This window comes from Stegodyphus dumicola, chromosome 8, assembly GCF_044657685.1.
Source record: "Stegodyphus dumicola isolate Sdum_Otavi_A_Nest chromosome 8, ASM4465768v1".
NCBI lineage: Eukaryota > Metazoa > Arthropoda > Arachnida > Araneae > Eresidae > Stegodyphus > Stegodyphus dumicola.
In genome coordinates this window covers 84,409,130-84,539,055 of record NC_140775.1, presented here as the reverse complement: position 1 = coordinate 84,539,055, position 129,926 = coordinate 84,409,130, and the positions used below count along the sequence as shown (strand labels likewise).

Genomic DNA, 129,926 nt, shown 5'->3' with positions numbered 1-129,926 from the left:
TTTTTTATGATTCTTTCTTGCATAATAAGACGAAACACATTTCTTCTACTAGTTATTATGATTTAATTGGAAAATGGTTTGTTCCCCTTGAAAAGTCAATTAGTTTAAAATTAATAGCAATAATTGTTTCAATTTTTATTTCTATTTACTGTATTTTTATAAAAGTGGCTCATATTTTAAATTTGCTCAAATATTGCTTTTGATGAATTATTTCCTTTCAATACATAATTCTTGAATTTAATGAATCTTTCTTTAAAAAATGGACGTTTATTAATTTTACTTAACTATTTTATTAATTTTCACTTCTTTTCCTAGAAAATAACCCGAAAATTACTAAATACATTCATATTTACTTACTTAGCAGCTTTAGCGCATGTTTTAGGCTTCTTAAGTCCATAATTACCAAGTTTTGTTATACATATATTAAATATAATAATAGTTATGTAGATAACTTGAAGATTAGAAGATAGCGTAGCTACATACACTGAAGTGACAAAAGTCATGGGATAGCAATATGCAAATATACAGATGGCAGTAGTATCGCGTAGAAAATGTATAAATGCGAAGTACTTTGGCAGGGCTTTCATTTGTGTTCAAGTTATTCATGTGAAGAGGCTTTGACACGATTATGGCCACACGACGAGAATTAACAGACTTTGAACGCGGAATGGTAGTTGGAGCTAGACGCATGGGTCATTCCATTTCGGATATCGTTAGGGAATTCAACATTCCGAGATCCACAGTGTCAAGAGTGTGCCTAGAGTATCTAATTTCAGGCATAACATCCCAGCATGGACAGCGCAGTGGCCGACCACCTGCACTTAACGACCGAGACCAGCGACGTCTGCGTAGAGTTGTCAATGTTCACAGACAAGCAACACTGGGTCAAATAACCGCAGAAATCAATGTGGGACGTACGAGGGACGTGTCAGATAGGACAGTGCGGCGAAATTTGTCTTCCTTGGGCTATGCCAGCAGAAGACCGACTCGAATTTACTGACAGCACAACATCGCCTGCAGCGACTCTCGTGGGCTCGTGAGCATATCGGTTGGTCCCTAAACGAATGGAAAACCGTGGCTTGGTCAGATGAGTCACGATTTCAGTTGGTAAGAGCTGATGGTAGGGTTCGAGTGTGGCGCAGATCCCACGAAGCCATGGACCCAATTTGTCAACAAGGCACTGTTCAAGCTGGTGGTGTTCCATAATGGTCTGGGCTGTTTTTACATGGCATGGACTCGGTCCTCTGATGCAACTGAACCGATCATTGACTGGAAATGGATACCTTCAGCTACTTGGAGATCACTTACAGCCATACATTGACTTCACGTACTCAAACAACGATGGGATTTTTATGGATGACAATGCGCCATGTCACCGGGCCACAGTTGTTCGCGATTGGTTAGAAGAACATTCTAGACAATTCCAGCGAATGTTCTGGCCATCTAGATTGCCCGACATGAATCCCTTCGAACATTTATGGGACATCATCGAGAGGTCAGTTCGTGCCCAAAACCCTGCCCCGTCAACACTTTCATAATTATGGACGTCTATAGAGACAGCATGGCTCAATATTCCTTCAGGGGACTTCCAACGACTTGTTGAGTCCATGCCACGTCGAGTTGTTGCCCTTCGCCGGGCAAAAGGAGGACCGACAAAATATTAGGAGGTATCTCACGACTTTTGTCACTTCAGTGTAAAATGACATAAGGGCATAACAGGGATGAAAAACTTGCCGGATATATTGTAGAATTAAAAGTGCTGATTCCAATGACGCCGTTGGTGGAGAATAAATGGAATAAAGGATAATTTTAATATCAATTAATTCCAGTAATATAGCCACATGGTCACGATCAGTCTTGAGAACAAGTGGAGACCATAAGGGATTAAGAATTACGATTGCTGCTCTAGGAGGCTCTACCTTATTTACATGTTGATATATCGACCAGCGTAGTGGAAAACCCACAATCTTACCATCCCTCGTGTAGGGTTCTTGAACAATTAATATATCGGCTTTAGCATTAACTGCGTAATCAACAGCATATGCAGTAGCAGCACGAGGTTTTTGTAAATTAATTTAGATGAATTTAAGAAATAAGATCATAGAAAGAGGAGATATCGAGATTAAAATTAGAAATTATTTCTATTTAACTCCTAAAATTTCTTTTTAATTTTCTTCCTTCCTTTTTAATTCTAAACTAAAATTAATAGTTTTTCCATGTTTTATGTCTAACACATATATATTAATCTTTATTTTTAATTTATATATTTTTATAAAATTTTCAATTGTTTTTACTTACCCTCTATTGCTTCTGTTTTACTTTTTTTTGGACTGGGTCAACTAAAATTGTAAATTTTTCTTTTACGCGTTATCGCTTGTTTATGATTTATCCTAAGTTTTTAACCTGGTTTTCATATTTACAAAAGTTGAACATAATTTTGTTTATTCAAATATTGGATTACAAAATTTACGTATGTTTTGTTTTAGTAGTGGATTAGGGTTTTTCCAAATTTTGTTTTAGAGCTCGATGTACTCAAAATAGTTGTATACAAAATAGCTCGATGTACTCAAAATGTTTTTCCCCCCAACCTTTTTGAATTTGTGTATGTTTCTGATGCTATAATTTTGCAATTTTTTACAATATTTTGCGCTGTTTATTCGTAGTGCTTGGAGTGATAAGGACGCAGATGACGTTTGTTATTTTTCTAAGACTATTTTTAAATTTTAAGCACTAATTTGTCTATTTCTCGGTTCAGAAAGAGGCTATTTTATTTACTAACTTCTTTCATTACATCAACCTCCTGACAAAAATGCAGTGAAAGATTTAAATTTCATATTTTATTTTTGGTTTTGGTATATTTTGTTCATATATTTCTTGGAGCTTACTATTGTGCAAGTAATCACTAAAATTTTTGGGTACCATATTCCAACGAAAGTATCCACTTTGACCACTATCAAATGCAATTTAACGATGTTTTTGCGTTACAACTGTATATTAGGACAGAATAAAAGATTTTATTATTTATTTTATGCGAATTTTAAAACTGATAGAAAACGAATTCAAAAGAGATTTTTTTCGCAGTTGCATCTCGCAGGTACACCTCGAGGTACGTATGTACCTCGCATAACTCAAAAACGAGTAGACTCAGAACGTTGAAATTTTGTATATAGGACTGCGATGACATGCAGATGTGCATCTCCCGTTTTGGTCGCAATCGGCCTCACCAAAAGTAAATTGCAGTAAATTGGTAAACTGCGCATTTTTTACTTTAAAAATAATTGAATTATGTTGTTCTTATCTTTCGGTTAAGGTTTGATGCCTTTAGCAAATCTGCACGAATATTTGTAGAATTATCAACAATTCAAAAGTTGTATAAGTTCGTCTAAGCCTAATTATTTTTCCCATAGCAGCCATATTTTTTTTTACATTTGAAACTTAGCAGAATAGTAGATTTCTTGCCAATCTAGAGAAAGTAAGTTTTACAACAACAAAGATAACGCCTTTTTTTATTATTATGAATTAAATCCTGCTTAATCCATTCTGAAATTTATTCGAGGAAATAAGTGTTTAAGATTTGCTTCGTAATTTTTAGTATACATATTTCAGTTTTTATGTATTTTTTCTTGTCGTGAAGTGATAACCGAATGAATTGAATGAAAAATACTGAATCGTCTGTGAAAAACTGTTTCTTTTTTTGTTTTGTTTGCTTAATTTCTTTTATACATCGTTTCATATTTATTATAGTATTTGAATAGAACATGTGGCAACGATTATATACTTCTTCAGATGGCATAATGTTTCTGCATTCTGAGTTATAAAATGGATGAGATGTAACGCTGTTAAGTGATCCTAGTGCCAGAGTGTCGCTATGGTAAACAAATATAGCGAATTTCAAAGAGTGCATTTATTCTATTGCGGTTTACGCGCTATCTACCAGGTAGATTTAATTCAATCCAATAAGTTTAAATGAAATGCAAGAAAAAAAATGCGTACAATTTAATATTCCGTACAAACTGCGCATTTTTTACTTTAAAAATAATGTGTCATGTGGTAAAAAAAAGTCATGTGGTGTACACATCAGATTTTTTATTTTGCGTTATTACCACTACTTGTTGCTGCTATCAGCGCGCAATTAGTTTAGTTTTTAACTGCATTTACTTTGTATTTATCCATTTATATGTACATATGTATATATATATACCAATAATTCTTAATAATATATAATAAGACACCTTTCCATATACCATCTCCAAGGGAACACAATTTCAATTTAAAACCATGACATAAACTGATATCTATACACACATATAATATATATGTAAGATATAACAAAATATGATAGCTGTTTTAAAAAAAATAATTGACGACCTCAAAATTAACATTCTAAATTTGGTAATCTGCCCCTAAATTCATCTCTTCTCACAGGTTCCAGACTTTTCTATCTTATGTAACGTTTTAATGCAGATGCCTCTCGTCCAATCAAATTACATCTAAACCAAAACTGTGAACTGAACCTTCAGCCTTCTTGCTATGAAAGTACTATAACCTTTCCCTTTTTCCCGCATAGCTTTCCTGCCGACAAGACGCTTTTACACCATGCTGCTGCTTATTTAAGATGACGTTCTAATTAAAAATGCAATTTATGTATTCAAATATAATTAGGAAGTATCTTATCTGAAAAAGGATGATTTCATATGCATGGAAAAAATAAAGATTGTGATTTTTCAAGATATGTTGTGCTAAATTGCGTCATCATGCTTTCCACTCTGCCACTTTCAAACCACAGTTTCATTACAATAATATGGCGCAGCCGATTTTCGACCCTACAGGCGTGGAATTTCAGTGCAGTTTATTTCAACTAATCTCACATCGTTTAACGAATGGATAAAATAAAAAAAAGGTAACTTTTCATCTGAATTCCCAATCAAGCCACTACGGTCTTCTCGGTCATCTACGCACCATCGTAAGCTGTTGGGAGGTCCACTGTTTTCATCTACTCATTTGAAATCATTACATATATATATATATATCAATATCACTTAAATTCGTATATTCACCTATTCATCTAAGAGTGCCATATATTCATCTAGAATAGAATTTCTTAAACTGTGGGTCGCGACTCCATTTGGGGCTGTGGGATCAGTCGCCATAAATGTTAGCAATTTTTATATTTCTTTAACTTATTATAATAATTTTATAATTAACAAATATTTCTACATAAGGTGTTTGAAAAATATAAAGATAAGACAATACGGACAAGTAAAAAAATGAAAACGTTTGACGCATGTGTTATAATAGAAACGTTCATTTTACTTTAAAAAATTAAAGTTAATGACCTAAAACTGCAATAATATAATACAGTACAAGTAAATAAACTGACAGTTTTACTTAAAAGTGCGTCGGATTTCCGAAATGCTTATGGTTTCCCACAAATTTTTCGTAGATATATTATGGGGTCCCAACACCAAATAGTTCAAGTAACCCTGATCTAGAGTATCATATAGAGTACCAAATATATTTGCATTCTGTATGATGATATCCATATACTCAGACAGCATAGACTATAGAAGCATTTTGTTATATATATTACAAAACTGATGCGATAAAAACCAAAGTTCAAATAATGTTGTAAACCTTGTACATAAAAATCGAGACTTCCATTTAAGTAAAATTCGTTTTATTAATTACTTTGCTCTCTCACTGGATATTTCTTGTCCTCCTGTAATGTATTTTTAAACTTGCAAATGGAATGCAATGAAGTCGACATTGGTAATGAGCACTGAAAGGTAACAGTTAGTGATTTTGCTGCTTAAGAAAACGGAGTTTTTCCACATTTTCGAAGTCTGTCATACATTCACTTAATCTAGATCTAAAACATTCTTGCAGTACATGTAATTCATGTAACCCTTGCAAGGAAAAACATTGCAGATACAAAAATATACAGTACATTTTAGTAGCTTAATGGAAATGTTTTGCTTCTTGAGGATTCTAGATTAATTCTACCTAGTTCTGGATTAATATTATCTTATATTAGAGATTTTTCGTGTAATTTCGAATGAAGGTAGACTAAAATTACTAATAATTAAATTACTAATAAATAAAGGGAAAGAAATTTAATATATGCAATTGAAATTTGGGAAATAATTTAAAAATATCTGACATTCGCGGATTTATCTGCTGCGAGGAAAAATGGTCAGACGAGAAATTTCCGTAAATATCCAAAACTAATGAGAAAACTTAATAATGAGTAATCTATTTAAATTGCTACCTAAATGATGACAAAGCAAGAGAGGATTACTTGCCGAAGACGGAGATTGTCTTCAAGATGAAATTTCTGCAGATAATTGCCTTACATTTAGATTCTACATGGAGAAAATCGCATAACTATTCAGTCCAGTCACAGGAACAAGAACTTTCGACGAACTTACAATGTTTAGAAATTTAGTCACTTTGTTCTTCATGTGCCCTAGACGGTCGAGAATATTATTTATGCAATTACAATTCTGCATTTGAAAGACTATATAAATAGGAAAAATAAACTTTAATATTGTTACGAATTTTATAATTAGATAGGTAGTTATAGCAGAGTTAGAATTGTTGTACATTTCTGCGTAATGTAGCGCGAGACAAATTTTTAAGTGAAAGCTATACCGGAAAAGTAAGAATACAGCGGCATGCGATTTAACATTGAGTAAATGGATATCTCGGTAATTTGTATTAGTATTTATACATGTAATTGACCGCTATGTTAGCTGTAACCGTAATTCTATCTTCGTATTGCTTTCGTATTAGTACTTTGTATTAGTACTAGAAATATCTCTCGACCTATTAAAAACTATTCAAGGCCGAAGAGCGAGAGCTTCTGCTCGCAGTTGCTTAGGTTTTTGCGAGTTGTTTAGTTCATGTGAACTGAGATATCTGAGTTAGCTTTTTCTTTAGATGCGATTTGCGTTGCGTTTTGTTTAACGTTCATAGTAGTTTCTAGTGTAACTACTGATTATACTGTGTGATACTGTCAAGAATACTTGTGCGAATATTTCTGTGGAAAATTTATCAGTTCTGAAATATTTCTTTTGATAAAAAATAAATTTTTATTAACCTATTATCGGACTTGTGCATTCAATCTATTACGTACCCGTACGCACGTAATTATGTTATGAATTTCAATCACTAACTAATACTATGAATTTTACTCGCTAATTTTAATATTACATATAATCATTGCTTTTCATCATTGACCAAATTAGGTACTGAGAAATTATTTTAAGCAACAAATGTCTTCTTTAATATCTACATAATTTTTCACGGAAAAATAACATATTTCTATTTATCCTATTGAAATATACGGAAAATATTTATATTTGAAATATTTTCCTTTTGCAAGGACCACAACAGGATAGATTTTATCTATTTAAAATGTAAATCGATGAAAGAATTAAGTCACAAAATTTTAAACAATAACAACATATTTATAAACTTTACTCTTTGCAGTGATGAAACTATTTTCATAAAAGTTTCCACATTATTTTTAGAAGCTTTGTAATTGGAAAACAAGTGTAGAGTTAATATTTCAGGATATAAAGGTTATGGCCATATAATTTTGAAAACTTTGCATGTCAGATACGTGAGACAGTGTTTTGCTTATCTTTATACATTAAACAGAAGAGTCCAGCATACATATGCATAAAGAGAAATTTTTTGAGGGGCATTAAAGATACTAATTCAACAAACTTTGAGTAAAGGATATCTAACTAAAAGTAACCGTAGAATAAGCATCAATCAAACAGAAATCACACTTAAAAATGCATTGGAATCAAAATGAAAATTTTAAGTGGTTTTGTGTACGGAGAATTATACTAGTTTTCGTTATTAATAAAAACTTAAATTATTATAAATAAATTAATAAATAAAAAATTATTAATAGATATTAATAAAACTTTATTAATTAACTTAATAATAAAACTTGATTTAAAATTCTAATTAGGTATATTTCTATAGACATTTATTTAAGAGACACAACCCAGAATAAACGTAACCAAAAATAAATATAACCACGGAAAACTTAGCGTTTTGCACGATCGCATATTTATTTGATCAATTGCAAATATTTTCGAAATGTGAATGACTTCTGAACACAGAGGACTGACGAACAGACTCGTTCTTCACCTGAAAGCCTAGAAGGAAAAAAAAATTATCTCTTTTTCTATTCGCTGTTACTCAGTGGTTTAGGACTGGTTCTTACTGCAACTGGCTAACAGTTCATCACACTTTACAACTATGCGGTAGTTTCAAAAACATAAAAAAAAAATCCCCCTCTCTATTTTTTTCACCCTTTATAAAAAATTAAAAATAATGATTAAATTTCATGTAACGTTTTATATTACAACTAAACTTTCTTATTGTTTTATTTCTAAATATTTATTTCTAAATATTTTTTTTTCTAAATATTTACTTGCTTTCTTATTTTGACGTAAAAAGCACTGATGAATGTGTCATACCAAATTTAAAGTACTTGAAGCAAGCTCGTTTAGAAATTATATGTCATAGGAGACAGATTATAAAATTCGTCAATAGATTGAGGCAAAACATACCAGAGCTATCTGCTTAAAGGAAAATATACATTCGTGTAAGACTTTCTAGGAAAATTGACTCGCATTCATGGTAGGTTTAGTAATCTTTATGGTGTTACACCCATGTGTAACATTATTCAGGGTATTAGCTACTCGTCCACAATTAGGTTTTGCAGTAAGGTGAAATTTGAATTTTTATGTTTCGGTAACCATTTACCTCACCTATTTACAAAAATATAACTTTAGTAAATTTCCCATTAAAGTGGCTGTATAATTTTCTGAATTTTTTCGAACCTTAATTTAGAAACCACTAATTACAAAAATATAAAATTTGCCTTTTTTGCGTCTTACACAATATCTTCACAATATATAATGACACAATATCTTCCGTTCAAGAATATATTTTCGATCCTGAAAGAAAATTTTAAATTCGTTCATTGGATAAATTGGAATAAAAATTACATTTCTGTTTATATTCCTGTCTAGATTTAACCATACAGCTCTGTGAGAGAGGATAGAGTCTCAGATTTATATTTTAACGTAGAAATAAACTGAGCATATATAATTTTAAGTGTTCTTTCGACAAACTTACTAAACGATTGAAAGACAATTAGATAGTAGATGTGTCATATATTTTTTCAGTTATCTCAGTTGTTGTTCCACAGTAGTCTAACTGGATTTATATTTAATTAACAGCTACCAAAGGAAGATAAATAGTGAAATTCGCAAACAACTGAATGATCAAAGATAAATTTATAAAGATAAGGAAATGTGTGGTTTAAACTAAAGATAAGCGATAAACTAAAGTGCTGCCTTCCACGATTTAATTCTGACAGTAAGCTAGAGAAAATTACCAATTACTTTAGAACCTTTCAGCAGTGACAGAACTTTGCCATTTAGCCCAATTACGTGCCAAACACTTTTCTCAAGAAATATATATGCTTAAACTAGATTCTAGATAGACAATTTCATCATCAGCTCGTTTCTACTGTGATAAAACATTTTGCTGGCAATACTTACTTCAAAAATGTTATAAGAGATATAAACAGATATTAAATTTAACGGCTGCCAATACGGAAGTTTGATACATACATTTTTCTGTATAAAATTATTTCTCGCGTGTTGTTTTGTAATTTTCGAACCATATCCAGCTCTCCGATATATTGATTGCGATCACGATTTCGCTGCAAAACAACCTTAAGAGCATTTTTCAAATTTTATTATTCGATTTCGAAATATTTCACCCACAAATGCACTTTTCCGTAAATCAATAACATATAGGCAGAGTGAACAGCACAGTCAACGCAAAAGGTGCGGTCGCAGATGAAGGCAGTATTTATGGGCGGCAAAATTAATTAGCATTATGAAGACACTAGGGGCAGAATTTAGGAGCCACTGTGATTGCACCAGATGGCCAAAAGGCCTAGCGCCGTTCTTGAATAAGCATCAGCTAATAAGTACTATTAGTGTTGTGTGATCTTCATTGCAGGGCATAATTCAACATGATTTTTTTAAAAAAGGCTGATCTGTTTCATGAAAATTATTGTTGAAAGATTAGTATTCACTTCTGCGACAAGAGATTCTGTAATTGGTAATATTTACATTTGTTATATTTTCATAACTTCTTAACGCAAAGTTTTTAATCATGAAGTTCAGCTTATCAGAATCAACTTATTGATATTTTATCAGGCTCAATAAATCGGACCAACCGATGTAATACTGTCAACTAATTTCAATATTTAAACTTCAAAAATAGAGATGGAACTTTGATGAGCCATATGTTCTCCTTTAAATAGCATATCTAGTCATTAAAAATAATTTGTATCGTTAGAAATTATCAATGAGGGTAAATGAGGGTAATATCGTTGACATGTGAATAAACTTATAATCAGTTGACAGCACCTGTACCTGTAATTAAATAGTATATTTAAAAAACCAAATGTAAAAAAGTTAAGTTCAGCTATTTGATAGTAATCCTTACGAGCTTATTTTGCAAAATACCTGGCATTTTTAGGCAAAGTATGAAATGTGAGAATTGTTATATATTTTACCTAGCATTGTATACAATACCTAGGAATTCTATAGAATGACGAATGCTCTTTAGGCAAAGTATGAAGAAAAGATCATGATAATATTATTTAAAAGACGTTCATTCCTCAAAATATAAATATAATTTTGGAAAAATAATGAAAGAGTGCCATTAAAATATTTTTATTCAAAATACATATCAAACGAAAATTGTTCGAAACAAAATTTACGCCTTTCTTATTAAAGAAAACAAGATTTTCATATGAGAAATAAAATTAACCTATTTGTTGCAACATGGTAGGCTCAAATGGTATTTTGAATTCACTTTATTACTTTTTTCACACAAAGACATTTCATATTTTGGCACTTTGTTTTATACATGCACTAAAAGAATACTTAGCCGTTTCCATTGGACCGAGCAATCGCAACTGACCAGAGAGGAATTTCATGGTCAAGAATATCTTCAACACTAAGCAAATTCTTAGAACATAAAATGAACTATAATCTCGTATATACCTGTTTAAAATTCTTTCAGACGTTCCAAATCAGTATAAACTATCCTGTGTCACATTCATTACAACTGTCGATATATTGCATGAATTATTATATAATTTCTATAGGTATTGTACATGATGTGGAGATATATTTCATCCGTTGCCGGTTTGTCACCTGATAGAATTCCTAGGCAATGTATGAAATGTTCATTCGTTTCATATAATGCCTTCCAGTTTTCGGCATTCTGTAAAATGCCTATTCTATAGAATACCTGATTTTATTCTTTGGCGGTAACATAGAGATTAAGCTAACTTAGATTAAATTAATTTTATGACATATCAGTATAGATCTGTTGTACTCAGGAGGAATACCTTTGTGGAGATTATCCTAAAGAAACTATAGGTAAAATTATGCAAAAAAGGGAATAAATTAAAATGTTAAAGCTTAACACTTTCCTAAAGAGCACTATGTTAGTTAAACATTCAAAAAGTATCTATGCTGCAGTATTCTTATTAGCTGTTCTCGAGTCACAGTGTAAAAAAGAGAAATTTATGCTATAGTTGATGGTTGCATTCGCACTATTCAGCAATTAATGCTATTCAACTTCATTATTTATTCACAGAGCTCTGGCGTAAAATGAAGTTATTAGTGAGGAGTGTATAGCCCTTGTTTCTGTAAAATGATCTAAAAATTTTGAGATATTTAATATTTTAAAAAAATTGCCTTGGCATTTAAAAAACGTCAATTTCCATATCTGAAGAAAAAGGAATAATTATAAAACGTTTCGATAGTGATGTGATTCCTTTTCGTTAATGTAAACAAATTAAAACAAATCATTTTGAGTCGAAATTTTGCAAAATGCATTCAAAAGAGAAATTATTGGAAAAAAATTAAGCCGTTTTCTTTCTAAACGGAACTGGAATATTTCTCGACAAGAGAAAAAAAATCGCATTTGTTAAGAACTATTTTTCAAACTACTTGCGCAGAATCTTAATAGCTAAACTCATCTTAGCTGGAAAAAAAATAAATAACTAATCTTTCAACCTTCAGAAATCTGGTTCTGGCTCTCTATATGTTTTTGTCAATTCTGAAATATTAAAACTTGTTTCTGATGTAATATTAGTGCCTCTGATGACTTTAATTTTGATTCAATTTACAAATTAAATTAAATATGATTTTTTCATAATTTTCGAATTTACATCTCGTAATTTATAAAAAGATGTTTCTAAAATATGTTGCCTTTCTAACAGCTCCAGCTTCTGCAGCTTTCAAGGAACAAACATGAAACTAGTTACAACTGCCCAGAACTGAAGCAGATGGGCAAAGGGGGGGGCATTCAAAATCCGGTCTCCTTTGCCCCAAGTCATCCCTAAGCTGTGCCCTCCTTAGGTTGAGATGAGGTGAAGATAGTTAAGTACATAGGAAAGGCGATTGTGAAAGTGCCACAGGGGTACCATACTATATGGCATCCAATGACCTTAAGATTCCTTTGACGTCATTCAGCAAAGCAACCTATGGAACGAGACTACTAACATCATATATAAAAGTCCAAAAAATAAGTTCACCTTACATTCATTCTTCCAAGCTGCCAGACAAGAAAGAATTTTCATTACCACAGCACCTACAATTTTAACATGAAGTTTCTAGTGAGTATACTCTAAATTATTTCTTTTGTAAAACTGATGCTTGTTTTCTGTGCTTCAGTCAATCTTCAATTACCATTATCTGCAAGCAATGTCCTTATATTAGATATGCTCAGATTTCGTTTTACTTGACAAAATCTAATTCTAGATAAACGTTTTATGCACATTTAATACTTTAATCTGGTGATATTTATATTTTTATAAAAGAAAATTTGATTTCAAACTTGAACTATGCTTGTCTTTAATATTATTTAAAACATTTTGAAGGTCTATGTCGTTATGTGTTTATAAGTAATGTGGCTCAAAAATGGAAACATTTAAGTTATCTATACCTAAGTACTACTTTTGCGTTGATTAATAATATTACCTTAAAATATGGAACTGTCAATGAACGTAATTTTGATTACGGTATTTTTAGGGGTTCAGAATAATAAAAATAATTCCTTTGGTTTTTATCCCCCACCGGTGGCTTTGCAAATGCGGTCAAGAGCAAGAGACTGACGTTAATTAAGGAAGGGAAAAGTAAACGGCTGTGTCAGGGATCATAAGGGGAGATATATTTTAAAAGAAAAGTGTTTTTAGGTCACATTCAGTATCAATATATCAGGAATATACGTATATCGCGAGCTGGAGATAAAAATGTTTTTTTTTTTTTTTTTCGTACAGTGTTGCCATTGCTCGCTTTGAAACAGCTGAGTTTGTTAATCAAAAATTCATTAAACAACTTCGAGCTTTCAGATGCCGATATTCTATGGAAGATTACGTAATTCAAATTTTGATGGCTCTAGGTACCGCCGTTTTATCACAAGCGAGAAACATACATACATTCATGCAGACTCTTCATTATTTAATTTCTTTAAATATAATACAGAGCGATAATATTTGGTGGCAACAATTTGAAAAGTGATTCGCCGTTTATAGTTTTCAACGCAAAATGCCAAAATGAAATTAATAATCCTTCTGGGCAAATTGCCTCTTTGGACTAATAATGCATTCTAAGAGCGATGGGCTGATGCCTAGCAGTAAGGGTTTGGAATCAAGAATATATTTCGCAGAACCATTATATTACTTGCAAGTATTTCATTAACTGATATCGTTAAATTTTGAAATTTCAGATAAACTAGAAAAGGGATATAAAAATTAGGAAATATTTTATTTTTGAATAAACATTCAATTTATGTGTAGATAGCTGCAAATATTTCACTCCGTTGTTGTTGCAGAGCTGTAAATTTATTGGGAGGAAAACTAGGAAATTCCACTGATTAAGTAATGAAAAATCGAGAAATTTTTGCTATCGAGCAGCAAAACGTTTTTTTTTTTTTTTTTTTTTTTTTTTTTTTTTTAATGGAAGGGGGGTCTATATCAAAAACGAAGCAATAACACAGATAACTAGCATGTAACTAAAGAAAATATTATACATTTTTTTAAATTACAAATTTACATTTATTAATTAATTCAAGAAATGCATAAAAAAGCATTAAAGTCAAGACTACTGTTTAATTTGACGGTATTTTTAGACATTATTCTGTACATAAAACGGCTTTTCTTCGTTAAGAAGTTCGTTTTTAAAAAGGTACCCTTTTTTCATCGAAATCGTCGGCACTGATACGAAATGAAGGGTGATTTTATACTATACCTCAATTTCCTGGCCTGTAAGACGCGCGGTGATTTATCAGTTAAAACATGGGAAAAATACTTAGACAGAAAAGGATTAAGTACCTATTTTAATGATAAACACTTTATAAGGTATTTCTCCTACTTCCCTCGCGTGCCTTCGTGGTGTAACGGTAGCACGCTGGGATGGTATTCCAGAGGTCCGTGGTTCGATTCCTGGCGAAGGCGGTTGCATATTTTTCATCTTTTCTGCTTCCAATTAACGAATGTTTCTGCAAGTGGCGCCCGGGCTAAAGAGGATTGTGGATGATGATTCTCCGCACCCGGGATTTGGCGACTGGGTCCGCCCTGGTCGCCCATTGGAAGGGGGAGTGTGTAGGGTATTTCTCTCCCACTTCCCTAGCGTGCCTTCGTGGTGTAACAGTAGCACGCTGGCCCGGTATTCCAGAGGTCCGTGGTTCGATTCCTGGTGAAGGCGGTTGCATATTTTTCATCTTTTCTGCTTCCAAAAAAAAAAAAAATCCTAATGACTTTACAACTTTACACAACGAAAACAGAACTGTTGCATTAAAAAATTAGCAAATACATCAGCGTTTCTTAGACTTCCAGAAATTCGTCATCACTGTTGCTAAAATCATAGTTATTTTCACTTAGATTGTCACTGTAACTAGATTTTCCACTTTCCTAAAACACAGTGTCATTCTTATTTCCACCTTGTGCACTGCTAATTCCACACTTAAAAAGTCTGTTAAAAAAAAAAAGATTTATTGTAGGATAAAATTGGATAATAGGATAAATGTATTTTTCAGTATTAACTTCATTCTGAAGAATTGTCTGCAGTCTACTTTGCGTTATTTTATTCATAAGTCTCAAATTAAAAACAATTTAATGTTTATATGTCATTAGAAAATTAACCAAAAAAGCAGCGACAGCTATGTAATTGAAAAACAGTCCTTAGACGTGAAAAGGTTGAAGGCCATTTGAGTTAAGACTATTTTCTCAGATACTCAGCTACTTCGCATACATGGAACATAGCATTCTAAATGAAAAACTCAATATTTACTACAAATTCATTGATTTAACAAATATCTGTCTTTCTACTCCTACTTTAATAGAAGATGTTATTTGCCTTACAGTTTATAGTTCAATAATATATTTTCATTGTACAAAATTTCATTCATTCGAAGAATTCAATTTGTTTTTTTTCTCTGTATAAAAACTGAATGTAGAGAAGTTAGATGTTTAAACGACCCCCACATTTTCTCAAGACCAGGAGCAAGATTATCCCCTCCTCTTCAGTCCCCCGTGAAAAAAGGGGTTCTAAATTTAGGACCTGACCGCATATAGGGTGATTTCAGATTATCCCCTCCTCTTTAGCCCCCCGTGAAAAAAGGAGCTCTAAATTTACGAGCTGACCGCATATAGGGTGATTTCATCCCCCCTCTCAAAAAAAAAAGAGAACTTCTTCGGCTTTGATAATTTGCAATGCTTCGAAACAAATGCAATTAAGAATAAATTTATGCCTGAGATACTAAGCAAATTTTCAAATAGTATGATTGGAAAAGCATAGATATTTTATTATAAAGTAATTGTACAATTGTTATTTTATGGATTGTAAAAATTGCCACAAAACAAAAACACAATTTTTTAGCTAAATTTTTGTAAATGTTATCAGTGACTAATAATGTATCAGAAAAGTGTTGAAAAAAGTGCGCAATTTCGAAATTGGTAACGAATATTTATGTCGATGTTATTACAAATTTACGAAAACAAATTATGGAATGCACGATTTTGTATGTGCTAAATAATTTCAAACTTTATAACTACACTATGCTATAATCTTTAGAGTTTTATGGTTTTCGTTGACTTCCGTTTGTCTAAATTAGTCTAAGTCTTAATTTATGAGAACTGTATATTTATGTTACAAGTTCTAGATTTAAATTTATTAGGTGATTTATAAGCAACATCGGGTATAGGTCAATAACATTAATCCTAGAAAAAATTTTTAATACGAAGTAAATGCTAAACAGTAGTTTTGAGTACCATGTGCACTAAAGTTTTAAAATGTGCTTTATCTGGCTAACCTTAAGGCTAAAAGAATTGCATACTTTATAGAACTTAAAGTATTAAATGACCGCACCCGTGATTGAGCAATTACTAAATCGCGGCACTCGAACACGCACCTCTCGAATACACGCCATATGCAATATGAAGGCAAGCTTGAACGAGGAAGAAAATACTTTACATACTTCCCCTTTTAGAGGACGCCTGCGAATTAGGGGATCCTAGTGGTGACAAATTATTGTCCACCACGTTTTAGTTCTGGCGCCATTTGTAGAGTCATCAGATTATTTTGAAGCAGGAGATGCTAAAAATTTGTAGTGCTCTCGCCAGGACTCGAGCCTGAACATCTTGAAATACGCTATCTTTACACGACAAAGGCATGCTGGAAGGAGGGAGAAAATGCCTTCGTAAGTGACTAATAGTACCCGAATTACACAAGTAAAATTACATCCCGAAGTACAACTCGAAGTACACATCAGTTCTTAATTTCAAAAATTATAAGTCCTAAGGTTTATTAGAAACAATGATGAAAAATAAAAAAGGATAATAATAGTGATAAAAAATAAATAAAACAACAAATAATATATAATTAAAATTAAATGTAGAAGTAAATGAAAATAGTAATAAGTTAATTTTATATTAATATTCCTGTTAAGCCTTTAGAGCCATTAGGTTATATCGATACAGGGACGTGAAAATGTGCACTCTCGTTCGGCGAGATTCGAACATGGAACCTCTCGAATACTCGTAGAGCGTGCTTGTAGTTACACACCGAAGGCATGCAGAAAGGCCGAGAAAAAACCTTTAATATTCTCCCTTTTAAAGCGCGACTGGATATAGTTAACCCACTCGCCAATTTCAGGGTTTTGATGAATTATCGTCGACCACCTTTTTCACTTCGGGCCCCACTTGTAAAGTCATTTAGAATTTTTTTAGAAGGTAGGAAAACGAAGAAATCCCTCATGGGGATTTCAACTCCGGACCCCTCGAATACGCGTCGAGCATGCTTCCAGCTGCACCATGAAGACATACGGGAAGAAAAGAAAAAATACCTTATAAATTATATACATATATAAATACATAAAGCAAATGCTGCATATCATTTCATTTGTAGCTCCAGAGCTTTCTGCTGGAATTCTAATTTCTTTCAGAAACTGATAAATACAGAAACCGTTTTCCGATGAATTCGAATTCTCCTCCATTATTATAAAAATACTGAACAGATTTTAAAATAACTTATAATATATATATATATATATATTATGCATTCAGCAGCCTGCAACTACGAAAGAAAAATAAATTAAGTTAAATCTAAGTAGTGATCATACATATTTTTATTTCAAAGAAATAACTTACCAAATGCCAAACGGCTAATTCTGAGAAGCATTTGTAACTCGCTTGAGGTTCTATTCTCAGTGAGTTGAGAACAAGAAATTTACGCTTCAGAAATATAAAAACTACCATATTTCCTTATAGTGTTTTCAACGATGATCTCTTTTCCAATAGATAAATAATCCTAATGTTCTTTGTCATAGTTAAAATAATCAAGTACGATCAGATAATTTATATGAAAATTTTTCTAATATTTACTGCATGTTAAAATTTATTCATTTGGTTATACATTACTTCCTTGAACAGGAAGAAATTTTTCTTCTGGAAGGGATAAAATTAAAATTAGATTTTGCTTTCAAACTTAAAACTTTGGTCTCCACCAAAACGCAAAATTCATTTATATATAAATTTTTTAATACTTTTTGAATGACGCATTTTGAAAATACATTAGGAAGCGTTTAACATATGATTCTAAAATGCCCCAGGTTTTGAAATGTGCTGCTGTATACTTCCTGCTTCTCTAAACTACGCAATTACAATTGAACACAAATTTAAAAGTATGCTACTTAAATGCATGATCCAAAATTATACTTTGTAATCCCATTGTTACCTTAAATTTGTGGACATTCGGAAAAAGTCCGCACTTCCGCAGAAAAACGGGTATACCCTTTCCATTCTTGAACTGCCGGATCAGCTTTATCACAACAAATTCTGCAGTTTAATTTTATGTTTGATTCCCCTCAAGCCCTTTTATAATATCATCATACAACCTTCTTTGAACAATATCCTTCTTGATTCAAGTTATAATCATCAATAAATGGCAATAGATGGCAAAGGGATGGCCATCATATTGAATAGATAGATGAGAAAAGAAGCAATGATGAAACAACCTCCCCAAAATGTTGGCCAAGGTTTCACTTCTATTAATCGCCCATAATCAACTAATTTTGAAAAGGAAAGGATTTTGTCCTTGAAGAAGGTTGTGATCAGGGACTTGTGGTAACTTTACTGGATTATACATACATTTCCGAGAAACAAAAGAACTCTGTTTTGATGAAAGTTCTTTTAAATAGTACAGCCTTGCGTAAAATATTGGAAGCAGGATCTCTTACTTTCAACAGAAGGTCACGCATTTAACCAACCTTATCGGCTGCCTTGCATGAAACAATTTTTATCTACTGTTGTTCGGAAAGGATCGATTAACCAAGCGGATGTTTACTTGCTTCTTTTGAAATTACGTAATGTTTTGCTTCAATAATAAAAGCTACTTTTGACAAGCTGATGCAAAGCTACTTTTGATACAAGCATTTTAATTCTGCAAATATAACAATTTTTCAATGTTTCAAAGAGACAAAATTTAATATTTAAATGCCTCAAGGTAAAAAATACATAAGCCCCGGTGAATTTGGTTATTTTAACTGTTGCACTAAAAATAAGAACAGGCAAATAGAAAATTTTATTTAGAAGAATTTGCTTTGAAATTTTTATACATTATTCAAGCCAAAAATAATCAACCTGTTGTATGCATCCATTTCATGCGATTCTTTTCGGCTCACGATACGTTTAATAAAAATTACAATAATTATTATTGTTGTGGTGCATAATTTGACCATTATCGTCAAGACGTGCTGAAAATACCAACATCAATGAAAACTGATTTAGGTGAGTTTGCAGCTTGTTTCTTGTTGAGCTATTTATATAATTCAAACATTGCTTCACTCAAAACAGAAAGGTCTGCATTCTATATAAGAAACAGACCCTTAAATACAAAACTTGTGGGAACAAATTCTATTAAACATGAAGTAAAATCTAAAATTATTATTCTCAAAGCAGCAAATAAATAAGTAAAATACAACAATACAGCCAAAAAGCTTTAAATTTTTGCAAATATTTACAATTATATTACAATATACTGTGATAATTTTGGTCATTTAAATATATACGAAAAACAGACTTCTTGTACTCACCTTTTTACGTGGAACGTCATTCTTTATCTGGTTCCTAAAGATTTTACTAGACACTGTTTGTTCACTAACGTCCAGAGATGGGCTTAAAAATGGTTAAAATACGACACTTAAACCATAAAATTATTTTTAAAGCAGAAAAACTGATAAAATGGATTTTGTTAGATGTCAAATGTTATAAATATTATTTTGATATTTTTTTAAATTAAAATCTGAAACTAATGCTTCGGACTATTAATATTTCAACCGTCTTAAAAATAGCTTTTAAGAAATTTTCTTCTGGACACCTAACTTTCTTTAGCTGTAACTCTATCCTGCCCCTTATATTGATCTAAGGATATCTAAGCTAATTTTAGATACACAGAATTTATCATGAGAGAATAATATGGTTATGTAAAACAATTTTTTCTCATAGCCGGAATAAGACTTTACGTTTTCTGCTATTTTACTAAAAGATGCCACGTAATCGTAACCCACCTAAAGCATTTATTTATACAAAACACAAATAAAAAAATAATTTTTCATTTTAGTGTAAAAGTAAAATATCTATCTGTCTCTTATTCTTATTTTACAAGTTCTAATCATTTCATAAACAATTGCCATTACCAGTGTATAAGGTATTTCCTCCCTCCATCCCGCATGCCTTCATGGTGTAACTGGAGGCATGTTCAGTGAGTATTCTGAAGGTCCAGAGTTAGAATTCCTGCTAGGGCACTGCAGTTTGTCTTTATTTTGACTTAAAATTCTAAATGACCCTATAAATGTCACTTGAACTAAAAAAGGTGGTGGTTGATAACTCGTCACCACCAGGATCTGGCGAGTGAGCCCCCTCATCCTGAGTCGCCCTTTAAAAAGGGAAATATATATGGAATTTTCTCCCCTTCTTTCCAAATACCTTCCTTCTGATATTCTGTCCTAGGATCTACTTGCTGTATCTTCAAAGTCATGTCCTTCGAAAATTCGCTCAGGTTACTGGGAAGTACTCTTTTTATGCAGTAAAAACCCAGTATAACCACTACAGTAGCCAAGTATCCACGTGCCTTTGTGGCGTAAGTGGAAGAACACTCGACGCATATCTGGCTCGGAACCCGTCGAAGGCATTGCGGATTTCTTCACTTTCCCGACTTCGAAAAATTTCTAAATGACTCTAAATGTACAAAACTAGCCCTGGGAAAGTTGTAAAAAAGGTAAACGATTGAAACCACTTTCATCCAATTAAAAAGCAGCAGAAGATATCAGTTGTCAAAGATAACTAAATTTCATTAAATACAAAATTCCGAATTTTGCCATTTTGGATTTGGTATTTTCTGCTTCTGATTCATATTTTTTAACATTTAAATCATCTTTCAGTGATTCTCATTTGAAAGCATTATACGAGTAGTTGCCTTAAGGAGTGCTCGCATACAGTCTAAAAGTTTTATTTGTTGCTTCTAAGTAATTTTAGTCACATGAAACGTTCTTGCCTTCTAGTAATTCGAGAATGAAACACACTCTCTCCCTGAATTTTTTAAATAAAAATTTAAGCATCATATACCTTTACAAAAGAATAACACGTGACAAAACCGTCATAATATTAAGAGGAGCTTTAATAAACTTAACGTAACTCATTTCTCAATATTAAACAGTTATAAGTCATACAACTTCTCTGAAATACCATTTGCTAAAAATGTCCAATAAGGACTAAATTTAATAATACACAGAATTCACAAAATTAAGTGTATTTTCAAGCTGCCAGCTATAGATTTAATATTGCATTGCTTACTCGAGGTGAAATCTTTAGTTGCCGCAAATAGAAATATTATTTTACAAAAATTTTCTAAATTTATTTTCCACATTCTTGAATAACATCCTTAATATTCATTGAATAATAACTTGAATAATAAGTCAGACAATTTATTTTTGAAGAGCTTGGCGAATTTTGAATAAAAAATATAGAACATTTGTTTTTGAAATTATAAGGTATTTGTCCAGCCTTCTTAGCGTGCCATCGTGGTATGGTGGTCTGCAAGCTGGGCGCGTATTCCAGAGATCCGGGGTTCGATTCCCGTCGAAAGCGTTGCTCATTTTTCATCACTCCCGCTTCCAAAATACCTAATGTCTGTACAAAGTAATCGAAACATCCTGCATCCTTTATTAATTATAATTTTTGCTACACTGGTACTGTTAAAAAGTTGCATTTTTGCATTTAATTTATTCTTATGGAATTTCCCCTCTTCAATGTTCAGATATTTTGTAGAATTCTGTTTTTTACCTTCAGAAACTTTTTATTTGAAGTATACGTCAAGATTAATCTTTAAAGAAATAAACTTGTAACAGCATCTTTCAGGTATTTTTTTAGTGGAATCTTTACTTTCTACATACATAATTGCATGCATTTAGAGATACTGGTGACTGTGATCGTATGAGACTTTCATATTCCATGTTGATCAAAATAGAAATGGGATTTAGACAGACAATTTTCGTGCGATTTACCTAAATTAAGTAATTCCTCTCTAATGTTTAATATATTATAATATAGAAAAGTTAATTCTTTTCCACTACCACCTCCAAAGACTTTTATTTCAAGTAGTGTAATTTTCCTTACTTTTGCAACTCATTGAGATTATGAAATTCAAAAATGTGTTAGTAACTGAGAGGTCTTTCCTTTTGCCATTTAAACTTTTTTAAGTTAAAAATGAAACAATAGTATAATAAATAATTTGTATTTCAACTCTGATTTTATAGCAACTTTAATGCTACTTAAACGTATGATACGTGTAGAATGAAACAATTTTTTATTTGCTACAATCGGCTAATATAGACGTATAGAATATGTTAGTAAAACGTATTGCTATTCAGATTAAACTTTGATCAGCTGTTGTTTAAGAGGATAGTCATCATAAATCTCTATCAGCGATGACTTTTGCTTTAAAACAATCTAAAATAGTGACTAAATGAACAGCGACCAATCTAATATTCCAGAGAACTATCCACCTCCCTTATAACAAGCAACTAGTCTTCTTAATTCTGTTTGTTTTTAGTGACAACTGAAGGGCTAATTCAGTTACAATTACAATTTATCATTAACTTTGGTAATAGAGTCAAAATTAAGTAACGTCTTTTCAGGTGAAAGGCAACTAAACTCAGCATTCTGTTTGCTTTAAATTTGTAAACTTTTTGTTCACTTTGTAAAAGAAAAAGTGTTCCAACCTAATACAATCTTTTCCCATTACACGCCAAACTAAAATCTAAAATTATCAAAGGAACAACCTTGTGGTTGGCATATATTTTGGTTAAGACTCTAAAGATTTCGAGGGAAAACAGGTACAGGTGCCTCTTTAACAGGAACAAAGAAATCTGGTACGAAGAGAAAACCACTTTTGTATTTATATCCAACAGGAGAAAAGCGAACGAGATGGAGCAACCTTCTCGTTCACTTCCTGTTTTCGTAAAAATCTGCCCAACACAAGGTTTTTGTTTTGCCCGTTTTATGCTTTTCCCATTAGTTTCCTTCCAATGCATTGTCGTTTTGAACCTAAGCATACTCATGCTAAAAAACACACTTATGCCTTCGTTCCGTTTTTTTTATTAGGTTTTAGCCATTTTCCTGTCAGTTATGCTGGCCTTCGCCTGTGGGGTTGCTGCACCACAACATGGTGGCCGTTATGGCGGCGGTCATGGAGGCAGAGGTGGTGGACATGGAGGAGGAGGATACGGACATGGAGGAGGAGGAGGATACGGACATGGAGGAAGATACGGTGGCGGACATGGAGGAAGATACGGTGGCGGACATGGAGGAAGATACGGCGGACATGGTGGTGGACATCGTGGTTAAACAGAAACCATCATTCTGCAACACATTCAGACTACCTCTGAGCCCCTCAGTGCATTCAGTATGGCAGCTCCTGAGTATTGCATTTAAACTGTGCTATTTAATTTAAAATAAAAAAACATATTTTTAAATCCGATTCATTATTTTCATATAAGTATACTTTACTGTGACCAAATTTTCAGTTTACTATGAGGAAGTTGTTTTAAGCATTATATTATGATATAATTGTCAAGGACTTAGATTACGGGGCACATGAAACCACTATTAAAGATGAATTACGTATTAAAAGCTATGTTCAACAATAGTATAAGTCATCCGCTTTTGTCAACACATTATTTAGTACTTATCGTATAAGTTATTTTTCCCGACTTCTTAGCGTACCTTCGTGGTGTAGTGGTCAGCACACTGAGCCGGTATCTCAGACTTCCGCAGTTCGATTCCCGACGAAGGCGCTGATAATTTTTCATCTTTCCTGCTTCCAAAAATACCTGTTGTTTAAGAGGATAGTAATCATAAATCTCTATCAGCGATGACTTTTGCTTTAAAACAATCTAAAATAGTGACTAAATGAACAGCGACCAATCTAATATTCCAGAGAACTATCCACCTCCCTGATAACAAGCAACTAGTCTTCTTAATTCTGTTTGTTTTTAGTGACGACTGAAGGGACAGTATTGCACTACAGTGCCGCCCGAACTAAAAGGGTTGTGGATGATAATTCTCCGCATCCAGGATTTGGCGACTAGGTCCCCTAAAACCCTAGTCGTCCTTTAAAAAGGGAAGTATATAAGGTAGTTCTCCCGTTTTCCTAGCGTGCCTTCGTAGTGTAGTGGTCAGCACACTGAGCCGGTATTTCAGAGGTCCGTGGTTCGATTCCGAACTCCAGTCGAAGGCGTTTGCTATTTTTCCTCTCTCCGGCTTTTCCAATTAACCTAATGTCTCTACAATCGTAACAGAAAAACGTATTTCAGTACCTTGACAAATATGACTCAGTGACAAATGTAACGCTTATGAAATCAAACTGATTTAGGAGATGGTCATTCATCTCACACGTAATTTCATTTGATTAAAATGCCCTCGATTCCCCCAAAAAACTCGAATTACTAGGTCTCAATTATTTGAAGTAAAAATCAATTACATAATCATTCTCTCTATTTTTTAATTCCTAACACATTACTTTAATATATTCACTGAAAATCTATTCTCGCAATGCTTATTATGTCATAAGATGACTAATTATTTTTGTTCGCATTTTATTCGGAATTTATTTTATGTTAAATTTTTGATGGCATTGATTCATGGCCTATAAATGGAGAACAGAACACTTTCCGTATAAGACGAAGATGCAAAGACCTTTCAATATAAAACATGCTTGAGTTATAAAACTTTATGTATGGTTTAAAAGTTTTAACACGTCACAGCAATTACTTCTGGATATTGTGTTTATATTTCCAGCTTCTGAAAATATTTCAGTGCATTTACAAGATTCTTGCTATCCTAACGAAATCAACAGCGGTCTGTTTCTGTTACGATGTCTGATCAAGTTCAGTTTTTATAAATTCACAGTGCATCGGTATTTCATGAATTCTGAAAATTAATTGCATATCTATAAGAGAATTTATTGAATTCTTATCGTTGCTTAAGTGGCAAAAAAATTTTCAAAAAATTAAAGATATTTTGCATATAAATTTTATAAAAATTAAAACATTTAAATATGTATTACTTAAGAATTATTGTGTGCATATATTTCTTTCTATAATTATATATAAATTAAAGTACTTATCAGCTAAATCGCTTAGTTACTGCTTACAAGACATTTTGATTTCCTATTTCATTAATGCTTTAACAACATAGCTTTCAATTTTGAGGGCCAGGTTCCAAGACATAACAATGTAATAAATGCCGCAATAAAGCAAATAACACTAAGTTTGTTTTTTTTCCAGTGCATACAAAAGTAATGTTTACAGGAAGAAAATAATGAATACTAAAATAAAACAAAACACATGAAATTTTGGGTTTTCCAAGTATATATAAGAATTCTGTTTAGATTATGAACGCTACAAATCATGCGAATTTCTTGGTCCGCAGTTTATATAAAAATCACGTTTGCATAACGAATTTACAACAAACAAATCATAAATTTCTTGGCTCCGTCGTGAGCATAAAAATCATGTTTACACTATTAGTATAAGTAATGGCTATAATAAAACAAATCAAATTAATATTTTTGGTTTCTCAGTGTATATAAAATCATTTTCTTAATCATGAACATAATGAATGCTATAATATAACAAATAATTACATAAAATGTTTGGTTTCTCTGTGTAAATAAAAGCCCTGATTACAATATCAATATAGTGAATACTACAATAAAACTATTCACATGAATATTTGGCACTGCGGTGTATAAAAGAATAATATTTATACCATGAATATAATGAAAGCTATAATAAAAACATTCTGACGAATGTTTTGGTATTTCAGTGTATATAAATAATCTTTATTCTATGAATATAACGAATAATACAATAAAGCAAGTCACATGAAGTTTTGGGTTTTTATAAGTTTATAAAATATCAATTCTATACCATGAATACAATGAATGCTGCAATTAAACAAATCTATGAACTTTTTGTTTCAGTGTTGTATATAGAAATCATGTTTACGTCCTATCTATAATGACTGCTACGGAATTCTTTGTTCTTTTCCGTATGTCAAAATCTTCTTTACAGAATAAGTACAATGAAAGCTACAATAAAATAAACTACAATAATTTATCGCCTTCTCAATGTAAATAAAAACCATGTTTACGCTATGAATAAGTTTAATACTACATGAAAATAAACCACATTAAATGTGCAGTTTTCTAGAGTACATAAAAATCATATTTACCCATGAATTTAATGAATACTACAAAAATACAAATTATATGAATTTTATAGTTCCCATTTCATTAAATCTCAATTGTAATCACATGTGTGAAAAAATCTAAATATGCCTACTATATAGCCTAAAATAGTAATAATAAAAAATAAAAAGTGTACAATAACTTTTATGAATTGAACTGGTGTAATTTCATGGATACAAGAGATAACTAATACAGATAAAAAAGTTTGTTGATTTATTTTAAACCCTCTAGTTTGTTGATCAATAGTAGAGAGATCAAACAGTTTAATTACTAAATCAGATTAAATAACAGCGAAGTCAATAATTTAAAAGGCAAATTGAACTTTGTCGAGTGACAATCCACTATCACGTGGAAGATAAAAATATTTTATTTCGAGCAGTGGCAATACATTACATTATCAGGTTCAATGTTCCGCCTTACTTTCTTTGGGAACATGCACAGACCTGACTCGGAACAGGGAGCTTACTAAAGCTATGTTCAATAAATGTGGGAAGTAGACAAGATACACAAGAAGGGCATACAAAACCCTTTATTTTTCACTCTTAAAATAATTTCCGTACTTCGGAATACAGAGACCAACTACTTGTGGTCTGAACGTAAGAATATAAAACTATAACTAAACTCTAACTTAAATTTGGAATAATAAACGTGGAAGATTGGCCTTATATTAACAGGAAGCCGTATGTAGTACAGAGAACTGTTAACACTACAATACGTTTAAAATTATCAAGAGGATTAAACCTCTGGCCTGGAAGGCAACCAGCAACTGAGTAAAACTTCTAAGGTAAGCGGCCTGCTTCGACTAACTCCTTCCTCTCTCTTGCTTGGCAAAAAGCCACAACTTAAGTACTTGGCGTTCGCCAGACAAATTTGCATAAATAAGTTAAAGCTTTTAATTCTGGCCGGAAGTAGAAAATAAGAAGTGATAGTAGAGATTTAAAATAAAATAAACGTTAGTAAAACTTAAGATCCTTACATACTTCCCGCCAGACTTAATTAGTTTGAAACTGAGGTCTAAAACGACCTTGTTGAAAACTTTTAGCTCTAGAATCTAACGCGAGGCCAATCTTTTACAAACATTTCTCACTAGAAACTAGAAATTTAAAAAAAAAAATTGTTTTTACATTATCAGCTCCATGGACAACCACTTTTCATCTGTACTGCATCTAAGCAGGAGCTTTTAGTTCAAATCTGGTTCCTTCCAGAGATCTGGAAGGAAAACTAGTTTAATGAAATGTTACACAATGAAATGGCAAGTAACATGAATATTTATATTTCTCTTAACATTCTTATTTCATTCATGACTTTATTTTAATTATCTCTCCCCGTGCTCTCTGACATGTGTTGTAAAAGAAAACACCAAACACAAATGTGTTTATGTATACGTGTTCAACACTGCCTCCTACAATCAAAACACTAACGTGTTAAAATTCAACATAACAAGACCTCGTAAGACACCCTATCTTCAACTCTAAACCCTGAGGTACTATTCTGAAAGTGGCTAACTCTGAAGTAAAGCGTCAGAGAGCCTACTTTTTTTTTTTTTTTTTTTTTTTTTTTTCAGCCACACGAATAAGTTAAAAATTTTGTGGCATTATTTCCACTTTTACCATATCACAGTATGTCTTAACATTTAAAATAACAGTTCACATTGTATATAAGAACATATTAACATGCCGTTAATTTTACGCAATTTAAAACATACATTAGTAGTACATTGTTAACTTCTATTCTTTTCCAAGCAAGTGCCAATTCTTCTACATTGAAATACTACATTTCAAAAGTCTTTCAGACTAAAACTTCTTTCTTGCCAGAATGTTTTAAATAAAATTTATACAATAACTTTTACAATATTCAAGTATTTACACATTCCTATTATACATCAACTTTAGTTTTACTCCCGAGTAATTGAAAAACATAATACCAAAATAGGTAACAACTCATTTCTCGCCTTTTGGGCGATAAAGGTAGACCTCACATGAGGTGAAACGTCTTCAAATATGCCACTTGCAGTAAGAATGAAAGATTAACTTAAGTTTGCAAAGTAACATAAAATTTTACTTATCTTTGTGATATTCGGACATTCTTTTCTCAGCCCAGTCCTGGATGGTAGCGAAGATTCTAGTTTGATTTATCCTCCTTCTTGTGCGGGTTCGCCCTTCAGTGCCTTCCTCTAAAAGCTTTCTTTTCCCTCCAGTTCGGTCACCCTTGAATACCTTCTTTTTCGCCTCTGCCTGTGGTCCTGGCCGTTTGATGGCCGCTGGTCTTGGCGGAACCGGGACACTTCTCTCTCGTTCCTGCTTGGACCTCGTTGCTGGCCGTTCAAATTTTCCTTGTATCCTTTCCTCCGCCGCTGGTGGCCCTTCCGCAGTTCGGCGACATTTGCTGCGGAGAGTCCTGTCCGATGAGTAGATCTTCCGTTTGGGAGCCGGGTTATAGTTGCCGTTATTTCTCCTGGCTTTCTTTGCATTCGTCGTACTTCTCCCTTCTTCATTCTGGGGTCGGTCGTGAGCTCTATTTTTCTGGACGGTGGAACGGCTTCTTTTTCTTGTTACCTTCAATTTTCCAACGGGGAAACTTTCTTTTCAATTGCTCCTGCTCCTAATGGCTTGCCCTTGTACTTGTCGTTGTTCCACCTCTGGAGCTTGTGCCTGCCGTGCCGGATCCTGCAAAAGATCTTTGAATATTTGCATTTTATTACGATCATAGTATGGTTTTATTTGATCAATGTTTGCGGAGCATCTTTCACCATTCCTGGCTTTTAACACCACTACAGCGTGAGTTATTTTTTCTATGACATATGGTCCTTCAAATCGTGGAAAAAATTTGGCGGTTTTATCTTCTGGTGCTGAAGAAAGTGAATGCTTAATTTTTAATACTTCATCTCCTACTTTATAAGTTACTCCCCGTCGTTTCAAATCGTAATAGAGTTTTTGTTTTCTTTGTGCTACTTCAGTGTTCTTTTTTGCTTCTTTAATTAATTTTTCTATATCACCCATTTTAAATTCTGAGGCTCTTTGTTGAACATAAAATAATTTATCTAACGGCGTTATAATCTTTCTGCCTAAAAGTAACTCAGCAGGTTTTGCCCGTTGTATCATGTTTTTCGGTCCTAAGGGCGAAAGCAAATTCATTGACATAGTTATCCCAGCTTTTATGAAAATTTTTAACATAACTACGGATAATTTTCACTGTATTTCCATTGACCCGTTCCGCTATATTTGATTGCGGCCGATACGGAACCATTTTTAAATGACGTATGCCCAGTTTTTGGCACATGTCTTCAAATATATTACTTACAAATTGAGGACCATTATCCGATATAACTTGTAGGGGCGCCCCGTATTTTAAAATATATTTATTTAAAATATAAACAATAAAATAGTAATCAGTAACTAATTTCGCGGAGGCTCGTTTTAAAGGAACAATTTCGGTCCACTTACTAAAATGATCAATAATAACAAGGAGATACCAACTTTTATTTAACTGACTTTTTGGGAAAGGGACCAATAAATCGATGCCAATTATTTCATTTGGAAAATCGGATTTAATACTATTTAGAAACCCGGCCGGGCGGAAATTAATATAATTAACTGCTTGACATGTTGGGCAGGACTTGACATACGCCCTTGTTAACTTTTGCAGTTCAGGAAAATAGACTGCCTCGCGTACGCGTTGGATAGTTTTTCGAATACCAGCATGAGAAGCTAAAGGGCTGTCATGTAACTCCTGCAGGATATTTAATCTAAGACTAGCTGGGATAACAGGTCGAAATTCGTTGTTGGAATTTGTAATTTTTGTATAAAATAATAGACCATCTATTAGTTCGTAATGGGCCGCCCTATTTCTTATCGCCACAATATTTTGGTGGCTAAAGTTTTCAGGATCCTTTAAATACTCATAAATGTTTCCAAACTCAGGATCCTTACCCAGTTCGGTTATTACAGTTTCTCGGGAATTTATTGTACATGCTGTGAGCATTGCCACCTTTACAGTATTACCTTCTTCATCTATTTTTATTCTGGATAGGGCATCTGCTACGATATTTTCCTTTCCGGGGGTATGCTTGATTACCAGATTATATTCTTGTAGTTTGAGTGCCCATCTTATTAACCTTGGGGATAAGTTTTTCCCTGAGTACAATCTAGTTACCGCCGCATGATCAGAATACACTGTTATTGGCGCTCTTCCAAAATAGACTCGGAACTTTTGCACTGCTAACAGAACTGCAAGTGCCTCTCTCTCAGTCGCGGAATAATTTCTTTGTGTTTGATTTAAAGTTCGACTAAAAAATGCCACGGGCTGGTGATTTTGCGAAAGTACCGCTCCTACCGCATAATCCGAAGCATCCGCTGAAATTTCTAAATTCTCATCCTTTTCAGGAAATTTCAACACAGGGGCTTGTGTTAATGCTTGCTTTAATTTTTCGAAAGCACTATTGGCTTCGGCCGTCCACGAGAATCTTGCCTTTTTCCTTTTTAATTTTAACAATGGTTCAGCAATAGCTGCAAAATCTTTTATAAAGGACCTATAATATGAAGTCCTAGAAAAGAAGAGAGCTTCTTCGCCGTGTTTGGAGGCGGATACTTTTGCACAGCAATTATTTTTGATTCGTCTGTCTCGATTCCTTTCTGAGATATTTTGTAACCTAAATATTTTAATTCAGGGGCTGCAAATTTACACTTTTCGACATTAACTTTTAGACCGGCCTCATTTAATAAAGAAAACACCTGTCTTAAATCCTGTACATGTTGGTCCAGATTATCACTAGTAATAATGATATCGTCTAAATAGATAAATGTGGACTTTCCAAGAAACGGCCTTAGCACCATCTCCATACATCGCTGAAATGTTGCCGGTGCTCCTGAAAGGCCAAACGGCATACGCAGGAATGCATAAGTGCCAGACTTGGTTATAAAAGCAGTCCTAGGCACGTCCTCCGGTCTAACCCCTATTTGAAAATAACCAGTCGTTAAGTCTAAAGTCGTCATATATTTGGTAGACGTTATGTTCCTTAGAATTTCTTCAATAATAGGTAACGGATATACCGGATATTTAGTTATGGAGTTTAATTTACGATAGTCAATCGCGAAACGCCACCTTTTTGGATGTGTTAATGGATAGTCATTATTTTTCTTACATAAAACCACCGGGCTAGCATAACTACTTGAGATGGGCGTTATGATCTTTTTACGTAGCATATCGCTAATATGCCATTCTATAATTTTTCTTTATTCTTATCATACCGGCATGCTTTGTGGCGAACTGGCATTGAATCTCCGGTGTCAATACTATGGTTAGTAACTTGAGTAAATCCTGGAATATCACTAAATAACGAAGCAAATTCACTTACCACTTGTCGGATTCTTTGTTACTCTTCCTTAGGCAGCTGATCAAGGTTTAACATTGGCGGTTCCGATTTTTCTTCTCGAACTGGTTTCATCGTCAGCTTAAGGGACGCTTCATTAAAATCCAGCGTTGCTTCTGCGTCTGAAAGAAAATCTATTCCTAAGATGATATGTGCTTGCAGATTCTTTACTATAAAAAACATAATTTTTACTTGTTCGTCCTTGATACGAACGTACAGCGGTAATTTACCTATGCACTTACATCTTTCTCCTTGCGCAGCTAACACTGTCGTATTATCTGAATTATATATGCGGTATTTTCGAAAATACTTCCTAAAAAAGTCTTCTGCCACACAGGAACACTGCGCGCCTGTATCCAGGAGTGCGGTGGCTGGGATGTTATTCACCAACACTTCAATCTTCGGAAGAGTCAAATTTTTCACCATTACTGTATTTAACTTGAAGGAAGAGGGGTTTTCTTGGCCTTCGGATTTTCGCACCCTCCCGTCAGCAGAAATCCGTTTTAGTTTAAATCCTTTTTTCTTTCCATGCTTTCCTTCTTTTTCCACTGCCCTTGAGACCTGTTTCCTGGATTGCTATTGAATTGTCGACGTTCGCCGGCTGTTTTTGGATGCTCGGGTTTCCTTGCCTTCTGATTCGCTTTGCTTCCGTAGCTGTGTGCTTGACTTTGCTGTAGTCTTGGCTCACCAAATTGGTTTCGTTTTTCATACTGGCGTCTTCTTTCAATGTCCGCCGTTCTTCGACTTTCAAACTGGATTGCTAACTCGAATAACTTTTCCAGTGTACTCGGATACCTTAATTCAATAAAGTCTTGTACTTGGGAAAGTAACCTCGGCAAAATCACTTGAATTATCTCAGGATCCGGACGGTTTCCATACAAGAGTTTGAAGACGTGAATTTTTCTTAAAATAAAGCTTGAGAGATTTTCGATTCTTTGCTGATATATGCTGAAAATTTCCGTTTCTAATTTCGCACGATCCCTTACGACAGGATAGGCTTTTACTAAGGCAGTCTTGAAATTTTCGTAAGTATAGGTGGGACTTCCCGCTTGACCCAAGAGACTTCTGCCTATACATTTGAACCAATTAAGCGCTTGGCCCCTCAAAGCGCTGGTAGCTAAGGTAACTTCCTGGAACTCGTGCACGGGATACATCATGAAGTGGTCCTCAAATTTTTCCAAAAAACTGGTTACCGGTGAGTTTCCATTAAATGTTGCTTCTGGTTTCATCGCTGCGCGCATGGTCTGGACGATGTAACCAAATCCTTCCAAGGCGGCAGCTGGCATTTCTGGATTCTGAGCCGCTTCTGCAGGCAGCACAGGTTCTTCTTGAAACTCGCCCATGGTTATGCTTCTTCCTTGGGCGCCACTATCAGGTTCAATGTTCCGCCTTATTTTCTTTGGGAACATGCACAGACCTGACTCGGAACAGGGAGCTTACTAAAGCTATGTTCAATAAATGTGGGAAGTAGACAAGATACACAGGAAGGGTATACGAAACCCTTTATTTTTCACTCTTTACAATAATTTCCGTACTTCGGAATACAGAGACCAACTACTTGTAGTCTGAACGTATGAATATAAAAATATTAACTAAACTCTAACTTAAATTTGGAATAATAAACAAGATCCTACGTGGAAGATTGGCCGTATATTAACAAGAAGCCGTATGTAGTACAGAGAACTGTTAACACTACAATACGTTTAAAATTATCAAGAGGATTAAACCTCTGGCCTGGAATGCAACCAGCAACCGAGTAAAACTGCTAAGACAAGCGGCCTGCTTCGACTAACTCCTTCCTCTCTCTTGCTTGGCAAAAAGCCACAACTTAAGTACTTGGCGTTCGCCAGACAAATTTGCATAAATAAGTTAAAGCTTTTAATTCTGGCCGGAAGTAGAAAATAAGAAGTGATAGTAGAGATTTAAAATAAAATATACGTTAGTAAAACTTAAGATCCTTACTGTCGCGAACGGCGCACTTTCCGCTCTTGGGGAACGGATTGAGCCTCCAGACCGACGAGAATTGAAAAAGAAAGTTTTTTTTTTTTTTGAGAACTGGCAACGATAAGTGTATGCTTTTAAAATAGTGACGCAGTAGACTAATGACGCTGTTAGATATGTAGAACAATGATGCTAAGTAGTTAGAAATGTTTTTTGATAGTGTAATGATTTAGATATTGTTCAACTTTGTGTCAAACGTCAAATAAAGTGATTCATACAAAATAGTGCCAATTTTAGATGAGTTTGGAACCAAATCGGAGTCTACTAAAGCGGCGGACCAGAATCGAAGAAAGCGGGTCATAAAGGTAAGCAACCTTTGTTTATTTGCTTATCTAGAATTCTGAATGATCTGTTTTTTACTGAATTGAAACGATATAAATTTTTTTGGCGCCCGAACAGGGACCGCCGATGTAGACTATCTTGAAGTGAAAGATTTAGGAATGTTTAAAAAATATCTCCTTTTGATTTGAGAAGTTTATTTATGATTTGAGAGTACTGATTTTTAATTTGAAATATTTTCTATCTGAAATATTTAAACATGTCTACTAAAATAGAAGAATTAAAGAAAAGACGAACTGTAGTTAGGAGTATGACAACAAAGTTGACAAATAATTGTAAAGAATACCTCCAAGAAACAGAACACGATTTGTGTATTCTTAATGAAAATATTGATTTATTAGATTCAAAATATAACAGCCTAAAAGAATTAGATAAACAAATACAAGAATTAATTGAGGCTACTGAATATGAATCGGAATTTGAAACTTGTGAAGTTTATTCCGAGAAAATAATTTCCATGAAATCAAAACTAACATTTTTGTTAAAAGAGAATAGGAAACCTGAAATTCCTGTTTCGAATACAATTGGTAATATTGTGAATAATGATATTTCAAATATTTCTGTATCTCATTCAAAAATTAAATTGCCTAAATTATCGATCAATAAATTTAATGGCGATCCTGTTAATTGGTTATCATTTTGGAACCAGTTTGACAATGCGATACATCAGAATAGTGATTTAACAGATACAGACAAATTTAATTATTTGATATCATTTTCATCAGGTGCTGCTTGTAATGCTGTTAGTGGTTTTGCATTATCAAGTGAAAATTATTTTGCCGCAATCGAGTTACTTAAAACACGCTTTGGTCGAACAGATTTAATTATAAATGCACATATGGGAAAACTGTTAAATTTAGAACCTGTTAGGAATGCTAACAACATATTTGCATTACGTAAGTAGTATGATGATATCGAAATACAGATAAGAAGTTTAAAATCACTTAATGTAACTTCTGGCACATATGGCACGTTATTGACACCAGTTTTATTAAAATTAATTCCGAATGAACTGAATCTTGATTTCCAAAGAAAAAGGAAATCGAAAGATAATTTCGATGTAAACGAATTATTAAGAGTCCTTGAAAACGGAAATTGAGTGCCGCGAATCCATGCTACAAATTCAAGATAAAATAAACAACCATAATTCGAGCCACTTTCCTAAAGAAAAAAGAATAAATAAAATTTCTATTCCAACGGCTGCTGTGTTAAAGATTTCAATTAACAGCTGCATATTTTGCGAGGATTCAGAAAAAGAAAAACATACTTCCGATGCTTGTCCGAAGTCTGTAACAGACAGAAAGGCGTCACTTCGGAAACTCGGAATGTGTTATTTATGCCTAAAAAGGGGTAACCATTTGGCAAAAAATTGCTTTTCGAAGATAAAGTGTGATTCATGTGGGTGGAAACACAACAGTTTAATCTGTGACAGAAATAGTTTAGATGAGAAAAAATCAAATAAGAAGGATCTCAATTTGACGAACAAATCATGTTTAGAGAAAGTTTTATTACAAACTTTAGTTGTAAGAGTGCGTGGCAATGGTCCAGAAAAATACTGCCGCTGTTTAATTGATTCTGGGAGTCAACGAAGCTATGAATCTAAATTCTTAGCTAATGCTATGCAGTACGAATGTATTAACGAAAGCAGTGTGATTCATAGTCTGTTCGGAGGAACTGAAGTGGTTGAAACCCATAAACAGTTCGTTGTACGTTTAAGTAGTATCAAAAACGATTATCAGTGTAACTTCAAAGCTTTTGATCAAGCGAATATTTATTCTGATATTCCACAATTGAACATCAAGCCTTATTTAAATGAGTTAAAAACCCATAACATATTTTTGAATGATGTTGAAGGTAGGCATAAAAAATTGTTGTTCGAGCATTCTCCTTCTGAAATTCATATCCTCATAGGCGCAGACATAGCGGGAAAATTGCTTACAGGGAAAATAAAGAAGTTAGAATGTGGATTAGTTTGCATTGAAACTTATTTAGGCTGGAGTATCATGGGGAAAATTCCCGTAGAAATGGAAAATAAATATGATTGTTCTTATGCATTTTCTATGTTAGTATCAGATAGTAAAATTTCTGATTTATGGAAACTTGATACTCTTGGGATATTAGACCCTTCAGAAAGTCAAACTAAAAGGGAATTAGAAAAACAAACAATGACACATTTTCTTTCCAGTGTGAAAAGAGATGAAGAAGGAAGGTTTCAAGTTTGTTTACCTTGGATTGAAAATCGTTCCCTACTTCCAAACTATCGAGAAATAGCAGAAAAGAGATCAAAGAGCACAGTGAAAAATTTAAGGAATGGGGGATTTTTAGAAGATTATAACGCAATTTTTAAATCTTGGGAAGATGATAAAATAATAGAGATTGTTCCTGAGGAAGAAGTTAATAACCCCTCTCATTATTTACCCCATCTTGCTGTTATTCGAATGAATTCCACCACGACAAAAATAAGACCGGTTTTCGATGGATCCGTAAGAACTAAAGGATCACCTTCCGTTAATGACTGTTTGAAAAAGGGTCCAAATTTGATTGATACTGTTCCAGCTATAATAAATAGATTTCGACTGGGAAAAATTGGCGTGAGCGCTGATATTAAGAAGGCTTTTCTGCAGATAGCACTTAATCCTAAAGACAGAGATTATTTAAGATTTTTATGGTGGGAACAGGGAAATTCTGAGCGTTTGAAAATATACAGGCATAGAAGAGTGGTCTTTGGAATAACCAGCAGTCCATTTCTCTTAAATGCAACACTAACGAAATTAATGAATGAAGTACCAGAAAATTATCGTGCGAGTGCTAATAAATTAGTAGAATCCTGGTACGTTGATAATTTAGTTACAAGTGTGAATGATGAATCAGAATTAAAGAAGTTAAAAAATGATGCCACTGAAATTTTGGCAAGTGCTAAATTTGAATTACAAGAGTGGGCATATAACTATCCTCGAAATAAAAGGGATGCATTTGTTGTTGAACCCATTTTAGAACAATCGAAGCTTGATAAATTAAATGAGAATGAGTTTTTCGATGATCCTTGTGAAGCTAAAACGGTCAACATTTTGGGACTTCTTTGGAATTTGCATGATGACACATTAACTTGTGATATTAAGGGATTAAATGAATCAAAAAACAAACCTGTTACTAAAAGAACAATTTTGTCTGAAATTCATAAAATTTATGACCCTATTGGATTCACCTGCCCTATAATTTTAATTCCTAAAATTCTGTTACAAAACTGCTGGGAATTAAAAGTAACTTGGGATGAAGCTCTTCCTGAAGAAATTCAAAGGAAATACATGAAATGGAAAAATGATGCAAATCATTTAACAGAAATAAAAATTCCTCGACAGATGATGCTTAATATTGATTCTGAATTGAAATTATCCTTTCATATATTTTGTGATGCATCCCGAATGGCATATGCAACCTGCGTTTATTTAAGAAATGAAAATGAAAATAAAGTTTCGTGTCATTTAGTTCAAGCACGATCTAGAGTTGCTCCTCTAAAACCCACATCAATTTGTAGACTAGAATTATTAGCTTGTGTTGTTGGTGCAAGATTAATGAAATCTATAAAACAAGATTTGAAGGAAGAAAATATACCTACGTTTTATTGGACAGATTCAAGGAACACATTGTACTGGATTAAGAATGAAGAAAATTGGGGTGTATTTGTTATGAATAGAGTGAAAGAAATACGAGATCTTACTAATCCTGATGCATGGAATTATGTTCCTGGCAACTTGAATCCTGAGGATATTCCGTCAAGAGGATGTTCTGTTGAAACTATTAAAACCAAAAGATAGCATGAAGGTCCAGCATGGTTGAAGTTGAATCCAGACTGTTGGCCTACTTGTGATATTTCTCCTAACAAAGATATGATTGATCGAGAAAGAAGAAAAACAGCTGTATCCTCGTTAACAAATGTAGATGAAGAATTTTCGCATTTCTCACGAATTTCTTCTTTTGAGAAAATAATTAGAGTTACAGCTTGGATAAAAAGGTATATTGATAACTGCAGAGATAAAAACAGAACAACGTCAAAGAACTTAGAAATCGAAGAATTGAATGCAGCTGAAGTTCTTGTTTGGAAAATTGTGCAAAGGGTCTCCTTTAAAACAGAAAAGGATAAACGCTTACGAAATTTAAAACCATTTGTTGATTCATCTGGTCTTTTAAGAGTAAAGTCAAGAATATTAATGAGACAAGACTTCGAAAATTTTAGAACACCTGTAATCCTACCTCCTGAACATCCAGTTGTCTCTAAACTGATTATGGAAAAACATGAACAACAAATGCATTGCGGAACTCAGACTTTAATGGCAATGCTACGAGAAAATTTCTGGATTTTGAAAAGTCGTAAAACTATTCGTAAAGTGTTGAAAAACTGCACTAAATGTAGAAGATTTGATTCGAGGCCCTCCACGGTACAATCTGCACCTTTGCCAAAGGACCGTGTTAAAGATTCTTCTATTTTTGAAGTGACAGGTATCGACTTAGCTGGCCCTTTGTTTTTAAAAAATGGATCGAAAACGTGGATCGTTTTATTTACATGTGCTGTATACAGGGCAATTCATCTTGAACTTTTAACGTCTTTGTCAACAGATAACTTTTTATTGGCTTTCCGACGTTTTATAGCACGCAGAGGAAGACCTGAAATTGTCTACACTGATAACGGTAGTAATTTTATTGGTACAAAATCTCTCTTAAAAATGATTGACTGGGATAAACTTATTAAAAATCATGTTGTCAACCGCATTAAGTGGAAATTTATCCCACCAGCTTCTCCCTGGTGGGGTGGATTTTGGGAAAGAATGATTGGCCTGATGAAAAACATTCTCAGAAAAGTTTTAGGTAATGCCTCACTGAAATATGAAGAACTCTATACGATCCTCTGTGATTGCTAAAATATCTTAAATTGCAGACCATTAACTTATATTTCCGAGGACTTGGAACTGGAACCCTTGACACCTGCAAAGTTTTTTCGTGATCTAAAAGAAAGTGGCGTTCCAGATCTAGATATTATTGATGCCAAATACTTACAAAAAAGGTATGCATATCAGATGAAGGTTAGAGAAGATCTAAGAAAACGGTTCAGAACTGAATACTTAGGAAAACTGAAAAACCATATTTTAAAAACAGTGAAATATGTTAAACTATCGGTTGGAGACATTGTGTTCATAGAAACACCTGAGAAAAGAATTAAGTGGCCTCTAGGAAAAATTATAACACTCATCCCAGGAAATGATGGTGTAGTTCGTTTAGTAAAATTACGCACCAAAAGTGGCGAAATCCTTCGACCCATACAACGAATTTATCCGTTGGAAGTCCATTTACAAACGGACAATATAGGAGACTGTTTGAGAAAGAAGCATTCTGATCAAAAAATGTGTGATAAGCCTACAACTTCTATTGGATGTACAGAGTTTCGTGCCACTGACAAAGATCAGTCAAATGAACTCAATCAGAATCCCCTCAAAACAACTAGATGTGGACGAGTGATTCGAACTCCTGAACGATTAAACCTCCTGAACTTTCAACCAGACTGTGGCTGAGTTTCAACTTGGTGAAACTCATCGGGGGGAGTGTGTCGCGAACGACGCACTTTCCGCTCTTGGGGAACGGATTGAGCCTCCAGACCGACGAGAATTGGAAAAGAAAGTTAGTTTTTTGAGAACTGGCAACGATAAGTGTATGCTTTTAGAACAGTGACGCAGTAGACTAATGACGCTGTTAGATATGTAGAACAATGATGCTAAGTAGTTAGAAGTGTTTTTTGATAGTGTAATGATTTAGATATTGTTCAACTTTGTGTCAAACGTCAAATAAAGTGATTCATACAAAATAGTGCCAATTTTAGATGAGTTTGGAACCAAATCGGAGTCTACTAAAGCGGCGGACCAGAATCGAAGAAAGCGGATCATAAAGGTAAGCAACCTTTGTTTATTTGCTTATCTAGAATTCTGAATGATCTGTTTTTTACTGAATTGAAACGATACTTACAACATTTAAATCGCAGCATTTGTTTATTAAATATGAAAGGGAAAATGCTTAACACATTGATGGGTGGTAACAGATTGCTTTTAAATCTCTGAGTTCGTTAATCAAAATTTCATTCAGACAAAATACAAAGTATGTTAAAAAAAATTCAAAATTTAATTTAGGTGCATGTATTCGAGTAGAGGACTATGTGTGTTCAAACTTTTGTGGCTTTAGATGCTGTCATTCAATCATAATGCGAGGAATATACTATATATATTCATGCATGCATATATACAGATTATCCATTGTTAAGCATTTTATCTAATTTTTTTCAGAACGAACACAACATTTAGCTTATTGCAAAACTAAATACGAAATTATTATTGAAAAAAAAAACTGTTTTCAGTTGGAGAATTAGAGACACATTTTCTAGCAGCTCAAAGAATTATAAAACAGCCCAATATCGATTCAGTCCGTTTACCGAGCAGCCTTGACTTTTTTATTCCCAACTCAGCTTTAAAGGAAAAGATTCAATCAATTTATACCTTTCTTAAATATCACAGTTAGCAATGGAGGCAAACCCTCATATCTCAATTGTACATACTATTCAGTTGGTTGGCTGGTTCGTAGATTTATTTAGAGTATCCTCTGAAAGGTCATAAGCCATACATATGGTGATCTATACCCTCTTCTTAAGCAACATAATAAAATACTAAAACCCACTGTTATAGTACAAACAAATGAAGAAAATTAATAAATGTTATAATCAAAAAATGATTCGGAATAAAATTATAAAACAAACTAAGATTACTTATTGATAACAGCTGTTTGTTAATATGCTGAAAAAATGCATTACATTCACAAGATAAATTCAGATATCAAATTAGATAAAAATCTCAGAATGTGAAGAATACATTAAAACATTCAAAACACATTAAAACCGAAGCTATTCTAAAACAAATTTAAGACTAAGAAAGACTGTTCCTTTTAAATATTGAAATACATTAAAAATAACATCTTGACCCCGATTAATCGATGAAAAATCACATAAAAACTGTCAACATACTTCATATGAGGGTCTGTTAAAATGTACACATACCACTAAAATGTGTTGCAAATTGCAGTGTGAACAAATATGTTCACTTTCAGATCTAAGATTGTGTAAGTCAAAAGCTTCCAATTTTAAGGCGAGTTAAAAGTCCTTTCGATTTCTAGTAGTCACATGTTATACTGTTATTCACGTTTATTAATAAAAGAAAGTAGATAGAACGTTCTGAATTTTAAGACTTTTTCCATTTAAACTGGAAGATCAGCACACCCATTTCGTATGTCATAGACGTATTTTAGTTTAAAAGAACCCATCATCTTAATTTGGAACTTTTCGGTCCGTTTGAGTTTCAATATATGATATTCGATCATTATATCACTTTGTTAAAAGAGCTCCTTTTGTAACAAGTAAAGGATTATGTAAGAACATAAGAAGAGAAGAACAGGAAAAAAAAATCTTTACTGAAATTTGATTCTCAAGAAACATTCGTTGAGAAACGCCGAGTTCATCGGTCCTTTGGTCATCTCATCACCGAGAACGTTGCTCAAGGTGCACCACGGGTATCAAGCGAGATTACAATCACGTGAAAACCTTAGCTTCGTCACAGTTTCAATATCGGGGTATGAATCAGAAGATCTCCCACCCCTCCTTTCCTACCATCGGACCTCTCGAGAGTATTAAACTTATAAACGCCAACCCGTATCTAATGATATAGCAACTAACATCGCTAACCATTATATATAGCAGACCCTCTTCAGAAAAATTAAATGTGACGATAGGCTAATACAAATTATATGATTATTTTGAAATAAATACGTAGAGGGAAAATTCTTTAACTACACCCACCATTATCGATTATGAAAGGTTGGTAAACGAAGGCTGAGCCCGAAATTACGTTCAAACTATATTTCTGGTTCGGACTCAGTTAAAAGAAAAATTATTATAAGAATTGAGAAATGAATGGATTGGGACATCACCTTATAAAACACTAAGCTCATATAAATCATAACAAAAAATCTTTAATAAATTTATGAATATCCCTTTTAAAGGTACTGTAACAAATTTCCGAACTCCTATTTTATGCAAGAATACAAAAATATCCATAAACTTGGTTCTAAATAAAATATCGGCAGACTAAAAGGTGTTTTTGATCATAAAATATGTAGTCTTTTAAAACAGCCATTTGCACGTGATCAGATATCTTTACAAAAGTTAAATCATTATTGAATAAAACTATTTCTTCATGATTAAACTCTTAATAGTTAATATTTTAATTTATGCGTCCTTAAGAGTAAAAGGCATTGATGTACAAAAGATAATTTATTTTAAATAATACCAACTTATCAGCTAAACATATGAAAACATTTCCCATCGTATAGAGTATTCTTGAATGATTTTGTCATCTGATATTTAAAAATACGAGTAACAAGGCTTATAAAGTATTTCTCTCACCATCTTAGGGTGCCTTCGTGGTGTAGTGGTCAGCACACTGAGCCGGTATTTCAGAGGTCCGTGGTTTGATTCCCGGGGAAGGCGTTTGCTAATTTTTCATCTTGCCTGCTTCCAAAAAAGTACCTAATGTCGCTACAGAATAAAATAATATATAGATGAAAGAAGCAGATATTTTGTCAAAGCGTATTTTATAATTGCATAAAATTTTTCATGCATAGCAAATTGTTGCCAAACTTTAATAGCATAATTAATATAATGACGGTTAAAGCAATTGAAAAACTTTTCTTCTGATTCATTAATTGCTTTAACAGAAATTTCTTCAGCATTAAGACGTTTTCTTACAAACTAGTTTTTATTCAAAGATAATGTAAGTAATTGGTTTTAAAATAGGGAAAACATACTACTAAAATTTTATTCTATAAAAAGTTATCAATCACTGAGGCAGAAACTACACACATATTTGCTCGAAAGAGCTTCAGGTTATATTATTACAAATTTTAGACTATTAAATGGCTTCTAATGAAAGCATGCATTTTATAGCAGGTATTTGTTCTGATCATATGCTGTTGGATTTTGCGCTTAATAACTATGGCGTAAAATTATAACGCTTCTGGAAGGATAACGAGATGACATTTTTGTCGTCCATAACTATATCACTGCTATCAGAAATAAAAAAATAAGGTTTTGTGAAAGGTAATGCAAAGTGATAAAAGATGGTGAAACCGTATTTTTTATTTAAGCAATTTAACATCGATCTTTATTTATCTCGCTGCTTAATAATAATGGATCAGCTCAATCCTTTCCTGTTTAATTCGTCATCCGTCTTTTTTGTGAGTGAACATAATAACTAATTTGAAGCAGCTATATTCTTCAAATCACTCTTTCTACAGATCAAATATCTAATTTTCCTTTTTACTAATTAATAATATTACTTTAATTAATTAAGAGTATTTAAGTATCATACTCGCATCTATATGCATTATTCTACTGAATAATAGAATATATATATATATATATAGGTAGGAAGAAATGCAGTGATTTAGCTGAACAAAACATTACTTTTAAAGCAATGAACAAATGAAATGTCTGTCATTCTACGTATTACTATATTGACGAGATTTTAGACATATAAGACAATCAATAACTATTGCGGGGATTTTTAAAAAAATGTGCAGAATACACGTTATTCAATAACCTCTAACAGTTCTATTTCCTGTTCGTTGTTGACTGAGAAACAGAAATTTGGTTAATAATAATGGCTGCGGAAGAAATGTCTCTTCAAATAGTATTTTATTGTATTAGTAAAGATCCTTTCCTTATTTCAATATAATGAATATTGAATCTTGCAGGAAGAATAAAGCTAATTTTTCAGAATAAACAAAATACTTTTATTTAAATTTTAAAACAGAACCAAAAAAAAAAAAAAATAAATACTGCAGCTCTAAACTATCAAAATTTTAAACTCTTAACTACTGCAGTTAAAACTCTTACAACTATTAAAATACTCAAAAAATCTTAAACTCTCTAAAACAAAATATATAAAAATCTTTCGAATCCTCTTCTTGTTGCCACACCGTAAAATGCAAGTTCTTGTCCTATTATTTATATTTCACGTTCTCTATAAGTCACGATCTTCACAAGTCATGATCTTTACAAGTCACGATCTTTACAAGTCATGATCTTTACAAGTCACGATCTTTACAAGTCCCCCCACAAGAAGCACATTCGTCACCGTAGAGATAATGTTGCTCAGAGTTCATTGAGAGAGAAAGAGTTAACAGCTAACCTTGACAAAGCATCAGCATTCCCATGTGAACTTCCTTTGCGGTATGTCACAGTCATGTTATGCCGTTGTAACGCTAAGGCCCAACGAGACAGTTTAGCACCATGAGGAGCGCTTTGGGTCAAGTAGGTGAGGGGATTGTGATCAGACACAATCTGCACTTTGGCACCGAAAATCCATGTGTCAAATTTTTTCAAGGCTTCGATGACACATACTGCTTCTCGTTCGAAGGTTGACCATCGTTGTTGACAGGGCGTTAGTTTCTTGCTGAAAAATGCTATGGGCATTTCTTTTGTAAATGGTTTATCTTCATTATCATTCTCACCTATGGTAGGCAATTCTAGTAGCTGTTGTTCCTTATCATCTTTCTTCTCTTCTATCTTTCCAATGGCTTTGTCGAGTAGCTCATACCATTCATCAATTGTTTCAGCTTTATCAATTTCTTCAAATATGGGATTTCTGTGCTTGGTGAAAGTCCTATAAACTAAAAAAATCTCAGCAATTTTTTCTTCTTCTTTTTCTAATAATTCTTCATCAACATGATGTAGATCGTCTACCTCGGACTCGGGCTCTTCTATTAATTCAGCAATTCCTTCCGTTTCTTTCTCGTCTTCCAGTTCTTCGATGTCATCCGAATAACTTTCGGTTCAATCTTCCATGTTTTCACCCTTGAACTTGAAAGGTTTCTGTGGTTTTCAGTTTCATTGTGGATGACATTTTCCTTTTCAGTTTCAACTTTTGTTGTATAATCCACATTTGTTTTTTCATCTCCCAGTTCAACAGTATCTATGCTGTCCTTATTGTACTTTTTGTTTCTGTTATCATCCAGAATTTCTTTTTCAGTAAATTGTAATAGTTCACTGTTATCTGAAAGTTTATTTTCAGTTTCAAGATCTGCAGCTTCTGTGTGATTTACATTTTCATTTTCAGTTACTAAGTCAGCTTTCACTCTTTCCTTATGGATTATTAAGTCATTCTTTTTATCATCTACTTTTTCCTTCTCGTTTCCAATTTCAGCAATATATTCTTTCTCTTCTATGTTCTCATAATCAAGATTTACTTGAGTTTTACTTTCATTGACAGTTTCTTTTTAAACTGGGATTTCAGTCTCACCCATAAATTTGTTTTTACTTTCAGGTGGAATAATTTCTACATCTGCTATTTTGCTGTCAATTAACTTTTCCTCTTTGAGTTCATCTTCTGTTTCTACCCTCTTAGTTTCTTCAGTTATAATTTCTTCCTTCTGTGCTTCCTGTTCAACAATTTTATCTTCTATCATTTCTGTTTTTAGAAAAAGGACTTCCCTTTCTTTTTCTAAAGGTAACACAACTTGCTTAATGTTTTCACCACAGATATATTCGGAATGAAGTAATATGCCATCATCGAAAGTATATGAATTTTGATTTTTATTTGCCCATTCAAAGCATTTTTTCAGAGTTTCGTCTTGTTCTTGATGTGTCTTGAATTCTAGTCTTACCCTGTTCGTTGTTTTCAGAGACTCTATGTTTTCTTGGGAAATCTGATTAACAACAGCCAAATTTGTAGTATTTTCTTCAACTGGTAACGGTTTATCATCTGTCTCTTTGTACTCTAAGGGGGATGCATCCCAATAACGATCACAGTTAAACAGTTCGATATTCCCACAGAGTGTTTCATAAGCTGAAGAACTCAATAGCAAATCGGTAACTAGCTTTTTTGAAACAGCACACGTAATGGACACTCTACCGTGAAAATCATCGTCAATTTTCATCTGGAAAATCTTTAGTGGAGTAATTTCGTTTTCACCAAAAGCAGAAGATATCTCTATTTTACTTTCTCCTTCGCAAGGTATGTTGTCAACCAATTTCTCACGGACTACTGAGATTTGTGCTCCCGTGTCTACGATTCCATTTAAAATAATATCTCCGCATTTAACTTTGACAAATTTTAATTCATCTATGTTTCTAGACACGTCCACTGATTTTGAGACAGGAATAGAGATCTTGGCAGTTAGCACTTCTGGTTTTTCTTTTTCTGCAAGGGGTGCTTGTGTTTGTATTAAGTTGTTTTGTGCTGTTGCAGAAGCACTTCTTGGTATCCGATTTTTGGTACATAACTTAGATGTATGACCTTCTTTTCCACAATTATAGCAAGTTAATTTGAAATTAGTCTTTTGTGGTTCGTCACTCTTACGGGATGGGTACACTCTTGGCGTGTTTTCAGCGTACAGCGATTTATTTCTGAAAGCTCTTTCTGGAAGTGGAGAATGAGGTTGCCATTTTTTATTAGTTCTGTCTGCTGATGGATTACCACCAGTCCGTTTTGAGATATTACGAACACTGTCATATTCGTCAAGTTTATCAGCTAATTTGGTTGGAGAAACGAACTTCGCCCAGTCGTCAAGAAGATGGTCTCTTACTTCATAGGGTACTCTTTTCTTAATTTGGTCAGCAATAATCAAGTCTTTTAACGCGGCAAAATTTGTGATTTCAAGACCATTGATCCATTCTTCAAAATAACTTGTAATTTCGTAGCAAAAATCTCTCCATGATTTTTCAGCGCTCTTTTGGTGCATCACAAATTTTTTTCTAAAGCTTTCAGGATTTAATTTAAATCTCTTCAATAAAATGGCCTTAATGTACTCATAATCTTCAAAATTTTCTTCAGATTCCCTACCAATTAATTGAATGATTTCAGATGGCATTAAAGTCAATAAACATGAAACCCAATCTTTAGGATCAATCTTTGTCCTTTTAGCTTGTCTTTCAAATAAGGATAAATAAATCACAATATCATCGTGTCTTAAATCGAATTTGGGAATAAGCTTAATTAAATCAAAATTATGATGTCCATTTTCATTTGTTGGTGGAGTTTGTGTTAGTCGAACACGAGATTCAATTTCGAGTTTCCTCAATTCAAACTCCATTTGCTCTCTTTTCTGCTGTGCTTCTAATTCTCCTTTCCTTCGTTGTTCCTCAATCTCTTCTTTCCTTCGTTGTTCCTCAATCTCTTCTTTCCTTCGCCTTTCCTCAAGCTCTTCTTTCTCCTTTCTTCGCTGTTCCTCTTCTTTTCTTTTCCTCTCTTCAATAATCGTTAAAAACACTTCTTTAGCAAATGCTTCATCATATGTATCACTTTGAATTATTTCATTTTTTATCGCCACGATTTTCATACTTGGATCTACTTGAATTTCTAATTCAGCAGCTAAAGCCAGCAAATCCTCTTTTTCCCCACGTCCCATAAAAGCCATGTCTCGATTTTATTCAGCCAATAGACTCTTAGTTTTTTTAAAAAAAAAAAAAACAATTTTTTTTCCTCTTTTCTTTTTCTATTTAAATATAATTCACAATGAATTTAATTTTATTCGGCACGAAAATCAATCAGTGGAATCAATACTTAATGTGTTGTTCACTTACTCTCGCGAGTCAAACGAAATTACATTTGAACACTGGCGTATTCATTACTTTGACAAGTAAATAAACTAAGATTCCATGACGGAAACAATAATTAACTTTTCATAATCTTAATTAATTATTTTACGTGTACAAGGTAAATTGAGCTCTCACCTGAGTTATTTTGGTTCGTAATTATATGCGGGTAAATCCCAATCCTGTCGACTGCGCCAGTAAAGATCCTTTCCTTATTTCAATATAATGAATATTGAATCTTGCAGGAAGAATAAAGCTAATTTTTCAGAATAAACAAAATACTTTTATTTAAATTTTAAAACAGAACCAAAAAAAATAAATACTGCAGCTCTAAACTATCAAAATTTTAAACTCTTAACTACTGCAGTTAAAACTCTTACAACTATTAAAATACTCAAAAAATCTTAAACTCTCTAAAACAAAATATATAAAAATCTTTCGAATCCTCTTCTTGTTGCCACACCGTAAAATGCAAGTTCTTGTCCTATTATTTATATTTCACGTTCTCTTTAAGTCACGATCTTCACAAGTCATGATCTTTACAAGTCACGATCTTTACAAGTCATGATCTTTACAAGTCACGATCTTTACAATACTGAATACTCATTTATCATGTTTTGCTTCAAGTTGAGAAAATTTACTGTGTCTTCTAAGGTGGAAGCAAATTTTGTTGCTGGTAAATACTCTTAAATACTTTCTGGAGTTAATTTGATTAATATTTTTTCCGAAAATACTCAAGTCATTATTGACATATCAGTAATGTATTTTCTCTTTCTTTTTCGTATTAATTGAAATCAAGTCCTGTTAGCAGTTCAGAAGTCCGGATTTCTAAACTCGGTAAGCGCGATGCTCATGTTTCATCCTTCAAAAAATCCTAATGATTCTACTAATGAATGGCCCCTGAACTAAAATGTAGTAGACGATAATTATTAACCATCCGTATCTTCGCCTTTCCAGTCGCCTTTTAAAATGGGGGAGAATGTAGGATATTTTCTCTCTCCATACAGCACGCCTTCATGGTGTAACTGAAAAAAAACTTTGGCTAGCAGTCAAAAGGTCCGCAGTTTGAATCCCTTAGAGGGCATTGTTCATTTTACATATTTTCTGCTCCGACAAATATTACGATTCTACATACTTGCGGACTTTGTACTTTCTCCACGGGACTAAAAACTTTTATCTGTATCAGTTTCAAATCTCCAGTTGGTTCACGGATCCTTATTATCATCCAGTTCATATTGAATCAACGACAAGACTGTAGTGGGGTTGATAGATTTTGCAAAAATCATACTATCATATACATAGCATCTCTTCACTTATAGTTATTGGATAGAGAAGTGAGTCTTTTGAGAGTACCGAAGTGAATAACTTCCAGTTTTCAAACTTCAGAGCCATCTTTTACTTTGAAAAAGGATTACTGAGACAGTACGCAGTCATACTAAAAGATGTGACCAGTGCCAATTCATGAATAAGATTTTTGATACAAGACCTGCATGCCAAAATTTATCAAGCACCTTTTCACTAAATCTAGAACACACACACACACCGTTTCATTTTTATTAAGACTTTCTCTTATAATTTTTACTATGTTCTAAATTTGATGCTTACAGAATGACCACATCTTAACTCACACTAGAATAGTGCTATAAAATGTTATGCGAGTATTTATTAATAAATTTAGAATAAGAAACTAGCGTAATTTTCTGGAAGAGCTAGAATGTTTTTCTTATTCCTTTCAGGTTTTGATTTTTTTTTATCTCTTTCTTATTTCTTTTTATCTCACTCTCATTTCAGATCGCAGGGACTGATATGCGTTTGGACCTATAGATGCTAGGAATTGCGGTTTTTCCTCCATAGTTTTTTTAATGAAATTTTTAAGTCACTTTTCAACTTCTTTATAATATCTTGACCTAAAGCATGGGTTAAATATATTAAAATAAGTAGAAGTGCTTTTTCTTTCAGAAGAAATATTTTATTTTAGAAGAAAATGAGAATTAGATAAAATACCAAATATAGCTTTATATGCCATATTTGGTATTTTATCTAATTCTCATTTTCTTTTAGAGTCCAATATTTTATAAGATTCTTCGCTTCTCTTAGTGTAGTGATGTTGAAGTTGTTATTTGAAGTATCTGGATGATAATTCTTGAACCTTTCATCCATCTTCTCTGCAAAACTCATGCCCATGACCTGTTAAACTAGAATGAATTGCATTTACACAGAATCAACAATAACCTCTGACATCTGTTTTGCGTGTACACAAGGTTATTGTTCAATAGAAATAATCCGATAGCGACATTTTCATCGTTCAGTTTTTCTAAATACATTTTCAAACTAAGATGTTGAACTTTGCTGAAAGCATATGGGCGAACTTATACCGCTTGCTATTTCGATGAATTTGGCTTTTTCTTTTATGACTTTGAATTCTTCAGTAACTTTGTTGTCTTTTAAGTCATGGGAAGTTTTAGAGCTTCAAGCCATCCTCTTTAGGTCCAGGGTACTAGCTGAAAATAGGAAATCCATGGCTTTTTGCAGAATAAATGAACTTTAATAAAATTTCTAGAAGTCTACACAAGTTCTTAGCTAAGAAATAAATATATGCTCGAGGCATTAGTCTTGGTTTCCTTTATGTGACTTTTTCTATAATATCACTCAATGTTTTTCAATCAGTATCAATTAGTTCTCTTAGACACAAAGAAAAACTGTGGAAAGTGAAGAAGACTTGGATAGGATCCGAAGATAAGAACGTTTGCCATTTCAAGAAATGATCTTCCAGATATATTGTTAACAACAATAATATCAAAACGTGTCTTTACTCGAAAATACGTCAGATTATTCAGAAAATCAACACTAAAATACTCTTATTATCAGCATAATTGCTTAAAATACTTTCATTTCGATTTCATTGTCTGCTGTTTGAAGCAACGGACTTAACGTTTAAACCTCTTTGCAGAGAATGAGAAATCTTGTGTTTAAGATAGCATATAACTTATTAAACTAGATACGCTAGCATATAACTTATTAAACTAGATACGCTCATCAAAACCAGTTTCATGCAAAGACGGTTACTAATGACCCTGAAAGCGTAGAAAGAAGAAGAGGTAAGGAGAACATTTAAAACAGCCTTAATATAAATCAACCCGTCAGCTCCTTTATTATGTGTGAAACTTCATGCTAATTAACCATTTATTTTACATTTTGAATCTATGCTGTCACTTCTCCTTTCCGTTTTCCCGCTAGAAGGTAAATTTAGTTCGCGCGTATTTAACATGAGGATTTTAGATTGTAATATAGAACATGTTGTGTCTTTAGAGGCCAGTTTACTAGGTTGCTACCTTATAAAAGTTTTTGTCTTCCGCCTTAGCCTTCCGTCTATTGTCTTTCCGTCGATAGTTACATTCCACGCTGGTTAAGTTTTGAACCAACTTCACTTTGAAATAATTGTGTAGCCTTGGTTTATAGTTTATTTGAATTCAGATTTTACATTTGACTTACTGTGACTCTTAAGTTATCGCGCCACAAGTGGCTGGTTGAGTTGTAAGCACAAAAGGAGCTTTCTGTTCTTATTTAGTTTTAATAAAGAGTCTTTTAAACCCTTCTCAATTTCAATTATTACTGTAGACTTAACGATTATTCACTTAAAGTCTACCAAGAGTTTAGACACTTTGGATGATATCCAAGCATAATAAAATCTACAAATTTACAACTGAAAACCCTTTCTGAAACTGCTATGAAACTGAAACTGCTATGGATCATCCTAGAATAGTTCTTGGGGTAGTTTTTGTACTTGGAGTAGTTATTCTAGTTTGAATTTTTGTGGTAGTTACAGCGCAAGTGTTAATAGAGTCTTTGGCAACTTAATTAAATGAACTGTATCTGATACTAAGTATACTAAGACATTCATCTGAATGTAAAAATTAAAAAATAAGAAAGTAAATTTACAAAGATTAATTTCCCTTGTTTGGAGTTTTATAACAGGACTTGTCAAGGGAAAAGTGTTTTGAAACTCCATACCTGATCGATTAATTAGATAGCCGAGACAAATTTCGTTCCGACTAATTTACTGAGACTCGGAAGCGTAGTACTTAAAATCAATTAGTCAGCGAATTAGTAGAATTAAGAGTCGCATTGAATTGTCTCTTTTCCCTATTTGTCTTAGCTTTCTAACATAAAAATACGAATTGTGAAATAAGCAAAGAACTAAAGACTAAGAAGACTAATAAGAGCAAAAGACTCATCAGTTGTGTCTCTAGCTCTTTGGAGCAGATTGAAAAATCTGTATTGGCAGAAAATTCCATGAACCCATGGATCCTATATGTATACATGCAGGACTGAATTAACCATTAAGCAATATAAGAACGTGCCTAGAGCATCAAGGAAAGGGAACACCGCAAAAAAATACTCAGGCATTCAAGAAAGACGTCACCACAAAGCGGTCCTTAGGTATTCAGGAAAGGGAGGCGCCAAAACGTTTTCCATTTCCGGTTGTTTTTAATGCACCATGGAATGCATGTAATCGAGAGTACATCTATGCATGTTTTTGACAGATGAATAATATATCGCCCCCTTTTTTATGAGTTACACCAGTTTCTGCATTACATTTGTTCTGAAGGGTTAAACTTCTTCTGGCAAGACAATGTACAATCACATAGGTTTATAGAAACCAAAAATAGGGTTAACGAAAATTCGTCTGAGTTTACAAACTTACTATAATCATCAGATTCACTAAATCATGGCGTTACCAACAATATTTTAAATGTCATGCAACGTGCTGTGTAGTATGAAAACTAACGACGTATCGCGTTCTGTAAAATACTACTATGTACTCACTGTTCTAAGCTTCATGAAAGACACGTTAAGTAGGTTAAAACACCAGATTTTTGGCTGTTCAACATGTATATCCCAGCTTTTGGAAGAATTTCAGTGCTTTCTAAATATTTGTTCCGCCACAAATAAAAACTTTCCGTACATTTTTAAGCATTTAAGTTCACAGACAATGAATTGGATTTGCTGTTTAATACAATATGAGCGTTAAAACTGACAACTTGACAACACTTTCTGTTGAAATATTTTGCTACAATTTTTTATATCCCCACATTACACAAGAATTCATGCATGATGACATAACAACCAAAAGCCACAGTAATTAAGAAGGCTTTGTTATATTTTATGAAAGTCAGACGAACTGATAATTCTGATGTTTTTGATTCTGATCTCAAAATCTGAAATGACGAAGATTACAGAATTTTTAATAAGATCAGTAAAACGATACTTACGAAAAAAAGCACATAGAATTAGTTGAATATATAAAACAGATGCTACTGAGCTATCAAAAATAAACTTTGATATTGATTTCGAAATATTTTTTACTCAGTTTCTTTACATCTCATGTGTCCTAAGTAAGTTTTCAATTGTTAATAAAGACAAACTGAGTATGTTGTGAAAAGCCGCAAAAAAATTAATTAAAACTTAATCAAGGTCTTCAAAAAGAAATCGTAGTTTTTGAAGTAAAAAGGAAAATACATTCCTACAGCCGTTCTATAGCCTATTATTAATTCCTAATTATTGTCAACGAAATGTAGAATCCGAAAGAGCTTCTTCAACGGCTGATCCGATTTGTACAAAATTAGATCTCATTTAAAGTGTAAGCTTTGGGCAAATTATGCATTTTATCTGTCCCATTTTGGTAAATGAAATATATTTAACACTGTACGTATATAAGGGAAGACTTTTCTCAGTCTTTTTTTTTTTTTTTTTTTTTTTTTGAAAACTTATGTATACATATTATAATAAATAATTCGTCAACATACAGCAAAATGTTTTGCAATTTTTTATGTTTGTATTAAATCATTTTGCATTTTATTTACAGAATAGAGTTTATTTTCATGTCTCTTCCAGTTTAATTAAAACTTCTGTTCTTTTAATATATATATATATAATTTGCTTTTTCATTTTACATAAATTGCTGGAAAGAAATATTACCGGCAAATCGGTTTTAACTGGCAATTTTATCGTGTTACTGGTAATTGAAAATGCTGATAAAATTACAAACCAAAGTTTACAAATAATGGACTATTAAAAGGCTCCTAAAGAAAGCAAGCATTTTAACTCCTATAACGGGTAGTTATTTTGATCTGTTTATTTTGGATTTTTCGCTTGATAACTATGGCATAAAACTATCACATTTCTGGAACGAAAATATATGAGCCCACCGGCGGCCGAGCGGTAAAGTCGCTGAACACTGGTAGTTCGGTCCGAGGTTCGAATCCCACGAACGGGCGTTTTCGTGGTTTTCCCCATGCGTAACGTGTATACGAGCCAGTTTCCCTTAGAAAGTCCTCCACGAAGGCATCCCTTCCCTTTAGGCAAATAGCCCTAGTGTGTTTTCCCATAATTAAATACACCACACCTGGAGCGGAAATAAGAAGGCATTTTTCGTCCATTATTGTGTCATTGCTTTCGGCAAATGGCGTTTGAATATCACATTCAGATTAAATACATGAATAAGAAAAGTTACAGTTGAGTTCTCTGCACTAGTATCTTTAAAAGGAATGAATGAATGCAGCTTCAGTCAACCGGCATGCTACAGAGAGGAAATTTTAGAGATGTAAATAAATTAATATTGCGAAAGCAATTTTTAAAAATGGATAACTCTGTACTCAGTTCAGTGTTGATAGATAAACAAAAATGTGATTAATTGTCTTAGATCTAGGGAAAATAAAACGCTGGAGTACTTTGCTTTGGTTGTCTTTTCTAATTGAACGTTTCTTGCAATATAATTTATTGTGTTTAACTGACTGTTTTGCTTCAGGTTAATGAATTTTCATGTAACCTTCAGTTAGCGGCGCAACGTGACTTCACCACTGTAAGCTTTTCAGAGTCGTTTGTTTATTTGTGATTAGAAATCCTGAAACATTACATCTCATCGAAAATCCGATTCAAAACCCTATATGTAACCTTTAAACCTCTGCTAAGTGAATGTGCTGTTTGCGATATCACAAGGACATATGGAAAGAATGCCTTTTAATTCCTTAGAATAACAAAGTACACGTTTTTATATGGCTAACACGGTTAACCTCAAAGGGAAAACAAGCTATTAAAGTTTTAATTTTCATATGGTATCTCTTCTGCCCTCCTCCAGAAAAGCAAAAGTCTGTCCTGTCAACTGACGATTAGATTGTCATCTTAAGAGTTATCATTGTAATAACTCCTGACAATGTTTCAGTTATTCCAAAACTCCAAGTAGGGACCTCTTCGGATTCGTTCAAAACTTGTCTTTATTCTAAACCCTCCTTATTGTTCTGAAATTTTTGCGTTGCGCGCGTGTACCACGTTATCATTTTTTAACATGACCCAGCCTGAAGGCAAATGTTTTTGTATATCGTTTTTCGAACTCTAAGGACGTTATCATATAGAAAATAAAGAACCTAATGGATTTTCTTGATTCAGGATCGTCTTCTCTCCAAGGAAAAATAATAGATGATAGTCCTTCGATAACAAAAAGCTATGAGGCAGATACAATTGAAAAAAGAAAAAGAAAGCGTAAATCCAGGAAATTTATTATCTTTCAATATATTCGCATAATTTTTAAAACATCTAACAGCATATAACGAAAGTGCATAAGTATTCCAAATAAAAATTTAATCTTAGTTCTTATACACTATCTTCTAATGTATTTCAGAAATTAATTCATTCCTTTAAATTACAAATAAAATGCTCTAGAATTATGGTAATGATGTTATAATATTTTTCTTACTATTCAAATAAATTATTTTCAAATTAAAATTCACTCATTTGTTCCTATTTGCGTACGTAGAATAACTTAAGGTATATATATTCTTTTCAGAGTCTATGTAATTTTTACACCACTTTATTTGGTTTTACTGTTTGCTTGGGATAAAATGAAAAAAATTCTGAATTTAGTTTAAATTTATTCTTCATTTCATTCTAAACGACTGATTTAATTCAAAATTAAACCGTGACTTTATTAATGATATCTGTATTACATATATTATTCAGATTACTTAAATTTGATGAAATGCTAGTTCGTTCGTTTACTAGTGAGGTGATATTTTACTAAATTATAGCTCATTTCCTTGTTTAATGATCGTAATAATCCTCACATTTGATTTTTTACCATACATTTCATCAGCCTATTTTTTTACTGATTAGAAAATAATCTTCGAAATGAAGCTGATTACTAATTTCTAACTTTTTTTCCTATTTCTAGCTTTTCTAGTTTTCAGGACTTTTCCCAAATTGATTCAGTTTGTTCAATTATTACGCAGCCGATATATTTAAACATGTATACATCAGAAAATATATAATCTAGCATCTCGAAATTTACACAGATTTACATACTCAGCCTTTTCTCCCTTTTTGAAAAAGAGTAGTCAAAATGTATTATTATCCTATTTTTCTAAAGTTCTTTTAGTGTACCACGATTCAATTTAACAATGTTGGAGTTACGCACTTGGCGACTTCACATGAAAATCATAAACTGAAAGAAAGTGTATCCTCTGTGCTTCCTTGCTATAGTGATTAGTTTCTATATTCAGATGTTATTGTCTGTCTTATTTGTAGTTGCATTACACTGAAATTTCATGAACAGTAGTAGAATTACCTTGCATACAATAAAACATTTCTCTCGTTGTTGTATCTACAATACTGTAGTAAAATATTTCTCGTTAGGTATTTTCTTTTCGATGGAAGTTCATATTCACACAAAAATAAAACGATACTTCCGTGGGTGCTCATTTAAAATAACGCTTTGAATCAAAATTCTGATTTTTTCATTTTTGATAAAATATTAAAGCTACATCTGCCCTTTTTCTTTCGAATTTTGTTATAAGTTTGTTTCTAACCTTATTTGGAACGTGTATTACAAAGCCGTTTTAATATTAGTCGACACATATTGTTTTGCAAACTGTAAGCTCGCTAAAATGATTTTTGTAGGATTATTTGTTTGCGTTTTATTCTCATATCTCAGCCTGTAATTACTTAAATTTATATAGAAAATTTTATTTCACAGAAGTGCAGAAAACCTCTTCCGTAGGTGACCTCTTCTGAAAATGATTATATTTTTGAGAACATAAATAAGCATTGGAATTGATAATTACAATAGCACTTTTTAAGGAGACAACTCTCTAACCCGAAGAGATCTATTAAATATGTAGTATATGGACCATCAAAATATCTGATATCGATATCCTACAAAAATATTATATGTAGTACGTAATACAAGCATTATGTTTCTCGTTGTTTTTGTAGTTATCAACGTACTTTAACTGGAAACGTAATCATTAAAATTTAGGGTTGTTTTTAAATGCAATAAAATATACGAGTACAGTCAGGTCAGGGTGTGTAATGTTTCAAGTATACTAGTTTGCATTAGGAAGTGTCTCGCTTTCAATCATTTATCACGTTCCTGTATTATACTAACTTTTTCATTTCCTATATAAGCAGCCAATTGTATGTGACAAAACAACTTTGAAATGGCATTGCAAATCAGTATGTAAAAATTGTGACTTTTAGATACATGATATAAAATTTTGTTAGATTTTCTTCGCTGTAGCTACAGAGGCTGGCACACTTAAGTGGATGAATAGTTCAAAGAGAAGTGAGTTACTTTTGGAATTGCTTATACAAAATTCCACAATGTAAACTTTTATTGAATTATTATTATTACTATTATTATTGTCGTTGTTGTTATTATTAGTCCTAGTAGTAGCTCAAAGGGCGTTAGCTCAGAAGAGCTATTAATTTTGTTTTGGTATTTTGCTTTGATTCACTTTTCAAACTGTTTCATCCAAATATTACATCCCTCTATTATATTTAAAGAAATTAAATAATGAAGAATCTGCATAAATGTATGTATGTTTCTCGAATTGGGATAAAACAACGGTACCTAGAGCCATCAAATTTTGAACAACGTAATCCTCCACCGAATATGGGCATCTGGAAGCTCTAATTTGGAATTTGATTTATTATTTATTTAACATTTTGTTAGACACAATAACACGCCGAATAAATTCTAATTCAGAAGTCAAACAACAATTGTGTCTTAATTATAGAAGCCCCAAACAGACTTATTTTTTGCTTTCTTTTTTGCACGTGGTGTGGCCGCCATTTTGTGATTGCATGAGTTTCGGTAAGTACTTTTTTGCAATTTTCAAGTTATGTTTATGTTTTGTATATTTGGATATTGTGCTTTGCTTGTCTGATTTCATGCATTTTGCTTACAAACGTTTTGTTTCCTAATCATTTCAGCGAGGGATTTTTCTGCTGTTTGGTGTGTGCTTTATTATTGCTTAGCTAATTTAGTTTGATTTTCTGCATTGTTTATCATGCCTTCATCCGTTAATCGTTTCACTAAATTACGCTTGAAATGGCAAAAATTCCTGAATCATCTTGACTTTTTACTTAAATGTAAATGTAAAAATTTGATCCCCAATTTCATTCAAATCAAATCTAATCAAAAACCTTCGAGTCGCGTTTCAAGAATTCTATTAAAATGCAACCTTGTCTTACTTCGGTCCGTCATAAGGGATAAACGTCAACAACTGTCCAAAATTGAACATGAACTCTATAAGGCTTCATTTGGAACTCGCTAAATCATATCCAAAATTCACTGCCCTTGAACAAAAGTCTTGGTCTAGAACGGAGAATGCAGTTAACCGTCATAAAAACACCCTTGCAGTTAAATTCGAAAAATTTATTTTACAGTCTTCCAGTTCAAGTAGTTCAAAAAATCTTCCCATTGTAAACATCAAGCCAATAATTAAGATTTCTAATGTTAGTCTTTCAGAAAAACAAGAGAGAATTCTAAAATATAATTTTAACTTCTCACAAACCAGTAAACCCTCGATTCCAAAGATTTTGGCTCCTATCGAAAAAGCTTTGAAGTTTAGTAAAGTGTCAGATTCACAGAAAAAATGATTAGGCATCTTATCGCTCATAATGTGAAATTCAATAATAAACCTTTGAAATCAAATCTAACTGCGAGAGAAAGAGCTACAATGCGCGAAATTCATTCTAACCCGGATATTATCATTTCAAAGGCCGAAAAAGGTGGCCAGATAGTCGTCATGGATAAGAACACTTACATCGATGGTGTCACTAAACTCTTAAACGAAGGACCATATAATCCGATCCCTAAAGATCCTTCACCTTCGGACTTGTCAAAAATAAAAACTGCGATCAAATCTACGCAAATCATTTCAAACAACTTAAAACATTCGCTTATCTCATCTGTTGCGAATTGTGCCAGATTATATGCTCTTCCCAAAATTCATAAAAATGGTATTCCTTTCCGCCCTATTGTATCAAATTTAGGTACTGCCTCGTATCCATTAGCTAAATATTTAGTTTCTAGATTTTCAACTCTATTAGACAACAACATTTACACCATAAAAAATTCAATATAGTTTGTGAAAAAGGTTAAAAACATTTCTCCTAGTAATTTACTCATAGTTTCTTTTGATGTAAAATAATTATTCCCCAATGTCCCAGTGGAGGGTGCATTAAGATGTCTAGAAACCAGACTTCGCGAATTTCATTTCTCTTGCATCGAAATTGATGAGCTAATTTCTCTCACTCAACTCTGTTTGAAACAAACACATTTTGTTTTCCAAAATAAATATTTCAAGCAAACTGAGGGAATAGCCATGGGTAGCCCCCTCAGTCCCATCCTGGCTGATATCTACATGTATTATTATGAATCAAAATTGTTTGAAACTTTCCGCTACGTAGACGATACTTTTACTCTGTTTGAAGGTAATAAAGATGATTCAAATAAAGTTCTTACAACAATGAATTCTATTGATCCTGCTATTCAGTTCACTTTTGAACTTGAGACATGCAATTCTCTTCCGTTTCTCGACATTCTGGTCACACGTAACACATCCAACTTCAGTACTGCGGTTTACCGTAAACCTTCATTGGTTTGCCTTCCACCACACTTTAAATCATGTCATCCGACTAAACAAAAGTTAGCTTCATTTTATTCCTATGTTTTCCGTGCTCTTCAAGTTTGCTCCTCCAAACTAGCCCTTGATGAAGAACTAAATTATTTAAAAGCAATAGCTATTGACAGGGGCTTTTCACCCAACATTATTAATCAAGCAATTAAAAAATTCTCATCTCAACACACTAAAAGGCACACTCTTGTTTTAGGAGATTATAAAAATTCTGTTGTCAATCCCTTCTTTCCATCAATTAGCTATAAAGTTGCACATATTTTGCAGAAATTTAACTTTCGGGTTGTTTATTCTCCCATCAATTAAATTCCGAGTTCCGTACTCAAGGACCCCATTCCGGATAGGAATTCCTGGGGTATTTATAGGATTCCTTGCCAGTGTGGTTTAATTTACATTGGCCAAACTAAGAGAGCCTTAAAATTTCGCGTCAAGGAACATGAGGCATATGTTAGAAAAAAGGAAACACAGAAGCCTTCAGTTGTCCGAAAATTATTAGTCCGAAAATCAGACTTTCAATTTTTCTGCTGCCAAAATTATTCAAAAAACATCTTCCATTGGAGAACTGGATTTTCTAGAGGCATTTCACATTCATAAAAATCTTTCTGTTCTAGTTAACGATCCTAATTCCAATCCATCTTTGCTTTCGGCCTTTAAAGAAATTATGTTTTAGTTCTGATTTCAGCAACAGATGGCGCCACTTGCTTATTCTTGTCCAGGCTTTCTTATCTTATCTAATCATTATTTCCTATCTTGTTCATTTGCGGTTTTGCATCTGAGGATCGAAGCTGAGTTCGGTAAAAGCATCGAAACTAGTCCAGTGAAAATTTTGTAAATATAAAGTTGATTTTTGTTGTTTGACTTCTGAATTAGTATTTTGTTAGACATTAAGAAGTTGTTCATTAACAATCTCAATGATTTCAAAACGAGGAATAGCAACACTGTACGAAAAAAAAAAAAAAATTATCTCAAGAGAGCAAGACTGTGGATCGGAAATTCTAAAGATATGCTCATTTTAAAATTATTTTGCGATATTCCTTTTGAATTGAATTTTATGGTTTAAATACAATAGCGTGATATTTAATAAATAAAGGTAACTCACAAAATGATAAAAAAAAAATGCCCCTTTGGGCGTAATGTAAAATCTGAAAGCTTTCAGATTTTTTTTTTTAATTCGTTTTAGCCCAAAAAAATTAATACAATAAATAAAAGAATTTTTAAAAAATTAATTGCCCTTGCGTTGTTTCACTAAATAATCACTAACTCGCTTTTTAAATTGTTGCCACCAAGCCCTGTATTATATTTAAAGGAAATAAATAATGGAGGAATCTGCATAAATGTACGTATGTTTCTCGCATTGTGATAAAACACCCAGAGCCATCAAATTTTGAATAACGTATGTCTCCACCTGAAAATGGGCATCTGGAAGCCCAATTTTGGAATTTGGGATTTGTTTTATTATCTATTTCAGATTTTGTAAAGCATTTATGAGTTTTTGATTAAGAAAACGATTTCAAAGCAAGTAATGGCAACACTGTACGGAAAAAAAAAATTATATCCAGGGCGCAAGACTGTGTATCGGAAATTCTAAAGTTATGCTGTTTTAAGTCTTTTGTGATATTGCTGTTTCATTGAATTTTATGGTTTAAGTGCAAAGAACATGATATTTGATAAATAAAGGTAACATACAAAACGTTATAAAAAAGTCTCGCCTCTTTGGGCGTCATATAAAATCTGAAAGGTTTCAGATTATTATTATTAATATTTGATCTGCACAAAGCATCCGTTTTCTTTATTTTAAAATAAAATTACATTGAATATTAAAAAAATGTTAATACAATAATTTTTTGTTTATTTATTAACCCAGAAGGGCTACTAGCTTCGAAGTGGCATTTTGCGTCAAGTCACTAGAAGCATGACTAGCACTAGTCATTTTGTTTTGGTATTTTGAGTCGTCCACTATAAAACGGCGTTTCACTTTTCAACTTGTTGCCACCAAATATTATCGTCCTGTATTATGTTTAAAGAAATAAAATAACAAAGATTCTGCGTAAATGTATGTATGTTTCTCGCGTTATGAAAAAACAGCGGTACCTAGATCTATCAAATTTTGAATAACGTAGTCCTCCACCCGAACGTGAGCACATGGAAGTCCGAACTTTGGATTTCGATTTTGTTTTGCTATCTGTTTCATACTTTTTAAAACTTTAACGACTTTTTTATAAAAAAATTCAATGATTTCAAAACGAACAGTCACAACGGAACAACGCATTTTTATCTTCAGGGCGCGAAACTCTAAAAATATGCTGTTTTTAAATATTTTTACCCCAAGGATGTGTTAGCCCAAATGCTCTCGAAACGTGTATGTGTGTGTTTTATGCATTTCTATTGTTTTCATTCCCCCCCGTCTGATTTTAAGCTACTGAATTTTACATTTTTCATTTTTAAAAACACATATTTTAAATTTCAAATAGTACTAATTTTAAATCTATTATGATTTATATAATGATATTTTTTTATTTATCTAATCACAGTATTAATCACGTATTTGTATAATTAATTTGTTACTAATTTTATTCATAAGCAGTACTAATAATTCACACCGCACTTCTGTTCCTGAATTCTTCTTAAGCAGACTTCAGCAGTTTCTAATATACTAAATTCATGGCGCAAATAAGTGATCGCCATCGTTAACATTTATCTTCTCTAAAGCAGCTATCTCCGCAGATAATCAAAACGCCTAGAACTACGAAAAATTATTTTACAGAGGTTCTTAAGCGATTAGCAAAAAGAATTAGACGTTTTCCAACCGCATATACATGCAAAATCCTCTATTTTAATTATGTAAAGTGTTACTTTTTAATTAACATGTACTGTTTTAACTATTTTTTCTTTTTAAAGAAAATTGAAAATGCAAAATTTATAGCTTTATACATTTAAGCATAGGCGGGGTTAATTGAAATAATCTTTCTAGCAGGCATGAATTTGTAAGAAAGGAAATATTGTAGCAATATTAAACATGGCCAAGAATTCATGAAGGCAAAATAATTTGAAAAGAAAGTGATTTAAAATTCAACTGTCCCCTTCACTATCTTATCAATAAGGCCTCCTGAGTTACTGAAGTATACTGATTTTATTGATATAAAAGCAGTGGTAATTTTTCCAAAGGGGGAGGAAAAAAAAAAACGAGTTTTTTTTTTTTTTTTTTAAATCTGTGATGGTAAAATACTCGTATAATGTTTTCTGGTCCATTCGAAATCGATGTCACTGATGCCCTTTTTACGCTGCAAATGGAACTAATTATGATCCAGAGTGACACTGCTATGAGCAGAGCTTTTATACAGCAAAATTTGTGAATATTGTATAAGAAATATATTCTCTTACATTGTTCGCCAAATTTCTCAGGAGACATCCTTTTATCTGTTTCACACTTTGGCTGCAAATTGTGTCGCAAACAGTCATTTTCAGGGATAAGAACCATAAAAATTATTTAAGTCCTTTCTGACAGACGGAAATCTTACTGCTGGTATTCTATGCACAGATAACATCAAATGTACCATATGCTGAACCTCATTATTTGTGTAAGCAGAACAGTTTTAGACCGGCTCTTGGCCTAAAAAAATAAATTGCTGACAAACGTAACTATATTTCATCAGTAGCTGTGTAAAATTCATATACCTAATTTTACAATTTACTTCTACTTTTTTTCTATCTCTTTCTTTTCTTTTCATTTATATGAAAAGTAAGGTAATGCATTTATTCAAAAATTTTTAATATCTCAAATTATCATCTTTTCTCAAGGTTTTACTTTTCCAGTTTTTTCCGAGCAATCGAAAACATGTATCTTGAGAGCTGCCCGCAGAATTTTTAAGTGGGCCCTTTGGGCCAAAAGATGGCCAACCTTGAACCAGTGGCATTTAATGACCTTTGGATTGCTTTGACGTCATTCATAAAAACAACCTAAGGAACCAAGCAACTAACATACTATATATAAGAGTATCACATAGTTCTTCTCCAAATATTCCCCTAAGCTGTAAGACAACAATCGAATTTTTGCTGAAGGAGCATCTACAATTTCAACATGAGGATTCTAGTAAGTACATCTTTAACTATTTGGTTTGTAAAGTTTACGCTTATTTTATTGCTTCAATCAAATTTCAGTTGACATCATCTCTGAACATAGTCTTGCCCTAGATAATTTTAGAGTTGGTTTTACTCCATAAAATATGATTCTAGTCTAAAATATTTTTCGAATACACAATAATTTATTCAGAAATATTCATATTTTTCAAAAGGCAATTTAATGAAATTTGATCAATAATAAGTTATTTATAATAATTTTAAATCATACATTTAAAGTCTTAATTTCATTTGAAATATTTTGCGATTTAACAATTAATACTCCAAGAAATAGAAACATTTCAGTTATTTGTGTTACATGACATATTTAAGATAATTTATAATATCTCAAAATATCGAAATAACAGTCAGTGTAATTTTGAATTCAGGTATCTTAAAAATTCCAGAATAATTGCAATAGATTTATTTAGTAAACACTTGCATCATTTTCTGATGTGATCTTAAGAACAAATTTATAAATGAGTTATCTACTGAATTTGCGTCATTGAACATTTGCGTCAATGAACTATTATTTTTCTAATTATAAATATTAAGTAATAATATTTAATAATTATTAAAATTGTTATAAAAATTATTCTTCTATCATAGTTATTAGTAAATTAATTAATCTTTTAATAAGCATTAAGTATTATTGTTAAAAATAATTACTTCTGCTCTTCGAATAATTAAATCAAAATTAAAAGAAATAATAAAATATATGGAAAAGCGATTAAGTTAACGATAGTAGTCCAAGTACAGACCGAAAGAAAAATAAGCAGGCATCGAAGAAACGAAGCAGATGTTTACTTTCTTCTCTTGAAGTTGTACGATTTCTTACTGCAATAATGTGCAGCTGATATAAATATTTTCTTGTTGTAAATATTTTTCATTTAAAAAATGTACTTTTATGTTTCAAGACACCAAACTAATATAAGCATAAGTGAGCTTCTGAAGTCCTTTCATTATTTTAACTGTTGCATTGAAGAAAGGACAAAGATTGGATGGATTGGATTATTCAATTATAGCAAAGCACACGAGGGCTATCAGCCTAAAGGGAGGGATGCCTTCGTGGAGGAATTTCTAAGGGAAACTGGCTCGTATACACGTTACACATGTGGAAAACCACGAAAACGCCCATGCAGCCAGCCCGTTCGCGGGATTCGAACCTCGGACCGAACTACCAGTGTTCAGCGTCTTTACCGCTCGGCCACTGGTGGGCCTAGAAAGGACAAAGAAGCCGAATTTTTATTTGCAAAGATTCTTTTTTTTTTTTTTTTTTTTTTTTTTTTTTTTTTTTGTGGATAATTCCTTCATATAAGGATCTTCACATTTCCTTAAATCGAGTGTTTAAAAAAGTAAAAAATAGGTAAGTGTTTAAGAATCTGAAACGGCTTAATGAATAAATGAGATGAAAATCTAATGAGCTCAAATCCATTGAATGCATAAGCATGAGCGATAACAAAAATTATTCAGCCGATTGTACTTTAAAGGTATCTATGATTGTATCTATCAGACATGGTCAAACGACGGTTGGTCAATTAAATGCGGCTCATATCTTAAACACTCAACTGAATGTTGGAATGTAATTTGAGACAGAAATCATGTTACAATAATTTTTTTATCAATCAATCATTTTTCTGCTTAGATTTTATTATGCGCGTGGTAATTTTAAATAATTATAAATGTGCAATGTTTTAATAATCAAAGCAACTGAGGAGCCGCAAATAATTTTGTTTCCAAAGTTCTGTGCTAAGGCGATACTACTTTTATTTCTTTTTACGAAGTAAAGGAAGTATTGTAATTGCCAAAAATTTCGGGCATCATGATTTCAACGAAAATATTCCTTTTTACCGTTCCCAAATCATTTGGCTGATTTTTTTTTTGGGGGGGGGGATGATGCCTGTACGTACGCGCAGAATAAAGCACTCTACGGATTGTAAAACAGATTTAAAATGGACTCAAATTGAATTTTTTTTCGTGACGTCTCGTACGTACATATCTCTGCATTTATCTCGCTTAACTCAAAAATGATTAGCCGTAGAACGTTGAAATTTTTAGCGTGTGCATGGGTAAAAAGTAAAGAAAAATCACTAGTTCTGTCTTTGAAATTATTGTGTTATTCTTAACTCCAAAGAAAACTACATTATAATAAGGATCATTCTGTTTTATTTGAACTTTAGTTTATTTCTCTTAAATTCAACACAACGAGACAAAATTTTAAAATTATAAAAGTGTGTTTGATTATAGTATACAACAAGTTTTTAGATCTTAAAAGCGTTCTTTCCTGAATACAAAGAAAATCATAAAATTTATTTGAGCATTGTGATAACTTGATGAAAAAACTCTGATGGGGACAACACATCACTTTTTGTACGGGCTTATTAAATTATACATATTTTTTGCTGCACTTCATTTAAACTTATTTCCTCGAATTATTCTAACTTGAATGACTATCCTAAAAGACAACTGGAAAATGACCTTAAATATTGCAAATTTTGAAATTAAATATCCCAGTTAATTTTTGCTTCACGGAAGTCAAACACTTCATCTAATTTTATTTTTTCACAAAGAATATACAACTTGCCGATGTATATGTATAGGAATGGGGAACCGCACTAAAAGATTTCGTTATTTGTCGAAAATGAATTTTTTTAGAATTTGACATTGCCAAAACATAAATATTTCCGTCATTTAAAACATTTCGCATATGTCTTTAATGATAATTTTTTCTGCAGCTTAATGCGCGAAAATACTAGGCATGTTTATATTTGGTTTTCAAAATAATTGTTATGTAATTATATATATTTATATACGTTTGATATTGCAGATTGTAATAAAAAAGGGAGGTGCACAAAAAGCGATGTTATTGCGGGGATGTGTAGCAATCCCATATGAAAATTCAATGCTTTACTGTTAATCTTTTTGGAGTTACGTCAGATACATACATACATACATACAAACGTAACTACAGACGTCATCGAAAAAATCCTTTTTGAATCTATTTTACAATCAGTTTTGAAAAAAAAAAAGTTCTTAACTTTGTTTGTTACGTATAGATGCCAAGCAAAAAAAATCATCGAAATGGATTGTGGAATGTAAAATTGGATATTTCCTTTGAAATATATTACCTTGAATTTTTTCATAATATCAATACTTTTCTTACTTCGCACAAAAATGTAAAAATGAGAAATTCTTGTTATTCTCTTGAAATATTTCTGTCTATTCAGTCGTTATTTTACTACTTTTAAAACCATATAATTAGGTATTTTCGGCTCTGGAATAACTCTGATTTCTATGAAGCGGCTCTTAATGGTTCGAAGCATGATCAACCCTGACATTTTTTAATAGTGTTCCATACCTCTAAAAATTATCATTAAGAATTACATTTTACCCATTATTAACCACATGCTATATTTACATTATTTAGTATTACATTATTACATCACTATCAAATATTTTAAATTTCATTAAAATAATAATATTTGTTGTAAATAATAATATTTGTTGTATAAATAATAATATTTGTTGTTCATTAAAATAATATTTGTTGTGTATTGTTGTAAGTCAGAAAAAAATTAAATTATAATAATATTTCAGGTTTTGTTTGAAGATTTATTGGCAGAAATATATGTATAATTAATCCTAAAATATTAACCATAAAGGTTAATAAATATTTTTTTCTTGTAAAAAAAAGTTTATATAGTGTATGTATGTTTTTCACCGAATACCCAAACCAAACATTTAGGAGAGGATACAACATTTACTATGATAAAAAAGACATTAAAATTAAGAATAATCAACGTCGTCTAATAACTAGTAGCTACAGTACTTGTTCTCAGAGTAGGATTACTAACTTTCGGTTTCCGTTCAAGTTAACACTTTACAGTAACACCATATAAAAAAGAATAGTTGAAGAAATAGTCAAAATCACTCATTGATTCTGCTAAATGTATAATGCATACTCTCCAGTTTAAAGAAAAGCAGTTATATGAGTCTCCACTCTACAGATAAGGCAGTAATTACTGTCTTCAGTGCCTCTAGTATTCGTAGACCCTTTTTTGCCGCTATTGAAGGAAATCTGTAAAAGAGTTACTTGAAACCTCATCCAGTTCATTCTTGATATTGTTTCTTTCGTTTTTTAGAATATTTCCAGCTTTGCATATATTACATTATAAAAACGTGAATGTATACAAATACGAAAGAAGTAATGCTAAAGTAACATATAGGCTAATATCTATTAGTCACGATTTCAGTTCCTCCTGAAATTTAGTTCACTTTCGAACTTAACTTCCTTTCACAATCCTTTGAGCTCCTTGATATTTTAGTCACACTTAATGAATATATAGTACAGTGCTACCTTTCTCTCATTTTCATATTGTTATTCTGATAGCAAAACTTAACTTTTTTTTTAAACTTTATACCTTCATTTAAAATTTACTTTCTGACGTCGGTTTTCAATCAGATAGATATTCAACTATTTGAGAACGGTAAAAAAGGACTGGGATTTCTGATCCCGTATTATTAATAATGAGTTAAAAAATTCATCAAAAGAATAAAATTTAAAACCTTGATTTGAGTTTTTCCTCAGCATATTATATTCGCTGCTGAAGATTTTTCTTTAACACTAAAAAAAGTCATTTTGTTTTAGTTAATATTCCGAATTCTAATCCAAGTTATCACTAGGCTTTAAAAAATCGGATTTTTATTCTTAGTTGCTTGTTTCTCCTTTTTCCGTCAATAAGTAATGAAAGTTTCGTTTCCTATCACTTGGTGTAAAAGTTTCTCGAACATTTTCCATATGTTTTTCCATTTTTCCATATATTACATTATGGCATATGATTTTGCATTACTTATGAATTCTGAAATAAAGAAGATAGTTGATTTAATCTTCGAAACTACAGAGAATACCAAATAAGAAAGTGACAATTATTACTGATTGCATATTAACAAATAAAGATGAATATGCGAAATTTTCAAGTTGCAGCCAAAACTGAGATTCATTTCCTTCATAACAAAAGCACCTTCAGTTAAAGGCTGGCAGCACTGTGACATTGCATTTAAGAAAACTATTAAGTAATCTTTCATATTTTAAACACAAAAAGAAGCAAAATTGTTAATTTTAAACGTTATAAAAGCAGTCAGCTTGTAGAGACATCAGGTATTTTTTGGAAGCAGGAGAATTGAAAAATTAGCAACCGCCTTCTCGGAGAATCGAACCATGGACCTCTGGAATACCGGCCCAGTGTGAAAACTACTACACCACGAAGGCACGCCAAGAAGGTGGTAGAAATACCTTATATACTGCCTCTTTTAAAGGGCGATTGGAGTTTTTAGGGAACCCAATCGCCAAATCCTGGGTGAGGAGAATCATCATCCAACACCCTTATAGTTCGAGCACTACTGTAGAGACATTAATTTAATTGAAAAAGCCGGAGATATATAAAAATATATATATATATATGGTCACTTTACTTAACCTGTTCCGCCAAACTAAGTTAATGGCACTACAGGGTTAGGAAGTCATCCTAGTCATTGCTAGCAATCTGACGGTTAGGCCGCCTTTCTACATTTCACATTAATCTGTAGTTTCTTGGATATAATTATTTTCATTCACTTGCTTCATTATCTCTAAAATGCCCTTGTTGCAGTAATAGTCCTTGACCAGTCTATTCACAGGATATGTGATGTAGTCGGAAGGAAATAACTGCTGTCGAAGGTGCTTTGTCAGAGGGCAGGAGAGCAGGTAATGAAGTGCGTCCGCGTCTTCCCCACGAAAACCGCAAGAACAGTTGACGTCCCCTCTGAGGAGTCGTCTGTAATACGCTGGTAATTTCCCGTGGGTGTTACAGGCTTGGAGGAAGAGTCGGTTGCATTTGAGTCTCTTGAGAGAAGGTATTGAGAAGGACCTACTCGTCCTGAAATTTTTGAACCGTCAGAGAAAATCTCTCTTTGCTGTCCTGAGGGTGGCGATTTGCACCAGGTAAGGATGGGTAGATCTCCTGGATGTAAGTCAGGGGGATCTTGCAAGCTTTCTATGCTGACATAGGATAGATTTAAATCTTCTTTAGTGTGAAGGTCCTCTTTTTAGTGTAAAAGTCGATAGATTGATCTTTCTAATTCTGCTTTTAGGTCGAGTGGGAGCGTGCCAGCTAAAACCTAAAGTGCTGCGGTTGATGTAGTGCTATACGCACTGGTGATTTACTTGCTGTATTTGATGTAGTTTTTGACATATTCTTGCTGTGCTATTCATCCAAACTGGGCAGCCGTAGAGGATCATGCGTTCAATTGCATTAAGGTATAGATTTTTTTACAGGCGCCCCTTTTGGCTCCACTTGTCTGTGATTATCCTGTGTAGTTTATTGATGATTCGATGCGTCTTATCTCGGACTTCCGTAAGATGTGATACTCACGTGAGCTTCTTATCAAGCGTGAATCCGAGGTGTTTAATGGTATCTTGGAGTCGCAGTGGATGCCCTTCCCACCTTATGCGTGGTGGATTCGCGTCTATTTTTGAACCTTTTGGAAAGACTATCATTTGTGTCTTTTTAATACTGAAACACAGTTTGTTGTCTTGACTTCATTTTGTAAGCAATTTGAGTGCTGCGTCTGCTTTACGCTCTATTGTTGTCCTATTGCCTCCATCTATTATGAGTATAATATCGTCGGCGTAAGCTTGCATCTTGGTATTGTCTCCAAAGTTGATGTTCTGAAAAATTAGCAACACTTTCGCCGGGAATCGAACCACGGAGCTCTGGAATACCGGCAAGCGTGCAGAACCACTACACCACGAAGGCACGCTAGGAAGGCGGGAGAAATACCTTATATACTCTCCCTTTTAAAGGGCGACTGGGAGTTTTAGGAGACCCAATCGCCAAATCCTGGGTGGGGAGAAATCATCATCCACCACCCTTTTAATTCGGGCGTCACTGTAGAGACATTAGGCATTCTTCGAATCAGGCAAGATGAAAACTAACAAACGCCTTCGCCGGGAATCGAATCACTGACCTCTGGAATACCGGCCTAGCATGCAGAACCACTACACCACGAAGGCACGCCAAGAAGATGGGAGAAATACCTTATAAGTTATCAAAAGCAATGATTTAGCGAGCTTCAAAAAGTATGAAACGTTTGAAAAATCTGATATCAACCAAAATTTCGGTAAAAACAGATGTAAACAGATCATGAAAATAGCTCAGGGAGAAACAGGATATTTCTCTTCGTCAAGACGCTTAAAAAATGAAAGGCATTAACTGATTATCGAATTAAGGAAGATCTGTTTTAAATTTATGCAGTTTCTCTTTATTTATAGAAATTTTTTTGTGTTATTCATAAAATCCTTTTTCATTCCATTATTAGTTTCTTTCCGATATATAATGATTTCAAACTTAAGAGTAAAAATTGTTTATATCTTCTTTTCTTTCTTTTTTAAATTTAGGTTTTAGCTCTTTTTCTCTCAGTTATGCTAGCCTTAGCCAGTGGTGGAATTGTCCGCGAAGTCGCTGAATCTATCAGGCGAGCTGCACAGTCTGGAGGAGCTCGTCGGAGTGAAGGACAAGGCGGATACGGTAGTGGAAGTAGCGGAAACAGTGGGCAGGGTGGACATGGAAGTGAAAAACGAGGACAGAGTGGTAGGCAACAAAGTGGACATGGGGGATATGGCGGCAGCAGCGGAGGAGAGCGCAGTGGACAGCACAGCGGATCTAAGGAACGCGGCAGCGAACGAGGAGGACACAGTAGTGAACACTATGGAACGAATGGGAATGAGCACGGAGGACAACGCGGTGGACAACAAGAAGGACACCGTGGTGGACAACAAGATGGACACCGTAGTGGACAACAAGATGGACACCGTGGTGGACAACAAGATGGACACCGTGCAAATAATCAAGGCAGCCGAGGAGGGTACCACTATGGTTAAACAGTTAGCAATCGTTAATATACCAAAGTTAAACTATTGACAATAGTTTGCAAGACCCTCCGATATTCTCTGTGCCTTTGCACCATACGAATATGACAATGCTTGATTTTCCCTTTTTAATGCTGGAAATTTCATTTAAAATAAAAAGCATGTTTTAAAATTGGACTTATTATTTTTATAAACCATACACCTTACTATCAGGAAAATCCGTTTAAAATATGGCGCATTATTGCACTTTAATGAAATAACTTACAGAGAATGAAATGTAAAATAGTGATGGGCAGTACGAAAAGTAGTTACTAAGCAATCCTGTACTAGAAATAGGTGGTAAGTCATAGATCATGCCAATACATTTCCTGTTATTTAATTATAATAAATAATAATAATTCAATGCCTGGATTAAGGAAAAAATGCTGTGTAATCAAAATTAATTAAAAACAAAACATTATCTCATAAACTAGTAAAATAATACCCATATTTCATCTGACTTGAATAAATAAATATAAACTCTCTGAAGCATCATTTAATATTATAATCTTGAGCTTCCTTTTGGATTCCTAATTTATATTACTGATCATTTTTGTTATCATTTCTTTCTTGCAATCCTGAACAAGCCAAAATATGACTCATTAGTCATGAGTTTAATAAAACATTTCATTTCAAGAAAAAATAATTTCCCTGATTGCATTATATCTTGGCTCACGAATGTGAAACAACTTGTTTCGATCAGCAGTAGGATATAGGAGAGGTAAAGTAATAACACCTGAAATAGTATTGTTCAAATATGCGTCTGAAATAATATTATTTAAGATATATTATCCAAGTATACTTTTTAATAAAACGTACTTAAACTGATACAATAACAAAACATTGCCTATTGTCGAAGGAGTTTATTTTTTGGATACAGGACTGTTCTTCAGCATCTTTTGCTTTCTACATTTCCAGTTTCTCTAAATATTTCATGACGGTTGCAAGATTCTTGCAGCTTTAAATATGACTAATTATAAACTACTTGCAAGCAGCTTATTTTCTGAAGGTTTTCTTCTTACGTTCTGAATATTAGCAATTTTCAAATTAAATTACATTCTAACTGTAGGGAAAAGAATTTGTAAATTTAAATGTAGAACTGACGGGGAAGGAGAGTAACGTTTGTCTCATTTTAAATATATTTAGTAATTACTTGATACATTTGAAACCTTTAGGTTAATATACTATATTCCGATTGTTTCTTCTTTTACAGAGAAAGTCCGATAATTCGGTAAAACCGAACTTTAGAGATGCAGTGCGTTCAAGTTTCGTGCCATTTTAACTAGTGAACAAGTAAATCATTTATATTACTATTATTACTGTTTACGAGGCAGTTTTGCATAATATTTTCTCAATATTTTCCTTGCATGCCAGAGACTTTTCTACGCCAAGCAGTATTAAGGATTTCATAATAACAGGAATCACATGAATGTTTGCTGTCCCAGAAGGGTAGAACATTATTTTACTCTATGCAATACTGTTATCTATAAGTGATAAGACTTTTCCCATCTTTATCGTCCGTATGTTAGCAGAAGTTAACTTTTCTTTGCGTTCGCATTTCAGCTGCTTACTTGATGCAAAATGCCAGGATTTTCCGCTTCTCTTGGCATTCGAAATACTTTTTTTTAAGATATATCCTTTGGAGCTTTTGATTTAAAAGACACGTTACTGTTCATTTATATTTTAAAAAGCAGCTATGCTATTTTCAGTAACCCTACTTTGTAAGAAAAAAACTAAGCCAACAAAAATGAACATTACTATAAATGCACGTAATTTAAAAAATTCAGTAATATCCTATGAGACATTCAGAAACAAAAATTTATAAGAAAGTATATTTAAATAATGACGAAAACAATGGCAGGTCTCCTTTATATAAAAAGACAATACCACTCAACGAATGTTCAGAAATCATCGAATGATATTATTAGTTCAGATGGACGTTACCTCAGAAGGGTTATTAATTCTCGAAACGGAATTTTGCGTCGGTTCACTATAAATGTCCGTTTTACTTTTAAATTCTTGCCACCCTCTATTATATTTAAATAAATTGAATAATGAAGAGTGCATGAATGTATGTATGTTTCTCGCCTTGTGAAAAAAACAACGGTACCTAGATGCATGAAATTTTGAATAATTTAGTCATCCACCCGAATATGGGCACCTGAAAGCCCGAATTTGTAACTGCGGATTTCCTTTATTGTCTATTTCATATTTTGGAAAACTTAATAAATTTTTGATTAACAAACTCAGCGATTTCAAGGCGAGCAGTGGCAACACTGTACGGAAAAAAAAACATTTTCATCTCCAGCGCGCAAGACTGTCTATCGGAAATTCTCAAAGATATGCTGTTTTAAATAGTTTCAGCCAAAAGGGATATTAGCTCAAATGCTATCAAAACGTGTATGTGTATATAAATGAAGAAAACGTCGGGCGTAATATAAAATCTGAAAGCTTTCAGATTTTTTCTTTTCTCTTTTTTAGACAATTTTAATATCACATTAATCAAGGATTTAAAATTCTAAGTATTTGCATTTTAAAATTATCGTTAATATTATCGGTTTGTAAATTTCCGATTTTGAAGAATTACAAGATTTGCACCAGAGGCCAGGAATAATGAAATACATACGGTATTTTTGCAGCGAATGTTGACTCGACATTACATTACCATGCACTTTCAATTTTTTAAAATTTTAGTCTATAAAATTCGAGGTAAAATGGCACAGATCTGAGTAGAGGAACTCCTCTAAAAACGATCTTATTTATGGAAGGACATAAATAAACATCCAAACTGATAATTACAATAACACTTATTAAGCCAACCTCTCTTTCAAATATGTACCATCAAATAGGACCATCAAAATGTGTAATTCGCCATCAAAGTAAAATATTTTATGCAAAATGAATGAAATGGCCCGAAAGAGAGGAGTCCTTATGAAAGGGTTGGAGTTCCCGTGCTTATATTAATAGCAAATTTACCGAAAGAAAAAGATTTTGATTAGAACTCGGGGTTCTTTGTGTGAATGCAGTAAAACACACCAATACTATCAGTTCAGCATCGTGATTACCAGTGTTTAGGGTTATGAAAAGCTTTCTCCAAATAATTTTTCTAACTCTTCATGTCTAGTCTAAAATAGCTAATAGCTAATATTGCACAAAAATGTGGCGAAGTAGTCAGATTCAGTTAATTTTTTTTATGCTATTGCAATCGTTGATGTTGATTTTGATAGTTCAGTGCATTTCATGCAAATATGTTTTCCCCTTTCCTTTCTTCTAACTTTGAAAATCGTATGTAACTTAATCTAAAATAAAATATTTGCAAATCAAAAAAGTTAAAGTAAGTAATGTAAAAGTTTAAGAAATTCAACCAACTCCTAATTAATCAAGTTGCGGATTAACCGTTCCTTTTGTAAAAATGCTTCCATGTAATGGTTCTTTTAATGGTTCCAATGTAATGATTCTTGTGTAAAAATTGTTTATTGTTTGGTTTTTTAGAAACGATGGAAATTTGACAATCAAAACCACCAGAACAAAATTTCTTCGGGAAGAGCAAAAAGAAAGAGAAAATGCATCAGATACCAGCTAGGGTAGCAGCTAACATCCCAGTATTTAGGAAATGTTCTCATCCACAACAGTAAATAAATTAATTGTACATAACTTGAATATACAGATATTGTTAAATATTTCATTAAAATGTGCAGCATTTAATTTTCTATTTCCCGTTGGCTTCTTTCGAAATACATTTTTTTCTGTTTTGAAGAGTATTACTATTTCGAATGCTGATTTAATTTACATAACCGAATGAAACTATTCTCCAGATAAAACTTCTTAAAAACACAGCTAAATTGTTAATATTATCTATTAATTTTAATACAGGTTATTCTTCTTTCTACTACTTTTTCAACTACTGTCTGTTTAAACTAACCATTGACATCATGCAAAGTATATCCTCGGTTAATTGAGAGTTTAGTGCGCGATTAGTTAGCTCTGGACTTAATAAATGAAAATTAAATTGCTGACAAAAGTGACGTCATATTTCATTAGCATGAGTGTGTAAATTCCAAATATTTAGCTGTACATTCCATATATAGAATCACATCAATTCTAGGTTCCAGGCATTTTATTCTATTGACGGGACCCCGCAAGATGATGGACACGTTATCAAGTAAACCAGCTGTTCTGTCAACGGCGAAAAGAATGATATATATATATATATATATATTCGTTATAGAAAACAAGTTACTAAATTTATGCATAAATTTGCAATATCTCAGTTACCATCTTATCTAATGCTTTTACTTTTATAATTTATTTTCTTGAACAATCGATAAGTTGTAGCCCGGGAGTTGCATGCAGAATTTTTAAGTGGTCCTTTGGGCCGAAAGGGTTTATCAACCTTGAACCAGTCCCATCTAATGACCTTTTCATTGCTTTGACGTCATTCAGTAAAACAACCTACAGAACCAGGCAGCTCACATCTTATAAAAGAGTCCCCAAAAATTCTTCAGCCTTCAAGTTGCCAGACGACCAGGAATTTTCCCTGAAGAAGCATCGGTAATTTCAATATGAAGATTCTAGTGAGTATGCTTTTCGCTATTTCGACTGCCGCTTGTCTTTATTGAATCAGTCAACCTTCAATTCTGATTATGTATGAATAATACAGTATTGCCATGTGTAAGAAATATTTAGGCTTCTTTTAATTTTATAAAATCTAATTATAGCTTAATAGTCATACCTTGATCAAATGATAGGCATTTTTTCAAAAAGAATGTTATTTAAAATTTGAATCATTGTATTTAAAGATTTATTATTAATTTCAAATATTTGACTTTTTATATGCTTTAGCTGTGTTTTAACAATTAATACTATCAAGAAACACAAATTATTTGTGTGATTTCTTTGCCATAATTAATATAATCTTAAAATATCGGAAGAGAAATAAATGAATTTTGAAATCCATTATCTTAAAAATTCCTGGATCATCGCACTGCATTCCTTTAATAAATGTTTATCTGATTTTCTGATAACTGAAAATAGTGCACAGTAAATACTGTTAGAATAATGTTGTTATTAACAGCCAAGTTATTTAAAAAATTTAATGTTTAGAAACTTCTATAAATTAAAATGCATCAACAGTCGAAATGAAAATTTACAAATTTTATAAAATGTCTAATAGTGTATCACAAACGCTCTTAATGATAATACTCGCATCATGGGAGACTTGCGCGATTAAAAATGAGTATTTATGCCAGTTCTGTTACAATTTGAAGTACAAAATAAAGACTTAACTTTAATATCGTCAGAAGTTACAGTTATTTTAAGATTAATCAATTTTACTGACGTTAAATTAAAATTAAATTTTTTTTAATTTACGCAAGTTCATTTGAAGGAATAATAATATATTTAATAGCTAATGGAGGGCACTTCCCTATTCAATATTGATCGCTCTTAAGGCCGGAAGGCGTGGCCATTTAAATGAAGAGGCACCTAATAGGCGGTCGATGTTGCCTCCTATGAGGGGACGGACAATTACAACCATGCCTTCTCTGCGATTCGAACCCCGGCCCTTCGGTACCACAGTCGGCTCCCCTAATCACTGTACTTTCTGAGCTGCTAATAGTAAATCTGAAAGGTTTTATATTTTGACTTTGTACCCAAAAATCTTCTTTGGATTTTAATATGGTTTAATAATAGAGATTAAGAAAAGAAGTGGTCCAGATAAGAATAGGGAAGTATTCTTTAGGATACTAGATGAAAATACATCATGAGATGTTATAAATCACCTGTATATTTGAGAAATTTAAAAATGTAAAACGTAAATATATAGTTTTTAGTTAGATATATCATAATTAAATAGAAATGTTTATATATACTCGTATCATTTAAATAAGTAATCCGATCGAGGATTAAATGCATTTCTATTTAAATCAATCAGATTAAAAAGTAAGAAAAAAAATATTTTAAGAACTGCATCCATTGCTTTTAAATGGCTCAGTTTTTTATTCAGTAACAGATAGATTAAATTTGAAAAGTTACATTTTGCCAAATGGCAGCAGACTCGAATAAAAAAGAAACAACACATTTAGGATGGATGATATTTAAAGTGAATACCGTGCTTCAAGAAAAGTTGCCATTTTGGTTCTAATAATTTTAGCTTCTTAAGATTTCAGTTCTCTTTTTATTCTTGAAATGATTTCTTACTCCTTGTGTGGCTTATATTTTATATAATAAAAAATTCTAAATATTTAAATTTAGGAATTTTGTATGCACATATAAAGGGCAATGGGAATTATCTGATTATATTTATAATAATTAATTTCAAAATTAGAGATTCATGTTAATTCACTTTTCTACCCTGTTTTACTATTTTTATGAATATACAGTTATCTAGTTACTGATCTAAAATACTTCTGAATACCATCAAGCGTCTTCTACTGACAATAAGCACGGTCGCTTCTGATACATTCTAATATACAGAAGAGCCAAAAGACATTATGACCACCTACTCAATAACGCATTGCGCGACCTTTGACCTGCAAAACACCCGCAACGCGCCTTGGCATGGATGACACAAGTTCTTTATAGATAACTGGAGACTGGTTGTACGAAATGTCTAATCAGCGGTCACGTTATGTCGGGATATTCGGGGGTGTTTGGGCTTTGAGCTTCCCCTGCATGACATCCCAAATGTGCTCTATCGGGTTAAGATCTGGGAAGTTAGGTGGCCAGCACATTAATTGGAATTCATTATTATGCTCCTCGAATCACTCCAACACGGTTCGAGCCTTGTGACGTGGGGCGTTGTCCTGCTAGAAGATTCCATTTCCAGCTGAAAAGACAGAGCCATCTAAGGGTGCAACTATCCGCTGTTATGTTCAGACAGACCGCAGCTTTCATGGTCTATTCTACCACAACTAAGGGTCCTACAGCCGTCCATGAGAACGTCCCCCAAAGCATAATACCGCTATCCCAGCCTATATAATTCTTGTTCTACAGGGAGAGCCACTGTTCGCTGGAAGACTGCATACCCTGACACACCATCGAAGTAACGAACGAGAAATCATTATTCATCCGACAAGGCAACTGTCTTCCACTTATCCATGGTCCAATTTCGACGTTCCGGGCCCACTATAGGCGTAATTGACAATGATGCTTGGTCAACAGAGGCACACTAGGTGGGACGGCTGCTGCGCGTCCCATATCTAACAGTGTCCGCTGAGCTGTGTGTTCCGCAACACCTGCACTTGGACCTGCATTGTATTGGGTTATCCGCGAGCCACTATCCGGCACCGATTTTGCTGAGCCAAGCGGGACAGTCTCCGACGTTCTTTGTCTTTGGACGTCCATCCTCTTTGCGTCTATTTGCGACGCTTTCACCATCATTTATCCACTTTGTATAAATATTAAAAACGGCAGAGCGTGAAAAAAACTACCAGTCATGCAGTTTCGGAGATACTTGCTCCGAGCCTTAGGCCCATTACAATCTGCCTTGTATTAGATTCGCTTAGATCTGTAATCTTTCCCATCACTCGCAAAAGTAAATGCAATAATTATTCCATACCTTCTGCAGCAGCAGTTAAATCAAACTGAATCACGTGCCATCCACTTCATCCAGACGAGGTCATTGAATAATTTGGGATGGTCATAATGTTTTGACTCGTTAGTGTATTTATATGAAAATTTTTAAACTTAACACTTTTGTTTTCTACATTAGTTAGAAACTATCAGCAAAAATTGTGATGTTTTATCCATTATCAAGCACTTACTAATTCTTTCACGCCAAATATTTTCAAGTTCTTGAAAGGAATAATATCTCTTACGCCCTGAGCTACAAAAAGTTAAATGATGGTAATATTTCAGCATTTTCCTGAAAGATTTGTTGGATTAAATATCTGTCATCAACCCAAGAATGATAACCAAAAAAATTATGATTTTTATTGTTAAAGGAAGTTTACACAATTTTATTTCTTGAACAAATATCTGAAGGGAACATTTGCACGAGGGCACAGTTTCTGTTAAGACGAAGAATAATACAATGCACAGTATCAATAAAACTTTTTTTTCCTTTACAATATATTGATTCTGATATTATTCACATGTAGTACTTTCAAGATACTAAAATTCAAATTAATTTAATTTACTTAGTGTTAACTTTATTACAGAAATGCATAAATGAGTACACTGTTTGCTATTATTTTTTTACTCAATTGGCGCCAAAGTTTTCTGATTATTGAAAGTCCTTTCTACTAAACTAACATACGAGTGTTTAACTCACCAACGAAATGTTTTAGAAATTGGACGATTTCTTTAAAAAAAAGTTTTTTAGCTAAGCTTAAGAATTTTAACATTTTGCAACTTGGGATAAAATTGAAAGCATACTAGCAACTTCGTCTCGTTAAACATGAAATAAAATTTCTAACTACATAAATAAATAAATTAAATTTTCTTTTTTAATCAGCCAAACCGTTTTCCCCAGACACAGGCTTTTATTGGTATTATTATTTCAAATCACCATAACCCTTCTTCATGGCTGAAAATCGTACTGGCCATCTCTAAGTCCATCCCATTTTGCCATGCCCTTGATCCTAATCAATTTCCATTGTTCTTCAGCGTATCCTGGCAGTCCGGATCCGTTCCCCGAAAACTACCGCTATTGCGAATGCTGACTTCCACCGTATTGGATAGCCTTCTGCCTTTCCTGATCGATCCTTTTTGTTTTGTTTTGTTTTTGTTTTTGCAATACATCTTCTTCTTCAGGCAGCCTGAGTTTTTTTCCAACGTATATTTTACGTCATTCGTTCCAACGTCCTTGCATACTTTATGCTTTTATTATTCGTCAGGTCCTTTCACCTTTCTTCGTAATTCTTTAAACTGCTTTAGCCTCTTATTTGGATGGTCGCTACCTCTCGTAGGTACTTGACCATGGCCTTGAAGCTTTCGTATCTTCTTTGCTCTTTCAGGCCTTCTTGCCTTCCCCCATTTGCAGCTTTTCTTTTAGAGATTACATCCAGTTTTGGCCTTCTTTTTTATCACTATTACCAGCTTCCTTTTGCTGCGCGCGCCTTCCTCAGATAAAAATACCGCTACTGTTTTTCAAAGGCCTGCACCGCTCGTGCCGAGTATTACCTCTAGCGCAGCCTTTATGAATGGCACGTCAGCCAGTTCATAGCATTTTTTAACCCTACACCCAATTAGTTGTTATCGTCTCACCAATATTTTCCCTTTACATACAACACAGATTGTGTAATCCGCTCAAGCACAAAAATGCTCCCTTTCCTCTAGTGCTTAAGAAACCAAATGCTTAATTTTCGAGACATTATCTCCTTACGCTTAAAATTTTCCTCACATCTTTTCTTACCGTAATATAATTTCTGCTTCGCGGGGGTCTTATTTTAATTTTTTGTTGCCTCATCAAATAATTTCTGAATATCTGCAGTTTTAAACGCGTGAGAAAGTTTTTTTTTTTTTTTTTCAAAAAACAATTTATCAAGAATCGTAATCAGCCTTTTTGCAAGAAATAATTCAGCGGCCATTTTTCTGCTGGTATCGTGTTTAGCTGGTTTTAGTTCATAGGCGGAGTGTTGTCCATAAGAGACTATCAAGACCCGTGCACATTTTCTCGAAATTTTGGCTTCAGAAATAGTGCTAGTTACGCTTATTGAAGGGTATTTTGATATAAATATATTTATAAGGAATTTTTGTGAACGCCCTTCTGAGTAGAACTTGGAGAAGTGATCTGTAGTCACGAGCAAATATGCGTTTTTATTTTTTTCGAAACGAGGCTAACGGCTTGACAAATCAATTTTTAAGATTTCGTTACAGAATGAGGCTTTTATGCTATTTAGGTACCCAGGAGAAATTAATATCCAAAGATACTTCACGACTTGACATATTCACTCACAAATGTTTGCAGCTGAGGAAAATAACCAGATTCCCTTTCTCTGTGAACTTAGTCATTCCACGATAGCCTCATAATAGTGCATCATGCAATTATTGAAAAATACTCAGTCAAACTAGCTGGGATATCAAGTCATAATTCTTTGCTTTGATACTTAGTGGCTATGCTGGCCTTCAGTAGCAGGTATTTTCATTGGTTCCATTTGTTTCCCCTTTCATTGTTATTATTTGTTCCCTTCATTTGTCCATAAAACAAGATTTTCTACTCTTTTTCAGGTTCCAACCCTGTTCTTAATTCCCTTTAGGTCATAATGCTCAAAGGTTATCGGGATCCTTCGAATAATCATAAATATTTTTTTAATTTTGGATAATTAATGTAATTCTGCAGTAATTGTTGCTCAATCTAAAACTGATTACGTTAACATTTTATTTTTTCTCATCGTTGTTTAGCTTAATTCTTGATAATGCATCCGCAACAACATTATTTTTCCTCCGAGATACACTTAATTTTCAAATTATATTCTTGTAAAAAAACTTTTTATCAGTCTTGGCGATAAATTCTGCCTGGAATACAGACGTAATGTTGCGGCGTTCTCCGTATATACGCTAATAGGTTCCTTTCTGAAGTAAACTCGAAATTTCTGAACAGACAATAAAGACCCCTAAATTTTACTTCTCGATTGTGATATAATACCTTCGAGCTGGGTTAAGTGTTTTGCTAAAATACGCTACCGGTTGTTCGTCTTGCATAAGCACAGCTCTTAGCGCAAAATCAGATGCGTGTGAGAGGATTTCTAATTTGCTCTTCAGATCCGAAAACTTCAAGACCTTGTTTTAAGTTAATGCAGCTTTGAGTTTAAAAAAAAGTTGTATTCACTTCTGCTAGCCAAGTAACCAAGTCTAGCTCTCTTTTTAAAATTTAATAAAGGATTTGTTATGTGAGTGAAATCTTTAACGAATTTTGTATAATAGGAACAAAAATGTTGATTTTGTTTGGAGTATTAGGTGGGTGATAAAATAAATATTTTTAAACAGATAAACTATTTAATCGCTAGAACGCTTATTCTTCTAGTTCTGTTTCATGCTTTTTATATTTTAAGTACTGAAGTTCGTTGTCCGCGAATTGACATTTTACTGCATTCACTTTTAACCCTGCTTCTTCAGAAGCATAAAATCTTTGAGCGAATCCTTATCGTGCTCATCATATTTGTTTCCAGGGACTGTTGCGTCATCTAAGTGTATAAAGGTTGATTCGTCTAGTACGGGCCTCAGATTATGTCTATGGTTTTCTAAAATGCAGAATGCATTTCGCATTGGCCAAATGGCATCCTAGAAACGCATATATACCTAAATTAATAATAAATGCCGTTTTCGGCACTTCCTCAGATTTCAAATATATCTGAAAATACTCAAATGTGAGATCAAATGTGGTCATACATTTTGTGGACTTTTGTGGATGTTTTGTTATGCTGCTTAAATTCTTACAACCGGTAGTTAATTCTCAGGCCTTATAAATCGGTGAAAGGTAAATCACTCTTCTTTCTACAGAAATCTACAAGACACTACTCTTAGTGGTTATTACTTTGTTTTCTAATGTTTCCGAAATCCGCTTTTCAATTATTTCTTCTTTCACCTTATAGCAGCTGTAGAGTTTCGCGTTATACGAGGGCTTGTCTCTCGTGTTAATCTTATGACATGGGTTAGCCCGAGGGTCTCATTAAATAAATCTTTAAAATTTCTTACCATCCAATCTTCCAATTTTTACTTCTTCTCCAAAGGCCAATTCTTTAAAGTCCAAATCCAACAGCTCTATATCTTATTCCTTTACCCTGTTTATCCTCAGTTGCACAATCTATACCTGAAAATTAATTTGCACATCAGCTAAAATCTAGTCCCAAATCCCTCTTATCTGCCAATTTCTAGCCCCAAAAATCACGCCTTATGCTGCTCGTTCTTAATCTATACATTCAACGTCACACACCTTGCGCATTTACAATATTTACCTTGCGCTATTTTCAGTTCTCTTTCTGTAATGTCATAAAACCTATATTTTCGAATGTTTGTCATAAACTACTTTTCAGCCAAAATGCTACTTTGCACCCCTGCATATAACAAACCCATTGATGGAATTCCGCTTAACGCGATTCACGTATTTAACAACTCTAGATGACTCTCTCTACTCTACTAAAACGGTATTCAGTTGAATGAGAGGCCTTTTCCTTTATTATGTAGTGACTGACCCTTCTAACTCACAGCACCCCTTCTTAGCTTAAATTTATCTCCTTCTCTTCAATACCCTTCTTATCTTAACTGCTTTTATTTTTATCTTAGCGAACAAACTTTTCTGCCGTACTCTGAAATTTTTGCTTCCGTGAAACGTATCACCTCTGTCAGCTACAGGCTTCTTAGACGTCTTCCTAAATTTTTCTGCGCACTCTCGCCTACGCATATTCTCTGAATCACGTCGAATTTCGTATTTTAAGCTAGTTCTTACAATTTTTTTTAAGATACTTAGGTTTCTCAATTCTAGGAAGTCTTGTACGTGCGGCAACAATCTGTGCAATATCACTTCAATGATCCCCACATCGGGTTCTCTCCTATATAACAATTCGATTATTTGTACCTTCCTTAAAATAAAAGCAATTAATTCATCCCTGTGCATCTGATATTAATCATGCACATACAATTCAGACTTCAACCTCGCCTTGTCTCTAACCCCACGAAATACTCTAACCAGTGCAGCTTTAAATACATTGAATTTTTAATTCTCGCTACCCAGTTTATCTAGCAGATATTCTCTAATGGTTTCGTACCAACTTAGAGCTTGATCTCGCAGCGCGGCAGTTGCTATAGCAACCTTCTGCACCTCACCAACCGGGTATAATGAAAAGTAATTTTACAAATTCAAAATCGAACTTCTACTATCGAAGCTGCTAGCTGTCTTCATAGATGCTCGCATGGTTTCCAAAATGTACCCAAACCCTTTGATAAGTCTTGCCTGTGTTACAGTAATTTGGAGTGTTAGGGGAGGCAGGCTGAATATCGCGTAATTTCTGGCCATAATTCTGGACTATTGGGCTCGAATTATAAAATCTTAACTTAGTAATGTAACCTACATGTTCTTCACACCCTACTAGATTGCATAGCAAGTTATCGCTCCTTCTATAAAAGTATGATAAATTGTTATGAACGTTTAAAAAAACCTTTTATTAAAACTAAACGGAAAGCACAATTTACGCTTGCAATCAAACTCTGCCACTTAAGGGTGTTTAATAACTAAAAAGTGAATTTAAAATTTAAAATGAGTTCGTAGATTGAGACTATTCAAATTTGCCTAACTAAGCGTTGACTCAAAGCTTCTAATAGCTCAGTTTACCTATAGTAAGTTAAGGAAAATCTAGATTTAAAATCCTACATTAAAACGACTGCTCCAAAATCAAAAATGTTATCAAAATATTAAAGTGAAAAAAATTGCCTTAAAATTTATAATTCTATCCGAAATTGTACAGGAGTTCTTCACAAAAGATGGACTAATTAGTACATTACTTATTTGAATGGTTTCACTAAATATTATCTTTCAAAGTTCCCTGACAATCTGTGCAGCTCAGGTTAAGGCCTAATGAAACACTTCTAGAGAAACTGATGGTTTGGAACGCCACAAACCAAAAGACAATGCATCTTAACCAGTGTTTCAAAAAATTATAAACTATTATATTTATTTAAATCAGTACATCAAAAATGCTTCTTCCTTTTGCCAAACAAAATCATGAAAACAAAGATATTTTGTTTATCTTCCAAGTATTATGATTAATTATTTGAATTGAACTTTAAATAGTTTATTAGATTTTAAATCAACTAACTGAACCACCAGAAACTTTATTTTGCTACAAAATTGCATAATGAGCTCCGCAGTGCCCCAAACTAGAGGTATCGAAAGATTTTGAGATATTATTAAAAGTAAGTATTTGAATGGAGAAAAATGACTCAGTTCAAGACAATTTATTTTGGAATACTAAAGTAATGTTTTAAAGAAACAGTAGAAACATGCAAGAAGACAGCTAGAATAAATCTTCTTAACCTAGGCCCAAAATAATAACAGCAGTTTAACTATGTTCATCGAAAACAAACTATTTGAATAATGTCTTGATGTACGTTTTAATTTTGTATGAAAATATGTAAGTAATTGTTCTCAAACTGGTTTCATTCTTAACTTTTAAAAAATCTCAAATTTGTTTCATTCTTTTCCGCGCCATAGCTTATAAGAAGTGTACGTTTTACTTATTTCATATAGTTAATTTTTGCTTCCTTTGGCATTAGATTCCTTTGCCATTTTGGTGTGGGAGGAGGTACACAAGAAATAAGTAATTAATAAACTCAATCATCAACTCTTTACCACCTTAAGACCTTAACTGATAATTTATCTCTTTCCAAATAAGCGATTGTTCCATGTCTAAAGAGAAACTACGCCCCTTAGCCTAAAGTGCTTCGATTTGCTTTCCTGCTTCTGCGTTAGTCTAATACCCAGAGATGCAATTGCTAAAGTAATTCTACTTGTCCCCAGTGATTTCTGAAGATCTAATTCAGTTGCAATTAGACTTCAGTATAAATTCAAACGGTAAAGGAACATTTAAAGGATGCCCATCTAAATGAAGTACATATTAATTTGCATCGCATTTTAGTTAAGTTAGTAAAGTTTCTGTTTCATGTACGAAAAATTAATATTCATTTCCTTCCCATTAGTTTCTTTTCGATATATTATCCTTTATAATATAGCTAAGAAATATTCATGCATCTCCTTTCCTTTTTTTTAATCTAGGTTTTAGCCATTTTCCTGTCAGCCATGCTGGCCTTAGCTTGTGGCGGAATTGCTCACGAAGTCAACAAGCGAGCTGCACAATCTGGTGGAGATCGTCGTGGTGGAGGATATGGTGGTGGAAATAGAGGACAAAGTGGGCACGGAGGATATGGCAGCGGAACCGGAGGACATCGTGGTGGGCAGCAAAGTGGACATGGGGGATATGGCAGCGGAAGCGGAGGACATTGTGGTGGACAGCAAAGTGGACATGGGGGATATGGCAGCGAGCACGGAGGACAGCGCGGTGGACAGAACGGAGGATATGGCAGCGAACACGGAGGACAGCGCGGTGGACAGAGCAGTGGTCATGGGGGATATGGCAACCAGCACGGAGGACAACGTGGTGGACAATACGGTGGAAACCGTGGAAGTAGTCAAGGTGACCGAGGAAGTTATGGACATGGAGGAGGATATCATCAAGGTTAAACAATTAGAAATAATTCTGCGAGATATTCCGATTTCCTTTGAGCAACTTGGAGCAATATGCTTATGGCCTTACCTTGATCTCGTTTTTTTTTTTTTAAATGTTGCAAAGTTCGCATAAAATAAAAAATACATTCTTAAATGTGATTCATTATTTTCATGAGTAGTGTTCCTTACTGTCAGGAAATCTGGTTTAAAAAATATTTCATTACTATATTATACTGTATTATAGCGAGTTAATTTTAAAGAGAATAAGTCTATATGGCATAAAAGCTATTATGTGCGGTTCAAAAGGCTAACGGCACTAAGTTAACCGCGCGCTAGCAAGGATGAAAGTCATTGCTGTATTACGCATGAGTACGTTTCCTCTATTTAGCGCAGTTTTAATCAAAGAATCATAGTCAAAGTAACTACAAAATCTTTATTTAACAAGTATGAGAATTCTGCTTAACTTAAGTGGAACACCAATTAAATAAACAATCTTCACAGACATTAAAAACTGAAGTATTGAGAGAATAAGTTATAGTATCGAATAGAACCATCATGAGTCCTAAATCATCAGGCTTACCTATTTAGGCAATAAGAAATTGAGACACAGACATCCTTTGACACAGCACCTGAAAGAGAAAACACTAACTGAATTAGACCTTTGGCCAGGTATAAGTAGCTAAGGTAAGAATCGAATGCCCCCCTGCCTGCCCATTCTCTCGCCAATATATGGCTTGGCGCACGTTCGCTTTTATGCTTTTGAGTTTCATAATCCAAAAATACCTAAATTTATGCTAACAGTCATCTACCTTACTAGTGTACTATTTTATAATTCATGATAGCAGAAAATCACGAGTTAGTGTTTTGATGGAAAAAGAGAGTTGTGAAATCAAAATGTTTTTAAATTCAAAACATCATCTTACAAACTAATGAAAATGATTCTCACATTTCATTTGATTAGAACTTTCTCAAAATATAGCGGGAATAAAGAATTATTACTTGTTTGAGGCATTAGTGATTTGCTCCCTTTTGATTCTTAATTTATAATGTTGTAAGAATTATGTTAATTTTATTAACAGTTAAATTTTAAGTTCCTTTCCTGTCATTCTTAGTTTTAACTTACTACTTCCGGCCAGAACGTAGTTTTAGAATCACGTCTGAATATATCATGAGGAGGAGTGGTATTTAACAGCGTAGTTCTACTTGCTGAGAAAAATAGAGTTTCTGATTAGCGCGCGACCGCCTTTTTGTCTACTCTCTCTCAAAGCTGTTATTATGCTCGGCCGTACTCAGGCCCTTGATAGCTTCACAGCCAATTAGCGTTAAGGGGCCAACTCGGTTAGAATCTTGATAGCTTTGGCTGTATCTTTTTAGTTTAGATTACTTTTAGTTTACTTCTTAGCTTTTTAAGTTAAAGCCCAAGTGTCGGCTTTTATTGTACACTCCAAGACGGACTTCTGTTAAATCTGATTTGAATAATAAAGGGTTATTTACCCTTCCATCTTGTTTTTTCTTGTCACACGAACTCAAGCGATTATTCGCTTATCAGTTAAGGTTCTTCACCTTCAACTGTAAATTAGCATTTACAAAGTGAGGAACTCTACAATGATACTCATGAGCGTTGTTAGATATTTATTATTCAAGTATTTTTAACAAAATGTATTTGAATTGAAACAATAATAAAACCTTACCTATTATTGAAGCTGATTGCAAGAGTTTCAGCTACATCTATTTCTTTCTACATTTCCAATTTCTGTTAGTATTTCACCAGGGGTTTCAAGATTCTTACAGCTTTCAACTTGCCAACGAATCTACAATCAGATTGTTTCCTAAAAGTTTTCTTCTTAAGTTCTGGTTATCAGAAGCTTTCAAACTTAATTTATTTTCCTAGTGTGGGAAAGAGAGAATTCAAATTTAAATATATGACTTAGGGCTTGGAGATGGATTTGACTAATTTTAAATATATTTAATAATAATTTGCTATATTTGAAAACGTTAACTTAAAAATATATTCCAACTGCTTCACGTTATACAGCGAAAGACTGATAATTTTTACTTTCAAGTTTTTAGAGAAGCCAGATTACTGGATTAAAATTGTACAATGCTATAAAAAGATTTTTAGTTTTTACAAATAAAAATTGCATAGGAAAAGTAAACATAAAAAATGAAACATATGAAAACTATCGAATTATGGATATGAATACATAAAACTTCAACTTTATATTCCAAAATCATATCTAGAAAATAGATTTATTCAAGGTTTTAAACTATATTTAATCAGTTTTTGCAATACTTCCAGTGCATGATGTCTTTTCAAATAAATTTGTTCACCTGTTCCATAGATACCGCTCATTTCCAAAATAAAAACAAACATACCTTAGAATATAAATATTTATTATTTCTCTGGTATTACATGTTGGGGGTAAACTTCACGAATGTATTTACCCTTCCACTTTACGTCAAAACATATTGGTAGCATGGTTTTCATTCCCATATCAATATTTTTATGAAGTTTTGAAAGTATCCTAAGCAAAAAAAAATAAATAAAAAGATACCAAGAAGTTACACAATTAATATTTTTTCTCTTCGCAAATTTACATTTTAACAGAAGTATTAGTACCTCTTTTTTACAACATAAGAAATTCTGTAATAGGCAGTAACTAAAACATATTTCAATGAACCGTATAGTTTCGTGTAGTTCAATAAATCAGCACAGTTTTCAAAAAGGCAGTCATATATCTTCATACTTAAACCTTTCATCGGAAATAATTCATTCCATTCAAAAAGTTTAAAAATCTAGGCTTATGAATTTCGTTTCCTATTTATTGTAACTTCTTAAAATAATAGTTAAAATAATTTAATATTTTACATTTTTTGTTTCTTAATTATGATTTAAAATGGGTCTTTAAGTAACCCTTTTTAAATGAGGCTTTCAGGTCTACATAAATAATAAGACAACAAGATTATTGCCGAGACTAAAATTAAAATTATGAAGAATTAAAATGTTTCATTTTGAAAGGCCTTAGGAGAATACAACTGCACTAGTTAAAAAGCATTCAATGAAACTTTCAAAAATGAATATACAAAAAATTAGCAGATATTTTCATGGAACACTGAAGAGTGAAACTGAATGTTTATATATATAACAATTCAAAAGGCTTTTTTGTTTTCAAAATGAATTTCAAAAGGTTTTGAATATTCTCATTAATTACACTTTTATCAACTCTTTCATAGAAAATGAATGATTCGAAACCTCAATTATATATTCGGCCTCTTCATTAATAAAACGTTTTACCTTTTCATTGACATTTTACTACCAAATTTATTTGCACTAAAGCAAGAATCATCTCGTTTCATTCATTTCATAATTAATCCCTATGATCATTTACTCCAGAGGAATGAATGAAATATCTCTCTCATGTATTTTAAATAAAATTTCATTTTGGATAATAAATCAGTAAATCTAATTTAGTATAGAAATTATATTACGGCAGCAAAACTCGATGTTTTAAAATAATGCAAAATTAAATTTCTTAAGTTGCAAATAATAGAAAACATATTTACTTGTAAGGAAGTTGAGCATGTCGAATTTAATTAATCGCTTATCAAGCTAAGCAAAATTTATGAAAATAATTACATGCTATCAGGCTTTCAGAAAAAATAAGCCTTTAAGTAAATAATGTGTTGCTAAATTTTAAAGTCTACAGCTGATCTGGATTTGGTAAACTTTCTATTCACACATCAAAGTATCCTTAACAGTCAAGTATCTCGAGTTTTCTCGAACTGTAATGATATTTTATTGATTAAATGTATCTTTTAAATTAGAAGCAGAAATTATTTGCTGCATAAGGTGTCAATTATGATGTAAAAATGAATTATTCCAATCTTATTTTACGAACAATAAAGCCAGATAGGTAATCGGCATAAAATTATGTTTAGTTGAAAAATAATGAATCTGTTAACATGACTGCTGTAAAGAAACAACTTATGAATTCATTAAAAATTTTATTTAAATAAAGTTAAACTGCTTATTAAATAAATCTATTTTGAAATGAATAAGCTGTTATTTTATGGAATAAAAATTATTGTTTTATACCCTATGTCATTATAAGAAAAAAATCGGTGCTATATCAGGTAAGTAAAATTTATGAATTAAAAGTAATTTTAAAAAAAGTTTCAAATGTTTTAGAAGTCTGTAACATCTATAAATTACACATACAAGCCCATAATTCTTTGATCATCAAATAACAAATAAGTAGAATGAAATATATTACCTCCCCCCAAAAAAAATTTAACTGTTTTTAATCACAGCATATTCTTTGATAATTGTTTAGGTTTATTAAATGCTAAAGAACTGGTAAACGTTCATATCCTATTACGTAACTAAATGATGTGATTAAAGCAATTAATTTGTCGGAAGTAATAACTTGTTTGCGAATTTTCTTCTTGTTAAAAAGATTTCCGCGTAAACTAGTTTTTCATAAAATGCAAAATGATCCGCGTAATTAGTTTTAAAAATAGGTCTGGTACCATACTGAGATTTTATTTGCTAATAGTCATAAGTTATCAATCACTGGGGTCAAAACTTTAAGAACAATTATTTGAAATGTCTACATATCGCATATGCTTTTAATTACTGGTCAAGAATATAGCTTTCAGTAAAAACAAGCATTTTAGTCTCAATAGCAGGTATTTATTCTGATCCGTTTCCTTTGGATTTTCCGCACGGTAACTTTGACATAAAATTATCACGTTTCTGGAGCGAAACCTAGATGGCATTCTGTCGTCCATTATTGTGTCACTGCTATCGGCAATTTAAAGGAAATGGCTTTGTAAAAGCGAAAACGAAAGTGGTAGAGTATGTGATACAGTACGTTTTTCTTTATGCATTTTAACAACAGACTTTCATTAGCGTGATTTTACAGCAACGAATCAGATCAATTCTTCGTTTCTAATTTGTCGTCCGTGTTTTAGCCGATTGAACTTACCATTTAATAGATCATGCAGCTCCTAATCTGGATTTATTGAGCGAGCGCAGACATATTCTACTTAAACAAATCATATAAACATAAAGTGTATTAAGATTTATTTGAAAAGCGTATTAACAGCCGGTACCTTTATGCAAATTACAATAAACAGAATTCCTTTACACAAAATTTAAAGCTTCGGGATCTGAAAATGTTTCTCTTCACCAACTGTTATAGGCATTTGCAAAACATGAACTATGAAAATTATATATGCATTTTTCTGATGAAAGAAACAGTAATTTTTTCCTTAATTTATTGATATCGTTTAAGTATCTCAGGCATTTTTCAATTGATTCATAATGTTTAAATACATAGGTGGGAGAAAATACAGCGATTTACGGTGTTAATATAGTACTTAAAAAAGAAATAAATACAGCATCTGTTATTTCACATATTATTGTAAGGAAAATCAGATACACATGGTGATTCAGCTAAGCATGTGCAAACTTCTTTGAGCAGCGATTTGCACAAAGACAAATCGTAATAATCGTGTAACAGTATAGAGTTGGAAACATTTTCATTGTGTCTTTATGTGCACAGAGAATCGAAGCATATAAGATAAACAAAATACTTTTTATTATTCACAAGATATTTGAAAAATGCATTGAAATTACAGAATGTATATCTAATCAAAAGTTGCGATCATAGCCTGAAATGCACTTTTAACGCCTCCGGCCCATGGAATTGCAAACACTCTGGAAACTTCCTTCCATGTCTCGAATTTCTTAAACAACAACAAATGTGTGTCTTGCTGCAAAGTCCTTATCACGTTCAACGGAGATGTCGATCACCGAACCTTTCATTTAATTCCAAAAACAATCAAGACGCATTTAATGAACTCAGCCATTTACTAACTGTGTGACTGGTTTATAAATTATGGCAAATTCAAAGAACATATAAGCGAAAGTGCAGGTAAAAGTAGACAGGACAACAGAATTTCACCATTGGTCGTATAGTCTCGCCACTCTAACTATGCAGTTCTGCCCTCATTTTAAGGACGTACACCTGGAAGGAAGTCCGAGGATCTCCTACCCTTCTTTTGTTTTACGAAAAACTTCTCGAAAGGACTTTAGGTGCACCTTGTATTTTGAGTGGATCCTTGCCGCACAGATACTATGCGCTTACAAACATCATTGCCTTCTCCGTGATTCGAAATCTTACGCATTGCTGCGGCAGTCAGCGTCGTTTAATCACTGTACCAGCTAGATGGTCAAGCATAATCGCAGTTAATTAACACCATTCCTGCAAACGGCGTTTCCGATCCTGCGTTCCTGGGTGATTCCGATATGTCTTTGAGCAATTTTCCATCTGCTTGAAGTTTGCACAAACTTAGATTAATCACTCTGTATAGACTACTGAACACATGCTGAGGCAACTTTTAAATAAGAAAAGCGTACAATATATTTTATTTAATTTCTTCTCTGAATTCTGTATTCTATTCTCTATTTATTGAAAAAAAAAAAAAGAAGTGTGGTCATTATAAATATACACTGGCCAATTATTGAGGTAATTCTTTGTTCTAGGTATCACGAAATTGAAATTACTTATAAAATATTTTACCGCATTTAACAACCAGTTGATCCGAATTTAGTTTGAAGAATTCCCTTTAAACTTCAACAACGACGAAACTTAGCTGTCTCAATTCAAATCTCAGAACATTAAAAAATATACAGCGAACCATCGTTAAAAATCGAATTTGAGACTTTCTGGTTACTAAACGGATGTGCTGATTGTAATATCATATGAACTGATGAGAATTATTTGTCTTTAATTCCTTGTAATTCTAAAGGAAAATGTTTTACGACAACCAAATGCTTTACGTTTTTGTCTTCTATTATTACTCACTACCAGCAAAGTAGAATCTAACCTGTCGGCTGATAAATTGGATTACCAGCATATGAGTTACCACTATGTAGCACAGTCTCTAATGCAAATGTTAGCTCTTTGCTGCCATTTTCTAGACAGCCCGTAATAATGTTCGGAGGACACATGTTGAGTTTCATTATTTCAGTTCAAAATTTCATCATGATACCGTTAGATGGTATATTGCGGAAACCTTCTTAAAAACATTTCTATGTGCCAACAAGAAAGCTTTGCATTGATCCTACCCACTATCCTTTAACAAACCTGAAGGCAAATCGTCTCATATGATGTTTTAAAACTCACAGAATATCATCATAAGAAAAGTAAAGAACCTATTGAATTTCAGGGTTCTCGATCATCAACAGTCCCCAATAAAAGGCGCTAGATTAATATATTTAATAAAAAAGGGAACATAAAATATTAGGCCTATGCATTTGGAAAAAAAGGGACAGCAAACGTACTTGACGGAAGAACTCCAGATATCTCGCAAGGATTTCAAAACGTATAGTACAGCACATGGACAAAAGTGAATAAGCATTTTCAGACATAAATGTTTTCTCGATTTGTATTAACTATTCTTCGAATATTTTTAGAAATTATTTTATTTCCTTAAATTGTAATAGAAATATGCAGAACAGTTGTCATGATATTATAATACTTTCTGAATTCTTCGAATTCAGTATTTTTAACGCAAAATATATGCTTGTTCACATATTCATTTGTAGAACAATTAAACCAAATCATTATTTACATCAGTTTTGCGACTTGATGTGTTAATTTCCCTGTTTGTGGTTAAAAACTAAAAGTGACATTTGATCCACTTTTGTAGCATCTATTTGCTTAAAATTTAAAATATGTACATGAAGAAATGGCGGAAATCACATGAAAATACTGATAACTTTCTGATTTATAACAATTCAATAAGATTTTTGTATAATCTTTTCGCAAAGTTTGATAGGTACAAATTTTATTTGCTACTCTTCTTAGATAATTGTGTTGTCGTTATAAAAATAGTCCATACCCAGCAGAAAGTTATTGCAATAATTATAGAATTTAGAATATTAAACTGATTTAATTTTTAAGTAACTATACTTTGCACTTACACTAATTTCGAAAATTTTTCCTTTCGAGAGAGGGGTTAAAAATATTAAAAAATAAGTTTTAAATTTCATTTCCAGATATTTTTAGAATATTATAGATTATTAAATAGTCTATTCAATACTAGCATAATAAAAACTCTGATGTTTCTTTGACAGCTTAAATATATCTTTAAGATGATTTTAAAATTACCCAGAATTCGATCATAAATTCATATACTGGATTTAAATGTAGGACTATGCCGTTTACCTTCCAAGAGAATTTCTTAAAAGCGCTCTTTTAAGAAACAAGATTATTTTGCATGTTAGCTAGCCCTTTCAAATCAGTGCCACTGTTTCATATCTATTGCTACAAAATGATTTCTTTAGAAACAAATGGCAAAACTAAATTTTATGGCGAATATATGCAATATGAGTGCATGAAATATGAAAAACTATTATCATTTTTGCACTTCTATTCAGATTTATTCAAAAGGGCGATGCGTACTAGAGTATTGAGTAAGCCAAATGTCGTATTAGTTTCTGTTCTTTCTTTCTTCAGTTAGTTAATAGTAGCCGTTATATATTAATAGCAAAGCAAATTAGGTCTACTTGGCTAACGGAAAATATACCTTCGCGGAGGAGGAAGTCAGGGATAAACAACCCTTCTATCACATCGAACCATTTTAAAAGTTTTCAGTTATCGACACCCTTTTGCACATTTTTCTTTATAATGTACAACGTACAACATAATCATAATATGAATAGTTGCAAATAAATAACTTAAAGACAACAATGATACTTAGAGACCAAAATTCTATAAAAAATAGTTTATTAGTCCAAAGGGGCTTTGTCCTTGAAGGACTATTGTTTTCGCTTTGCAATTTTACGTTGGTACACTATAAATGACAGTTTCACTTTTCAAACTGTTGCCACCAAATGTTAGAGTTCTGCATTATATTTGAAGAAATTAAATAATGAAAAATCTGCATAAATATATGTATATTTCTCGCATTGTGATAAAACAACGGTACAGAGTCATCGAATTTTGAATGACGTAATCCTACTGCGAATATGGGCATGTGGAAGCCCATATTTGAAATTTGGAATTTGTTTTACTATCGATTTTATATTTTGTAAAACTTTAACGAATTTTTGATTAACAAACTGAACAATTTCAAAGCGAGCAATGGCAACGTTGTATAGAAAAAAACATTTTTATATCCAGCGCACGAGACTCTGTATCGGAAATTCTAAAGACAGGCTCAATTTAAAACTACACTCATGTCCATAAATTAAGGACAATTCGGAGTCACGCGGAAATCGAACTCTAAAATAAATATATCACCTATAAAATCACTACACACATCTTCAAGAATCATATGCAAATTTCAGGAAGTAACCAGATGACACCGATAGTACGTCACAATGACGAGAGTGATATATAAGGAATACAGGCAAAGAAGTAAAATTGTTCGCAGGCACTTTATAAGCATTTCAGTGCAATAACCGAATAGTTATGACACAGATAACGCATTTGGATGATTTTTTACGTGGTAGAATGATCGACCGTCTGGAATGTGGGCGTACCCAACTGGAAGTATCAGACGAACTTGGAACTGGCCAGAGTGTCATCTCCAGACTTTGGTAACGATTCCAAGATGATGGTAATGTGAATATACGTTACAGCACAGGTCGCCCCAGAGTTACAACACCGAATGAGGACCGGTATTTGGCAGTTACTGCCAAAGGAAACATGCGGAGCACAGCCTCAGACCTGTTTCGTCAGCTCTCTTCAACCGCTGGTACGACAATTTCAAGGCAGACCGTGTACAAACGCTTAGGGCAGATTGGTCTATATGCTCGTAGACCTGTTAGATGCGTTCTACTTACTGCAACTCACTGTCGCCTGCCCTTAACCTGGCGTAGAGTCATGCATTGTGGACACCGCAACAGTGGGCTTGTGTGATGTTTTCCGACGATTCCAGGTTTAGCTTGCAGTCTGATTCTCGTCGGACTTTCATATGGAGAGTTCCAGGTACCCGTTACCACCAAGAAAACATCATAGAACGACACCGTTACGGTGGTGCAGGAGTGTTCGTTTGGGGTAGAATTATTCTGGGTTCCAGAACTGACCTGCATGTTCAAATTGGAACCATGACAAGCCAAATCTATCGGGACGTCATTCTGGAACAACATGTACGTTTGTTTCGGGGCGCCATGGGCGCACAATTTGTGTTTATGGATGACAACGCCCGTCCTCACCGTGCAAACATCGTAAGCGAATGCCTTCAATCGGAGGATATCACCCATATGGACTGGCCAGCATTCTCACCGGACTTGAATCCAATAGAGCACGTGTGGGACATGCTTGGCCAACGAGTTGCAGCCCGTCAACCTCTTCCTACATGTCTACCGGAACTTCGGAGAGCATTGCTTTTTGAGTGGTGCAGTTTTCCCCAAGATCGGATCGATAATTTGATACTCAGCATGCCTAGGAGTTGTACGGACTGTATTGCATCGTCTGGGAGACATACAATGTATTAACAATCATACCAACCATGTAATACTGGTTTTCTGTAAATATATATATATATATATATATATATATATATATATATATATTTTTTTTTTTTTTTTTGTAATTTGTTCCGTGGAGAACAAATCGCTAACTTTTTTAATAATATCAAACATATAGCATTTTTTTTTTGCTCTTTACCTTTTGTTTAATGAATAAGCTTTACAAATAAGTCAAATATGTTTTGCTTCTAACTCTTCCTTTGAGTAATTTTGCATTATCCTTAATTTATGGACATGAGTGTATTTTGCGATATTGCTCTTGAACTGAATTTTATGGTTTAAGTGCGAAGAACGTGGTATTTAATAAACAAAGGTAACAGACAAAATGTTTAAAAAAAAAGCTCCTTTAAACGTAATTTAAAATCTAAAACCTTTCAGATTTTTTATCTGTTTCACTAGATATTAGTTTTATGAATTCGAATTTTTTATTATTATTATTTTTACTATTGCAAATATAAACCATTTTGTTATTATTATTTTTAATATTATAAATATAAACTAGTTTTCAGAAACAAAATTACGTATTATAATTTTACAAAAGCTATTTACTGAATATTTATTAATGTATTATTTAATGTATTATAATGTACTCGGCTATTAAAATAATAGCCGAGTTTGATAAATTTATGTAATGTTTTTAATATTTGACATTCAATTGTTCAACTTAAATCTTAAATCATATCGCCACCATATCATGTAAAAAATAATTATTTCTTGTTTTCTATACTAAATTATTGATTTCACAAAAGTCTGCTTTTCACCAGAAGCGACAATTTTTAATCCTTAAACACCGTTGCTGAGAAACACATTTTAAATCATTTTCATTACCTTTTCGATAAATGCGCTTCTGTACAGAATTAGATGTGCTTAAAATGAAAATGAGAATATTTCATTCTCATTTTCAATTGCAGGAAAGTTTGCGTACGAAGTATTCTTCCATCATGATGAAAGATGAGTTAAAAGTTTCAAGTTAATTAAACATTTGGTCTTCAGGGGTCAATTAAATTAAGAGGATTTAGCCCTAGCACTAAATTTTAGCGCCAAATAGTCTTATTTATTCAGCAAATTTTTCCGCATTTAAATAACATTTCGCATGTTGCAGAAATCATATCTGATACAATTAGAAAATAATAAATGAAAATCTTGTTTATAATACAGAGAATTTTATTATATGTGATATATTTATTATCACTATTTAAATAATTTAGGGATATAGTGCATTATTTACGGAATAAAGTACAGTAAAACTAATCTTTCCAGCAATGACTAATAATCCGTATTTAGTGACCACAGCGCCAATTATTAATTCTTTCATGCATCTTCAAAACTTCAGTTATTAAACAAATATGGATGTAACATTTGTACTCACTGTCCCAAAATTAGTAAATCTTGTGTGTTTTATTTCTGTGACCATTTGGTTACATATAGGCCGTTGTTATTCAAACCGGAATTTTGTGAAAATTGCGTTTCTATTCTCCTCTATTCAATTTATTGAATTGCAGAAGGAAGCATTTAAAATTCTTCTTTTGGAACTTATTTTCACGTTTATATTGATTTCCTACATTCAGTAAAGAATTTCCTCTTTTACAAGATGCGTTTAAATCAAATTGACTTTACTTTTCATCTTAAATGGGAATGTAACAAAAAAGATTAGAATTACAAAAAATATAAAAAGTGAAAAGAAAAGCAAATTCTAGCTAATCTTCTTTTTCCTCGTTTGTGCTTGATTCGGTGTCGGTGATTTTCCCTCCAAGGCACGACACTGTTCGCAGCGAGCCCAAAACATGACCGACTCGATGAATTTCCAATATCCGCAATTAACATTCTAGGGCAGCTTTTTGTCACCACTGTTTAAAGCTAAATGTTTGGCGTGAAGCATTAAAAAAATTAAACAAGATCAATTCCCTTTTAACGTTTAAACTTTCAAATTTCTATTCAAATTAATTTTTTAATCTATTTCTTTTAATTCTCTTTCAAACAAATCATGCCATGATTTACAGTTTCATACTTGAGTAATTATTTCTGAATATTTTATTAGCCTGTTTTTAAAACTTTTCTCTTACAATGATAATGCTTCTTATTACTGGTAGAAGCTGTAAAAATATTTTGCTCTGTTAATCGGGTTTTCATGGGTATTAGTGCCTGTTATTTTCTTTATTAACTAGACTTTCTTGTTCGCCTTCTATAAAATATTTTTTTACATGACATCGTTTAGCAAGCTGTCAATTTATCTCATTTAATCTAATGTTTTATATATATAATCTAGGTGTTACGTCTACTGTTTTTGGAACATTTAATTTGTTTTTACAGAGATATTCCTTGGAAATAGCCAACATAACGTTTACTTGCTATTTTTGCGACATATTTAATGCAGAATTAATTCACTTATTCTAAATTCTAGGGAAGGAAATTGTTTAAAATATTTTCCTTCCCTAGAATTCTTCTTTCTGTCCTTCTTTTATTCAAGCATTAATTCTAAAAGCAAAATATTTTCAGTCAATATAGTTGATCAATTGCAAATTGAAGGAAACATTCGCTTACTTACCTTAATTCATTTTCGGAAGCAACAACAGTCTAGCAACTTCCTGCGCGTTTTAATTTTCTTTAAATAATTTATAAAGGCATATGATCTGCTTAAATTAAAGTGTTCTTACTATGAGAAATTTTTATCTGATTATGAGTTTTTTAAAGTGTGTGTATTTGTTGAGATAAAATTATTTATATTTTTTTCAGATTCTAAAAATTAGCAATGGCCTTTAACACTTTTTTTCCCCAAAACCAGAATTACATTTTTGAAATAACTGCCATTTATTTTTATTGCTTCAAATTTCAGTCATGTGCTCTTTATTTTTTCTTGAATTTTGAACTGCACTACATATCATTGGCACACACCGTAGCCTTTTACAGTATTAAATGGCTCTAATACGATATATTCTTTTCTCTCATTGTCCGCAGCCATTAGCGTTGCTTCTCAAGATCAGTTTTAAATGCATGTTTACTTGCTTTTGGCACTTGTATCGGTGGCTTCAAATCTTCACGAAATTTTATCCCAATTTTCCGGATTGTCGATAAAATATTTCGCAAAATACTGAATTTATGGCACAGTCCTTCTTCTTTACACATTTGCCCACCTCTTCGAGAATCAGCATTTTGTCTTTTAAGTAATAGATACTTTTGTTTCAGTATTTTTATCATTCAGAAAACAACTAACTTTAAAAGGGATTTGCAGTTTAAAAACACAAAAAGCAGAAGTAAAACTGTCTTCGTCTTTAACTAATTTGCGATGTTAAAAGCGAAGCAATTTTTATTTCTGCTTTTTGTGTTTTTAAACTGCAAATCCCTTTTAGACTTTTCGTAAATTTTGTACAAGACTGATAAATGCTTTCTCAATTGAGAACCTCCCTCCACCCTTCTTCATCCCTAATTCAGAACAGAATTTGACAACAGATAACGAGTCTGATAGCATAAATAAGCAATAGCTTCTCAGTTGCGCTATCACTCATGGAGTAAAGGTGAAGAAAAGTACACACTTACGATCCTTAAACTCACTGATGAACTTTAAAGGCAACCTGTATTTTTAATTTTTGCCAGCGTTGATACAAAGACATATGTTTGGTAATCAGCGATACAGATGTGCCATTTAAAATATTTCACCTGATACTAATCATAAAATAGTTATCTAATGAAGTTATTGTGCCATTACATATGAGTTTTGTGTTTACGATTAAGTATGTAAATCGCCAGCTAGAAACCAAAAGAATTTTTTTAACTCCGAACCAAACTGAAAAAGGGCTTTTAGCATTCGGATTTGAAATCAAAATTAACTTTTGTAATCTACATGGATGAAGTTTACTTTTACAAGTTTATTGAGTTTTCTTATTTCGCTTTCCAAATATCAATTCCATTTTAATGTAATTATTATTAATTTACAAAGATTTTCTCCATGAATTACTATCTAAAATTAAATTCTGCTTTTGCACTGATTTCAGTTGGGAGCCTTCATATATTAGATTTATGTGAAATCCATTACACAGCAAGAAAACAACTATAGCAAGCTTTAATTTGTTTCATACTTTCCCACCTAGAAATGACAACAAAAAGATGCTTAGGCTCTCTCGGACTTTCCATTTTAAATGGGGTTATTATCATCCATCATCTACAATTCGGATGCTAATATAGAGATATGTTTTGATAAATTATCGTGTAAAAATAATCCATGATTAGTCAGCCTCATGTAGTATCCAACCAAGATCATACGAAAGATGAAAACTTAAATTTCTTACACATTTAGCTCTAATTACACTAAATTGTAATTACGTATCAAATTTACACCACAGCAATTTACATATTAAATCATCTTTAGTTTTTTAAAAAACAATCAAACTAAAATCGTACTGTAATAATTCATATTCTCCTCCGTCTTTCTTTTGAGGAATTCTTTATAATATATTCTCATAAATATTAATTTTTGTATATTTCTCATATTAGTATTTTATATTAAGGAAGAACTGCTCATCCTTAACTAATACTCTGGCATTTCTTCTTTTTTACTCTAAATGCATTTAATTATTCGAAGATGTGTCATCGTATTTCCCATCAGATTTCCTCAACTGTTTGTGATCGCCTATAATATCAAAAGAGGATTGTACTTGATTATCGCTTGGAAGGAATTAATGTAATAAGCGGAATGTGAAATCAGATTAATTTTGGCATAATATCATAATTAAAATAACTAGGTTTAAAAAGTGACGGAACTGTTAACTAGTCTTTTATTTGTCTGAATAACTTCTTACATTTTCCTGGTGAGCTAATTAAATTTCTCTGATGACTGTCATGGGTCATTCACTTTCATGTCACTGAGAAGCCAGTTTTATTTTTTCTCTGTAATGCATAGAATAATTTTGATTCTCATTCAAAATGCACTATAAAATATTCAAACATGAATTCATTAACGCGTTACGAGTAAAACATAAAAAATGAGAAATCTTTAATTGCCTTAAATTACAAAGAAATAACATTTTTCATTGCAAAGAAATAAAACTTTTTAAGCATTTTCCATTGTTACATTATTTTTGAAACAAACTCCAATCTGAATTACACTGAATATAACTGAGTTTTGTATTCAGTTTAAAACCACAAATAATTTTTTTATCTAGACATAAAAGGTGGGCATACTATTAATCATTGATAATAATTTAGCCAGGACACTCATATTCATTTTTCCTATACCATCTGCGGTCGAAGTTTACAATACGTGTTTTCCAGATCCAGAATAACTTGTAGTATGGATAGCTCAGACTCCCAATTACGGTAATCTAAAATACATTGGATGAAAGCTGCTCCATTAATGTATTATGGAAAGCATAGGTCTTATGCGATCAAATAAATCACAGCTTTCCCTTTCTCCTGCACGTTAATATCTTTCTTAACGGTGGGTGAAATTCCTTAACGTAATGAAAACAACAGTATCTGATTTCAAGAATTAAAAGCAGAAGAATTAGGAAGGTTAAATTAAAATTATGTAAGCTTTTTTAAAGAAATATATTTAAAAATATGTTTCGACTTTAAGTAGCATGTAATAATTCCGAAAAATCATTAATTTCCAATAATAAATCCAAGTCTTTGCAAAAGAATTTCAGAGATAGGTTTGATTCTATGAAAGAAGTTCGATATACTCACTGACAATATACTATATGTAAGAATAACGATATACTCACTGAACGGATTAACGATATACCAAGTGAAAGTTTCCGGAGTTCAAAGCAAAACTGTGTTGAGATTTCCTTTAGTTATAACGAATAGCCTATTAATAAAATGTCTAGAAGAATGACACTGCTTCCAAAAATCTTTATTTTCCTTTTTGTAAAAAGAAAATCAGTATTATTTTTAGAAGGTAACTAATACTAAGTACAGATCATCTTCTTTAAAGTCTTTATACTATAGAACACATATATTGGCTTTCAGTGAAAAGTCTTTCATTGTTGCCTAATCGGGTAACTTTTACATTTCCTTCTCTTATGCTTTAGAAGAAATTTCGAAGTCAACCGCTAATACCCTATGCATTGCTGTTCACCTATTCTTGAAACAAGTTGTGTGATGACTGAAGAGATGATAATCTGTTCAAATAATATTGATTTGAGTGTGGTATGAACTCTCACCGAATTTAATTTAATGTCTACAAAAACATCTTGCTTCGTCTGACCTTCTCTGAAGCAAGATTTGAGAAAAACTTTTGATTTTTATGAGATTTATTAGAGGTAAGCAAGATCTGCGAGATACGTTTCATTTTTGTGAGATTTGTGAGAGAACTGCTGATGAGAAATGTTCCCATTTTCTCATCACCAGTTACTACTTGACACAAACTCCGGATGCATACTACTCGGCAAAGTTTGGCATACAGCAATTCCCTCTCTTCTCTGAGTCGTTTTTTAAAAATTTATGTGCTATTCAAATGCCCAAATTCACCACCAATCCCAAAGCTGAACTGCCTCTTCCCGTTTGTCTGTAAACTCTACGCTTCTCCACAAGTTCTGTCACAATATCATTGTCTTCTCTGTCAATGGCTTCCACTGTATTCTCGCCTTTAAATGGAATCTTGTCTTGATAATCTTCCTGAATTGCCTTTCACCATTATGAAAGCGCCGAAAATAATATTTCACATTCCATTCTGATACGGGATTATTATCACATATTCCACACATCTTTTAACATGCTTCTTCCGCTCAATACCCAAGATCATACTCATACAATGTCTGTTAAACTACTTTACAGCTCTATTTTGTATTTCTCGCTTATCACTTAAAGGTAATGTACAAAGCCGTTAACATTTTACTAGACACGGAGGTAAGTAATTCCATATTGACTCACTACCCTTTATTGAATAGAGGGAAATAAGTTTCCAACGTGAAAAAGATTACTACGATAAAATATTAAAGCGTTTTGTGAACACATCCAATCCTATGTGTAAGGATTCTGTTAATAAAAATATATTAAGGTAATTTTGATTCTTGTATATTAAAAAAAGTAATTTCTATTTAGCATCCTCAATTACTATTTGCGAATTAATTTTGCTTTGCTTAATTCGAAGATATGCTACTTTTATTATTCACTTCTCAAGCTCCAGAATTTTATGGGGCATTTTTTACTTATTAACTATTTCAATTCTGACTCTCGCGTCTCAAATGTTACTTAAGAGGAAGGATGTGAGCAAAGTTTGGCATACAACAATTCCCTCTCTTCTCATAAATAAACAGTAAAAACAGTTAAAGCTCATAAATAAACAGTAAAAGCGCATAAACGCAAATCTAACGTAAATTTATTCTAACTGAATGCATGCGAGGAATAAATTAAAACATTACAAAACAAAATTACTGGCCTTTAACTGTATCTGTATTTACAAGTCTAAATACTTTATAAGCAAAGCTTTACTTATAATACAAGCTAACATCTTGAAATTCTAATTTATTCTCAATCTGAGTTTTTTTACTAACAGGCATGCGAGATAAGCCAAACGTTGATCCAAACACTTATATGGTTATGAACTCTTTCTTTGCTATTATGCTAAACTGCTTGCTACTCATATCTGTATACTTCTCTAGAACAAGCGAGTTCACGACGAAATGAGGCATATAGAAAAGATGTAAATTCAACTTAATTAATTAAATCGTAACGTAATACCCGAATGTTTAATATAGCCTTAAAATTAAATAATTTTATTTCGATTTCTTCCTTTTTAAAACCATCAATAATTTTGATCACATTCAGAATACGCAATAAAATTATATTTGCGAACTATGAGGATTAAATTAAAATTACAAAATTTGATTGCTTAAAATATATGCAATGTATTTCTAACTGGGTTTAACAGAATAAAAACTAACAAATACGACTAATTCAAAAAATAACCTAAATATGAGTTTTTGGCTTCAAGGATATTTGGTGCTACTTTGGTAGACGGTTGCACGGATTTTTGGCGATTTACGTTGGGCGAATTGTTGGCGCGATTTTTACAAATGTCAGCCATCTTGAAAAACACTATTTTTATGCATAGTAAAGTATTCGAAACTTAAAAAATAAATAAATATCGTTAAAAGTAATGGATTAATTTTTTGTTGAAAATGTCATTTTTTAAGATGGCAGGCAAGTGTAAATAAATACATTTACTATGAGTATAAAATACTAAAGTAAGGTTATTATTACTTTCATCTAGCAAAGAAGAGAATAAAAACACCGCTATAAAAACTTTGGCCAACGTTTAATTAGATTAAAATATTACTGAAATTTATATCGAATTAAAAACCATCATACCAACATTTAAAAGAATTAGAATATTATTAAATTCAAATACTTTAAAATACGTTATATAGAATATAATTAACATTAAAACATATGGACAATAATTATCTCAGCAATTTCTGAAAATAGTGTATTAATTTTTTTAACAAAAATTGAAGTATACAATTATAAAATAAAAGAAAAATATGTACTTACATTTTTTTGAGTGTTTAACCTGTTGTTTATTCATAAGTACCGCAATAAAAAATCAGAATCATAATTTAGATAAGATCTTTGAAGACATCTTTGAAGGAATTCGAAGATATAAATTAAATTTTAAAACGGCGCGGAAATGCACAAATTGTCAGTAACCAATCAGGGAGCTGATTACAGCTCGTTAATGCACAAATATTCTATAACCAATCAGAGAGCTTATTACATCACGGCTAGAATTAAAATTATTTAAAAATTCATACGTAATAAAATCATTTAAAAAAAATGCAAAATTAAATTGTATTTTAATATTTAAGAGCCATAAATAATGTTTAAAACATTAGATTAAATTTATACATATTAAAACGAATTACTTTTAAAGTAAGGTGACGCCATTGCTTACATCATCCACAACATAAAATTTCATAAAATATGATAAACAATAAAATTTTTATTTCAAATAAAAATGCAAAATTTAATTGATTTTTAATATTTAAAAGCCATAAATAATATTTTAAACACGGAATTTATGCACAATAAAACGCACTATTTTTTAAATAAAATGACAACAAAGTATCGGTTACCATAAATAACTTATCCAGCAATGGGTTTACCATAAGTTGTATTACTCGCCAAAGGAAAATCCCCAAAAAATCGCCAAAATCCGTGCAACCGTCTACCAAAGTAGCACTCAGAAAAGTAGTAACTTGTTTAATATAATAAAACGCTGATGAAATAAAATATAAATATAATGACATCGTTGGGTGGAGATAAAAATTCTATATATTAAACACTGAAACTATTTCTCAGTTTCAGTGTTTACAATTGCATTATTCTTTACACACCCTGTCCTAATAGGCTGCCATAGTAATAGAACGAGTAAAAAGTAATGGCATAGAACACCCACCCTTTTCCACAGTAATCTGCTGCGAAATCAGAATATACGGAAAGAGGAAATTAAGCCTTGCAAGGACAAGAATGCTTTGTGTTATACTATTCAAATATAGCCTTTGTTTAATTTTAATGTTAACTCCACTGAAACACTAAAGCATTAAAGCATTAAGAAATATAGTTTAAATTTTAACTATGAATATTCTTTAGTAGACCGAAAGAACACATATGTAGAAAAAATCGCATATAATTTATTTAGTATTTAAAATGTTGGTCGACAAGAAGATCATAGTCTCCAACTAACTTCGGGAGGTCGACTAGCGTAAAAAAAACGTTTTATATATCTTCTAGACGGTGAAATGTCAACACAGCTAACGATGCTACTTTGGTAGACGGTTGCACGGATTTTGGCGATTTTTTGGCGATTTTCTTTTGGAGAGTAATACGACTTATGGTAAACCCATTGCTGGATAAGTTATTTATGGTAACCGATACTTTGTTGTCATTTTATTTAAAAAATAATGCGGTACTTTTCCGTTTTGCCGGCGCAAGCGATAAAGTCGACAATAATGGTACAACCGATGCCAAACGGAATATTCTCGCTGGTAACCTTTTACGCCTCATTTTCAAAACAAGTCGCAGCTTTTTTTTATCAAATTGATTGTTTCTTTCAATACTGGCATATAATTACATAGAATTTTTATCAGATAGTTCAGTTTTATGTCTAAAGCCATTTTCGGTAATTAGGTCAATTAGGATGCAATCACAGCGCTTACCGGAAGCCGAAAATATAGAAAAGAAAAGTCAAGGGTTAAATTCATCAATTCTAATGAGAATGCATTAGTGAAGTAAAGCACTGCAGTTTTACATAATTTCTGAGTAAGCTATTCGTACGCATTGAAATATTTCTTGCATTTAAACTTGTGTTCCAAATTAAGATTTAACTTGAAATTAATGTAGATAATTACGGAGAGCATTAGATTTTTGTAGAGTAATTTACGTGAGATGAGATCGCTTGGAGTCACGTGATATGAACCGGCGAATTAGGATGTTGAACCATGAAAGCATAGTAAATTCTTAAATTAATGTCTTTTTACAAATTTATTGTCTTTATTTATTGGCTTTTTATAAAGTTTTAAGCGATATTAAAATGTTTATGCCTTCAAAAAAAAAAAAAAAATTCTTAGAACTAAAATTTTTTATGTGTATACTGTATGTTGTCGCCAATAAAGTCTGCTTGGCGAGATTTGCGCCGGCGAAACGGAAAAGTACCAATAATGCGTTTTATTATGCATCCATGTTTTAAATATTATTTATGGCTCCTAAATATTAAAATTAATTTAATTTTGCATTTTTATTTGAAACAAAAATTTTGTTGTTTATAATATTTTATATAATTTTATGTTGTGGATGATGTAATCAATGATGTCACCTTTCTTAAAAAGTAATTGGTTTTATTAGTATCTATAAATTTAATCTAATGTTTTAAACATTATTTATGGCTGTTAAATATTAAAATACAATTTAATTTTGCATTTGTTTTAAAAATGATTTTATTATGAACGATTATTTAAATAATTTTAATTCTAGGCGTAATGTAATCAGCTTTCTGATTGGTTATAGAATATTTTTGCATTAACGAGCTGTAATCAGCTCCCTGATAGGTTGCTGAAAATTTGTGCATTACCGCGCCATTTTAAAATTTAATTCATATCTTCGAATTCCTTCAAAAATGTCTCCTTCAAAGATGAATGTTGTTTTTGATAAGTACCAAGAATTATTGGTATCGGAATCAAAAATTGTCCTTTGAGACCTTATTTTGGCCAGCCTGGCTTTCCTAATCAAAGATTTATTTATAAATTCTTTCAAGGGTCAGAGGAAATTTATTTTAAATTTTTTGAGGAAACCTCGATCACAGATGAAGATCGTTAGAAGAGCCCACTCTGAAGACGGCCTTATATGGTATTGTGGTCATGTTGTAAGAAATAATCGCTGTAAAGGTAAGAAAAATACTAGACATTCCTCCTTTTTGACCGACAAGAAACTAATTGCTGTAATTTTAGCTTTAAAATAAGTAAATAAGAACGCTTACGAAACCTTCTTATTTACTTATTTTAAAGTATTTAATTTAAGTAATATTTTAATTCTTTGAAATGTTGGTATGATGGTTTTTAATTCGATATTCAATTTACGTAATATTTTAATCCAATTAAACGTTGGCGTAATGTTTTTATAGCGGTATTTTTATTCTATTTTTGTGCTTTATGAAAGTAATAATTTAACCTTTCTTTAGTATTTTATACTCGTAGTAAATGTATTTATTTACATTTGCTTGCCATGTTAAAAAACAACGTTTTCAACAAAAAAATTAATCTATAATTTCTAACGATATTTATTTTTTTAAAGTTTCGAATACTTTACTATGCGGAAAATAACGTAAAAACGGCGTTTTTCAAGACGGCTGACGATTGTAAAAACCGCGCCAAAGTAAATCGCCAAAAATCCGTGCAACCGCCTACCAAGGTAGTACCCAGCCAACCATCAAATAAACAGACACAGATTCAAATAGTTTAAGATTATGTCACTATTTGTGAGTGATTAAATTAAAATATGCACCATACAATTAGCAGTCAATCTGGACCTTGCTTCAACACAAATAACTGACAAAGAACTTTTACGAAAGATGTAAGTTCAACAATTTAAATCTAACATATGCAGAGATTAAAGATTAAGCACAAGACAGATTTTCGAACACACACTTACCAGCAGGATTTAACTTTGTCTTAATGGAATTTCTTGCTGGGAATAATTTCTTGCTGGGAGTAATCCCAGAAAGAAATCTCTTCTCTTATTGGCAATCTGTAGACCAAAACTCTCAGATTCTTATTCTTAAAATTCTAGACTGTATAGCAAAACCGCTAGCTCAATAAAAGTCTATAAAAATTTGAGAGAACCTCGTGGCGAAAAGTGGCAGAAGAAAGTGATTAAATTAAATTAATATTGCGTTAGCAAAACTTACAAGCAAATGTCACAATATGTCCAAGCTGTGGCTTTTAATACGGTATATAGTGTTACGAATTTGGTATTTAAAAAGCTAATGTTAGTTCAATTATAATTTAAATAATTTTATTTCTCGCGCAGTGCAGCGCGTGACGAATATTAAAAGAAAGCTAAGCCGGAAAAATTGAAAATACAAGAGCGCGTGCATTAAATAAATAAATATGTCTTTTTGATTTCGAGAAAGTACCAGAAAATTCTAGCGCGTGATTTTTAAAATCTTATAAAAAGGACGAAAACATCTCAGTTCGTAGTCGAGTTCGTATTATTATTTTGCTCTACGAGTGTGATTCTAAAATTGAGGAAGTAAAGAAAATTTATTTATAAATAGTAAGTGTTTTTCGTTGGTCCCTTTCAAGAGGTGTACTTGGAGTAGCTCATCTGGACAAGTTCGTGAGTATATTTTTTATTTCTACGCTTTCATTATGGACATTGTCTTGTACATCGATAGAATAGCTTGACTTGGTAAATATGGATGAGATAAATCATTTAGCATTCCTTAATAAGCGCGATATTATTGAGAATATTCTTAAACATGGCACGATTGAGGATTGTAGGCAGATTATGGCTGAGTTTAACTTAGCGTTTAACACGCTTAGAAATGGCTTACGGAAAATCACCCCAGAAATGGAGCAATGGCTCCAAAAAACCTATGCAGAGCTTGAGAAGTGTGTAGCGATTAAACAAGCTGCAGGAGACTCAGTGCAAAATATCTGCGGTAGCATCCCGTTAGTTAATACTAGCAATGATTCGACATCTAATCAAACTACAGAGCAACCCAAACCAGTTTCAAATGTTATTCAGGAAATAAGCAAAATAAATAATTATAATGAAAAATGGATTACACCCAAAAAATACCACAAACGCACACTTAGTGAAAGCAGTAACGCTTCAATGACGTCAACCAAAAATAAATACGCTTCACTAAAAATAAATGATAAAATGGACACTACAAATGTTAGTTCGCTAAACTCACAAGAAGGCAGTACTAATAATGAAGGTGATTTCATTACGCCCAACAAAAAGGCTAACAGAATTCCGCCGATTATCATTTCAGATGTCACGGACTGGAAAGCCCTCAGAGATAATATTAAGCAATTTACCATATCCATGGAATGTGTACAGAAAGGTGGTGATTTCCACATTAAAGTAAAATCGGACACCGAGTATCGTGAAGTCACGAGATACCTAGACGAAAAGGAAATTCCTTACCATACCTTCCCTCTCCCTCAGGATAAACCGACAAGAGTTGTAATCAAAAAATTATCTGTTCATACCAAACCCGAGGACATTATGGAAGAACTAATAGATAATAACATCCCGGTTAAAACAGTAAGACAAGAAAATAGACAATGAAATTGTCAAACTACCCACTTTCATGGTTGAAGTCAAACGCAGCATAGAAGGCAAGAAAATATACAACATAACGCATATTCTAGATTTGGCTGTTAAAATTACTCCCTTCAGACCCACTCCAGAACGCAAACAGTGTCACCACTGTCAGAGGTATGGCCACAGTCGTGCTCACTGTAAGCACAAGCCCAGGTGTTTAAAATGCGGGCAAAACCATATTACTACTACATGCACAAAAGACAGAAACTTACCCGGCAAATGTTGCCTCTATGGAGGCCCCCACTTTAGTTCGTACCGTGGTTGCGAAATGCAGCCGGATAATTTGAAAAGAAAAATTGCAGAAAAATAATTCCAAAAAGAAGCGAGAAAAACTTCAAAAAATAATCCCCCTGATATCAACTTAGAAAATTTCCTACCTCTGCCAAGAAGAAACATAACCCAAAATAGCAGTGAAAATGTTAATGAGCAGAATGCTTCATCCACCAATCAGGACGCAGCTGTCGAAAGTGAGAACTTAGGCTCCGTTTCCGATTTCATAATTTGGCTGAAGAAATTATTCCTGCAAGAAAAAAACCTCTTCGAGCGGTTCTTAAAATCTAAATCAATATTGGAAAAAATCCAAGTCGGCTGGGAAGCCTTTGAACTTTTATCAAGCATCAATTATGAATTTTAACCACATTAACAGTAATTTAAGAACTCACCTCACTGTCTCCAGCAGTTTAAACCTCGCAGTTTTTAACGCCAACGGTATTCGCCACAAGAACGTTGAAGTTGCAAACTTCCTTAATCACATTATTGATGTGTTTCTAGCGAATGAAACTTGGCTCAGACCTAATGATCAGTTCAAGATCAATGGTTACAACGCATTCAGGACGGACAGACACCATAACAGGGGCGGCGGTACTATGATATTAATTAAAAGGCATCTGCACGCCAACGAGTTTAATATTCCCAATAGCAGCAGCATTGAAACCACTGCGATCGTTGTGCATTCGCGCACAAATGAGCCGATTGTCATCATCTCGGCTTATAATCCCCCCAGAAACATTCTCACCAACAATGACTTGCAAAGTTTTAACAATATCACTCACCCTGTTATTATAGCAGGGGACCTGAATTCTGAACATCATAGCTGGAATTCTCAAAGAAGTAACACAAATGGCAACAAACTTTATAGCTATGCTCTTACGAATGACCTTAGAATTTTTGGACCAACGGAACCTACCAGGTATCATCATACAGGCAGCTCGGATGTTCTCGACATTGTTATTACAAAAAATATCCAGCAAATCCCTTTCCTACAGGCGATTAATCAATTAACCTCTGACCATCTCCCTGTTAAATTTACTTACCATGGCTTTGAGAAGACTTTGCCTTTAAAGAAAATTATAAACTGGCAGAAATTCAATAATTCTTTGGAACAATTACCTGCACACCCGGCTCTTGCCGATATTGTAGACATTGAGTACAATATCACTAAGATCAATAGTAAAATTAAGAAAGTCCTTGATGATTCCACCAAATTCAAAGATTATAAGAAAGACAAGCTTCCCGACCACATCATTGAGAAAATAAAAGACAAAAACCGCACAGCAAAAATCTGGCGAAGAACAGGAGATCCCACTGTTAAAAGAAATCTGAACAGAAAAATTAGGAACATCAAGACCCTGCTCCTAGAGTACAGATCAAATTGTTGGGACGATTTCTTAGACTCCATGGATTTCTCTCCGAATACAGTCTGGCGTATTGGAAAGTCCTTAAGGAATACTAATAACAGAAATATTGGTCCTCTCCACACCAGTAGTGGAATTTCTTATTCTGAACATGACATGGCTGAAGCCCTTGCGCAGCATCTAGAAAAGACTTTCACCAATCATGCCTCTAATAATGATGAGACAGATGAAGAAGTCGATAATTTCATTAACAACCTAGCTGACAGAAATTGCAATAATCACTTCAACCCAACTTCTCCAACAGAAATAAGTAATATAATTAGCAGCTTCCGGCTACGATAGCATCACCAATACGGTTCTCAAAGCTCTCCCAAGAACCTACATAGTCCTCATTACAAACATAGTCAATGCTTGTATGAGGCTCAATTACTTTCCGCAACAGTGGAAGCTCGCGCAGATAATTACGTTTGTCAAGCCGGGAAAAAACCCAAAGGACTTAAACTCCTACCGTCCGATCAGCCTTCTCCCCAGTTTGGGAAAGGTATTTGAGCGTGTGCTCCAAAATAGATTAACTCAACATTTAGAGGATAAGGAAATTATATGTAAAGAGCAGTTTGGTTTTAGAGCCGGTCATAGTACCGTGCACCAACTACTGAACGTTACAGAATTTATTGCAGACTCCTTCGCAAAAAAGAACACAATCGCCAGCTGCTTTCTAGACCTAGAAAAAGCATTTGACAAGGTGTGGCATGGGGGTCTCCTCTACAAGCTGCACCTTGTTCATCTGCCCATCAGTTTTATTAAGCTCATGAAAAGCTATCTTAAAAACAGGACCTTTCAGGTAAAAATTAATGACTCTCTCTCTTCAAGAAAAAGAATTAAAAGCGGAGTAGCTCAAGGAAGCGTTCTGGGACCGCTTCTGTTTAATATCTACACGAATGATATGCCGGTTCCTTTGAATGCAAAAGTAGTGAAATATGCCGACGACACAGCAATTTTAACCAAGTCGCTAAAACCTCAGCTCGCTGTAGATAAACTTGAAAGCGCAGTAAACATCATAGCACACTATTATGATTCATGGAAATTAAAAGTAAATCCGTCAAAGAGCCAAATTCTTCTTTTCAGACGTCATCGGAAGTTCACTCCTGTGAATGTAAATATAAAAATTAATGATCAAGCCCTAGCAATTGTTTCAAGTACCAAGTATCTAGGAGTGGTCTTCGACTCACAGCTGTTATTCAAAGAACACACGGAGTATGCCTTGCGCAAAGCCACCGCTGCTAAAATGTCTCTTTACCCTTTAATAAGAAGAAATGCTAAATTAAATATCAGTCTCAAGAAGAAGATCTATACCAGCTTAATAAGACCCACCCTACATTATGCAGTGCCTATCTGGGATACTGTGTACAAGACTTATAGACACAAACTACAGGTCTTTCAGAACAAAATACTCAGACAAATTGTTGACTCCCCATAGTTCGTACGTAACCTGCAGATACATAAAGAACTAAAAATAAGACTCATAGCTGATCAAATTCTCACCATGAGCCACAATTTCTATGCTAAAATAGAACTTTCTCAATACGAACATATCCGTAATCTGATAAATTATGATCCTACTATAGGAATTGCAGCAAAGCGCCCAAGAGGCATCTTCCATAACAGAAAATGGTGAAATGTGTATATATTGTACATAGTACTATTATGTTTATTTTATCTTCATTGTGTCATTTTACCAGTGTCTTTGAAACTTTATAGACTTATGGACATGATCCGTGTACCTGGATCTTCAAAACACTGATCTTATATTTGTCATTTTCGTAATTTTCTTATTGTTATATCAGAGACTTTGTAATATTGTGGACTTATGGACATGATCCGTGTACCTGGATCTTCAAAGCTCTGATTATTTATTGCTAGTGTAAAATGTTTTTCACCATTTGCTACTTCGCTCAAATACCGCCGTCCCTATATGTACATAGTGTATAGTTTCAGTAACTCATGTGCCTCAGTGTTGTACAAGAACTTTAGTGTTTAATTTCTCAGACCAAGACTTCACTGAATTGTGATATCTACTATTTCAGGATGCATTGGCTGTGGACAGTTCACGGGAGGGTGACCCCCACGTGACTACCACTGTCCAATCTGTGTTTTACAGCAAGGATGAATTTGAATATTTTGTTTAACTAATCTGTTGCACTTACTTGTGCTATTTGTCTTCATTTAGATCGCGATATTAGTTTAATTATTCCAATCTGGATAACCTGTTTCAAAACTTGATAATTATTAATATACCCAATATTTCTCATTGCACGCGTGAGCTGCTTTGCTCGGAGTCTGAACTTGGATGGGTGACCACCCACGTGACAGGCTCCTGCCAATCATCTCCCTCCACTCCACCTACATTTCACAAAATTTGACAAATTTCGTCTAGTTGGCGCGGCGTAAATAGCCTTAATTAAAAACTTAAGTACTAACGCCTTAGGGCAATTTACCAACAGAGACGGTTAAAGTAGCGGTTGGCTACTAATTGCCGCCTAGCCATTGACTCGATTTCGATTTCGATTTCAGTTCGTAGTAGTTGCTTAGTTTGTTGTTGTTTAGAAAACTGCTCTTGTTGATTGTAGCGAATTCGAATTCGCGGATTAGTTTTCTTTAGCTGTTTTGAATTACGTCCTATTGGACATTTGAGTAGTTAAAAGATAACTACTGTGAGATATTGTAATACTGCATGATAATTTGAGAAAATTTAAGCATTTTTGTTGTGATAATAATAAATTTTTGTTCATTTTTCATCGACTTGTGCATTCATTTCATAACGAACCCGTACGCACGCAACATTTTTTGGTGTCAGAAGTGGGATATTGAATGCCAATCACAAGAGGGATGGAAGAACAGTTAAAACAATTCATGGCAGCCTTTGCTGCATTTAAAGAAGAGATGAAAGACTCTGTTAAAGAAGAAATGAAATCGAGACTTAAAAAAATGGAAGAATCTGTTAAAAACGAGATTAAAGCAGTTAACGAAGAAATGACATCTAATCAGGAAAAGATTGAAGCAGGACAGGAAAAGATTGAAGCAGGACAGGAAAAGATGGAAGCAAGACAAGAAGAGATGAAAAGAGAAATTACCTGCATAATAGAAAATAAATTTGATGTTAGGGAGGCAGAATAGACGCGGTTGAAATTAAAGTTGGACAAATTGAAGAAAAGTCTTTTCTGTGAAAGAGCAAATAGAAGACAGAGTTTCGGCAGTGGAAATAGAAGGAAGAGTTTGTTCTGTTCAACAACAAATCGAATCCCAAATTGATGATAGGGTTTTTGCTGCCGTCGCCAAAGAAGTTGACAGCCTAAAGAAGTGCATAACGACGGCAGGAAGCAATTCTGAAGGTTTTAAATTTCTATCTATCCCTGCTCGCTCCTCTCTGAAGCTATGTACATATGATGGGAAGACATCCTGGCAAGTGTATAAGACCCAATTTTCTATAGTTGCAGATGCGAATGGATGGGATTCCCAAACTAAGGCCTGTCATCTCGCCGCTTCTCTGAGAGCAGACGCAGCGGATATCCTGCAGACGCTTCCAGAAAACCAAAGACTTGACTTCGAAGCTCTATCCGGCGCATTGGAGCTGCGCTTTGGCGAGAAGTGTTTGAAAGACTACAGCAGGCTTCAATTAAAATCCCGTCAACAGAAGCCCACCGAATCACTCCAGGAACTCGCCACGGATGTTGAAAGGCTGTCCCACCTCGCTTTTACGGAGTGCCCGAGAGAAATGAGGGAAATTCTGTCCCTGCAGTACTTTATCGATGGCATCCGGGATCCCGAAATACAGAAGGCTCTAAAAATGGCGGATTTTAAAGATTTAAAAAGCGCTTTAGTGTACGCCATGAAATTCGAGGCAGCCCAGCAAGCCACTCATCGAGACCGCCACCCAGTCAGAGCTGCTCAAGTTCAGGAGCCAGGGGATCAAGTCACCGCTCGTCTAAACGATTTAACTAGACAACTGAACGCCTTGAGACGGAATATTGGTGAGAAGAAACCGACCGTAAAGTGCTGGAACTGCGATGCTGAAGGACACCATACGACGAAACTGCAGAATACCCCAGGGTACGAATGTTAAGACCGCTCCTAACAAACAGCAGGGAAACTAATTAGTGGCGATCTCGCTGGGCGGAGGTTGCCAGATATTGAAAAGCCCCAGTTTAAAGCGTTTCAGATTTCTGCAGTGAGAGGCAGCAGTAATGGACTTTTCATAATAGGTCATATTAATGGAGTTCCCTGCAATATGACGATAGATACAGGAGCCAACGTTACCATCATCCGAAAAGATTTGGCTCAACCACTGGGAAACAAACTTATCTGGACGCCGCCCTGCGTTACCTTCCAGACTGTGTCCGGTGAGAAGATCGAAATCGATGGAAAAGTAAACGTTAACATCACGTTTGGAACTGCCGCCTTACGATCACACGGCATACGTAGCAGAGATCACTGATTCTTGCATACTCGGATTGGACTTTCTAAGGAAATACAATTTTTCCTTGGACTTTAAAAATAACGAATTGCATTCTACATCTGAGGACATAGACCTATTCGGAATTAATGATGGCGTGAAATCTATCCACAAAATTATAGTTCAAGATGATATCACAATAACCGCAAGAACCGAGTTTTTACTTCCTGGATCCATAGCCGAAAATAGAAATTTCCGCTACGGCATCATAGAATATCCCGATAACTGTAATAGCCCAAAAGGAGTACTAATAGCCTCAACACTCGTCGACCTATCCAGAACGGTTATCCCGGTGAGAGTAGCCAATGTAACTGAGAAGTCAAGAGTTATTAAGAAAAGTGAAGTGGTTGCAACATGTACTCCAGGAACCAGCGTTGAAAGAAAGAGTAACATCCCAGAATCCGTGTCCTCAGAGAGCATTACATCGGAGTTACTGCAGAATGCATAATTAAACGATGAAGAGAAGAATGCTGCCGATCGCGTCATTAAAGATCTTCAAGTTGTTTTCTCCCGCTCGTCTTCTGACGTGGGTCGAACTAGTTTAACACAACATTGAATCGATACCGGCGATCATCTCCCGATCAAGCAACATCCAAGGCGTCTACCGTTTGCTAAACAGGAAGAGGTGCGAACACTTTTAAGAGATATGGAAGAAGGCGATGTTATCGAGCCTTCAGTGAGTCCATGGGCATCTCCCATCGTTCTCGTCAGAAAGAAAGACGGCTCAACAAGATTTTGCGTTACGAAGAAAGACAGTTACCCTCTTCCTAGAATCGGCGACATTCTAGACACTCTTTCTGGAAGCAAGTGGTTCTCAACGCTTGATTTAAAAAGTGGGTATTGGCAGGAAGAAATAAACCCTGAAGACCGAGAAAAGACGGCATTTACTACGGGTCAAGGGCTTTGGCAATTCAAGGTGATGCCGTTTGGACTGTGTAATGCGCCGGCAACATTCGAACACCTTATGGAGACTGTTTTGAAAGGTCTTTCCTACGAAGCCTGTCTGATATACCTGGACGATATCATCATCGTCGGAAAGAATTTTGAAGAGCATCTAGAAAATCTTAGAAAGGTGCTTCAGAAACTGAAAGAAGCCAATCTGAAGCTGAGTCCCGCTAAATGCAAATTGTTCCGAAAGGAAGTGACTTACCTGGGACATGTCATCTCTGCAAAAGGTGTGTGCACGGATCCTGAAAAGGTGTCAGTCGTTAAATCCTGGAAACGTCCCGAAAATGTCCATCAGTTGAGAAGCTTCCTAGGGCTTTGCACCTACTATAGGAGATTCGTGAAGGACTTTTCTTCCATCGCAAGACCTCTTCACAAGCTCACAGAGAGCAAGCAAAGATTCTTGTGGACAAAGGAATGCGAGGATGCATTTAACAACTTAAAGGAAGCTTTAACATCTGCTCCAATCCTGGCGTATCCTCAGCTCGACAGACCATTTATTCTCGACACGGACGCGAGCAATAAAAGTGTCGGTGCTGTTTTGTCCCAAGAAATAGACCGCCAAGTACGTGTAGTAGCTTACTGGAGCAAGTGCCTGTCTAAACCGGAGAGGAATTACTGTGTCACTAGGAAGGAGTTGCTCGCCATAGTTAAAGCCGTAGAGCATTTCCATCATTATCTATAGGGCAGGAAATTCCTCCTCCGCACGGACCATGCCTCATTGGCCTGGCTTTTAAATTTCAAGAATCCTGAGGGTCAAATAGCCAGGTGGATACAGAGACTCCAAGAATATGACATCACTATCCGTCATCGTAAGGGATCATCACACGGGAACGCCGACGCCCTGTCTAGAAGACCTTGCCCAGAAAGCTGCCGATATTGTTCCAGGGTGGAAGCGAAATACGAGCTGCTGACTCCCGTCGCAAGACAAATTACAACATCAACATCGGCTGATCGAGACCCGTGGAGTGATGATGAAGTCAGGAAAGACCAGCTGGAAGACCGTGACATTAAACCCATAATTGATTTAATGGAGTCATCAAACAGAAAACCTACCTGGCAAGACATTTCTATCTGTAGTCCTACAACAAAACAATACTGGGCACTCTGGGATTCACTTCACATTCGAAACGGCGTCTTATACCGGAAATTCGAATCGGATGATGGGAAGACGTTCCGATGGCAAATGATACTTCCAAGATCCCGGATTCCTGATGTCCTTAAAGAACTACATAACAGCCCTACAGGAGGTCACTTTGGAATAATGAAGACCTTGCAGAGAGCTCGTGAGCGCTTTTATTGGAATAATGCAAAGGATGACGTACAAAAGTGGTTCCGATCATGCGATGCCTGTACAGGTCGGAAAGGACCGAGGAAACGCAGCCGAGGCAAGCTGCAACGTTACAACGTAGGTGCGCCGTTTGAACGTATCGCCTTTGACATCTTGGGACCTTTGCCACGAACGGCTGATGGCAACAAATACATACTCGTTGTCATTGATTACTTCACCAAGTGGCCTGAAGCGTATCCCATTCCTGATCAAGAGGCTGTCACAATAGCTGAGGTGATGGTACAGCACTGGATTTACAGGTTCGGAGTTCCTCTTCAGTTACATTCCGATCAGGGAAGGAATTTTACGTCGGCAGTAATCAAAGAACTCTGCAAATTACTTGGCATTGACAAAACCCAAACGACGCCATTACATCCCTAGTCGGACGGCATGGTAGAGAGGTTCAATCGAACCATCCTTAATAACCTCTCATTAGTGGTTTCCAGAAACCAACAGGATTGGTATAAGAAATTGCCACTGTTTTTACTGTCTTACCGCAGTGCTGTCCACGAGACTACCGGCTATTCCCCATCACAGATGCTCTTCGGTCGTGATCTTCGTCTGCCTTGTGATCTATTGTTTGGCCGCCCTCCGGATGCTCCTTCATCGTCTGAGGAATATATTCAAGATCTCCAGGCCCGGTTTGAAGTGATGCACAACTTTGCACGAGAGCGAGTCAACTTGGCGATAGAGAAGATGAAGACCCGCTACGACACAAGAGCTACTGAACATCAATTCCGTGAAGGAGACAAGGTGTGGTTGTGGAATCCGACTCGACGGAAAGGACTTTGTCCGAAATTACAGTCACCTTGGAATGGCCCGTACACAGTCCTAAAAAGGCTGAATGACGTCGTGGTTCGGATTCGTAAGTCTTCGAACTCTAAACCTAAAGTCGTTCATTACGACAGGTTAGCTCATTACTATGGCCATAGTAAGTAATGTAAATAATTGTAAATAGTATAAGACCATGTTCCTTTTTGTTTTTAAATGTGTGTTTGATTTGATTTGTATTTAGTATTTGATTTGCATTTAGTATTTGATTTGTATTTGATAGCATTTGATTTGTTTTATTTATTGCATTTATTGTTCATGTTGTTTATTATTGTAATGCAATGCTTATTAATGCATTTATACCACAGTTGTAAGTTTACCTTCCTGTCCAGGGATTGTACTGCCCGGGACGTGCAATCCCTGGGAAGGGGCAGTGTTACGAATTTGGTATTTAAAAAGCTAATGTTAGTTCAATTATAAATTAAATAATTTTATTTCTCGCGCAGTGCAGCGCGTGACGAATATTAAAAGAAAGCTAAGCCGGAAAAATTGAAAATACAAGAGCGCGTGCATTAAATAAATAAATATGTCTTTTTGATTTCGAGAAAGTACCAGAAAATTCTAGCGCGTGATTTTTAAAATCTTATAAAAGGAGGAAAACATCTCAGTTCGTAGTAGTTGCTTAGTTTATTGTTGTTTAGAAAACTGCTCTTGTTGATTGTAGCGAATTCGAATTCGCGGATTAGCTTTCTTTAGCTGTTTTGAATTACGTTCTATTGGACATTTGAGTAGTTAAAAGATAATTACTGTGAGATACTGTAATACTGCATGATAATATGAGAAAATTTAAGCATTTTTGTTGTGATAATAATAAATTTTTTTCATTTTTCATCGGACTTGTGCATTCATTTCATAACGAACCCGTACACACGCAACAATAGTTTATGAGCCAAAGGTTGGATGCGGAATGAAAAAATTATAACCTTCGAGTAGGGTGATCGTCGGCTCCAAAATGTCGGCGAAAGAAATTTCTAAAAGATGCTGTCTTTTGTCAAATTTTAAAACACAAAAGTAGTACTGGCTCAACGTGGAGGAAAAGGAAAAATATATGTTATTAAAAGATAAAAATCTTCACGTAATTCACGTCAGTACGTCTTAGAAACTAAAACACCCCATTTTTTTTAGTAAAAGCTAGAAGATATACAGTTATTAAATTTACAAAATAGTAGAAAGAAAGTATAAATAATAACTGAAAGGAAAAGGAAACAAGATCTTTGCACATACTTACATTAAATTTCTTACCGTAGTCATCCAACTGTTACCTCCTGCTAAGGTTTAAGTAATGATTATCATATGATTATCATAGATGAGAAATTTAAAAAAGGAAGTTAATACCAACCTTTTTTAGAGTTAGATAAATTTTGAATAGATGTGTTTTATTCTCGAAGAGAATTTTGACTAAGTTAGTGATTTTATCTTTCGACATTGTTTGCAAATATTTTTTTATTCTAAGGAGCTGAGTGAGTATGTATGGTATTCAGTATTACTTTTTTAAGATACTGGAGTGCCAATGAATAAGTTTTATAATACGGAAATTAAAATCTCCTCTTTTGTCGTAAATTTTGATATCTTTAATATTATTTGTATATATTGATATTTGCAAATCTAGATAAATAATATCTCTTTGTTAAAGTTATTTTTATTGAATTTCAAACATGAAGGATAAATGTGAACGTATTCTATTTTATTGTAATTGTTTATTGCAATAATATCATCCATGCATATGTAAATGTTAAAGTAATATGAACGTTGTACTTGAGATAACTGTAATTTGAAATGAAATTCTTTTGGTGAAAAGGTACAAATTACAAATTGCTGAACTTAATGCTAATTCCTATCGGGATACCGCTGGTTTGTTTAAAAAAAGCATTATTAAATACAATATAGTTATGAAAAAGAATGCTTGAATAACTTATCTTTAATAACTAACTTTCTTTAAATATAGCTGCCATTCTTATTTGGAAATAATCGTAAAACTTGTGGAAATAAATCGGGTAGAGTTAAAAGACTGCCAAAGACTTCTTGTACGGAAGAGCCGTGTTTTAATTCTCAAAGTCGTAGCAGAAGATATTTTTAATTCTTAAAGTGCGAAGCGCTTCTGGTTATTACTTAGTATCGGTTCGTTATTACTTATTATCCAGTTCAAATTTTTGAATCTGTGCATCTTTAATAAAGCAGAGAACATTTTAAGGGCTTTAGTAAAATTGTAGTCTATTTCTTTCAAGTAATGTCTGATCCCGTTAGCCATGAATCGAAATTTGCCAGGCGTTTTATGAAATTTAGGCAATGCAGAAAGGTTGGAAAATTTGTTGCAAAATAAATTTGCAGTTATTTTATGTCTTCAATGAATTGCAGTGAAACGTCTTTGCAGGATATTCGCCGTAGTTTTAATTTTTTGATAATTAACTGCGCTATGGAGTTCTTTTTTTAATCAGATTATAGTAGAAACCCTTTCAGATGATACTAAAGTTGTTGCTTGCTTTGCCTATTTTCTTAACGGTGAAAAGATCCTTTAATATTTTAACTTTCTTGTCTAAATCATGCTTATTATGTGTGCCATTTAGTACGCTTTCGTCTTTTGAAGTCGCTGAGCATTTCTTCTTTCCACTCTAGGTAAGTCGTAGTGGGTAAATTAGCTTTGTAGCTGAAGTATACTACGAAAATTTCTAGCTCTTCTTTCGAATTGTTGGCTGCAGAATTTTTGCCAACTTTAAAATTGAGTCCAGTACTGCTTTCGCGTTTTAAGATTTTATAGAAGAGGTTTCTTACGCCGCCGTTTTGAAGTCGACGATCACCCTACCCCAATATAAAAATTTTTCCAGACCGCACCCAAAATTTGGCCCCTCCGCACACAAATTTTAACAGGGAAGGACATATTGAAGACATGTTTAAATAATTAGTTCTTCTATTGGACCCTTTGAACCTTATCGCATTCTTTTTCCAAGAACTACAATATTTTACATCTACAGAACAGTTTTGAATTCTTCAAAGAACGCAGTTTGGTCGTCTAAGAAATTAAGTATACTTTCGTTTAGAAGGTCGACCTAAGATTACAGTAAGTTTGCTTTTTCTGCAATTTTCGTTTCCAGTTTTAGTTGATAAATCTCAAATTTGATTTTATTATTAAAAGAATCTTCGCGAACAGTTTTTTGTTTTCTTGGCATTAAAAGTTTGGTTTAGCATAATCAGGGACCACTCAGTTTTTGAGTGCTGTTTAAAAGACAGTTTGGTTTAAGTTTTACACTTTATATTTGGTTGCTATTGAATTTCGGATTTGCATATAACGATTTAGACCAATTGAATTTTTTTTAATGATCTCTTTATATAATGTAAAGTTTTGTGGTTTTTTTAAGTAGTCAATTTAGAACAATGTTGTTTTATTCATTTTACTAAATGTTTCAAAGACGTGTAGAGAAATCCCTTGTACATTTGAGATTCGAGTTTTCGATTTTTTATGAATTTTAGTGTCTTAAATGAAAATTTAACAGATTCTTTTTTCGGTTTTTGATCTCTAATGAACCAGGGACACGATTATATATATAGATATAGATATAGATATATAAGGAGAAAGAAGAAATGCTCAGCGACTTCAAAAGACGTATCAAAGAACACGTGCTAAATGGCGCGTAGTTACATATAAAAAAATTAAACCTACGGCGAATATCCTGCAAAGACGTTTCATTGCAATTCATCTGAAGACTTAAAATAACTAGAATGTATTTTACAACCGACTTTTCAAATGTTATGCATTTCCTAAATTTTATAAAACGCCAGAGAAATTTCGATTCATAGCTAACGGGACCAGAAATTACATGAAAAAAAAAAAAGACTATCGTTTCACAAAAAATATTTCAAAAAGTTCTCTATTAAATATGCACAGACGCAAGGCCACATTTTCAATTGGATAATAGCGGACCGATACTAGAAGCGCTTCGCACTATATTTTCTGTTACGAATTTGAGAATTTATACACAGCTCTTCTGTTAAAAGAAGTATTCAACGATCTTCTAACTCTGCCCGATTTATTTACACAAATTATTACGATTATTTCCAAAGAAGAAGAGAAGCTATGTTTAAAAAGTATTCTTTTTAATAATTACATTGCATTTAATAATGCTTTTTTTAAACAAACAAACCAACGGTATCCCGATAGGAACTAGCATTAAGTCCAGCAATTTGTAATTTGTACCTTTTCACCAAAGAATTTCATTTCCAATTACAGTTATCTGAGTGAAGACACAAAAGAGATACTTTATGCTACATTTAATATCGGTAATTGTTTGTTGCTATTCCGAATTGTTAGAATAAGGTAAATTATTTCCATTGATTTTACCCATTCAAAAATATAATTTCCATATAAATCGGGGCGAAATTGAACTGAAAACTACTTTAAAAAACTTACCAAATCGCTGAGTCTTTTCCTTAATTTATAACTAGGTATTATTAATAAAGAACTCATTAATAATTTACCGGCCAAATAGAGATCTTTCAAAATTCATTTATTAGGTAAATATACCTTTATAGATTTCAAGTGGCTTATTTATTATATGCTTGTCAAAATACTTTTTATCTGTACATGTTCTATTACTTACGTTTTTCCTTTCATATGACACAAACATGTCACATGTAACAAATCAGGATGCTGAGTGAAATAATTCTAGAATATATTTAATGCAATAAAAATATTCAGGAAGCAAAATATAAGCATAAAATATAACACTGGGTGGAGCTAGATATTTTTTTTATTTTGAAAAGAATAAATGGTAAAGAAAATGCTTAATATATGCTGTTGGTCTTTACACGCTCCAATCTAACTGTCTATCACGGAAGGCAAAACAAGTGAGAAGAAGTGATGTGGAAAATCCAGCTCTTGTTTTAATGATCTGCTATCGAACCAGAAAATATGTATACATATAAAATTAATCGAGCTTTACAAGGACGAAAGGTTTTTCTTTATTTTATGTTTCATATATCGATATTATTTCGCTTACACTTTCATTTCGAAGTAGGGCTACAATTTGACCTCTAACTACGAAAATTCTTTACTAGACTGAAAAGGATGCGTTAACTTTTAGAAAAAAATCCGACATGAAAATTTGGACTTCTTTATCATACCGTCGTTTCCCTAGTAACATAACAAATGTAAAATGCAAATTTATCTCAGTTTGAAACAATCGATCTTCTGCTTTTATAGGTGTTGCGAATTTTTTATGTTATTTTTTATAATTAGTTAATTCGAGAATGACATTATGTAAAAATAACAAGCATATCATTTATTGTGTAATCTGCAGTTTCTTTACAAATTGTTATGCTAAATAAATATTATCAAGGTGCAGATAAAAGTTTAGTAATAAATGCCGTTTCATCCGATAAGGAATCATTATCATCAAAATGAGAAATTTTTATTTTGGAGTTATATCCTTAATTTCATCTAAGAAGCCCTGGATTAAGTGAGATTATAGGCTTATTAAAGATTCTAAGTCTGCAAATTCATTTTCGAATAAATACGCAATTTCGTACTTAAACGATGAAACTTTCTATTTTCAACATACTAAAACAGAATGAATATCTTATTTAAAAGAAATATTCTATGGCAGTTATTCTCCCATTCTCCCTCTCACAATGCGTCAGAACGTATCCTCCCTCCAAGTTTTATTATTATTACTATTTATTTAAATGGTGCATATGTAAAATTGAAAATTTTTATTTTTGTCCTGTAGGTAGGCATACACAAACGTATAACACATATTTAACAAAAATGTATATTATAAGTTAGTATGTGTCTGCATAGAAGGGGGAAAATATTTAGATTTATTAATGCATAAATTAGTATTATATTTAGTAATTACAATTAAGGAAATATTTCTGTTTACTTCACTTCACCGGCATGAAGTCTAAATTTACCATTTTTTAGCCGTTTGGGATCACGTGATTTCAATTACTTCTTAAGTATTTCTTTGCCGTCAAGTGTTTGTTACACTTTGAAGTATGCTAAGCCGAATGTCAAATTATCCCCCCCCTTTCTCTAGACTGTTAGGAGGAATAAGGCTATCGTTAGAAGGAGATTAGAATTCCTCACCGGTTGAAAACCCATTGATGGAACTATAAAAGTCAAATTTTGTTTTCATACAACCTAAGCATCGCATTTTCTTTTTGCATAATGCTTCCTCTTAAAATATTGCAACCTTTTTTTCGTAATTTTTTTTACGTTATTTCAATAGTCTTAAGATGAACATATCTAGGAATATTATTTAAGAAAATAAAAGCTACAGTCACTTTTTTTCGAACACCTTGTAGATCTGGGTGATATTTTTCGAATCAGTCACTACGTAAAGCGATTTATGAATGCCTGCCACTATAACAACCAAAATGATAAAAAAAGGCTTAGAATAAAAGATTTTTATCATTTATAACTGCAATCATAGCAATTAAGAAGAAATTTGTTTCGGTTCACTGTGTTTGACAGTTTATTAAATCTGAATGGGAGGATTAACTATGACATATTTTCAAGAATAATTCCGAAATAATTTGCAGTTCTTAAAAGGATTACAATAGCAGTTATCTTCGTGAATCTATGTTATTAGTCTTATATAATGTTCAGTAAGTGTAAGTATCTGGAACTTCATGTAAAAATCGAAATATATTCGAAACCTCTATTATATTATTTAACAAGTAAAAATTAGGATTTTTTAACTTAAGCTGAATATTTTTTTTCAATCTAATTTGTGAGGGGAGTTTCTGTTGCCAGGATCCACATCATCAGTATTATGGTGTTAAAATTTTTACAGATAATTTTAAGCATAAAATGCACTTTTAAATACAGCAGATAATTTTCAGACGACAACGTCTCGTAAGTGATCACTTCTGAAACTGACCAGAACATCCAGGGCCGTTCCTAGCGATCATGCAGAAAATGCCCTGCACGCAGGCGGCAAAATTTAGGGGCGACACATTCGGGCGGTATCTTATAAAGTGGAAGTTACTTCGTGCAAGAACAAATACATTGTTCAATGACTTTTTTTGTCCAAAAGCGGTAAAAAGACTTTTTTTTTTTTTTTCCCCCAAAGACCAAATTTGCAACTTTGTGCTCTGTAACTTACTTTTGGCTAAAGGCCAAACTACCCTTTCTCAAAATATGGTAAAATTTGGAAAGGTTTCATTTATAAAGACGGGAAACAGGAATAGATTCAACCTCTTTACCTTTCAGCTGGGGTTGCAAAGATAAGTACTGGATCTTTCGAAGCCTTTCCCTTCATGGATATAGGAAAAAGATTTATTCTTACTTCTGTGTTTCTCTTTAAAGTGTAGCCTTTGTTATTTTTATTTCAAAATAAATGATAAAATTATATTTGATATTTCAGTATACATATACCATACCCTCCGTTTCACCTACAGTTATGAATGCAGTTAGTTTTTACGCAATGAAGTTAGTTTTTACTTACGTACATTTTAAAACTAGAATAAAGTTTTCCTTTTATTTTTATTGCACTAATAACAAACAAAGAAATTGCGTTTTACAGTACGACCTCTATGAACCGGGCATATACCAACAGAGGTCTCTGTTAACAAAGCCGGTAATTAATTTTTAAAAAATGAGTCGGAAAATGTAACATTAGAAATGTCTCAGAGCTTGATATTTTGCCCTTTCTCGTTAGTATGATTGGTTTAACGGTCTCCTTATCATGCATTACAGTAAAATAATTGTTTTACACGTGTTAAAGATGAAAACAAAGCTAAATTTGTAAACTAGATTCAAAGGATAGAAGGAGGAATTTTAAAATGGAAGAATAAAAAAAAAAAAAAAAAAAAAAACAGCTGACCAAATTTTTGAGTGACGAAGAACTAAATATGTCCTATATCGGCAGAGCTAAAAAATTTTAATGATGCAGGATGATGAGGATAAAACAAAAAGGTAAGCCGAAAAACTATGCTAAGGTAGTGGTCTTGGCTTATTTGAACTGTATTAAAGTATACGAGGTCTATCTTCCATAGGGAAAGGATGCCTTCGCGGATGACGATGCTGTTTTAACCCTTTCAGTCCCAATTTATTTGTTTATTCTAGATCAGAAATATTTTCTGCAATATCCATCGTTTCTTTATCGTATAACGATTAATTACTGAAACAAAAAAAATTACATATTTCTTCTAGTAATACCACTGGGACAAATATATCCCACCACTGATCCCACTTGGACATACAATGACACGTCAACAAATTTTATAAAAAATATTCAATATACGCCATCTTTACATGAACAAAATATAGTCTATAAGTAGTAATCGAATGTCAACAAACTTTCCTAGACACTTTTTACACGTATTTTATGCAAAATCAGAAATTAAACAAGACTAAACACGTAGCACATTCTCGCCTTATAATAAACAAATTCACTAAGCCTCAATAAGAAGATGCGCCCGACAATTTTGTAGTGGGGATGTTAGAAATAATGGTTACTACTAGTGGGGCATGAACTACGTTATAAATTGATGCAATGTCCTCATTTTTGTCGGCAAAATTATGTGGTAGCTGACAAGAGTTATAGGACTGTTACAAAAAGAAAGTAACAGATTTTTCAAAAAATTTTACAATTGGCATAAATTTTGGTCGAGTTTGCCTATTTCGGTTCTTTCATAAACATTTTTGTGGAGAGATATGATCTTGTATGGATTATTTGTTTAACCAAAAGGAAAATTATTAATACAAATGTTTGTTACAATATTAATCGTAGTAATCTGCACATAATTTTAGAATTTTAAATGGACAGTTTCAGAAAACCTTTCCGAAAGAAAAATTGGCATGATTTAAAATTTAGTGTTAATCAAGTTTTCTCGATCTGAGATGGTTACTATCCTAGTTACTTTAGATAACCGAAGTTCTATCGTATTTAAGCATTTTATAACTTATTTCCATTCAACAAAAAATAATATATTACTCATATATTTAGTAAAATAATAAAATTATAACTAACGAAGTAAGTAAATTAATACAGAGATTACTTTTATAACAGAGACGAAAGAGCGATCCAGATAATTGAGTTCCGGACATCCGGATTTCGAAAAATTGGAGTTCAACTATATTTTCATATCATTGCACGTTTACGATTATTTAATAAAATATAGTTTCGATTCTTGCTTATGCATTTAATCTAATTAATTGAAATCTCTTTTTAAAAAACTTTTAATGCCTTTATAAAAACTTAAAAATTTCGCAGAACTGATACTGCACTGACGCTGAAAATTCTTCAGGTCTCTTTTTTTTTAATTGGGAAAAAAATATCAGTAAGAACAT

The 129,926-nt window shown here is 33.2% G+C and overlaps 2 protein-coding genes and 1 long non-coding RNA gene across 6 annotated transcripts; all 3 read left to right on the top strand.

The window, feature by feature from the left end:
• Positions 1-12,583: 12,583 nt before the first annotated feature.
• LOC118204428 (uncharacterized) lies at positions 12,584-23,652 on the top strand. Its single transcript, XR_015042613.1, has 2 exons — positions 12,584-12,739; positions 23,282-23,652. It is a non-coding gene; the product is annotated as an uncharacterized LOC118204428 (long non-coding RNA).
• Positions 23,653-33,934: 10,282 nt separating this feature from the next.
• LOC118204507 (uncharacterized) lies at positions 33,935-71,981 on the top strand. Of its 3 annotated transcripts, none has more exons than XM_085822951.1 (4): positions 33,936-34,103; positions 40,007-40,074; positions 63,607-63,883; positions 71,345-71,981. In XM_085822951.1, exons 3-4 carry the CDS (start codon positions 63,872-63,874, stop codon positions 71,825-71,827), a joined length of 495 nt encoding a protein of 164 aa, XP_085679077.1. In that variant the 5' UTR covers positions 33,936-34,103; positions 40,007-40,074; positions 63,607-63,871; the 3' UTR covers positions 71,828-71,981. The 3 variants fall into 3 exon arrangements, with proteins under 3 accessions (XP_085679079.1, XP_085679077.1, XP_085679078.1); XM_085822952.1 differs by having other exon boundaries at positions 63,592-63,883; XM_085822953.1 differs by lacking the exon at positions 63,607-63,883 and having other exon boundaries at positions 33,935-34,103.
• A 4,292-nt stretch (positions 71,982-76,273) lies between these two features.
• Positions 76,274-87,168, top strand: LOC118204505 (uncharacterized). Of its 2 annotated transcripts, none has more exons than XM_035376816.1 (2): positions 76,274-76,428; positions 86,565-87,168. In XM_035376816.1, the coding sequence occupies exons 1-2, from the start codon at positions 76,417-76,419 to the stop codon at positions 87,027-87,029; spliced, it is 477 nt and encodes a 158-aa protein (XP_035232707.1). In that variant the 5' UTR covers positions 76,274-76,416; the 3' UTR covers positions 87,030-87,168. The 2 variants fall into 2 exon arrangements, with proteins under 2 accessions (XP_035232707.1, XP_085678183.1); XM_085822057.1 differs by lacking the exon at positions 76,274-76,428 and adding an exon at positions 76,487-76,525.
• Positions 87,169-129,926: the final 42,758 nt, after the last annotated feature.

What these genes read in the sequence shown, in the direction of transcription:
- LOC118204505 (XM_085822057.1), top strand. Translation starts at nt 76,502, where the DNA reads ATGAATAATACAGTATTGCCATGT. An exon ending in ATAATACAGTATTGCCATGT is followed by an intron (nt 76,526 to 86,564) that starts GTAAGAAATATT and finishes TTTTTAATCTAG; the next exon opens with GTTTTAGCCATTTTCCTGTC.